Source organism: Meles meles, chromosome 11, assembly GCF_922984935.1.
Source record: "Meles meles chromosome 11, mMelMel3.1 paternal haplotype, whole genome shotgun sequence".
In the NCBI taxonomy this organism is placed as follows: Eukaryota; Metazoa; Chordata; class Mammalia; order Carnivora; family Mustelidae; genus Meles; species Meles meles.
Window position 1 is genome coordinate 20,749,487 of NC_060076.1, and position 135,514 is coordinate 20,885,000.

A 135,514-nucleotide genomic window follows, 5' to 3' on the forward strand; every position below is an offset into this window, starting at 1 on the left:
GCTAAGGGGCAAGGGACTTGATAAGGATTTGCATTTTAGGGGACTTGCCTGGTAGCACACGGAGCTCTATGTGTCAGTAATGGTGGCATTACAGACAGCTCAGTAGAAACCAATCGAGGGCAGGCTGGAAGAAGCAGGAAGTAGATGGCAGTAAGGCCTTGTGAGAATTCTCACATCGTAATAGATGTCCCTGCCTACACAAAAAGTTGAGGCTCTTTTTTTTTTTTAATTTATTTATTTGACAGAGAGAGAGAGAGCACAAGTAGGGGGAGCAGCAGGGAGAGGGAGAAGCAGCCTCCTTGCTGAGTGGGGAGCCCAATGCGGGGCTTGATCCAAGGACTTTGGGATCATCACTTGAGCCAAAGGCAGATGCTCAACCAACTGAGCCACCCAGGCACCCCAAGGCTGAGCCTCTTGAGCCATCAATCATGAAGGCTCTTTGCTCTATTTCATGGTTGAGAAAAGAAAGATGTGATGATCAGAAAAGAAGGAAGGGAGGGATGGAGGGAGGGAGGGAGGAGGGAAGGCCTTTTCCTGGGCCCTGTTTTTATGTGAGTCTTGGCTGAATGGGTTGAGCTCAGCTAGACCTTAGCATGCAATACAAATTTCCCAGCTGTCTGCCCGAGTAAATAATGGATTAGTAGCTGTGCCATTTGGAAGCCACCCAGCCCTATTTGGGAGATGGGCGAAGTAGTCTCATTAACCTAAACAAACAAACAAAGCAAAAGAGAACAAAAGAAAATAAGCCTGAGTAGTTAATGTGCGGCATAGCTAGAGAGATAAATGGACCAATGAAAGCCATGAGAAAATACAGTACTTGGTTCCTTTCTACAGTTTCGCTGCTTCTTGTGTGTACTGTGTGGGATCCTGGTCTTGTTTGAGAGACTTTAGGGCACATGAAGGAGGTGGGCTTCTCTCAACCTCTCACCCCAGGACACTATGTAATGTGCGCTTGGATTTGGTCAGACTTTCCGTGCACGGCGTCTTTCTTAGGCCCTGCAGGGTCTTAGCGATTTTCTATCACAGATGGAGGGACAGGATCTTGAATCCATCAAGTAAGTACCTGAGTGCTTACATGAATGAGGCACTGAAGTAGTTGATCATTATTTCTCTCTCACAGTCATTTACCAGTAAAGAGACACATGGGAAAATAAAGCCTCATTGGCTGTACACTAGAATCACCTAGAAAGCTTTAAAAATCACTGATGTCTGGATCCCACCCCCAGAAGTTCTGAACCAGTTGATCTGGAGGGCAGCCTGGGCACAGGACTTTTTAAAAGCTCTCCAGATGATTCGAATATACAATCAAGATTGAGAACTCTGGTACGAAGGGAGTGTTTCCATTACCTTTCCCTTCTGTGGAGTCCCTGAATGAACAAGATCTTGAAAAATTCTTACAGTTAGAAGAGGCCAAGGCGGTACCATCAATCAAGTGAGAGCACCAGGGAAAAGCAGTAGAACTTTCCAACCACAGAGAGAAAAGCTACATTCTAATGACAGAAGCCCAGGAAGGCATGTGATAGCAGGGAACAGAGGAGGCAGCAGAGGGCAGAACGCCAGAGGAGTGGTCCCTGGGCCAGAGCTGCCAACAGCCTGCTTGCCAGAAGGGACTGTGTCCCCAGCCCTTTCTGGTCCCAAAGAGAGCCAATTTCACATTACTGTTGAGAACCGGCCTTCTCCTACTTGCTTTTCTTACGTGCAATTGGGAGATGTTAAAGGAGTAACTGTCTCTGCCTATCTGTGACCTACTTGCCACTGGATTCTTCTCTACCCTCCCCACCCTTTATAAATTAATAGTAACAATAGCAAACATGTAAGTAGCCCTTATCATGGGCTAACTACTACTTAAAATATTGCCTATATTTAATGAATTTAATCTTCCCCCAAAGTTCTTGGAGGTCATTACTATTGTTATTTTTGCAAATAAGGAGACAGACACTCTAGGGTGTTCTGTAACTTACCAAATGTCCACAGCCAACAAGCGGCAGAGACAAGGGTTGAACCCAGGCAGTCTCTGACCCACCACAGGGCACTGCTTCTTAGAGGAGTCACCACTGTCTGGGTTCCACCTGTCCTATCTCCTTAGAGAGCTCCCTCCCTGCAAGAGCGAGCTGCTCCCTCCTGAATGCTTACTGAACCGACATGTAATCTACCACCCAAACTCAACCTCCATTGCTTCATGGTCAGCTTCTGCAAAGGCTGGTGTGCCCTTGCTGCATCCTCATCTCCCACCCATCTGAGCCCCCACCTCCGACCACCAGAGCTCTTCTCATTAAGGCCACTAACCACTCTTCAAGGTCGAAGCCACTGGACTCCCTGCAGTCCTCTTTCTTCGCGATCCCCACACCAATGGTCTCTCCCCACTGTCATCGGGCTTTCTCAACACCTTACTGCTTCTTCTTGACAAATCACCAAATGGAAGATTCTTTAGGGCTCTGCTCTGGGTTCTCACTTCATATTCTCTCTCTAAGCAAACTAAAGGACTTTCAAAACTTCAAATTACCATCTAAGTTTCCAAAATTGGGTTCTTGATGCCTTCCTGCATCTCTTCCCTCCCCAGTCTGTCCTACCTCACTAAAAGGTACCACCACTCCCTCAGGAAGAGAAACCCAAGTCCTCCCTCTACCTCCCCTTACTGCTAATCCATCAGACCTCACTGATTCCATCTTCAAAATAGGCCTAGATTTCATCCTTTTCTTTTTATCGCTACTGTTACCACCCCCAGGCCTGAGCACTTGAACAACTGGATTAGCCTCTGAACCGTTACCCCCATGTCCACTCTTGTGCCCACCCCATCCTCCCTCCGCCAGGTGCCCAGAGCAATTTCCTTCAAGTGTTTAAACAGATCATGTCATCTCCTGCTCAAAGTTCTGCATTTGGCTTTCATTGCTATTAGGATACAACCTGAATGTCTTTCCACGGACCACAAGGCCCCACATAAATCCGGGCTTGCCAACCTCCCTGGTGCCTGTTGCTGCTGCTTACCACCCTCCCCGACCCCATGCGTCAGCCCCAGTGGCTGCCCCTTGTGTGCTTCCCCCTTCTGCACCTGTGCCTCCTTCTTAACCCAACTGACTGTGGTCTTAACCCATCCTCAACCTAAATTAGGTCCTTCTATCATAGGCTCCCAAAGCTTCCTTTACTTTCCTTCATAGCATGACAGCTGATGATTAGTGATTGCCTTTTCATAAGCCCGCCCACTGGATGGTAGGCTGCCTGAGGGCAGAAACCACGGCTTTCTGGCTCAGCATGGATAGTCTGTGTCCAGCAGAGAGCCTGGCATGTAAGGAGTACTCAAAAAGGATTGAAGTCATCCTCTGTTGGAAGGGTATGGCCCCTACTGGCCAGCACGGTGAACCTCCAACCCCCAGAGCTGCCTGTTGGCTGACCTGAAGGCAGGGCTGGCCATCCCATCGGGTCTGCATGTTCAGGTCTCCGCAGGATTCAGCTGGAGTCAGGACTGCAGCCAGGCATTCACAGCCTGTGGGTAGCGCCTCCACGGCTGGGCTTTCCTGCCGGCTTAGTAATACAATGAGTTTTGTTTCAAGTACAGTAAGTGCTTCTCCCTGTGGAGCCCTGTGGCTTATGGAAGACGGGAAGTCAGAGTTTTGGGAAGAGCTCACAGAGCTCTCCCTTAGAAGGTTTGGATTCTCTTTCCCACCCCATCCAGCAGCTCCAGGAGCTGACCATCAGCCAGGAAGAGCTGTGCTCTGGCTTAGACTCTGAGGCTCCTAGGTCTCAAACACAGGAAAGCCCAAGGACCCCAGAGGTGGAAGGACAGGCCGAAGGACAGGCCAAAGGTCACACAGATCCAAGACTTGGCCTCAGATCTCCTAATTCCTATGCATCTCCTTAGCTACAAATATTTGCAAACAACATAATGAGGATTTGTGGAAGAGATAAAGGGAGCTATGGAAAGGCAGAAGGTGAGACAGCCAATTCTGCTTGGGATTAGCCAGTCTTGACCTTGAAATACATGTGGGAGGTCATCATCAGGCAGAAGTGAAATGGAGAGAGATTCTGGGAAAAAGAAAGTGTAGATGTAAAGAGCAGTTTTAGGACTGGAATGGGCCTGGAGTGGGAGAAGTTTCCTCCTGCCATGTTCCAACTCCAAACAGCCTCCCGGGCATGAGGGACAGAGCCTCTCAGGCGGCTGTTGGTGGGGAGGAAAAGGCACACCCTTTGCCTCATTCCAACTGCTGGCTTGTAATTCTGGATTGTCAATTCTTACAGCATCGTGGCCTATAAACAAGCCTCATGGTTGCAATACGGTGACATCACGGAGACATGAAGGTGCTGACATACGGGAGCTGCGAGGACCAGCAACAGTGGGACCCCTTTGAAGGCAAAGGAAGGAACTGAGTGCTGGTGACCAAAGCAACCCACCACTCCCAAACCCCAAGTTCGAGCCAGAGTTGGCCTCAGAATGACCCGCTCTGGCTCTGGGGTCCCTGGTGGGTGGGAAACAGCACTTTCTTGGGGATAGAAGAACTTTCTCAGTTTTCAGATGTCCCTGCTAGACAGAGGTTGGGTTCAGGGCGCAGGAGAGTGTGAACATTCGAGGGTTATAAGTAGGCTGCATACACAGTCATGCCAGATGTATCCAGGGCTTCAGATGGCAGCCCCCTTTCTTCCAGGAGCTGTCACCGGGGCTCGAAGGTATGGCTAACCAGTCATCTGGGCACTGCGCTGGGAGGCTCACAGGAGAACTCTAACCAAAGCACACATTTTCAATAGCCTAAGGGGAACACAGAGGGGATGTTTTATAAGAATTCCCAATGTTTTAGGAGATTTGGGGCTCAGGCTCTTGGATTCACGGTGGTTTTATTGTTGTTGGTACTGTTGCTTTTAAGAAGTGAATATCAAAAGACTTTCTTTAGTGGAATATTATATTGAATATTTCCAGTCAACAGTACTCCCCTCAGTGGGCGGTGTGAAGGGAGAGGGGAGATGAGATGTGCTATGAGTCATTTTATGCTGAGATACCTATTTTTTTAGCCTATTTTACTTACATAGAGAAAAGCAGACTCATTTCCTAATAAAATGGACATTTATTGTATGTGTGTGAATCATTCTGCTCTGCTCAGTCTCCCTCTATAAGTATAGGCATGGCATTCTTACACTGGGGTCAAACTTAAAGCTACAGAATATATTTAAAGCTCCAAGAATTTGGGCTGAGAGAGTCTGCATCTCTGATCCCCTGCAGGGAATAAACTAAACTTTCTGGCATGTGTCCTGAGGTCCTAGAACCAGAGTCCTAGAAGCTAGAACCCGAGATATGGCAAGAATGTGATTGCTCCTGTCCCAGAGCCCATGGTCTAGCAGGTGCAGCAGATAGAGCCTCCAGCAACAATGTATCCTACGATACATGCTAACATAAGGAAGCAAATAATCCAGAAAATTTCCATTAGGAAAATTTCTATTTAGGAAAGAACGAAGGCTTCTCAGAAGTGGCACATGGTAAGACTGGAAGGGTAAGGAGTTACCGAGGCCAGAAGTTAAGGGCCAGTCCAGGCAGAAGGAATCACAGCTGGAAGGCCTGAAGGTAAAAATATCCTCGGATAGAGAATTCAATATAAGGGGAGTGAGGAGAAAGGGAGGGGGAAGATACCAAAGCAACAGGATCAAGACACAAGACTGGAGAGGTAAGGAGGAACAACACACAAATAGAGCCTTTAAAAAAAAAAAAGTTTTTCTTCCAAGTTATGGGGCTAGCTGGTGGAAGATTTCAGGCAGGAGCACGAACTGGGGGAGGAAGGAGCAGAAGGAGCGAGCACTACTTGCAGAAAGGAGGCACGAGCTGAGATGCAGTAATCCAGGTGACGGACAATGGAGGACTGATGCTCAAGAAGGAGCTACAAGGATCGAGAAAAGTGAGGGACTCAGAGAGATCCTTGGGAGCTAGTAGTCAACGGGAGTGAGGGATGGATGAACCGCAGAGGGTGAGGCAGATGGAAGCAAGAATGCTCAGATTTGGGGTTCAGGCAACTAGAAAGAAGGCAGAGCCTCTCACTGAGACAGGCAACATGGATGGAGAAGGGGGGATGGGAAGAGGACTTCAAGGCCACACTCACCTCTCTAAACTCTCACAGTCATGCTCCTTGCCCTGGACTCCTTCCCTGGTGTCCCAGCCTGACTGGCTCCCTGACCTGGATGAATCTCATCGTTGGCTGCTCCATTCCTGCTCCTGAAAAACTGGCTTGCAACATCCAGAAACATTTCTTTACTTGCCCACACTCATCTTTGCTGTGAGCTTGTGGCTTTTATTTATTTTAAATTTTTATTGTGTTATGTTAGTCATCATACAATACCTCATTAGTTTTTGATGTAGTGTTCCATCATGATTCATTGTTTGTGTAGAACACCCAGTGCTCCCTGCAATACATGCCCTCCTTAATATCCATCCCTGGACTCATCCATTCCCCCCACCCCCTCCCCTCTTAAATCCTCAGTTTGTTTCTTGGAGTTCACAGTATCTCATGGTTCGTCTCCTCCTGTGATTTCTGCCCCCTTCACTTTCCCTTTCCTTCTCCTAATGTCCTCCATGTTACTCCTTATGCTCCACAAGTAAGTGAAACCATATGATAATTGACTTTCTCTGCTTGACTTATTTCACTCAGCATAATCTCATCCAGTCCCGTCCACACTGATAAAAAAAAGTTGGGTATTCATCCTTTCTGATGGTGGAGTAATATTCCATTGTGTATATATACCATATCTTCTTTATCTATTTGTCTGTTGAAGGGCATCTCGGCTCTTTCCACAATTTGGCTATTGTGTACATTGCTGCTATGAACACTGGGGTATATACGGCCCTTCTTTTCACTACATCTGTATCTTTGGGGTAAATACCCAAGTAGTGCAATTGCAGGGTCATAGGGTAGCTCTATTTTTAATTTTTTCAGGAATCTCCACACTGTTTTCCAAAGTGGCTGCACCAACTTGCATTCCCACCAACAGCGTTAGAGAGTTCCTCTTTCTCCACGTCCTCTTCAACATTTGTTGTTTCCTGCCTTGTTAATTTTGGCCATTCTAACTGGAATGAGGTGGCATCTCAATGTGCTTTTGATTTGAATTTCCTTGATGGCTAATGATGAATACTTTTTCATGTCTGCTAGCCATTTCTATGTCTTCATTGGAGAAGTGTCTGTTCATGTCTTCTGCCCATTTTTTGACTAGATTATCTGTTTTTTGGGGTGCTGAGCTTGAGAAGTTCTTTATAGATCTTGGATATCATTCCTTGGTCTGTAGTGTTATTTGCGACTATCTTCTCCCATTTGGTATCTCATGGCTTTTAACCAGAGCTGGGCTCTCCAAGCCCAGCACTGGCTCCTTTTCAGCCCCACCCACCTGTTACCAATGCAGCAGTTTTTGGACATTTGCCCCAGGTCACCAATTTCTTTAGAGGATATTCTAACCCCTTTGATGTTCTCAAAGTGTTGCTTCTAGACCAGCAGCATTAACACACCCCTAAGGAACCTGTTAGAAATACAAATTCTTGGGCTCTACCCAAACCAAACTCTAGAGGTAGAGGTAGGGTCCAACAACTGGTGTTTTTCACAAGCCCTCAAGCTTACAAACCAATATTCTTATCTTTGGGCCATTTTCTCCTTACGAACTTCACCCTAGCCCTCTTCCTCCTCTCGCTGCATCCTTAATCCTGAGGCCCAGAAAGCCCTGCCCTTCGTACTCTCCCCAAGTAACCTAGTCTACTCCCAGGGATTCCAGAATGTTCCAACAACTGGCCAACACCTCCACTTAGATTTCCTCAAACAAAAGTCCAAACCAAATTCTTCTCCCTCTCCACCATCTGAGTTCACTCCAACCTTTATATTTTTCTCCTGATTGTTTTCATCTGTCAGTGAATGGCATCACCTCCCAGCTCCCAGGCTGGAAACCACATAATCTCTGAGCCCCTCCCCTTACCACAGAAATTTCTTAAATCCATCTCTATTCCTATCACCTCTTGCCACTTTTATGACCTATTCCCACCTATTCCTTAGGGCTTCAGTCTGACCACAGTCCTCCAGCATACTATCTCCAGCAACTTCTTAAAGCAATTAAAAGAAATACATCCCCTCCCCTTTAATTTTCAACCAACAAAGCAAACGGGAAGGATTATTATGGGACTACTTGATATTTAAGTTGGCCATACTTATACAAATAATAGAAGAGTCTTCCCATAAGAGCTGTCAAATAGTAAATGCTAGCAGATACTTAGGTGCTTTGCAGACTTTATTGCTAGTCCTATCGGCAACCCTTCTGGGAAAGCAGGTCTTCATTTCAAAGACCAAAATACTAATGTTCAGAGAGATCTGAGATATGATCCCAATCCTCTCTTATCCCACCTTGCCACCTCATTTTGGTATGACTGCCGTCTTGTATTAGTGATGTCCACTGTCAGTTCAAGTCCATTTCTGGGGGACTGCAGTCATTAGGTATAAGCTGGACTGAGGATTCTGGTCTCTCTTAGAAACACACTAACACTCTAATGAACCACAGATGATTCTTCTTGCCTTACAGATTAAAACAACAACAACAGGGCGCCTGGGTGGCTCAGTGGTTTAAGCCGCTGCCTTCGGCTCAGGTCATGATCTCAGGGTCCTGGGATCGAGTCCCGCATCGGGCTCTCTGCTCAGCAGGGAGCCTGCTTCCCTCTCACTCTCTCTGCCTGCCTCTCTGCCTACTTGTGATCTCTCTCTGTCAAATAAATAAATAAAATCTTTAAAAAATAAAAAAATAAAAAATAAATAAAACAACAACAACAACAAAAACCATCATGGCAGGGGTGCCTGGGTGGCTCAGTTGGTTAAAAGTGTGACTCTTGATTTCAGCTCAGGTCATGAACTCAGGGTCGTGGGACTAAGCCAGCCCTGCCTGCCTGCCTGCCCACGAATCACATGGTTACACACAGATAGCAGGTGGTTTCTTCCTCTCCCCAACCTGTAAGATGCAGGCGAAGGTAAACTGAGCATAAGTCTACAGGGACATGAAGAAGAATTAAAATAGTCCAATTACATATTTTTCCTGTAGCTCGGCATATCCTGATTCCTGCAAGCACACAGCTATCTCTGTAGAGAAAATAAGAAAACACAACACAAGGCACACACGTTTTCCTGGTGTACAAAGTGGCGCAAATGACAACAGAACTCAAGGTAGAGAAAGCATCTTTCATAGGTTTATTGGTCCATTAGTTTAAGTTAATTGAGGAAAAGAAACCTCTTAAATTTACAAGCTAATAGTTTATCAAGCAATACAAATTCTTTTGTTTACCTCAAAATGTAATACTAATTTCATAGTAAACAATGGACAGAATTATACCCAGATATATGAAAAAAGTGGACAAAAACCTCGTGCCAGCATCAAAAATGCAACAAAAACTTTTTTTTTCTTTTTACAATCTCTGGGTTCCATAACAAAGGAAAAAAGAAAGGTGACATTCTTTTTAAAGTTTGGTAGCTTCATGAAAGAGACTTTGACCTGGAAATAAATCACTTTCTCATCTACACACATTCTTGAGCACTTTTTTTTTTTTTCACAGCTTTTGATTTGGCTTATTGGCAGCATGGAGAGAAGAGAAAAACATTTATACGGAGGACTTTATCAATACCTCGGGGTGGGGGGGGGTTCTGTTAGATTTTAAAATGTAAAGAATGATTTCTAAAAATAAGAAATACAGTCCATCCTTTGGACATGACCTAATAAGCAAAAGTTTTGAATCTCTTTTTCAACAGTTAAAATACAAGTTAGAAAGTTTGCTGGCAGTTTATTGTGTGGGAAGATATCAGGTGGCCATCAGCTCTCAATGCATTCCCAATGCACAGACACCAAGGGGATCAAGCACACGGACGTACAATGGACAGGGCGTCTACTGGACAGGACCAAAACCTCAGGAGTGTCCCGGTGAATGGTGCTGTGAAGAGCAGCTGGTTTGTTGTTCCACGAAAGCCCAGCTGCCACACGTGTCCTTGGATCACATTGATCCACCTTTTGTTTGCAACTCCCTCTCCCCTCCCTGTTTCCACCCTGGGGAAACAGCCATCCCCCTTTCATCCTTCCAGTACCATTGTGACTGCAGGGCTGCTCTGAGACTGTGAACCACCTGTGAGCAGAGGTGTGGACATGTGTCACCTGCTTTGACCTGGCCCTCAGGGAGCCCGGGATCACCTGGGGAGGGAGGCGGCACAGTCAGGGGGAGAGTGTGTGTGTGTGTGTGTGTAATATTCAGTCACTGGCGTTCATGGGGAAAGCTCTGCAGAAACGGACTAACGTACATGAGGAGACACAGTAGGGCTTAGGTTTTTGGCATTTCAACCTGTGGAGAATTTCTATCTGAAACACACTGGTCTGGGGCCCTCCCCCCACCCCTACCCACCTGTTTTCCTGGTTATCTTTTTAAAAGCTGTTCTGCAGAATCGGGGTAAACCATTAATACTGTCACAATCTAGAGTTCTTTGTATCTCTGTGATTTGTCGATGCCGGATACCATATATCCTCTACAATCAAGAGGGTGCCAAAAGGCACTGAGTTCATCTTTCACACTTTAAAACAAACAGACGAACAAACAAAACGGTTTAGTGGTCCCTGTGTTTCCTTACATTATCAAAAATATCATTTGGCAATAGCAACACTTAGCTTTCTCTTCCCAAAAGGCAGCCCTATCTATGAACCTCACTTTCTTAAGGAGGGCTGAGGATGGGCTGTGTTCGGCCTCTAGTATTAAGCTCAACAACCAATTATGCGTCTAAAAACTCCTTCTACCCAGAATCTAAAACACATGAGTTGAAGAATAAGGCATATGAATAAGTGTTGACCATTCTCAAAAAGCAGAGTTAGGCTTTCAACAGTCTGTGGCATTTTTGAAAGTCTGGGTTTGTTGATTTTCCAGTGCTAACTACAAAGAATGCTTCTGTCTGACTCAAATACCTTATTGGTTTTCTTAAAGTTATTTTTTCCAAAGCACACACTTGCAGGCTATCTAGAGTAATAAAAACTACCCAGATGACATATTTTTGCTGCCACACAGAAAGGGTTAGACAGCCATATCCAGAATGCATTTCGAACACACATGATTAAGGGACAACAGTCAAACTTCCTGCGACAATGGGCCGTCCTCCGCCTTTTCTAATGTGGACAGCCCTGCGCACGTTCTCCTCTGGGCAACTGGAGGGAGACCATCCTTAAAACAGAAAGCTTACCACCTACTGGGTGAACTGATGAAAAGAATCAGGTTTTTGGTTTATTTGTTAAATCAAAAAACCACGAGGAAGCAGAAAACAACTCCAACACACCCAGCTCGATACGTCGGTCAGGCGCAGGGGATGACATTTTCCTCAAATCTACTGGCAAATGCCACCTGCCATCTGAATGGAGAAAACATAAGAGGGCCTGTCCAATCCATCACCATCTTGAGGACTCCTGAAAGTGAGAAGGCAAACCCAAATTCCCAAGACATTCTGTAAGTGGGGATCACCAAAGCAAGTGTTACTCCAGCCTTACAAGACTGCCCAGCTTCCATGGGCCTTTCGAGCAGGCGTCTGGGAAGGTGGGGGTGGCAGGCCTGCTGTGCCGGGCCCTGACCACAGGTGACCCATCTTCTGAGCAGAGGCGTGCTTTAGGGCAGCCAGAGGAGAATCCAGTTCTAACCCATTTGGAGACCCACAGACACGAGGCTGACACGGACCCGGGGGGTTGTGGTGGGTCCCACTCTCCAGCCCTCTCTCGGGACAGAGTCTAAGGAAGGACTACTCTGTCCCAATGAATGGCATCAGAACACAGCCAGGGCCCCAGGTTTCAGTGCTGTGGACAGCAGGGCCCAGGCCCTCGGACTCTGGATGTATCCTGGGCTGACTCCAGCCATCCCCCACTTGCATATGTCCACCCAGCCACCACGCCCTCTTCTCAAGCAGGATTTCCTACCATTTCAACACAAAGGTGGCCTCATGAGAGTATTTAAAGACCTCACGAGGAAGGTGACTGACAAAACACTTAATTCCACAACACGCAGCACACACACTCCAGTTGTGGCTGACATTTGGCATGAAGACAAAGTTCCGTGACATTCACCACGAACCCCTGGCGCTGGATCTGTTACTGTTACTCACCTGAAGACAGGTGTCTGGGGATTCAACGAGCAGCACAGTGATATGAGCCAATCCTTTCCATAATTGCACTTAACTGAGGTCACCGGGAATGATTACTAAGTCTTATTAGAGGACAAAACCCAACCCCAAACTTGGCTGTGTAAAGTGTTCCCTCCTCGTTCGGGAAGAACCGTGGTTCTTTGCTTTGGGCAGAGCAGCCTAGAATCTTCTGTGGATCCAGCACATGAGAAGGCAGCCAGGGTCCACACCTGCCACAAAGCACTCTTACCCGCTTCAACACCTGCCTCTCCAACACCTGCTCAGTGTCTGGGAATTCTCTCTTCTGCCTGAGCCTGGATTTTTAACCTGGGTGAATGAACCTTTCACTTCCCATACATGGGGGACAGTGGACAGGGACCACTTTCCATTCCGTGGCCATGTGCTCAAGATTCAAAACCTGTCCCAGTCTGTCTGCCTGAGGTCAAGTGTGTCCTCGAGCAAAAGCCCCCTGGACAGAAATCCGAGAGAGGAGGCAGTGAGCTCCGCCCCATGACTGTGGAGCCACACAGGATGGGGTGAAGAAGCTTCTAGGAGGCAGTCTTTGGCACGGAAATCTCCGAGTCACTTCTCACAGGGAATCACCTTTGTGCCCACCGGGAAGAAGGGGCGAATGCCCCGGACTGGTGACCCTCGGGGGCTGAAGGAGCCTCCCTCACTGCCCACCATGCCTTCTGTCTGGGCCAGCCTCCTCACCTCATCTGACAGCAGCCTGAAGAGGAAGGGGCGAGGGTCCGTTCTCGGGGAACAAGCGTCTCTGGAGGGAGGCTGTACTGTGCACTGGTTCTCCCAGCTCTGCCATCAATGCTCCTGCTCTCCCTAGTGTCTTAAAGCACAGAAACATCATAAAGGGCACAAAGAGAGAAAGACAAATCCCAGGATGCCTGCTTCCCCTCTGAGCTTGTCTTCTGCCTCCAGTAGGGTAAGGAATGATGGTGTTTCCCCTACTCCCTTCCCGTGCATCCCAGGGAGGAACCCAATGACTTTTGTGAATGGCTGCCTTCTTTCCCAACTAAACTTTACACAGGAATGCTCCCGGGCTTTGGCAACTAAGCGGCAGGTGAGGTTCTGGTCTTCCAGTAAGTCTTTCCACTGTTCTTTCCAAGCACTCGTTATGCTGGACAACAGTTTTAAAGCACACATTCCACAAGGCAAGGCCTGGCACATTCCTGGAGATGAGCACCTGCTGCTAAGGTCAGTCTAGTGCCTTCCACGAAATATCAAGAGACGGCCCTCGACCCTTTATTAGATACACAACCCTGTTCTACCAGCAAAGTGTCAGGCTGGACCCAGACATCTAGACCCGCACTAACGTGATGGTGTAGAGGTAGTGTGAAACACTGACTCGCCACTCTGGGTAGAGAGCCCGTCCTTACCGTTCTGCTTCAAGGGATCATTTCTAACTGTACCAAACTGAAAATCCGCACTGCAGGCTTTTGGGATGCCACGAGTGGGTCTGACAGCCCAGGCAAGTACCAAATGATATGAAACTTCTCATTTTATACTGTGACTTATTTGAACACGATGAAACAGAACCGAATGGTTCTGTGCCATCCCTCCGCCGGGCCACTGATGTCATGGCGGCAGCTGTCCAAGGTCAATGCAACAGGTGGACGCGGGACGGAGCGCTGAGCACACGCTGCACACAGCTCTGGATCTGCAGGGTTGCCAGCATCTGCACCAACGTCTCAACACAGCTTGCCTCTATGAGGCTCATATTTAGACGTTTGGAGGGGCTGAGCCACAGAACACAACGGGACCTAGGTAGCTTCATTTCAGGAGGAAACAAAATGAGTTGGAAGATAGATCCTCTGGTTGTAGTGTGAAGTGAAGATGGGAGACGCCGCCGGCAGTCCCCAGGAGCTTGGCTCCTCGAACGGAGGAGAGTCTAGCTTATCTAGTAGCAAAGACATCTCTGTTACGCTAGTCTTCTCCAAGTCCCTTCTGGTTACGGACTTCTCTTCCTGACCGGGGACATCATCAAGGGTTAAAGCACTTCATGTAGAACATTCATGTTGAGTTTACAAAATCTTGACCGTGTCACGACAGCGCTAACGGCCTCTCAGCAAGTCAGCCCGAACATTCAGTGGATGCAGCAGGGAACACTAAATGGGGAATTTCGGGTGAGGTGAAGGCAGACGGCACGGGACAGGTGTGGGAATGAGGCCTGGTGCGAGCCTGCCAATTCCCGCTACTGGGGAGCTGCTCAGCTCAGACTTCCGGCCACACGGATTCCCCACGATGGGCCTAATCTCTACTCTGATGGTGTTTTACAAGCCAAAAAATAACATCGAGGAACTTCACAGAGAAAAATGCACTTTTTTTTTTCCATCTTACACAAAACCAAGTTTCCGATCTCCTGCATTCTAGTGTGAGAAACAAGTGTGGGGAGCACGGCCCCCCTCGGCTTCCCGAGGTGTTGTGCAAGGCCAAGGATGACAGCTTGCTCGCTTCAGCACAGATGTGCGCGGACGCTGACGGAGACCGTCCTGAGGGACCCGGGAGCCATAAAACGGCTGTCGCTCATCACGAGTGGCTGGCGGACCACGCTCACAGCTACAGGCCACGGTCCATTAGGGAAGGGCTTTCCACAGAGCTGCCAATGCCTCCGCCTCGGCTGTGATGAGTCAGTAGCCCACAGGGTCCATCCTGGAGTCACCCTGTGTCCACGGAACACATGGGCTGCCTTCTGTTACGCCTTCCTCGTGTCCTCGAAAAGCAAGAGCCGGGCTCTCTCCCAGCACAGGCAATGCTGTAGGCCCCCCAGACAGGAGCCTCCGTGATGAGATGTCAGAATGTCAGCCGGGCCGGCCCGGCCCTCGGCTGTACGTCTTCTCAGCTGTTCCATTTCATAGGCTCCTTAGAGCCACGGAGGTAAGCTGCGTCCGCTGAGGGATGACGCCAGCCCTGTGGACTCCACCAAGGAATAAATACTAATGGAAAACCAGCGGTGGACGAACGGGGAGAGGCGGGCAGGGGAAGAAATACACAAAGGAGAGACGCTTCTGTGGTGGTTTTCTCAGTGCCGGGCCCCTGGCACGACAGGGCCGTCCCGGGACGCCATGCCCTGTGTCGGTCGAAGAGTCTCTGTCCCAGGAGGGAACTTACTTGGCCTCCTGCTTCTCCTGCAGTAGTGGAATGATTGACTCCCACGCCGTGAGGCACTGCCATGACAACACACAGACACCGCATCAGCATCAGCCCTCAGGACCGGGCGCTCCACTCTCTGCTCATCTCACCAGGTTACTCTGCCTTCGGTACTGGCTAAGGAACGTACGTATGCCATGTCTGACATCTACACGTACTATCCACTGCTCTTAGAAACTGGGGAGGGTGACAGGTGTCTGCTTTGAACACGACATCCCCATCTCTATGGAAGACAGCAGGGGGGGGCACCTGGGTGGCTCAGTGGGTTAAAGCCTCGGCCTTCGGCTCAGGTCATGATCCCATCGAGCCCCACATCGGGCTCTCTGCTTGGCAGGGAGCCTACTCCCTCTTCTCTCTCTGCCTCTCTCTCTGCCTACTTGTGATCTTTGTCTGTCAAATAAATAAATAAATAAATCTTTAAAAAAAAAAAAAAAAAAGACAGCAGGGTATCTGCAAGGCCTATGTGCAGTGTCCCTAGAGCTCATGGCTAGTGAGCGGAAATGTTCTCACTGGAAGAGAGTCTTTTCCTTCCAAAAGCAGAAAAAGTAACAGGCTCCAAGCCTTCCGTGCGGCCTGCCGTCCTTAGCCAGGTTGAAGACATTGCTCCAGGTGTGGGCAGGACTGACTTGTGGAGGACGCAAATCATACTGGCACAGCCCAGCCACCTGACTCAGAGGGGGTGGAAACCCCGCTCCTTACTGACCTGTTTTGATTGTATGGGCCACTCCTGGATCCCAAAAGGGAAAATGGCAGCTGGGGGGTGGGGGGACTCTATTCATTGAGTTTCGTTGGGTCCAAATGCCCTGATGTGTTTTACATTCACTACTGCTGGTCCTAACAATTCTATGAAGTAGAATTATTACTTATTATAACACACACACACTTCACAGATGGAGAAAATGAGACCCAGAGAGGTTATATAACTTGCCTAAGATACGTAGCTAGAAAGTGACAGAGCTGGTAAGTGGCAAAAAACACATATTCTTCTCCCTCCACCAATCCCCCTTCATTCCAGATCCTTATGACGGGCCAGTGTCTGTATGCCCTGAACTTAGAGACGGACACTCTCCTCTAGGAGCACCCTCCTCTAGGAGCACCCTACTTAGCGAAATGCTACTCCCTTCAAGCCATCTCTTGCACGAAGCGCAGGCCAGAAGAACCACACAAGGCCTTCCCACTTCCTACCACATGGGCTTCCACGATAGTGGGAGGGCTGTTGGAAGCAGCTCAGGGTGAAGCAGGCCTTTGCAGTGAGTCATCTGGGGAGGAGCTCTGAGCAGGCAGGAGGAGAGAGGCATTCTTTGGTCAAGTTGGGGAGCAGGGTGGCGAAACTGTTCCACACTTCCTTCCTTAGTGACTCTGAGGTTGGAGAAGAAACTAGACTCGGACCCTGCCCTCCATAACAAAGGCTGGGAAGCTTCCAGGAGCTTGCTTGCACTGAGAGACCCCAGGCAGGGTCCATGGCACCCTGGGCCCTGCTCTGTCCCTAGACCATCATCTCAGATCTAGAAAGGCCCTTCTATGTCAGCGATGGGGAACCAAGGCCACGTCAGATTTCTTTCCAGTCTTCAAATGCTCAAACTTCTTCCCACCGCAGGGCCCTTGCATATGTGTTCCCTTGGCCTGGGATACTTTTTCTCCAAGTCTTTGTCTCTGGGACCTAGTTAAACGTTGTTTCCTCAGATTGGCCTTTCCTGCCCACTCCACTTGCCTCCCTCCATCCCTGACCTGAGCTGTGCCCCTAGTATTTCCGCCCCAGGTTTCCTGTGCTTTCCTCTAGAGCATGAATCTTACTCTGAAGTGACAGGATTTCTGGGTTAATGTGTATCTGCCACTGTGCAGAGGGCTCCTTAACGGCAGGAGTCCTGCTGTTTTGTTTAGCAGCCTATCCCCAGGCCCTGGTGCATGGCAGGGACACAGCAGGTAATGTTCACTGTATGTGGCAGCCAAGACGAGGCCCCTGAGACAAGGCCCCTATTGGTGGTATCTGGGAAGACATAAGCCCTGGGTTTGAGTTCTGGGGCAGGGGCCTTGGGAGTGCTGGGATCAATCACGGGGAGGAGTGATGGACACATCCCACCACATGGGCTTCCATGTAGTGGGAGGGCTGTTGGACAGCAGAGGGAAGGGGAGGGGATCAGGGAAGGTAGTACCACTTATGGACTATCTACCGAGTGGCATGTAAGGTCTAGGGACTCAGGGATGCATCGTTTCACTGTGTCTTCACAATCCTTCGATGAGGAAGGCTCATTTCCATTTTACCGGGAAGAGGCAGACACAGAGAGCCGCCCTGCTTAAGGCACAGCCAGTGGAGGAATGAAGCCTTGGTTCTGCACGGAGGGATCTCTCTATCTTTGGGGGGGTCATGACTGGCCCCAAAGATGCACGTCCCCTGCCTACCACACCAACAATGTGTGTGAGTGGGAGTTTTCAGACTTGTGGCCCCAGCCGAACCCAGTCGGACCCTAGTTCAGTCACTCAAGCTGTGTCAACTTGGGCAGTCTTAAAAACTTACTGAGCCTCTGTTTCTTCAGCTTCATATGGAGAATCAGAAAACCTTCTTCACATCATTGTGGGAGGGGGTCAGATTTAAGGAGGTGACAGACGGTAGCATCTAGCCCAGGGTCAGCAGACACAGCAGGGGCTCTACAGAAATGGTCCTGGGGAACAGAGGACCGCACCTTCCCCTCTCCCTCTCGAACAGCCCTTCCGAAGGCCTGGCCACTAAGGGCTATTCCGTGGCTGTTCTCCCTAGCTCTCCTCCAAAGAAAGATGTAGACACAAAGCCTTCAGAAGATATGGATTCTTCTAGCCTGGGATGAGGACGTGTTTCTGGAATTGCAGTGGGACTAGCTGAGTTAATGTTTACCCCACATGGTTTCATGTCTACAGGTACTTATGGAATCGTGACTGGGCCATGTTTCATCTCTCACTTTAGGTTTTCAAGGAATCTTAGGATTTCTCAGCAGAAATGATCTGGGTTTAGCTAGGCCAGGAGCAAAACCCGATTGAGGAGACTTTGCTGGAGTTTGATGAGCACTCTCCATGGGTGGTGTGTGTGCATGTGTGTGTGTGTGAGAGAGAGAGAGAGAGAGACAAGAAAGGGGTACAACTCTACCAATCAAAGAGATTCATGGAAAAAAAAACGTGTTTTAAAAGTTTTCCTTTGTAATCCTACATACTTTTGGGGGAACTATTTACAAACGGTATTTCGAAGTCTTAAAAACAACCGAACAGTATTTTGATAAGGATTCAGCGGGTTTTATGGCACTACAAGAGTGAGGAACCCCCGTTTGTAGAACCACACAGCAGCCTGGGGTTACCTCAAAGCCTCCTTACCTGGAACAAGCCCACAGGCAAGCCCTCGGACTCTGGGAGGCAGCTGGCTGCCAGGCCCAAAGGCAACAGCAGAGAAAAGTGCTGCTTCCACAAGCCCTGTGGGCACTGGGAGGGGGAGGGGCTCTGTTCCCAACCCAGCACCCCAACTTGCACAGCAGGGGGCAGCCTCCCCCCCACCCCAACCTGCACAGTGAGGGACAAGGACTATGCGGGCGGTCACTAAGACCAGGCACACAAAATCAGGGAAGCAAGTGGGGCTGGCTGGCCCTTGCAAAAGGCTCCAGCTACTCCGCGGGCTTCCTCCACGGGAGGGCTGGGGTCTTGCGGCACGCTGCGTACCTTCTCATAATACTGGATGTTCTTGTCCGCCATTCCCATGAGCAGCTGCCGGAAGTCCTGCCTCTTGTTGTTCTGCCATCTCTCCATGTCGGCTTTCAGGTCTGCATTGAAACACTCCATCCGGTCCTGACATTTCTCAACATCTGCGGGCACCTGGGAGGGGGGAGCAGACAGGGGGACTTGGAATGCAGAACTGGTGACCCCATGCCTCGAGCTCCCTTCTGAAAGGCCAAATCCCTACATGCGATGCCTTGAACACAGCCCCTCCACGGGGGACATTTAACTGAAGGAAGGGCCTTGGGTTTTCAGGACTAAAGAGGAATTCTGAAAAGTGCTATCCTGACCCAACTCTCCAAACCCATCCAAGCACAACAGAGACTCATGGGAGAAACACCCCCCTGTTTACAAACAGAGTTCAGAGTCAAAGACATTTGGTTCCTCCTTTTTCCCCATCTGTATGTAAAAACGTGTGTAAATTCTGCAAACATACAGCAGCATTTGGCATTGCCCCTACTATTCTCCTCAGTCCTGTAAGCGAAACCAGAAAAGGTTTCCCCACATCACAGGAACTACTCCATCACCTGTGACGTTTGATAACAGCTACCGTCATTAATCACACAATTAACTACACACATAAGACTATCAGCCCACTTCTTCCTCTGAACCCTACATCACAAATCAACTTGAGACCTGTTTATGCAACCCCAGATTGAAGATAATCAAAAATGATGAGTTTAGGTTAGGGAATTCTGAGGAAATGGGAGGAAAATCATTTATGTGTGTCAAAAGATTCTGAAATACAAAGATGAAGAAAAATATAGTGGGCTATTTCAAGTTTTTCTTTTCTTTTTAAGATTTTATTTATTTGACACAGAGAGAGTGAGAGAGAGAGAGCAGAAGCAGGGGGAGCAGCGGGCAGAGGGAGAAGCAGACTCCTTACTGAGCAAGGAAGGAATCTGACATGGGGCTTGATCCCAGAACCCTGAGATCATGACCTGAGCCGAAGGCAGACGCTTCACCAACTGACCCATCCAGGTGCCCCTCAAGTTTTTCTTAAAAAAGTTTAAAAGACTTTCTCAAAATGGAACTCTGTCACAGTCAGAGGACCTTGTGGCTTACCTGGGTCCCCAAAGCACAAAGCTGGCTCCTCTCCTCACTCAAGAGCTCCACGGGGCCCTGAGGGTGGCCCCGGGGGCGGACAAGCCTAAAACCAGGTCAAACGCCCACATGCCAGGTGCTTCGCGACAACAAATGAGGACTTGAGTGCTCTAGGTGCCAGCATCTATGATCACAAATGGCTTTAAGCCATGGGTCGCCATCAGGGGTCCATCTCTACCCACCAGGAAAGTTCTCTCCCCAGGCCTTATGGGTAAGGGGAGGACCCAGAGAACCCAATAAAGGGAGGGCCAAGGCTGTGGGAGCCCGACACGTTTGAGGCTTCCAGAAGTGCCGAGGGCCCCCCAGACCCCGCACAGACGGCTGCAGGACGTGGAGCAAGGGAAGTGAGCCGCCTGGAGCTGGGGCGTGAGGGGCCTGGCACGGGGTCTGAAGTTGGGTGAGGCAGGAGGAGCTGCACGGAAAGCCAGAGGGAGGCATCCTGGGCAATTTTTAAAAAAGGAACTTTCCTTCGAAGAAGGAGGAAAGCCTTTTCCAAAGCACCGAGCCTCTGGAAGAAGAAAGAGGACCTGACTTTTTCTTCTGACGTCATGACCGCAGTCAGTCACTTTTGCCTTCCCCGCTGCCTCACCTGTCGCTGTTGTCCAACTCAGGCGAAACTAAAGAACCGGTGCCGCCCCACCTGCCCCCACCCTCGGCCCTCCAGAGCCTTCCCCACAAACATGCAGGGAACCAGCCTCCGTGCAGGCCCAGCGAGCCTGTGTCTCTGGGCCTCACTCCCCTGCAGACACAGTCCAGCTCCCTGACTCCTCTCCAGCCGCTGCTCATTTTAGCACCGGGTGAAAGTTCCCTGGAGCAACTCCCCATTTGCTTAACTAAACCGCTGTGGCCAGCAGGAAAAGCAAAGCTCTGAAAAGAGAACCACGTCAAGGCCCAGGGAGAAGAGGAAGGCCAGGACCTGTGCTCCAAAGGGTCCAACTCCTGGGTCTGTTCTTTAGACGGGAACTCTGGGGGACCCACAAAAATGAAGAGTCAAAACGACAGCCCGAGATTTTATGATGGCCACAGCCTCCACTGGGGAAACATCGGTAACTCATGATCTTCACACCGCAGTCTGTGCTTGGCAGAGGGAGACCGCGGGCTTTGGGGTCAGGAGGCCGGTCTTATCTCAGGCTGCCGATAGTCTAGCTGGGAAGGAAGTGAGCAGTGCGCGCTATGGGGAGAGGGTACCGGTGCTCTCACCTCACTCTGAGCCCCGTGGTAAGCACGCGGCGGGGGAGCTGGAGGACAAGTCCAGCTTGGAGGAGGGATCGCGCCTCCTGAAGAAAGACCACTCAGGCCATGTGTCTGAGTGGCTCTGCCAGTTGGGTGTCTGACTCCTGATTTCAGCTCAAGTTGTGTTCTCAGGTTTGTGAGATCGAGCCCCGGGTCGGGCTCCGTGCTGAGCACAGAGTCTGCTTGAGGTTCTCTCTCTCCTTCTGCCCCTCCCCCTGCTCTTGCACACGTGCTCTCATGCTCTAAAATAAATAGATAAGTCTTTAAAAAAAATAAAACACCACTGAGGCAACAGACAGGGGGAGGGCTCTCTGGAGTGACAGCACATGCAAGTGAGAGAGGAGAGGCTGTATCCAGACCCACCTCAGGAATCCTCACAGGCCACAGTGCCCACAGAGGACAGACACAGAACCCCAGCTGGCAAGATGGCGGGGGGCAGAGGGAGGCATTAAGGAGATGAGAAGCCTGGGGTTCCTGAGTCCAGGTTTTCTCAGTTCTACTTAACACGTGCCCCCCCTTTTTGCAAATTAGAAAAGCCTTGTGCTTCCTATAACTATACAGAAAGTTCTAGAGACAGATTTCCAGAGTTGAAATACCATAACTATAACTTCCTCGATGGGTGACAGGGCCTCTCCGGGCCTCAGCTTCTGTTTCTGGATAACACCAACTACCTCATAAGGTTGTTGTGAGGTTAAACAAGATATTATGTATAAAAGATTTGGTGTCTGGCATAGATTAAATGCTCCACAAATATTTGAACATTTTGATCAGCATCAATACTATAAACTGCTGTTCATAAAAGATAATTTGCCATGTGCACAGCTCACCCCAGTCAAGAACGAATGTTATGAACTTCCTTCCATGTCATATAAAAAAGGTGTTTTTTTTGTTTTCCAAATATAAAATATTATTAAATACGTTCGTTCAAGCTCTCCACCACCCTTCACCCAGGCTACCTCACCCCGAGATTTCAACAGAGATCAGCGATGAGTCAAGACCAAAATATATTGGCAAGAGATCACCCGGGCACCGTGGAACCGGGGCGGCGGCTCTAACAGCAGGAGGCAGAGGACAGATCAGGCCAGGCTGGTGGAGACAGTCCTGACAGAGGTGGCAACGAGCTGCACATGAGAAATAAGATACAGGAAATCAGAGGGGAGCCCGAAGTCTGTTAGTCTGGGTGGCCAGAGGGGCAGCAGCACATCGGAGGGCTCAGGACAAAGGACGGGTGCACAGACCAGAGAAAGGGGCCTGCTACAGCCATGGGAAGGGGGAGCCCCCCTCCACAGAAGAGACAGAGACAACTCAACAGCAACCTGATTTTTAACATAAGTAAAGGATTTGAACAGACGCTTATGCAGAGAAGATCTACGAATGGCCAGTGGGCATAGGAAAAGGTGCTCTCTGTCACCAATCTCTGGGGAAATGCAACTCAAAACCCCAGTGACACCCACTGCACATCCATTAAGATGGCTAACAACAACAACAACATCAACAACAACAACAACAAAATAACAACAAAGGCAGAAGCGACTCAAGTGTCCGTCCACGGATGGACGGGTAAACAAAAAGGGGTATGTACATACGGGGTGGAGTATAATTCAGCCTTCAAGAGGAAGGAAATGCTGACACAAGCTACAACACAGATGAATCTTGAGGACATCAGGCTAAGCGAAATAAGGCAGTTACCAAAAGACAAATATTATATGGTTCTACTTATAAGAGATAGTAAAGTAGTCAGACCTACAGAGACAGAAAGCACAACAGTGGTTGCCAGGGGCCTGGGAGAGGGTAAATGGGGATGTGTTTCATGGCTACAGTCTCAGTTCCCCAAGATGAAAAGAGTTTTGGAGCTCCATTGCACAACACCGTGGATTTACTTAACACTACTGAACTGTACGCTTAAGAACAGTTAAGATGGTAATTTTGGTTATGCGTGTTCTGCCATGATTCAAAATTTTTTAATATATGGGGAAAGCACAGAGGAGGTTGGGGGTGGTGGTTGAAGGGTAGAATTCATGGAGAAGCCTAAACGTGTAGGGTTAGTACAGGGATCAGCAGAGGTGACTCAGAAAGATGAGCACAGAAGCAGGAAGTGAGTCAGGGTGAGCAGAGCCACAGAAACTTGTGGATAGAGGGATTAGGAGGAGGAGAGGGGGAAGGGCAAAAAGGAAGAGACAAAGAGGAAGTGGGAATTGGGATGAGCCTTCCAAAGAGGCCAGCTGAAGGTTCCCAACCTAATGAAGAGGAAGGTGGCTGGCATTCTCACTCTTGTCTCTTTCTGGATGGTGTCCTTGTGACAGTCGGTTCACTGACCAGGAACATCCAGCTTCACTCAGCTCAATGTTTTAATTTTTTGACCGAGGTGTCGTTAGAGTTGTGGTATCTTGTGTCTGAAGGATGTTGAGATAGAATTACTCAATGCTAGGCTATCACTTATCCCAAGACACCAACGAGAAATTACCAGGTGGGCCCTCAAGAGACAAGATTTCTAAATAGAGACAAGGCTGTATTTTCCACGATGGCTCCCTTCTCTCTCATGAGAATTTCCATTACAGAATATGGATTGTTGGAGCGATGGGAGAAGGGTAATGTGGGATGAGCTTAAGCATTTTTGTGTGTTGGGGAGCAGGGTGGGAAGCAAATTCACTCAACACTCATTTAAAAAATGAGCTCTCCCATGTACCAGGCATTTCTAGGCCCTACAATATAAATCTCTACCTAAGTTTCTTTCTTGTAGTTAGGCTGGAGTTATCACATTATCTGCTCCCTTGATGACAGTAGGTTAATAAAGTCCCTAAATATTATATAAGGCAGACATGATCCCAAGGCTAGCGGGGAGAGAGAAGGTTCATGGCTGCTATGGGACAGGTCCCAGGACCAATGACAAAACCAGTTCAAGATGGCAGTCTTCTCAGCCACGTGCTGCTGAGGGAAAGGTGGGGCAGAGCTTCCTCACTGGTGCTGTGTGAATAAACAGCATCGATCCCCAGCTGGTCACCTCGTTTCAAGCAATCTGTCCTGTCTGTCCCAGTGTACTATACAAATATTTTCATTTTCTACGTGAGTCAGAGATGAAAAAAAGTTGAGAAAACACTGAGACAGGGTAAAGATTGATAAGAGGCTACTGAACTGGGCAAAGAGGAAGGTACTGGTACCCTGAAAGAATGCTTTAAACACACACACACAGAAACAAATTTCAGAGAATGGCTGGTAAGGAGGAAGAAGTGAGTGCACAGGCCAGGCAGATGACAGGTGCACTGAGAACAGAGGAGCCATGAGCTCACCTCCATGATGACTGGAAGGAGCTCAGAGACACAGAGATGAGACCCAAGAGAAGGTCTACATTCTCTCCCCCAGCCCCACTAGTTTCATCTACACACGTTACAATAGCCAGAACTTCTACCTCAATGGAGCAAAGCTTCCTGGGAACCCTGGAGTGGAGATGAAGGGTTCTAACGTCGGAGCCAGACACATCCAAGAGCCAAGTCCAGTTCCACGCCTTCTTAGCTTTAGCACGTGTACTGCGTAATTCCCCTGAGCCCGGGTGCCTCATCTGTACAATGGGAATAACGACATTATAGAAGGTGTTGTAGGAACTACATAAGGAAGGTGACAGCGTCCTGCCATTTCTTGGCTGATGTGACCGCTGGCTTTCTACCCCAGGCTGGGATGGCGGCCACCGTGGAGAGAATGGGGAGACATCAGGCAAGTCTCTCTTCATTCATCTGACATGTCTGAAAATGACAGATCACTTCACAAAACTCTGTAGAAATTCCATACGAAGAAGTCTCCTTGCCCCCATCTTGCTTTAGAACTAGAGTTCTTGCTCCCAGCCACATTCCCCGGCCCAGAACAGTCACTATGCTGGGGGTTCGAAGAGCTCTGAAAGGTCCGTGGTCTTCAAGGTGTGTGCAAGCGATTCCGAGTTCCACTTCCCTTCCCTACTTCTGTTCAGCCAAGGAAGCAACAGCTCAGTACATCCTGTTCTCTGCTCCTACCCACCTCCACGTGACACACCTTCTCACCTCCAAGACAACACTTCGTGTTTCCAGCAGCTTCTTCACCTGGTGCCGGACCTACAGACAAGGCCACCTGTGGGTCAGGGCTTAAGACAGCATCCTTCCCCAACCCCCCACTTCTTTTTCTCTTTTGAAGATAATTGTAAGATTTTTGTATTCTCCCTTGGCACCCCTCCTTTGTTCTTTCTGGAATCACACGAATAGATTAGCACTGAAATAGCCCATCACAGAATGGAGTAAAATGTGCAACGTCCCTCCATGGTTTACTCTTACTGTTCAGGTTAGTGTGTGAGCTTCCCAGCCAGTTTTAAATGCAAATCCTCGTTGTGTCTAGTAACAGCTCTGATACCCGCTCTGGATTCTGGGGGGGGTCACATGTGAAGATTTACACGAGTCTGGGGCCCTGACAAGCACATCATAAGGCAGCCCACTAAGTGCCTGTCACTGCTCTGACCTCAAAGTTCAAACAAGACAAGCCAAGTCCACGTAATCTGAAGGTCCCCTTGCCTGAGAAGAAACCCCCTCAAGCTTTGCGGACTTTTCTCAACCCTAAAAACAAAGCAAAACTTTGAATTCTGTGATCCTCTAGGCTCATCCCTGCGCATAGCCTAGCCACAGTCAGCAGCGGAGGCCACAGGAAACCTCTCCTTCCTCCTCACGTGGCCTCTCTGGTGTGAAATTCGTAGGGAGGGCCGTGGAGACCCACAAGGCCATTTCTTTCTGCTGGGTTTTGGAGAAGTGATCGGATTCTGATACCACTCCACCGCTTCACAGAAAGCAACTTTCCCTTTCTCTTTAGAGCAACTTTGCAAGACTTCAGCCTCAAAACAAGGCAAGCCCCTAGGCTTGCTAAGACCCTCAGATGTTGTTATCGTGCCCAGAGCCCTGTGAAAACAGCCTGCTTCAGGTACCTTCCTGGCATCCCTGGGACCAACCTGTGAGCAATCTTTTTTTTTTTTTTTAAGAGATTTTATTTCTGTGACAGAGAGAGAGCGACAATGACAAGTAGAGGGAGAGGAGAAGCAGGCTCTCTGCTGAGCAGGGAGCCCGACACGGGGCTCGATCCCAGGACCCTGGGATCACGACCTGAACCGAAGGCAGCCGCTTCACCGACTGAGCCACCCAGGTGCCCCATCCAACCTGTGAGCAGTCTTGTTCCTGCCTCATCATGGACAGCAGGGCCCACTGGGTCATTGGGATGAGAATCCGCCCTGACCCCCTGCCTTCTCTTGCCAATAGCAGCTCTCAGCAGAGCTCAAAACCAGACAAAACAACAAACACAACAAACATTCACCTGCCGATGGGCTGCTATGGAGGACAGGCATTCTGGAGGGCTGGGAAGGGGAAACTTTAGGACACAAGGTCACCATGCCGAAACAATGCAGTGAAAAAAAAATTAAGCAAAATTAAAAAAAAAAAAAAAGGCCATAAGGGCAACAGACCAGGAAGAAACAAAGTTCGTAGTCAGCATTCCTCCTAGAGACAGGTGCAGCTGGCATGTGAAGCCGAGGCCCCTCCACGGAGCCTGTTTCTACGTCAGACACTGTGCTGACCTTCACAGGAAGCCCACCAGGGCTAATGAGCAAACCAGTCCAAGCTGGAGGACAGAGCTGGGATTTGAACCCAGGGCTGTCTGGTCTAAATCCTGTTCTCTTTCGACCAAACCTTTACTCACTGGGGAAGGCCACCAACGGAGCCCTCCGCTGTCCCCCAACGTAGCTGCTGCCCCAGATTCAAAACTGGTGGCATGATCTCTGCTGCTCCCACCGTGAGATGACACTCATTAGTGCACCAGCATCTGACAGCCCGTTCGGTTAAGTACCACCATCTAACTAAGGGCAAAATTAGCATGGGCATGGCTCAGCAACCCACCAGAGAGAGGGAAGACCAAGACTGCCTCCCCACAGTGTGCTGAGAGAACGTAGGCATGTTCAGACGTCCTGGTTAGTCTCACTGGCTGGGAAGAAACCCTTTCCCCTCTTCTAAGAACTCTTGTGGTCAAATGAGGGAGTTGTATGGGTGATGCTCCAGGAAGGTGGAAACAGCAGCAAGAAGATTTCAACACCCACGGGGAGGAGAAGAGGAGTCACCCCAGGCCGGCGGGGAGCATACAGCAACGAGGCAGGAGCCCAGCAGCTTGGCTGGGTGGAACATGGGAGCCAGAAACCACTGTTCCCTCGGCCCCATCTGCTCCCAGGTGGTGCGACCTTTGGCAGCCAGCAAGCCGCGGCACAGTCAGCATTCTACTTGGCCTATTAGTCATAACCTTCAGCTCCTGTCTTTACAAAGGAACTGTTCCGTACAGAGCGGAACACATATTAAATGACAAACCAGCCTCCGAGAAAGCTGAGCAGGGATGGATGCTGACAGAACACCTTTTATTTATTTAAATTTTTTAAAAAAGATTTTATTTATTTATTTGACAGAGAGAGAGAGTCAGAGGTCACAAGTAGGCAGAGAGGCAGGAAGCAGGCTCCTTGCTGAGCAGAGAGCCCGATGCGGGCCTCGATCCAGGGACCCTGAGATCATGATCTGCGCTGAAGGCAGAGGCTTAACCCACTGAGCCACCCATCGGCCTGAAACACCTTTTAAATACAAGATCTTCATCTCCCCAACTAGGACAGAGGCAGAACTTTCTGTCTCTCCCTTCCACACTCACCAGGAAAAGTGACTTGTATATCTATGTCGGAAAGCAAAATTGTTAGAATGAAATTTTATAGGGTGCCTTGGTGGGTTAAGCATCAGACTCTTAATCTTAAGGGCATGAGTTCAAGCCCAGCGTGGAGCCTACTAAGAAAGAAAGAAAGAAAGAAGTTCAAAATATATAAACATGGTATTTTATGTCGTTCCTTTAAATAGCACCGTGTTCCAGAATATCACAGGAATGGCTCAGAACTAGTTGTGGGAACAGGCAGCTGGAAGACAGGGTGTGGCTGGTCCCCACGGGCCCCTCATGACACACAGGACAGAAGCAGGCCAACCTGTGGCAAGAGGAACGGACGAGAGGTGCCTAACCTTCTGGCCATGTCCCGGCGGCACACACCAGGCCAGTGACAAGAGTCCCTGTCCGTGTCACCTGACTCTCCATCAGCTGTACCTTCACTCTTGTGTAGGTCACTATGGGTGACACAAGAACCAATGCAACAAACGTGGATTGCACACCTGCTGCCCCCTGGGTAAAGACCCCGGGTAGCCACAGAGCTAGGCAATTTACCGAGCTGCTTTATGGCTCATTCCTCACCCACGAAATGGGGAAAGAACAATGCCTTCCCCCTGGGCCACAGATGGCTGTTGTGGTGATCATGGGAAGCAATATATATGTGTGAGTGTGTGTGTGTGTATATGTGTACACACACACACACATACACTATATGGCGTCAAGGTGTGCCATTTTTGAGGTGTGGGTTTCAAATTTCCAAAGCTGGTTCCTTGGCAGGGCACAGCTGCAGCAGAGCTGGAACCAAGGCAGAGGGAGACAAACTGTTCTGCCGCCAAACCATTTCCCTGAACCGTGCACCCCTGTGATTTATCTTTTTTTTTAATCTTTTTAATAACATTCCCTCCCCCCACCTCTTCTCTGAAAACAAACACACCTTCCGGTTACATCTTCCAAATACAAGTCTTTCAAAGACTACCCAAAAAGGAGCACAGTGACACAGGGGTGACTGGCACCGTTCCGAAGGCAAAAGCTGCAACATTTACTAACTGCGAGACCGTGGGCCGCGGTTTGTTCATCTCTCAGATGGGAATAATGATGGTACCCAAAGCGCATGACTGTTGTACGGAATCAGTGAGATACTGTAAACAGCTTCGCGCCCAACTTGAATGTTGGCTATTATTAATCTTGTTTTTCTCTTGTTTTATCCTGGGGAGAAAAAGGCAACTAATGGCAGAGGGCAACACAAGAGATGTGTGTTTACCTCAGGATCCTTTGTCTGGACCCAGGGCCCTTAAATACACTGAGTCAGTGCTTCTTAGACGTTGTGGTAAAGGACCACCATCTGTTGGCTTTTTCCCCCCCAGTATGACAAAGTCGTAGATATACTACGTGTGACTCGTATGCAGTTCGCTCCACAGGAGCTAGTTGGACAACACTCCGGCTGCGGGTTAACAACTATCAACCTGCTATCAAACCGCTGACCCTCAGCTTCTACACCTTTCTTGTCATGGGTCGGTAACAGCAGATGAGTCAGCAGACCATACTTCTGAGAACAGTGATCTAGACTGTTCTTCCCTCTTTCTCCTCAATCCCATTTTACAGAGTGAGGAACTGCCCTTGAATGGCAAAGCTGAAAGTCAAAACAAAACAAAAACAAACCAGAAAAAAACAAAACAAAAAAACCCCCCCAAAACAAAAAACAAACCAACCCAACCCTGAGGAAATAGCAGAAAACCCCAAGTACACGTTAGAAAGTTCCAGAAAAACGACATCAAAGAGAACAAATGGAGGACAGTCACACCACGAACACAGCCCAGCTGCGGCTGACCACCTGAGCCGCACGGATCTAGGGACAAGGCAGCCCCGAGGGCCCAGCCCTCCCGGGGAGCCTCCCTGACCTTGGGGCGGTCTTCCTTCCTCAGAGCCACAGCTTCCAGTTTGGCTTCGTACTCCGCTTGCACTTGGTCCCTCTTCTTCAGGACGCTCTGCGGGGCGAGAAAGGGGAAGCGTGTCACACTGAGTTCACAAAGAAGCCTCCCAGGTCCCCGCGGTTGCTTCTCTGCCCCATTTCTCCCCAAGTCATGGCACACCCAGGCCCTGCCACCTGCTCCCAGGACAGTCCTGCTGCCGCGTGACACGTGACATGGACTCTGGGGGAAGCAGGGGTGGAAGACGGGTGGCACCAGCCTCCGAGCTTTCTAGCACAGTAACTCAGCCTGGTGCTGAAGGAGACGGAAGCTCTGGGTGAGGACAAGTAGGGGGAACAGAACCACCGCAGCCACACTGATGAGAGGACTCGGCTGTGCTGGACTATGAGGCGTGGCAGGGGAGAGCACAGGCCGTTCCCTGGACCATTCATGCAAAAGTCTAAGTCAGGAGAGTTCTTGACTCTGGTTCACGGAGTTGATCCTGGTGGACTGATTTGCTCCGTGATCTGTGAGCCGTTCATCTGTCCCCTGCTCTGGACCAGGCATCCAAAGAACAAAGAGATACCGCCTCCCCGGCACCTGAGGGGGTCCACCAAGGGAAGAGGTGTAGACACAGTGCAAAGGTGCATCTATGCACAAGTCCAGAATCCCTAGAACCACACACTGAGCCTGCTAGGGGCAGTGGTACCTGAGCAAACAGAGCCAGCCTTGGCAGGGCTCGGGCGAGGCGAGCCAGGCGCCCAGGACACAAAATTAAGGAGACAATCACTCTCGGACCCCTGTAAGTGCAAGGTCGGTACCTGAGCCTGAGTGTCTCCCTGAATCGGTGCCCCGGGTGCCGCCCTTGCCCCCACCTGCTGCTGGCTCTGCCACGGAGACCCCACTAGGTAGGACAGAAAAGAATGCAATCCGCGGTCTAGGAAAGCATCTGTCTTATCCAAGGGTTTCTTTTTTCTTCTTTTAGTAGAAGAAGCATGAATAGCAAATTGAGAGTGATAAGAATTTGGCAAATTGAGAGTGATAAGAATTTTCTTTCCCACTAACTCAGAAGTCACAAAGTGCTGTGAAAGCTTCTAATCTCAGGCTTTTCCCATAGGCACCTTCCCACGGAGTATGGAGTCAGGCAAGAAAGAAGGAGTCTTGGTTCCTTGGCTAAGCAGGGGCCACCTCGTGTCCCTGACAACGTGCTAAAAAGTGAGAAGTGGCTGCGTAGTCGAGCGCACTCGGGGGGAAAACCTTCTAATGCAAAGTGTCAACGCAGGGAACCTCAAGCCTTCCCCTGAGGTAAGTATTTCCTTTGAGAAGTGTTTTACCCTCTGAAGAAGGTGAGGAAAAAACCTGTAATAGAACAGCTTTTGTTTGCCACTTGTCTTTCTCCCGGATGCTCTGAAGCTCCCTCCCCACACTCCTCAAGCACTGAGTAGCAAAGTCGCGCAGTTGTTCACCAGGACTCTCTGCTCTGACGGAAACGTCCCATCATCCGCACTTAATCCAGGAGCTGCTAGTCCCACTTGCTGACTGAACTCCTGCAGCCCGCTGGTGTGACTGAGGAACAGGATTTAAACTTTTGTTTAACTAATTTGAATTTAAACTTAAATAGCTACCTATGGCTAGTGGCTGCCATACCGGACAGCACGCAGATACATAAAGTAAAAACAAAAAAGTCAGGGGTCCCTTCTGGATTTCATAGAACCCAGAAAATTGTACAAATCTACTAGTCTGGTACGAGCAGGAGTAAAAATCATAATCTCTACCCAAACACACGATGCTATCCATGCAGACACAGACGTGGTTCTCCAGGGCACAACGGAACAGCAGGGAGGGGCTGACCAATGGAACCCTCGTCACTGCTGTGGGCTCTCATCTTGGGAAACCTCATATCTTACTGGAAAAAGCACAGACCCAGACTAGGAATGGGTTGGGCTGTCCCGGTGATGCTCTGTCAGTGTGGCAAGAACCTCGTAACCAAAGCTAGAAATGCTCTCCAAGCAATGCTTTGGAACCCAGACAGTACAGTGTGGGGTTTCCTGTCCCTTGTTCTGCTCCAGGACTCTCTGCTGAGGGTGCCAAGGCCCCCAGGAGGGGAGGGATGGCAAGAGCTCCACACAGCTAGAACAGACCAGATGCAACTCTTCTCCCTACCCTACAGCAGGTGAAGGGGCCCTAGGATTCAGCTACACTCCCTCCCCTAGTTAGCGTGGCCCTCCCTGGCCCAGAGGAGAGGTTGGCCTCTGACTCCTTAGCCATTGCTACCTGCATTGTCCCCTGAAGTGGCCAGAATGCTGCCTTCTCATGTTGCCGCTGAAGGATTCGCACCACCATCCCCCACCTCCCCAGACAGCAGAAAAGACTCACAAGGAGCCTGAAGAAGCAAACGGATATTATCCCCATTTTATAGACAAGCACACTAAGGTACAGTGGAGGGACCTGGTTGAGGCCATTCTGCTAACCACATAGCGGTGACTCGGGCATTTCCTGCCGCATTCCAGGACGGCATGTAGTTCCCCAGTCCGAATGGACGCCCAGCCCCACTGCAGGTTGGGAAACAGGTTTTGAATCGAGCTAAACTAAGACTACCGTCCTTGTTAAAAGCATCTTTGCACACAGTGGGTGATGATCTGAAGAGACCAGCCTTGTAGCCCCCAAACAACACAGGCTCTGTGGATAAAACGGGTCAAACCAGCCTATGGTTGATGGGGCCTGAGCCCGAGACTGTAAAGGGACCTGGTCAGCAGCTACGGAGAGGTCCCTCCACCCCCGGGTGACAAACAAAAGCTAGCCATCTCCTGAGCGGCTCCCAGAATCCTGTTGGGCCTCTGATGCCGGTGGAGAACGTAAATCAAAAGGCAAAGCGTGGGGAGATACTTTCCTTGCTCCTTCGCATCCCTCTGCCACTTCCCTATCGAGCCAGCCTCACCCTGTCTCTGCCTTGCCTTTATGTGCCTTCGTTCAGAATCCTGGTGCCAGGGATCCAGCAGAGAACAGAACACACACAACGCTTGCCTTCACGGAGCTTACATTCTAGAAAGGAGGGAGATATTGCAAAGGAAAATATATTAAAGTATGGGGAATATGGCTGTGTGTAATGCTGAGTGGAAGAGGAAAAAGAAAATAGGACGGGAGGATATAAAGGGCCAAAGGTTTGGGGTAGAGCGGAATTGTACCTAAAGCACCCAGGAAGGGTCTCGATGAGAAGGTGATTTTAGTTAGACGTGAAATATATTTTTCTCATATGTTGTGCTTTTTTTTTTAATGTAGAGAGGAAAAATGACCCCATTTCCTTAACAAATAAATTGCAGAGATGGGGAAGGTTTTTTAAAAATACTTAAGAAACAGATCAAGTGAAATATGGATTTATATGGGTCACAATTTCAAAAAATACCTATAAAAACAGTATCTGAGACACTGGGAAAGGGATGGTAACTGGATATTTTAGGTGCGATAATAATGGGTTATCTTATATATATATCTTATATATATAATAATGGGGTTCTTCTTTTTTTAAAAGAACACTTGTACTTTAGAGCTATGTACTAAATATTTTTGTATGAAGTGATCCGGTGCCTGGGATTTGCTTTAAAATAACCCAGGGCGTGGGGGTTGGGAGCAGGTGGGAGCAGAGCTGGAACAGGGTGGACCCTGGTGGGCAACTGCTGGAGCCAGCTGATGGGCACGTCGGGGGCTGTGATACTCCCACTCTACTTTTGGACAGTTTGATGTTTCCATAATAAAAAGTTAAACAATGGAAACATAATACTGGTCATCCAAACTGTTAATAACAAGCTAATAATAACCACTGAACTACAATGACACCAGCATGTGGAAGTTAAATCACAGATATGTTCCGTGGTTTGGCTTTCAATCTCTGTACTGGCTTTCTTCCAAGAAAATACCACAACAGTCAGAATCAACTGGAAGCCTCAACATTCCCTCTCCAGCCCTGGAGCTCATGCTCACGTCTTCCACCAGTGAGACTGTGCACTCACAAACTTAAAGGATGGGGAAGAGGTAGCCGCCAAGATAGCCCCCCGTGCAAAAGGTCAGCAGCTACCAAAAAGCCACCTCAAGTCTGGAAGTTTTTAAGCGTCAAATCTTTTTTGTAAGAGGGACAATACAATGCAGGCTCGAGGAAGTAGATGAGAGGAGCAGGAACAGCTCAGCCATGCATAAAAGACTGTAGAACTGAATGACTCCTCTTCTGATATGCCAGGGGCTGATGACCCAAAAGACCCAAGGGGGATTCATGGAGAATTGTGAGTGTTCAGTAACAAAGATGCTCAGATGCGAATAAAAATCAAATACCTAACATAGCACTGTGGCTGGTTTTGGAGTGGCCTCCTAGGCCAGTATTTCCCTGTAGACAGGAACATGAGTCTGACCTTGGTCCTGGTGACATAATTTCTGATTAAATGATTGAACTTAGGTTGTCCCTTTTGACATGAGCTTTTTACATCTTCCTTCTATTGAAAATGGACCACCTATGAGTTAAATGTTCTAGGGCAATGTGGGTAATATTAAAACCACACGTTTCCCTCTAGTTCAAAAAGATACTTATTACAGAAAATAAAGAAAAACATACAATAGGGGTGGAATCTCATCTTCTAGGCACAACCAGTACACCTTATGTCTTCTATTTTTTTCTCTTGAGTAGATTTCTTTGATGTTTCCCATTTCTGTGTCTCCCCTTCCTAGCAGTCTGTTATTTAGATGTTGGATACTGAGGTCTGATCCTCTCAAGGATGTTTCATTGAGTATATGTTTTTTCTTTGTTTTAACTTAATATTCATATTAGAATCTTCTCTTAAATATTCAGAGACCTTGTCTGCCCACTCATCCAAGAAAACAGTAAAAAAACTGAATGAAAGCTCTCCGTACATCGAGGGCTTGTTGACGATTCTACAGGGACCCTACTGGGTCCTTTCATTGAGGATCCTTTCCCCATTATCAGTATCTTCAAGTCTCTTCTCTTGGCCTGTTTAGATGCTTATAGAAAAGGCTCTTCTGATCGTTGCAGGGAAGATATAAGGCTGAGAGCCAAGCAGAGAAAGATGACTGGGAGTCTCCACATTTGGTAATCTTTTACTCAGTGTCCTGACTTGAGGATTTTAGCCCCCCGCCTCAACTGTGCCTAGGGTCCCTCGGTCCAGAGACCTTCTATTTTACCCCTCCAGAGAATATGCCTCCAGATCTGCCAGAGGACAGAAGGGACAATGGCCCCTGTGTGAGGAGGGAAGTCAGAACTGGAAGCTCTAACTTCTTCGTAAGTAGATTCCTGACTCATCTTCCTCTTCAGCTCTCTCTCACCCCCAATCCCAGAGGCACTTGGTGCTGCCAATTCTCCACTTTTCTGAAGGGTCCCACAGTGTAAAGCAGGTGGTCTCTGAGTTCTTTCCCCCACAGTCAGCCTCAAAGGCAGTTTTTTGAGTCACCTAAGTCCCTTTTCACCTCTCGGTTTGCTTTCCAGTCCCCACTGTACTGCTACTATTTCCTCTCCTGCTGGTCTTTATCTTTGCAGGCAGAGACTTCAAACAAACGAACAAACCACTCTAGTGTCATCTTGGTATGTTTCATGAAAAAGTTTATCTATCTAGTCTGCCACCACCGAGAATCTGATTGCTAATTTTTATATATTTGCCTAACTTTTTAAAACACTTGAGATCATGCACATGTCTATATCCTGCTTCTTCATTTTTCCAGAAATGATGTCCTCAATCTATTAAGTACTTTTGTTTAGAAAAGAAGACCTTTTTTTCCTCCCCCCGACTCAGTCTTTCAGAAAATCTCTGATTCTGGTGCTCCTGGCTGGCTCCGTGTTATGCATCTGCCTTTGGCTCAGGTCTTGATCTCAGGGTCCTAGGATGGAGCCCTGAGTCGGGCTCCCTGCTCTGTGGGGAGTCTGCTTTTCCCTCTCCCGCTGCCCCTCTACCCCCCCACCCCATGCTCACTCACTCTCTCTCAAATAAATAAATAAATAAATAAATAAATCTTTTTAAAAAGAAAGAAAAAATAAAATCTGTTTTTGTTTCCAAAGGAACTAGAAGTGGCCAGCCTGAAGCTTAGTCATTTGACTCCTTAGCGCCACCGTGTGGCTCACTGGGGGAAAGGCGGGCAGGCTGGGAAAAAAGTGGCAAATCATTGACATCTGGAAAAAGCTAGCTGGGAACATTGTTTAAAGTATCTCAACTCAAAGACAAACAAAGTCTTTAAAACCAGACCTCTGCATCCACATCTCACACCTCTAATCACAATCACCAATGACCTCCGTATTATTAAATACAACAGTCACTGTGGATCATGCTCCTTTTAAAAACATTTCTCTTGGCTTCCTCTATTTTCTTCCCCCGCTACATTACCATCCTTCTGAGTCTCCTCTTCTGCTTGTTCCTCCTCCTAGTTAGGTCGTAGGCCACTAAATATGGTCATGCCTCCGAGCCAGGCTGGTTACCCGGATCTCCTCTCACTAGATGGTCCATTCCCCTCCCATGGAGCTAAACGCCATCTATATGCAAACAACTCCCAAATTGCTATTCCCACTCTGAACTAAACTCTTTTTTTTTTTTAAAGATTTATTTATTTGACAGATAGAGATTACAAGTAGGCAGAGAGGCAGGCAGAGAGAGAGAGAGGAGGAAGCAGGCTCCCAGCCAAGCAGAGAGCCCGATGCGGGGCTCGATCCCAGGACCCTGGGATCATGACCTGAGCTGAAGGCAGAGGCTTTAACCCGCTGAGCCACCCAGGCGCCCCTGAACTAAACTCTTAACCAGTTGCCATGACAGCTCTACTTTAATGACCAGCAGGCATTTTTGAACTCAATACGGCCAAAAAAACTGAATCCCAACTGCCCAATCTGCTCTGCCCCGAACTTCCCCATCCTAATGAAAGCAACCACTGTCCAGCCAGTTGCTGAAGCTGGAAACCCAGGAGTCATCACCAATCCCTCCTTTTCTGATTTTCCATTAATATGGCAGCAAGTCTGGCTGGCCCTTCATCCAAAATCTACCCTGATCCAACACTGTAGCCCAAGCTCTACTACACAATTATCTGCCACGTGGCTCCCTGTGATGGTCTCCTTAAATGTCTCCCTTCCTCCACTCTCAGGCCCTATGATCCATTCTCCACATTGTTGTAGCACTAGCCATCTTCTTAAAGTGAAAACTGTATCTTGTCATTCCCCTGCATAAACCCAAATGCCTTCCCTTTTGTGTTCCTAAGACTAAAACCCAGACTCTTACCAACCATGGCCTTTAAGATGCTACTGCTATGTTATGTCCACTCCCCTACCTATCTCCCTGACCTCGCCTCTTCCAGTTTGCTCCCCTTGCTTGCTGGACTCCACTCACACAGGCATCTTTCTTTTTTTTTTAATTTTTATTATTAACATATAATGTATTATTAGCCCCAGGGGTGCAGGTCTGTGAATCTACGGGCACCTTTCTGATCTGCAAAGACACGAAGCTCATTTCCACTGTAGAACCTTGGCACCAGTGTTTCCCTATGCCTCAAATGCTCAATCCTCTGATCCTTGCACAGATAACTCCTATATGTTTTTCAAGTCTCCAAGCCACCTCCTCTGTGTGGCTTCTCCTTACCACCCTCTTCTGACTCAACCCAGCCTAGTCATTCAGCAAAACCTCTGAGATAAGCATGCTCCTAGACTCATAGGTAAACCCATCTCTTAAAAAATTACAAGATATGGGACATGCAGTAGTTACATTTCTGTTAATGTTTCAAATTGGCCACATGTCAAATTCAACTAAATATTTGCTAACCACCATCTATGAATAAGGCAGTATGGGAAATAAGGTGGTCCTGCTCTAACCTTCTTGAAGCTTCTCCTACTGGTGTCCTGGTCATAATGATGCCAGTGCTCAAAAGGCATTCCCTGAAATCTGTAAAGATTCTAAGATGTTCTCTCCCAGCCCATCACTATCTTAATTATTTCTTCCCCACACATGGTCTGTAGAACGTGAAATCCCATATAAGGGCTCACATGTACATGTCTTCAGGGTGTTTAACTTGCGTTCTGGGCCTGAGGTAACTTTGGTACCTCTCCCTGTCACACGCTGTTCACCCTCTCTCCTTGGCATCTTTGAAATACATGACCTCAATCATCTATTTAGTACAAGCTGTCCTCATCTGTTCACCAAACACAGTCCATGAGTCCCACATGGCCTGATAACACCCTACTTTTTCTGTGCTTTCTTTCTGCCTCCAAAGGGAACAGAGTGTACCCAGCCACAAGTGCATTTAAAGGGAGACAATTTGAGACAGCCTCGAAAAACAGGCACTGATCCGGTTTGCTCTTTAGCTAAGAATAAAGACACAGGTACAAGGTGCCACTCATTCGAACTAGAGCCAACAGAGAAAAGATTTACTGATGGGGCTCTATTTCTTCATCTATATAATGAACAAGACCAACAAGATGATCTAGATCTAGGAGATGAAGTCACTGGCGAGACCTTTTCAAACTCAGAGAGGGCTTCGATGATCCCCACCATTTTCTACATACAGCGCTCAGCTGACCCACAACTACTTCAAATTCATAAGGCGCAGGCTTCTCGTTTCAAACAATGAGGATGAATACTCACTTTGGTCCACTCAAGGCCATCATAATGGAGTGGACTGATAAAACGTGACCACACCAAAACCTCCCCACCAAAACAAAACCGGAAGGACTTGCTCAGTTCGGAAGACCATACAGTAGTTGATGCTGAACATGTCACAGCCAGGCCTTCAGCAAGCTCTCTACCTTATATTTCATTTTCATACTGAAGAGCAAAGTCAATCCCACCTATCCCCCAAAACAGAAAGGTGTTTTGGAAATGGAACTGTACGACTCTCTCAGAGGAATAAAATTCAGCTAAGAATTCTTACAGAGCAGCAATATCACAAGACAAAGGCAGGGGAGCCACTTAAGACCCCTATCCCCTGGTGTCTTTAGACCTGGCCATGCAGACCTGAACCATCATTAGGGATTTGAAATAGCAAACATCAGTCTAGCCTTGCATGGAGAAAATACTTGAGATCATGAACCCAGGCGGTCCTGGCTTTGTCATCAAGTCACTCCTGTCTTACCCAGACCACTCTGCAGAGACACTTTCCCTTTGGAAAGAATGGGAGTGGGCAGACCTCATTTCTTTCTAACCATGCTTAGCCCTGCACACCAATGGGGCAGACCTAGGGTTTCAGAGACCGCCAGTCAACACTTCTCCTTCTTATGCCCTTCCCAGAAGATACTGTATACACTCCCATTCTCCCAGCCTGATTAACCTGTTTAATGTTTATTCAGGATTAGTGAACAAGAAACTCAATACATACGCCTCACAAAGGGGGTGAGGAAAGAGAGCAAACAAACAAGTGTTTCTCTGATGTAGAACTTCAGTTACTCACATAAGCTTATGCCTCACTGTAGAATAATATTTTAGTAAAGATGCTAGATAAACCTTAGCTAAATGACAATTTCAAATCCTGCTTCAAGTACAAATATATATTAAGTACTAATATACCTGCCACGTGTAAGAACAACGTAATTGTATCGTAATATCCCAAGACTGTGTATGCATCAGATTTTCAGTCTGGCAACGTTAAGAAAGCATTTTGAATGAAGACTGTGTCTATATAAGAGATAAATTCGGGGCGCCCAGGTGGCTCAGTGGGTTAAAGCCTCTGCCTTCAGCTCAGGTCATGATCCCACAGTCCTGGGATCAAGAGCCACACCCCCCCCCCCCCCCAATCGGGCTCTCTGCTCAGCAGGGAGCCTGTTTCCTCCTCTCTCTGCCTGCCTCTCTCTGCCTACCTGTGGTCTGTCTGTCAAAAAAATAAATAAAATCTTAAAAAAAAGAGAGAGATAAATTCAAAGACACCCTAGGGATTGTAAAATTTTATTTTTGTTCACAAAAATACTATTAAAATTAAAAAACCAAAATATTCTGGCTCATTTTAAGCAAATCAGGATGCCTTTTTTTGAGATGTAATTGACAGACAACATTATATTAGCTTCGGGTATACAAAATAAAGATTTATATATATCTTGTGAAACAATCACTGTAAGACTAGTTAACATCCATCCCCGCACATGGCTATAAATTTTTCTTTGATAAGAACTTTAAGATCTACTCTCCTAGCAAGTTTAGAATATATAATGTAGTATTAACTATAGTCACCATGCTGTGCACGGCATCCCATGACTTACTTATTACTGATAACGGGAAGTTCACACATTTTGACTCCCCTCACCCATTCCACCCACCCTCAACCCCAGAATGCTTGTTTCAGCCACAGAATTAAATATGCCATGTGTGGGTCTCATTAAAAAGCAAAACAAAACAAATAAACCCAATGTAATAGAGGAAAATGAGTAGGAAATTTGTGACAATCAGGAGCTGTGGTTTTCAGCCTCAGTTCCAATAATCACCAATAAAACTGCCTCGAGCTAATTATGTCACCTGTGAGTTTTATCCTTATCATCACCATAACTACCATCATTTCCACCTTACAGATAAGGAAATTCATACCATTTCCCAGCCCATTGTGAGATCCAGACCCAAGACTGTCTTTGAAAGTTTTTTATTAACAGCTTTATAGAGTACACATGAGACAATGATTCATTCTAGAAGGAAAATTTTCCATTGTCCACAATTTAACATGTATCAAGAGCCTTAAAAGGTTCATACCCAGTGAAACAAAATGGAACACAGGTAATGGGTATATGGGAATTGGTCATATTATTCTCTTTGCTTCTATTGTATGTTTGAAATTTTCCATAAGGTTTTTTTTTTAAGTTTTTATAACTAGTTGATTCATTACTTTTTACTCCTTAAGGTGTAGAATATTTTCCTATTGCCATGATTTTTCTGGTTTTCCATTTTTACAACCCAAAGTTCTCTGATGAGTTTCTCTCAAGAAATTCTTGTCATTCCTTACCCCGATCCCTCTTAAAGGGGTGCCTTAGATCTGCTCCCAAAACACAACAATACATCAGAGGTGTCCTTCGGGAAACAGGAAGAGGGGCTACTTGGGATGTTCAACACAGAGCAATATAATCTTTTCTGTTGGTCAGGAAGCTTGACACTTTTCTCTCATGGGTGTCACATTGTAAGAGTCCCTGTAGCTGTCCTCTCCAACAGGTCTAAGGGCAGGCACAGGTAGTTTCCAGTGCAGGCATTAAAGCATCTGATCCCATCCTTACTCTACATTTGGAATGTGGGGTTGGAAATCACTTGTCCTCACAGCTCCTATCTTTTCTTGTCCATTGCTGCTAGATCAAAGCCATTCTGATTCTTATTCCTTTGTACCTCTCCTCCATCTCCCTCTTTTTTTTTTTTTTTATTTTACCCTTTTTATTTATTTATTTATTTATTTTTTCAGCGTAACAGTATTCATTCTTTTTGCACAACACCCAGTGCTCCATGCAAAACGTGCCCTCCCCATCACCCACCACCTGTTCCCCCAACCTCCCACCCCTGACCCTTCAAAACCCTCAGGTTGTTTTTCAGAGTCCATAGTCTCTTATGGTTCGCCTCCCCTCCCCAATGTCCATAGCCCGCTCCCCCTCTCCCAATCCCACCTCCCCCCAGCAACCCCCAGTTTGTTTTGTGAGATTAAGAGTCATTTATGGTTTGTCTCCCTCCCAATCCCATCTTGTTTCATTTATTCTTCTCCTATCCCCCTGCCCCCCCATGTTGCTTCTCCATGTCCTCATATCAGGGCATCTCCCTCTTTCTTTAAAAGCTTTCAAAATCGTGTAACTTTCATTCTAAAATTGTACAGTGATACGCAGTGGGTTGGCTCTCTTCATTACTTTTGCCGGGCAATCAGCATGTCTTTTTATTTTATTTTTAAAGGATTTTATTTATTTATTTGAAAGAGAGAGAATGAGAGAAAGGGGGAGGGTCAGAGGGAGAAGCAGACTTCCTACTGAGCAGGGAGCCCAATGCGGGACTTGATCCTGGGACTCCAGGATCATGACTTGAGCCGAAGGCAGTCACTTAACCAACTGAGCCACCCAGAAGCCCAGCATGTCTTTTTAACTGAAATCTCACATCCTTCAGCTCTGGAAGATTTTTTTGTATTATCTCTTTCATAAGCTCCTTCCAACGGTCTTTTCTCTTCTCTCAGGAACTCTTATCAGACAGATGCTGAACTTTCAAGAGTAATTCTCTATATCTCTTACCATTCTTTCACATTTTCAGTACTTTTGCATTTTTGTTCTACTTTCCAACTACTTGGTTTCCTTTTTTTACTCTCCAAGATTTCCTCAACCTCATCTTTCAACTTCACTCTTCAATTTCATCTCAGCCAATCAGATTTTAATTTCCAAGAGTTCTAATTATCCAAATGTTCTTTTCTCACAGTATCCTGGTCTTGTTTAGTAGATGTTTTGCCTCCATCAACTCTTGGCGAACAGTAAGAGTTTCCTCCACACTATTTTTCTTCATTTAATTCTCATACTTGGTTCACCGTGTGCTCTATTTATATGCCTATGAGGTGAGTCCATATGTGTGATCCTGGCCGCCCTGGAAGAAGGAAACCTGTACCACGTGCCAATAGGCAACAATAAATGTTTTTCTGGAAGTGACTAAAACAAGGAACGTACCTAAGTGCTCAAGAAGTGAGCCAGCTTACCTTCATAGAGTCAGAGTATAAAATATATTCCCTGAGCACAGGTAGGAAGTCTTCTGTCATGTCGTCTGTCAGCTCTTCCAAGGCCGTCGAGCAGTTGCCAATGCAAGCTGACACCCCCTCCAGGGGCTCGGCCAGCTCCCCCTCTAATGCACTCCACGTGGAGTACACAGGCCCATATTCTCGCAGCTCTACAAGGTACTCTATAAAAGGAGAAGAGAAACTAATTAAGACTTGGTGGGTAATTAAGACAATCCCTGGTATTACTGACTCAGTAAGAACTGTAGCCAAGAGCTCTCTAGAGCAAGATGTTATTTCCTTGGTCAGTCACTCACCAAAGCATGCTCTCTTTTCAACACAAGATTGTTTATAATTTTTTAAAAATCTCTATAAACCCAGCATTTTCTGGTTTCTGATGTTATGAAACATCACCTGACTTCACCCCATAATGGGAATGCCATGCTTCTGGATAATGGGGATCACAGTGCCTTCTAGGGGAAGTGGGAGGAGCTACATCCACTGCATATCTTCAAAAATACCCACTCACCTACTCATACAGCATGGAACCAGGGCAAATGTTGATTTATTTCCCCTCCAAAGAAAATCTAGCCCACAGCTGTCACCAGGATTCTTTTTTTTTTTTTTTAAAGATTTTATTTATTTGTCAAGAAAGAAAGAGAGAGCACATAGGGGGAGCAGCAGGCAGAGGCAGAAGCAGGCTCCCTGCAGAGCAAGGAGCCCGATGTGGGACCCGATCCCAGGACTCTGGGATCATGACCTGAGCTGAAGATAGATGCCTAGCCAACTGAGTCACCCAGGCGCCCCATCACCAGGATTCTTGCCATTACAAAAAACACATTGTTGCCATGTTTTAGTAACCAATGGATGGCAACCAAGAGAGAATCCCTTTCAGTGTGTTTCACATCTTGTACCAGCATGGTCATTGACGTTGTTCCAGTTTCTCTGGCCTACATGTGTGTAAGAAGACGAAAGGCCCTAATATTCTGGGATACAGAAAGGCAGGTGACCTCAAGAGGGGTGGGGAGGGAGTGGTGGCAACAACCCAGAAGGTTCTAGAAAGGTCTCATAACTCCCCAGGTCAGGACGAGTGGGCCTGAAATGAAGCAGGGGTGGGGCAGGTGAGTCAACTGCAAGTTGGAAGTCTCAAAAGAACCACCACTTTGGCAGACATGGGTCTTTACACTTTTAAACCATCTTTCTGCCAGAAAAGGTACCAAAGTTTGTTTTTTAAATTATCGTTCCTATGAATGATGGGAAGTTGACTCAATGTCTTCACTTTTAAAGCTAAAGTTGAGAGAGAGAAGGGAAATGCTTCGGGGCTGAGAAGCAGCTGTATGCCACGGGGGGAGGCAAACACAAGGCTGGCGAGCAGGGCAAAGGAGGAAGCACAAAATTATCCTCTGGTCACGACGAACCCCTCCCCTCCTTGTGTTCATGTATTAGTTTTGTAAGCGTGGCCTCGTTCTGTCAGGCCAGTGTTTCTGCGGTTGGATTCTGCTGAGCCGAGGGGAATGCCATTCCTGCACACAAGCTCCCTGGGCGTGATCAGGATCTGCACGAAGGGCTCACCTATTTCTTCTTTGATGATCCTCTGGGCTATCCGGTCGATGGTTCCCAGTTTGAGCGCAAATGTATCTAAGTAGTCGCCGATAGCTGCGAACTCAAGAGGTCGACTCCTCAGCTTGTAGCCTCCGGTGACGTGCTTGACGGACTCGCCCACTCTGGTCAGCAGGGCCATCCCTTGCTTCTTGTAGGCGTTCAGGTCCTAAGGAGGACACATGAACAGACAGTCTCAAGGGGCTCCATCACTCCCACAGCTGGGACTCGGTCAAACCAACTGCTTTGGGTGGTTTCTTCTTGGAAGTGGTAGATTCCGAAAACAGGAGCTGAGTCAGAGGACTAACCATGTACACCACCATCCTCTCCCCTCGCCGTCGGAAACACCAAAAGCACACCCCTGAACCCTTTCTCCAGAGCCGGACTCCTACCTTTCTAATCTGGCTCACTCACCTGAGTGCATTCTCCTGCAAACTCAACACTGTTTCTAACATGATGCTTTAAAGCCTCTGACTGGGAGAAAAAAAAAAAAAAGTTCCTTACTCTCATACAAAATATCCTAAGTTATCTTTAGGAGGAAAATTCTAGAGCGGAAGCTCATTCCATTCATTTATTTATATCCCAAGCAAAGCCATATAAAGAAAGGAGGGAGAAGAGGGCAGGGAAGCAGGAAAGAGTGACAGAAAAAGCAAGGCAAGGAGAGGTGCTGTAAACAACACAGCACTTTATCCTGAACGTCTTGGTCAGGGTACACTCGGGAAATCTGCTGAGCTACTTGATCCACTGTACCTAAATTTAAAACGCGTGTCAGTCTGCCAGGTCAAATGAACGTCCTCCTGTCCTCCAACTCCAGGAGGAATCTACGGCACCTTCACATTGTTTGACATCACCTCCTTAATGGGGCCTTTGAAAGTGGTTTTACAGGTTTTATAAGGCATCTGCTCCTTATATCCACCATCAACACACAAAGAACAGGAATTCCTGGTCCGAGCAGGGCACGTCTACAGACAGATAAGTGAACGAGGCACAAGGCCATTGCTTTCTGGTCATCTTGTCTGGTTTAGGGATGGAGCTGAGAAGAGGGAATCACGCTTAACCCAGATGACTGGCAGCCCGCTCCCATTTGACGACCACAATCACAGGCTCTGGTCTCCACAAGTGTCTGAAGGGTAGACCACTCCTGATTTCACTTCCTCCTTCCTTAGGCAGCCGAGGCCTTCACTTTGACTTTTGATTCCACTCTTTCCTAGCTACACCGCGCTGACAAGCAAGGCCCCTGCCCATCAACCATTCCTTCTCCTGCCTGTATCTTTAATGTCTAATCCTTCAGTGGTAATACATACCCAGGGCTCGCCCAGCTTCACAACAGCAGCAATTTCCTCCGCTCCCCTCCTCCATTTCTCTTCTTCCTTTCAAAGTCAGGCTACCTGGCCTGAGAGAATGTTCTAAAGATTCCATCTTCCCTTCTAGCCTCATGTACCCTACACAAGCAAACGTCCCTGTAGACACCTGGCTTTCACAAGACGATAAAGGAAGCCTTGCCATTACTGGCATTGCTTCCACAGTGTTGTTTGGAGCATGGTTAGATCCAAACAGGCTTGCTGGACCGCAGAGGCTCTATTCCAAGTAGAGGCTGACAAGAGAACCCCCCGTGAACCAAGTCAATACACTGAATGGGGTTACTTGGTATGCCCCTCTCACTGCTGCACCCATGCTGCCAAATATGAAAACACTGATCTGAACGCAGGTGGTACTGAGCGTCCCCCCACCTCTCCCAGCATTACTGGCTTCTTCCAAAGATACTCCTGGTTTGCGATAACATCAGGTTATCACGAGAAGGAGGAATGCTTCTGCCTTCACTGTGGCAGACTATGTCAAGGCCTCACCTAAGAACAGGACCACGTTACTCAAGGGGTGTTAGAAGATGGGGAACCCGGGGAGGGGGAGATGGGGAGCTCTGGTGGTATCACAGAGCACAGGAGAGCACCACGTTTCAGTTTCACAAGATGAGAAAGTTCTGGAGATTAGTTGTGAATATACTGAATATTAGTTGTGAATATCTTAAAATGGTTAGGATGGTAAATTTTTTACGTATTTTACCACAATCTAAAGGAAAAAAGAAAAAGATGGGGTTATCTAGTACATTCAGTTGAGCAAATAATACTGAACTAGGCTAGGATTTGTTCTGTGATAGAGCCAACACCTCAGCACTCACTCACGGGAAGTTGGATTGTGGTTAAGACACTGAAGGACTTTTTTTTTTTTAAATCATTTATAATGGTATACAGATAAATACCACACATGCACTAACCTCCACATAGATTACTAATGACCTGGGGCCTACCAGGTCTACAGCCTGAACCGTGAGTGAGGCACGCAGGAAAATCGGACGGATTTTACTCTGTGTTAAGACCTGTCTCTGAGGATCTGTTCACCAGGAAATACATATTTTGAAACAGAACACAAGTTTGATGTTGTTGGGGGGTGGGAATGGGCCTCTAGGAAAAAAGAGATGAATGGGAAGGTCATCGATGGGGCTTAAAAAAAATGTCAATGGTGGTTTAAAAAAAAAATACTAAAGGACTTTGCCATGTGGTTTCCATTGTCTGGAGAACAACACCCTCCCTAAAATATTTAACGTCAGCTGATAGTATCTGCAAATATTTCTCAATTTTGCCATTCTGAAAAAAGAAAACTGGGAAGTCCTTGAGCCTCAACACCATTGCCAACATGGAACAGAGCACTCGTGGCCCGAGGATAGGAATGTGATTCACGAAGGTAAACAGACGTGGCTACAAGGATCTGGCATGAGAGTCTGGGCCTGAGATCCCATTTCTGCAGACACTTAGGGCAGAGCGCCTCTGACTTCCTGCCCATTCTGCCAAACCTGGAGTGAGCACAGAAGCCAGTGGATGACCAACCTGGGTGTGAACACACAGAACCTGACAACTGTATGGGACACAAACGTTTCTCTGGCCAATGCTTGGAAAATGCCCACCCAATAGGAACGTGGCCGTGGGCAAGTAGCTGAGCTCAGCGTGGTGGTGCTGTCTGATACAGAGGGGAAGTGTGGCTTCCAAAGCCATACAGACCCAATCTCAAATCCTAGTGATGCCCCTTGAACATGTACCGAATTCTTGAACTTCAGTTTCCTCATCTGTAAAATGAGGTTACAAGTCAGCTCTCACAGGGTTCCTGTGAAGAACATCCTTACCAAACCACTCACTAGATGTTCTTTCGCTCTGCTCCTTCGGCCCACTGTTGGTCAGAGTGGTCTCAATGCACCGGGAAGTGTTTAAGGAAATACTTACCCCTCCTTCCGGCGAGTGGGAATACTCTGTCTTCCCCTACTGCTGAAAAAGGGTGTTTCTCCTAAACGCTACACATGGAAACTATGATGATGCAAATGGACACCAAAACACAGAGCAATTCAATGACACCCACTATAGTGGGCCATTCATGAAGGTGGTTTGTGAGAGATCAATGTAGCTTCCGAGAAAGCCCAAAGAATCCCAATTTGGGGGAGGAATACAAACAATTCTGTTCTTACCTTAGCAGTAAGGAAAACATTGAAGTGTTCATTGAAAGAGAGCACGGGATGGTCTGTAATTCTTTTTAGGAATTTATCCAAAGCTTTTCTTCTAGTTTCCACAAACTCTTCTGAAAAACGATCTACAACACCTTTCACCACAAACTTCTCGGGAAGCGGCTATGAAAATAGGAAGAAAAACATTCAGAGTACTTGATATGATTGTGGGAAGAAAAACCACAGGCTAGCAAACAATTCTGTCCAAGAACAGACTCCCTATTTGGTTGGAACTTTACTTAGTCATCAGTATAAACCGTCCTGAAACATATAGGAAGAGTAAATCACAGCTACCCTTCTCAGCTTTATAATAACCCAGGAAGTAAAATGCTAGGGACCAGCCCCTGTCAGAAAACAGTCAGTCAATGTGTATCCAGTAAATCCAATATTGCTCCCTTTGGCAGCACATATACTAAAATTGGAACAATACAGAGATTAGCATGACCCCCGCACAAGGACGAGTGTAAATCCTATGGTCTAGCTATCTGTACATTGCTTAAGGCACATGTGGTATAATGAGAAAGTCAGGGTCAGAAAGACAGTCTAAGGAAAGAAGGCAGACAACAACAACCACACAAAAATGCATTTAAATAGATTCACATTTCAACCCCAGCTCAAGGGGTAATAGAACTTGGTGTGTGGAGGAAGAACATTGGGCAAACCTACATATCTAAAAAAATACCTTTTCCAAACCAATCTTTTGTCTAGGTTTACACTCAAAAGCTCTTAAAAATGTAATTTCCTTTGCTCCCCTTACTCAAACAAATGTCTCCATAATGTTGGCTTCAAGGCAATACTGCAGGCAATTTAAAACTCCCTGGTTACTAAGGGATCTTTGAGCTTTGACCTATTTCCATAGTAGCTTCATTAAATGCTTGATTAAAAGGACTTCCTCATTACTACCACCAGAGACAGAGAGTGAGATTATCTACTAGTGTGCAATTTGAACACGTTTGGTGATGAAATATTAAAAGAACATTTACATTAAAAATTGGGCAAACAATTGGTAGATATTTTTCCAAAGATCTACAAATGGCCAACGAGCACCCGAAAAAATGTTCAACGTCATGAGTCATTAGGGAGCTACAAACACAAACCACAGTGAGATACCAGTCCACACCCATGAGGATGGTCAGAATAAGGGGGGGGAAGAAAGAAACAAAAGCAAAACAAAGAACAGAACAAGTATAAGTGAGGATGAAACAAGCTTTAAGTCCACAACCTCCTTCAGCCCCATATTCTGGCAAGAAAGAGGTCTGTTTCTTTTATTTTTTTTTAAGATTTTTATTTATTTATTTGAGAGAGAGAGAAAGAGAGAGAGAGAGCAGGGGCAGAGGGAGAGGGAGAAGCAGACTCCCTGCTGATCTGGCAGCCCAGTGTGGGGCTTGATCCCAGGACCCTGGGATCATGACCTGAGCCAAATGTAGACGCGCAACTGAATGAGCCACCCAGGAACCCTGGTTCATTTCCTTTAAATTATAAGCCTTCAAGTGCACACACATGCACATGAAAACAGACATAGGGACGTCACCAACCCAAAGAAGTGGAATCCTAAGGTATGTGCAGTGGAGAAATCAAGAAGTGATCCCAACCTAGAACCCATTCAAAGATTTGGAGACTGGCTCTATCAACAGCCCTGGAATGAAGCACTTGGAAGAGTTCTGGAAAGTCAGGACGTTTTCCATCTCCAGAAGAGAGACCATGGGCTCACTCTTTCCCCTTCTGACAAGCTGTCTGTCTTCGGTCAAGTCCTACGATCTCCTGGTACCTCAGTTTCTTCTTCGTTTGCAAAAATAGGTAACAATAGTGCCGGCTTGTCAGGGCTGTCACGAGTATTAATTTAGCTACAAGGCTAAACATGCTTCACATAACTCCTGCCACAGAGAAGCACCAACAAAAGTTCGGGGACGGGTCTTTGCTGTAGGAGGGGCAGCAGCTTCAGGAACTACTAATCTTCAGGACGGCCATGTCCAGTTACATCTTGAGATGATGGCAGGGTGCACAGAAGAGGCTAAACTGACAGGTTTGTTTGTTTGTTTGTTTGTTTTTTTACCAGAACGGTAGTTCCAGAGGGCATGGTGGAAAGGTGTGGAAATGAAGAAAGAGAGAGAAGCAGAGTCAGGAATAAGATTACAGAGCCCCATGGAGACAACACATCCAACTTAAAATGCCTGGCGGAGCTTACGTCTGGGGAGAATATTAGAAATGGGTCCTGGGTCAGATGCACAGGGCCATCCAGCCCAGTGTTCCCGCCCAGTCAAAAGCACCAGGGAATCTGTCTTAATAGGGTATGGTTGTTCTTTAGGATGACTTCTTTGTTCTCATCAGTTCTCCCATTCCCTTGGGACTTCTCCTTAAACCCTACACTCAACCCCCAACCTTTCACGTGAAGCACAGCACCATCTCTCCGACAGAGAAACCAGGTGTAAGGTGTAAGGGCATCACATACACATTTCCTGACCATTTGCTTCCTCCACAGAAACCCATCTCCTCTCATTTCCCAGATCCCTGTGGACAACATAACCCACCCCCAACACACCAGAAGGCTAACTCTTCTGTCTTTGCCCCATTAGTTCACTAGCAAGCACGTGCTCTCATCAATTAATCATACCTTCTTTTCCCTGTATTTTCAACATTTCCTCCTCACCTGGCTCTGTTCCTGAGCCTACGAATATGTAGCTGGTTCTCTTTCTATCCAAAAATAATAAACTCAAATATCCCTTGACCTTACATCTTCTTCTCCACTCTCCTTTGGGGCTCACTCAACCTTCCTGAAAGAATCATTTCTCTTAACTTCTACTCCTTCTACCGATGTCTCAAGCCCCAACCTTCCTCGACCCCAAAACAAAGCTGTCTTTGGTTCTGCCTTCGAATGCTGCATTTCTCTGCCTTGTCCCTTCCCACTGCAGACCACTCTTTTAAAGATGGCCGATGGCTTTCTAATGACCAAATCCAGTGGATGTTTTCCTGCTCTTTACTTCATGAGTCCTGGGGAGCATGCTCTGGTTTGCTATGCTGAATAGGACTTGGGACGAAAGCCTAATGATTAAATAACTGGCGAGGTGTGACTCATTTAACAGAACAGATAATCTCCTGAAATAGTTATTCATTCTTCAGGCTTAGTACATTGAACTTTATGTTTAATGAATCAGGGAAGCTTGCTATTTAAAGGAACCCCGGGGTGAATCCTTCTGCAAACAGAATTTCCTTCTAAGCATTATTATGCCCAAATGTACATGGCTTAGTAAATTTGTTTCTTCCTATTTCGAGCCTTAAAGGGGACACGCCTCCTCTCGCTGTCACCTTTATAATTACCTTCTGGTTTCTTTATGCATAGGAATCTGGGTTGCTGATGAAATCAGGGCCTCTCTGGACCGTGACTGAGCTGTTGCAAGTGAAGGGCTCAGCACAGCTCCAAGCACATGGTAGACGCCACACGCATGCCAGCTGTTTCTATGACCCTGTAAACACCGAGAACGGAAGGCAGAAGGGGAGTGGACCAAAGGGTAGAATTTCCATACATCTTTGAGGCCAAAATGTTTTTTTAAAAACCCTCTGGGATACATACCTTTTCACACCCACTAGGATGGCTATAAAAGGGAAAAAAAAAAAAAAAGAAGAAGAAGAAGAAAGTACATGGAGAAATTGGAACCCTCTTCCATGGTTGGTGAGAATGTAAAATGGTGTGGTCTCTGTGGGAAACAACTTGGCGGCTCCTTAAAAAATTAAGTGTACGGGGCACCTGGGTGGCTCAGTGGGTTGAGCCTCTGCCTTCGGCCCAGGTCATGATCCCAGGGTCCTGGGATCAAGCCCTGCATCCAGCTCTCTGCTCGGCAGGGAGCCTGCTTCCTCCTCTCTCTCTCTGCCTGCCTCTCCGCTTACTTGTGATCTCTCTCTCTCTCTCAAATAAATAAATAAAATAAAAATTAAGTGTAAGATTAGCATAAGATCCAGAATTCCATTCCTTGGCATGCAGCCCAAATAATTGAAAGCAAGTGTTCAAAGACTCGTACAATCAACGTGCAAGTAGCATGATTTATAATAGTTGGGTGGGGGAAAGGAGGAATAAGAAGTGACTGCTTCGTGACTATGGGATTTTTCTGTGGGGGATGAACATATTCTGGAATCACATAGGGGTGCTGACTGTAAAACATCGTGAATGCACCAAAAGCCACAGAGTTGTACACTTCTTAAAATTGCAAATTTTATGTTATTTGAATTTTACCTCAATTTAAAAAAAAAAAAGCTGTGGTGACGGGAGCAAATGTCAGAAAGGAGAGAAGACTCTGTGCTCCAGCTTTGAAGATGGTGGAAAGGGCCATGAGCCAAGGGAAGCGGGAGCCTCTAGAAGCTGGAAAAGTCAAGGAACCAAGTCCTCCTGGAGCTTCTGTGAGGAAAGCAGCACAGGGATATTAATCCACTGAGACCAATTCTGGACTCCTGACCTCCAGAATATAAAGTGATAAACTTCTGTCATTCAAATCGCTTTCTAAAAAGAAAAAAATCTTACCCAGTATGGGGGTGAGGGTATGGATAAGGACAGAGATGAAACAAGACTGGCCACTGGGGATAAATGCTGAAACTGGGCAGTGAGTACACAGGGTTGGGGGCGGGGGGTCATTGCACTAAATCACTCTACTGCAATATTTCTGACATTTTCCAGTATGAAAAGATTTTTTTAAAAACTATACTTGCATGTATGTGTTGGAACCTACAAAAAATCCTATTTGTGGGGCACCTGGGTGGCTCAGCTAAGCATCTGCGTTCGGCTCAGGTTATGATCCTGGAGTCCTGGGATGGAGCCCCATGTCTGGCTCCCTGCTCAGCAGGGAGTCTGCTCCTCCCTCTCCCTCTGCCCCATCCCACTTGTGTTCTCTCTCTCTCAAATAAATGAATAATATCTTTAAAAAATATATTTTAAAATAATCCTACTTGCAAAGCATACAATAACCCATTAAATATTTTGAGGTTTAACCTTACAAAATATTTACACTTTTATAGCACTTGATACTTTGGTCAAGCACTTTCATATGTATTATATTTCGTAATAGTTTAAAAGAAAGTACCTTATAATCTGTGAAACAAAAGTATACTTCCTGTAGATTGTCATGGAAAGCTACTATTTCGGAGTGTGAAATCTGCACAAAGATTTCCATTGCTCAATCTTGAAATGATCCAACTTCCTCTTGTCAGCATTTAAATTGCTTCTTTAACAAATATTAATTTGCAATGAATTGCAAATTGCAGTTAAACAAATATTCAGCAACACACCCACTACATGACAGAAAACTATTTTTCCTATCCTTATCAAACAAACAGAGAATATGGCTCCTAAGAAAAAATAACAAATAAATAAAAGAGTATTATGATTAAAAACGTCCTCTCCATAAAAACCACCATCAAGCCCAGTTTAATTCAAAGTACTTGAAAGTTCACCCAGTGTTCCACTACTTATTAACCTACCTACTGGTAAGCTAAAAGCATCTATATGCTTTTTTTTTTTTAACAGTAAAAAAAAGGAGGAACCAACTAGAAAATGAAGTTAGAGTTTTTACTGATTATTTCATATTAAGAAAAACAGCTGTTGCAACACAGATTTCTTATTAATTCCTATGAGCTTACCACTACCCAAAACAAATGGGGTAGATAGGAAATACAAATGCATCCTTCCAACAAAGCTTCTTTCACAATACCTGAAGCAAACAGTAAATTTCCAAGTGCAATTAAACACCGACAAGTTTAATAAATGTATTTGCTTCATCTCCAAAATCTACATGTGCCCATCAAACACAAAGCATATCTATTGTTGTAATAAGGTGTGCCCCAGTATAAGAAGTAGTGTTAAAACTAACCTCTGGGCCAAAAAATAAATGAAAAAAAAACAAAACCCATGTCACAATGAAGACTTGTGGCTCCAGCTATTTGAGGATGAAGTGATATGAGCATTTCCACTTTTCAAATTACAGAGCGATGAAGCAATATAAAAAGAAAAAATATACATATGCCATAGCCCCGGAAAACATCACAGTGCCACAGCACACAGAAATATCAAACAGGCCAGAATCTGTTAAAGGTACAAAGCAGAAAAGACTGAACTGAGAGAAAAGTCAAGCCATACTGACCATCTTGTGATTCTTTTCAGGCAAAAGAAAGGGTGGTCTAGGAAGTCAGGGGTTGGGTTTCCCTGGGACAGCCCCAGAAGCTGCCAAGTTCCGGAGCCACAGGGGCTGGAAACAGGCCTCAGGACGGCCAATCAGGAGAGGAAAATGAAAGAATGTGGGTCCCTTCCCGGAACCACAGTCTGGCTGACTGTTCACTTAGGACTTCACATAGTTCCACTGAAGCCCAGGTAAGAGGGGCACTTCATTCCACATTCCTAACACAGCAGCAGAATCTGAAAGCTCAGGAATCCTCACATATTTTTTTTTAAGATTTTTTTTATTTATGCATTTGACAGACAGAGATCACAAGTAGGCAGAAAGGCAGGCAGAGAGAGAGGGGGAAGCAGGCTCCCCACTGAGCAGAGAGCCCGATGCGGGGCTCGATCCCAGGATGCCTAGATCATGACCTGAGCCGAAGGTGGAGGCTTTAACCCACTGAGCCACCCAGGTGCCCCAGGAATCCTCACATATTTTTAACCACAGCTGACTTGAGTTGGCAAAAGCCTGATGATGGCTATTAAAGAGGGCACAGATTGCATGGAGCACTGGGTGTTATACACAAACAATGAATCACGGAACACGACATCAAAAACTAATGATACACTGTGTGGTGACTAACATAACATAAACAAACACAACGAAATAGGAACTCATTCTCCCAAATGTTCCAACTAATTCAAAAGACTCTAAAGTTCATCTTGAAAAAGAAAACATGTGCCAATAGCCAGAAAAGCTGGCTGCCAATATACTCTGGAAACAGAGTATATTGGCAGGTGGGGATGGAGACAGGGACCTTACAACCGGATGTTGAAATGTTCTGTGAAGTTACAGTCATTCAAATCATGAAGGAAGGGCACCAGATTAGAAAGACCGACAAACCAAAGGTTCAGGGGCGGTTCAGGAATACACAAGTCTAATGCATGATTCGGTGTGACGCACAAACGATGGTAAAGATGATTGATCACTCATAAGTGGCTCTGCAACAATTTACCACCTGAAAAAAGTATGGTCCTCCCATCTCACATCAGAACAAATGCTAGATTTAAATATAAAAAATACAGGTCAACTTCCTTTGCAGATATGGAGTTTTTACAAAGCAAAACAAAACAAGACAAAATAAAAACAAGAGAAAATGAAGAGGTAAATCATAAAACGCCAGTGTCCAATAAGTTCAGGGGAAGACATTCAGCCTCCCTGGTCAAAGAAAGGAAAGCTTACTGTACAAAAATGAACTCAAAATGGATGAAAGGCTGAAATGTGTGGGCTAAAACTGTATAAAAATTTTAGAAGAGGGGCACCTGGCTGGTTCAGTTGGTGGAACGAGCAACTCTTGATCTCAGGGTCATGAATTCAAGCCCCACGTTGGGTGTAGAGATTACTTGAAAACAAAATGTTAAAAAAAAAAAAATTTAGGGGGTGCTTGAGTGCTCAGTGAGTTAAAGCCTCTGCCTTTGGCTCAGGTCATGATCCCAGGGTCCTGGGATCGAGCCCCGCATCAGGCTCTCTGCTCAGCAGGGAGCCTGCTTCCCCCTCTCTCTCTGCCTACTTGTGATCTCTCTCCCTGTCAAATAAATAAATAAAATCTTAAAAAAAAATTTAGGAGAAAGAAAATAAATCTTCATGACCTAGAACTAGGTGACAATTTATGAGATGGGACACCTTTAAGCACAAGCAGAGAAAGAAACAAAAGATAATCGGGAATTCATCAAAACTAAAAATCTTTGTACTTCCAAGAGATGCCATCAAGAAAGTAATGAGACAACTCATTAACTGGGAGGAAACTTTGCAAGTTGTATCTCTAGTAAGGGATTTACATTTAGATTATATAAAGATCTAATAACAAAAAGACAACCCAGCGTAAAGGATCTGAAGAGATAGTTCTCCAAGGAAGATGACAGATGGCCAACACGCATGTAAAAAAATGCTCAACACTATTAGCTGTCAGGGGAACGCAAATCGAAACCACAGTGAGATACCACTCCACACCCACTGGGATGGTTATAATCAAAGATGTAGATAATCACAGTGTTGGTAAAGACATGGAGAAACTGGAACCCTCATACCCTGCCAGTGGGAAGGTAAAATGATGTGGCCACTTTGGAAAACATCCTGGCAGTTTCTCACAAGGTTAAATAAACAGGTACATACGATCTGTCAATGATACTACTGGGTGTACACACTCAAGAAAAAATAAGAACATAGGATCATGCAAAAATTTGCATGTGGATATTCACAGTCGCACTACTCAGAACAGCCAGTAGGTGAAAACAATTCAAACATCCATTAAATTCAAGCAGGATAGACCAAAAAGGGGTACCTCCATACAATGTGATATTATCTAACAAGAAAAAGGAACAAAAGTACTGACACGTGCCACAACACGGATTAACCTTGAACACACTGTGCCAAATGAAAAAAACCCAGTCACAAAAGACTGTATAGTATAGGACTCTACTTTATATGAAATGTCCAGAATAGGCAAATTTATAGAGACAGAAAGATCAGTGGTTGCCAGGTGCTGAAAAAGATAGAAGGTTTGGAAATGACAAGCAAAGAGTGGGAGGTTTCTTTTGGGGGTGAGAAAAGGTTCTCAAATTGACTGTGCTGATGGTTGCACAACTCTCTATACTAAATATATTAAATACATAAATATATATATTAAATACTTACACACTAAATATATATATACTGAAATAGTATATACTAATATACTAAATACTGACACTAAAGATATGAAAAGTCCTTAACCTATTTTAAATGGACAAACTGTGCGGTAAATGAATTATATCTTAATAAAGCTGTTTCTTTAAATAAAGAAATGAAAATGTAAACAATAATTATGTTGCATGTCTACTAGGTCTCCACCTGAAAATAAACTTTCCACGCAGGGGTCCCTTGTCCATCACATGACCCCTGAACTCCCCAAGAGTACTCACCAGGCCTAGTATGAAGACTAACATAAAGTCAATGCTTACTAACAGCTAGATACTTTCTAGCCAAGTGGCTGCAGAGTAATTTCTAAAGGAGAAAAGGTTTTTTCCACTTTCACTTTCATACTGCTCTCCTACATTAAATCTCTCTACACCCCAGACATGTACCAATAATTTATTGAATAAATTTATGTCTCCACTTGCTTCTAGAATACCTTCTTACTCACTGCTTCCATCCTGACCGGAGGAAACCATACTTAAAAATACTATGGATCAGTCCCCGACATTCGGAAGCCTTCCATCCTCTTTCAGTTCTGGTTTCGGTGTCCATGCGTAAGTACAACCAACAGGGGTCGCTGTCGAACCAAACCTCAAACACACTAGCTGCCTGCAGGTGGAGCGTGATCCCCCCCTTGTGCACGGTGGGGGCTAATAAGCATAAACAACTTCCTTCCAAACAGTACAGCAGGGAACAGCAGTGAAGAGTGACTGCACGGTGGAGAAACCCAACAAGCATTACATCAAGTAAGGTGATCCAGGTTAACATCAACAGTGATTAAATATTGTTGACAGCATGCACCTTTCTTATGATGTGATGAGAACGGCACTTTTCCTCCCAAAACACGCGACTCCAGTTTAATCATGAGAAAAACATCAGACAAATCTCAACTGAGAGACATTCTACAAAATGCCTGAGGAGTACTCCTCGAAACCGCCCGTCACCGAAAAGGAGGAAAGGCTGAGAAACTATCACGACCAATAAGGAGACATGCAAGATGACACCCTAGATGGGACCCTAGAACAGGAAGCGGACATTAGGCAAAACGGAGGAAATCTGAATAAAGGACTTTTAGTCACCAGTAAGCAATCATTACTCATTACTCATTACTCATTCGTCATTAACTGTGACAAATGTGCCACACGAACGTAAAATGTCGAGCAAAACCAGGTGCAGGGTATACGAGAATTCACTGCACTACCTTCGCAGTAATTCTGGAAATCTAAAGCTGTTCTCAAATAAAAAGCCTATTAAAAAAATTAAAAAAATTAAATTAAAATTAAATTAAAATTAAATTAAAATTAAATTTAAAAAATTAAATTAAAAAATTAAAATTAAAAAATTAAAAATTAAAAATTAAAAAAATTAAAATTAAAAAAAAATTCACTAGCTGCCAATGTCACCAAATTGCGATTCCATTTTAAGGAACAGTTCCAACTGTTTAAAGATGAGTTTCTTCCCTCCGAGAAAGAATGCCGTCGTAGGCAAACCCCGTCATTTCTACCACAGTATATTCACCCTCTTCCAACCGTGTGGGAGAGAAGCACTGGGAGATGCATACGTAACACAAAGACTGGCAACTGCTAAGAAGTTATTCAGCCAAGGTTTTTACTGAAAGATAGAGCCCCTCTGAAGAGTTTTATGGCCTAAACTGCACCAATGCCCCCAAAGCCCAAAGAAACATCTGGGGTCTAAAATGGTTATTATTTCTACTGGGGGGAAAAAAAGTCTGAAAAGCATTCAATATGTATGTTGGTTTAAGTAGTCTTTTAAATTTTATTTGCTCTAGTTCTGTTTTTTTTTTTTTTTTTTTAATGTGTAGATAGGGGTAATAGAAAAATATTATGCTGCTTCAATAAATGTAGTTAGATGGCTTTTGGTTTTTTAAGTGAAAAACTGGGGTTGGGTGGGTTGGGTGCTAGGTTTCTGCTCCCTGAATCAGCCGTGTCTAAAGAAAGCCCCACCAGCTGTAATCTGAGGCATCGTTGTTCACCTGGTGGCAGCCACCCAACCCTCAAGAACTGTGTCTAGAAGGGTGAAACAGTCTTTAAAGAGGCAGCAAATAAGAATTAGGACTCTCCCTACCTCAAAAAAACTGTCACAATGAAAGCGAAAACCTACCCCCACACCACTCAAGAAACCAGCATGATCAGAGCAAATCAGAAACCAAAATCCCAAGGGTGAGACAGGTTAGACAGCACCCGTGAGAATGTTTTACGCGCGTTTGATGGGAAAACACGGTATAAAGTGTCAGGCAGAGTCTGCCCCTCATGTAAGGGGTGAGAGCTGAGTGAACGTCCTCAGGAGGGATATTGCAGGCAAACAGAGGAACAAGCTGTCATGACTTAGTACCTACGGGAATGAGATGAGTAGGCTGGGACTCCTCCAGTTTGTTCCTCAGCCAGTCAAAATCCTGGTACCTTCGACGGACAGAATACTCTGGCAGGTCAAACTCCACCCGCGTACTCTGCAAAGAAGAAGAATGGAACAAAATAAGCATAAGGGAATAGTAGCATCTCTTGGCAGAAAGGAAGGGAAAAAGCTCTCTTTGAGTAACCAAACTAGGCAAGAACACACTTTCCTTCCACCAAAACAGAAGCCAAAAGACATCAATTACCAACACAAAATGTTAAGTCCAGGCCCCCAGGGCCCAGCTCAAAAGTCAAGGATGTAGAATGGAAATGTTGAGGGTTTTGGTGGTTTTTTTTTCTACCCTTAGGAAATGGAATTCAACTATCCCTCAGAATGTGTTTAGAAACATTTGATTCATTTCCTCCAGGCTTAACTTTGAGGATTTCTTTTAGCTGAAAAATTCCACTGAGGATATTGCTACTGAATCCCAGTCCAGGTATCTTTTAAAAGAAATTAAGTCTCCATCATCTGCTACATATGCTGCCAAGTTTTACCAATAGGCAGAGGGGAGACAAAAAGAGCTAAGAGAGCACCTACTCGTTTAGGAGTCAGATTGGATGAACACAGAAAAGGATTTGCCTCATTGGCCATATTCTGTCAGAACCATAACCTTGGAAGTACGTTGTATTTCAGGTGATAAGAAAAAAAAATCTAGAAGGAAATAATGCTAAAACGCTACTGTACTATAGGAAAATATTAATCTCATCCCTTTTTTCCCTCATCTCTCATGCATTAATATTTTACACCAGTCACCCTTTTCCTGAATTTCAGTTTTCTGAAATGTGATTGTAGCACTTGATAAAGAAAACCAATGTTAAATCAAATGAAATTAATTTATGCCAAGACAAGATTTTTACATATTAATCTGCCCAAACTAAAAGTGTGTTTCAGCTAAGCCATTTTTTTTCCTGTAAGGGGAGAGACTGCGTGACAGTCATAGCTCTTGGAAATGAAAGGTCAAAATAACAATGGTTCAAGCTTCATTTTATGAATTTACTCTTTCAGGCCCAAAGTCCATTTTAATCCATGATACCAAGTAAATCTTAAAAACATATGAACAAGAGTCATTCATCAAGGAAAAGCTGTGAGCAGCTTTGGCATTGAAAATTACGATTTCGGGGCGCCTGGGTGGCTCAGTGGTTTAAGCCGCTGCCTTCGGCTCGGGTCATGATCTCGGGGTCCTGGGATCGAGTCCCACATCCGGCTCTCTGCTCTGAAGGGAGCCTGCTTCCCTCTCACTCTCTCTGCCTGCCTCTCTGCCTACTTGTGATCTCTCTCTGTCAAATAAATAAATAAAATCTTTAAAAAAAAAAAAGAAAAAAAAAAAAAGAAAATTACGATTTCATCCTCCCCAAAACCTGAGTTCACAGAGTCCAAGCAAAATTTGGAAGTTAAAGGACTCGGTCTTGGACTGAACCTCACTTAACTCTTCCTGCATCTCTTCTCCTTTATAGCCAGGTACAACTTTTCCCTGTGATAGAGGGTATGAGTGGGAAGAAGTGAGGAAATTCATTCAACCTAAATATTTGTGATTTATGAGAGGAACCCCCCCCAAAGGAATTACCATTACAGAACTGGGGGGGGGGGGTGGAGAAAGAATGTTTCAATTCAAAAAAAACAAATCACGGCAGTTGAATTTTCATGCATGAGGGTGATATAAATTTGAAGGGCACTCCTCCCGAGGCTGGGTGAGGAGAAGCCCATGCAGGATCAGTCCCAGCACCTATCAGATTCCTGAGACACCAAGCCTCCTGGAGCCTAGGTTTCCTCAGCAGCAAGAAGAGGGCTGGAAGTGACATTCTTCAAAACCACAGAGCCCCCAACAGGCTCTGGTTGAGGACCTGCCAGTGATGATGTGCCCATGAAAGGTCAGCTTTGATGTGTGACGAATGCATTCATTTTCACTGCAAATGCCCTGATCAAGGGCTCCACTTTCTGCCTTCGTTACGCGTTATCAGCTGATCATTTCTCTTTATTATGCTTTTGCAGATCCACTTCATAAATTACAGTTCATGTAACATTTCTAACTTTGAAATCGGTATGTGTAATGAAGAGCGGAGGATTAAATATAAGGTTTGTTTCTGCTGTAAGCCACTTATTTTTGGGGAACTGGCTCCCCCCGCCCCTTCGACTTATTCAGGTCAGACATACTTATTTTAAAACTTCAGGAAAGGGGCACCTGGGTGGCTCAGTCGGTTAAGAATGTGACTCTTGGGGCGCCTGGGTGGCTCAGTGGGTTGAGGCCTCTGCCTTCAGCTTGGGTCATTATCCCAGTGTCTTGGGATCGAGCCCCGCATCCGGCTCTCTGCTCTGCGGGGAGCCTGCTTCCTCCTCTCTCTCTCTGCCTGCCCCTCTGCCTGCTTGTGATCTCTGTCAACTAAATAAATAAAATCTTTAAAAAAAAAAAAAAAAGAATGTGACTCTTGGTTTCAACAAAGATCATGATCTCAGGGTCATAATCTCCAGGTCATGGGATCTAGCCCTGCTTGGGATCTAGCTCCAAGCTTGGTATGGGGTCGGCTCCAGATTCTCTCCTTCTCCCTCTGCCCTGCCCACCCCCAACTGGTGCATGTGCTCTCCTTTCTCTCCAATAAATAAATAAGTAAAATCTTTAAAAAAAAAAACAAAACTTCAGGAAAAATAAAGGAATAAAAATACAGATGAGTCATAATCCCTCTAAATAGGGAAAAAACACTATGAATACTATGTTTACACCTTTCTGTATTTTTTCTATGTATATCCATTCCTTCACTCATATTTTCTAAATCTCTAACAGCTCTTAAGTATCATTCTGTCAGTAATTCATATCTACATGATCATTTTTAACACATACATAGTATTCCACTGGATGGATAAACAACAAAACCAAATCCTCACTTAAGTTGTTCTCAATCTTTCAATCAATAAACAATGCTGTGTAGACATCATTGGGCATCTGTTTGATAAAAATCAAACTCCTAAAGATGGAATTACTGGATAAAAGATGAAAGTGTGTATGTGTGAGTGTGTGTGTGTTTTACAAAATTCCCAATCTTTATAATTTATTAATGGCTTTCATTTCTTCTTTTTGAGAGAGAGAGAGCACACACACACATGAGTGGGGGGAGGTGGTAGCAAGAGTGAGAGAGAGAGTGAGAGAGAGAATCTCAAGCAGGTTCCATGCCCAGCACAGACCCCAACAGGTCTGAGCTCCATCCCACAACCCAAACCAAAATCAGAAGTCAGATGTCTGGGGCGCCTGGGTGGCTCAGTGGGTTAAGCCTCTGCCTTTGGCTCAGGTCATGATTCCAGGGTCCTGGGATCGAGCCTCCGCTCAGCCCTCTTGAGCAGAGAGCCTGCCTCCCCCACTCTCTCTGCCTGCCTCTCTGCCTACTTGTGATTTCTGTCTGTCAAATAAATAAAGAAAATCTTAAAAAAAAAAAAAAAGTCAGATGTCTAACTGACTGAGCCACCCAGGTGCTCAAGGATACATGTATTTTTAATTAACAACCTGTTTCCAGAAATATATCAACTTATATTCTTATCACATATTCTCATCACCAATGATTATCTTTGATGGACTTGTAACTGAAAAATAATATGTCATCTTTGTTTTGTTTCTACTGGGGTTGAACATCCTTCAAAATATTTGTTAGAACCATAAGTGACTCTTAATCTCACAAAACAAACTGAGGGTTGCTGGGGAGAGGGGGGGTCGGGAGAGGGGGGTGGGGTTATGGACATTGGGGAGGGTATGTGCTATAGTGAGTGCTGTAAAGTGCGTAAACCTGGTGACTCACAGACCTGTACCCCTGGAGCTAATAATACATTATATGTTTATAAAAAAATTTTGTAAATGTGTTAAATTAAAAAAATTTTCAAAAAAATATTTGTTAGCTATAGATTTTTCTTCTTTTGTGATGGGTCTCTTTTTTAAATTGTCTTTTCATGGTCTTTTGAAGTCTTTTTCATTTGTGGAAGTTCTTTATAACTATGTATCTATCATAATTTCCAAAGAGTTTTCCAGGTATATAATTTTTTAATTCAGCCATTCTCCCCCCCCTCTCTTTTTTTTTTGGTGTCATGGAGAAGAAGGCTGTCCCCCTTGCAAGCTTTTAAAAATATTCACCTGTGTTCTCTCCTTTATTTATCATCTATTTACTTATATCTTTAATTACTGCTCTTCTACTTCTAGGGATCTGCCATTAGAAAATACTTTTTAAACTGTGGCAAAGATAACTGTATAATGATGTGCGCTGCAATGCTATTTCAAATAGCAAAGGAATCAAAGCAATCTAAATCTTCAACAATAAAAACAGGTAACTTATGATATATTTATTCTATGGTTATCAGTAATCTTGTCTTAAGACATCTTTTTTTTTTTTTAAGATTTTTATTTATTTGACACAGAGAGAGAGAGAGCAAGTGTGCACAAGCAGGTAGAGAAAGAAAGAAGAAGGAGACTACCCGCCCAGCAAGATACTGGACTCAGGGCCCCATCCCAGGACCCTGGGATCATGACCTGAGCTGAAGGCTGATGCTTAACCAACTGAGACACCCAGGAGCCCCATAAGACATCTTTAATAACAAATATGCTTTGATATACTTTTAAGAGAAAACAGCAAGATTTAAAATTAATTGCACATATAATTTCATTAATGTTAAAAATGTGGATATAAAAGGTTAAATCTAGAACTCATAATGACAACTGTCCTCTTTAGACTTATCCTTATTTTCAGATTTTCTACCATTCTCATACAATACTTTCATAGTTACACAAAAAAAAATTGTTTTTTTTTAAAAGCTCCTTTACAGACACAATGGATTAAATAAAAATTTGTTTGGAAAGCAATAAGGAAAAAAATATCATGAACCATGAAGGATGCTCATACTCTTCGGCCCAACATTGGTTTTGTTTACTTTTACCACAATTTGTTCTAGAAGAGATACTGAGACACATGAAATGAGATTAAATGACATAAATTAGAAGTAGGTCAGAAAGATCAAGAAAAAGCAAGGACAGAGAGAAAAAGCAGAGCCAGGAACGAGGCTAGCAAAAGACACTCACCATAGAATTCTGCACACTTGCTAAAACTGGGCCACAGACATTACCATGAATTTCTGGAGAGAAACCCAGTCAGTTATAAGGCTCACAGTACTCATAAAATACACAGGCCAATAAAACTCCAACTATGAGTCTGTAGTAAATTTTTCCTCTGTGAAATTCAGGGTCTAACTGAGTAAGGAAAACAAAGCAAAGCTCTATTTTCTATTAACAATAAAAAGAGAAAAGTGCACACCCACAATTCCATAATCAGAGACAATCACTACACTGTTTTGTTCTGGGTCCTTCCACACCATGATCCATAATCCAGAATGCCCCACAAGATCACAAGGTCACGGGTACACACGAAGTCAGATCTACAAGTTGGTAACTGAGCACAAGAGCCGTAACGAAGAATATCCATTTCTGCCTTCGTTCCATATGAGTATCTCCACTGGGTAAATACAGCACTTCAGAAGACCTAGCACAGAGCGACAGGGCAATCAATCAGCCAGCAGAGCACCCATCCATTGGGTCGCACCTTAACCACAGAAGAACCCTAATTCCCCAGAAGCTGATGTGCCTAACTACTGTGGCCTGGAGCCCTTCCAAGGAATCTCCATTCAATCTAAAATTTACGACCCGTCCACTCCAGAGAGATTTGGTCTTCATCAGAAGTGCCAACTGAATCCTATGAGTCGGAGTGACCGCCCCTTTCCCTGCAAAGGGACCTCCTTTTCCTTTGTCAAATCTTAGCCAGCTATTCTCATTCCGCTTCAGAACACTGCTACCCTATGAGAACACCTGAGAATAATGACCAGGGTGGCTTCTGGTCTCTCCTCATGCCCCTGTGGGCTTCCTTTCTTGGAGCTTTATACCAAGTCTTCCAGAACACCCATTCTGTAATTAGTAAATTCCTGTAGTTCTTCGGATTCTGAAAGCTGCCTCTCCCCTGGAGTCTCGAGCCCCCCTGTTGTCCCGGCAGGTGGAAAGCTGCTCCTTTTCTCACGTCTCACCAACTCTGCCCCATCCTCCAAGACCGAGAGTCCCTGTTGGTACCCGGCTCACTCTGCACTGCTGCTCACCTCCACGCCTCCACGGCCCTGTGAAAACCCTTCTGAGGCTCATGCCATCAAGACACCTCTATCTCTGTCCCTCGCACACCTGTCATCTACTGACACCTCACCACTTTCCTGATTCCCAGAGGACTCCGGTGCCAAAGGGGCTTCCTCTCCAAAGCCCCTCCATAGCTTGGGTACCCTCGAGATCTACGTGTTCACACCCACAACACCCACCTCTGAGCCATCGCTCCCACTGCCTCCCCTTAGACGGTCATCGGCAGAGAGTCAGACCTCCCTCTCTCCAACCAGCACCTCCTGTGTCTCGGACTCTCCCGCTTCCCAAGACCCCTGGTTTTTCAGCCTCTTGGGACCTACAGCTCCTTGGCACTCTGTCCAGCCCTATCTTCACTTCCTACCTTATTCAGCATCAATTCCATAACCCGTCACTTCCACCTCCCGTTTGCCGACATCCTAAACGTCCCCTCCCCTGCCGTCCACACGACTGGCCGAAATGCAGCCGTGCACTTCCTGCTCTACCAGCCCCGGGTGTGTGAGCACACTCCTGGAGTTAAAACAGGCAAACACACTGACGGACACACCAAAATCTCCCACTGGACCTTCAACAGCGCCAGGCGTCAACTCTCTCCCTCCTTTTCCACATTGGTTAATGCAGAGCCTTCAGAAGTTTTGAAAACCTCCCAGCCTTACTTCGAAACCTCCCATTCGCTCTTAGTGGAAGACCTCATCATTGATTCCTAGAGAAAACTGCAGCGAGAAGCACAGAACCCTCAACTTCCTGCCACAAAGAACAAAACAGAGCAAAACAAAACTTTCCCTCTTCCTCTAGAAACAATGGAAGAAGTGCACCTCCCCCTTTGGACGCTCCTGCTCCCTCCCCTGCTCAGCGGCTTCCATCCTCCTTTCCAACCTCACCTCAATGTCTCCCTCTCCAGCAACGCGGGCCTCTGGGCACTCGCACAAGTCCCGTCCATCCTTAAAACCAAACAAAATTGCCCCTCAACAACCCAAACCCACACTTTCTCTAGCTCCTGTTCTCACTTCACTCCCAAACCATCAACACTCATGCCTTGTCTTTCTGCCACAGCACACCGGCTTCTGCCCACCTCTCCAGGGAGAGTGTGCCTGCCAGCCACCCATAACCCTTTTGTCATCAAATCTAAACATTCGCTTTGTAACCCTTATGTATTCTTGACCTCTGAGTGGCCTTTTGCCTCTGTGGACCACGGAGGCAATCTAAAAAGAGGAGTTAGTTGGGGCGTTAAGACTTGGGATCACTAAGGAGATGGGGTAAGAGACAGGAAGGAGGACGGCTCCTAAAGGCTGGGTAGGAGACCGAGCACAGTGCTGGGGCAAGCGGGGCAGAGCCATCCCTCTCTTGAAAATCATGCCTTGTTGGAAGTATGGCACAGACAGATCTGGACTCAAGTCCTAGGTCTGCCACATATCAGCAGCATATCCTGGAGTAACTGTCTCAGTTTCCTCATCTGTAAAGGAAAAGTGCCACCAGTACCCACCTCACTGACTATGAGGACGAACTGACAATATATTTAAAGCACTCAGCACAAAATAAACCGATGGCTCGTCCGCAGGGCAGAACGCTGTTGCAGCCTTAGAAGGCAACAGCACAGCTGGGCTCCGCACTCAGTGGGGAGTCTGCTTGAGGTCCTCTCTCTCCCTCTGCCCCTCCCCACACCCCCACTCTCGCTCAAGTAAATAAATCTTAAAAAAAAAAAAAAAAGAGAGAGAGAGAGAGAAAGAAATGATAACATAATGGTGTGCTGGCTGGCATATACTAGCCCAGAAAGATGCCCAACACATGAAGGGAATGGGCAGCATACAAAATAACTCATTTTTGTAAACGGACGGAGACAAACAGTTCAGAAATTTATAAATGATTATTTCTGTCTGGTGAGCTTATAGGTATTCTTTTATTGTTTCAGCTTCCTTGAGTTTTCTAGTTTCTCTGCAATAAGCACATATTACTTATATAAAGAAAAAGGTTTCTATGATCAAAAAGTATAAGCACATGGTAAGTGGTCAGTAATTAGCTATTAAGATGAAGACACTTTCTAGGAGCCTCCAGAGAAAGGAGCCAGGATCTGCATGCCCTGGGAAGGTGGGGCTGGCTCCTCACCGCCGCAGAGGAAAGGCACCCATGACTTAGATTTGGGTGGAGACTGCTTGGCCCACATTGGCTCTCAGCCCTAGGTTCATTTTAGTTCAGGCAAAAGCAGCTCTGTACTTTGTCCAGCTTTGGTCATCAGAAATCTGAATTAGGACAGGGGAATCAGAGCTCAAAGTAATAAACTATTTGTACAACCTCATCCTGTGACCATGAATTTCGCTAGAGGACCACAGCAGAAGTGGAGGTCCAGGGGAAGATTGGTGTGTGAGACCCTGTGTTCCTGTGATTCCTCTCCCTCTCATCCCTGTGTCGAGACATGGGCATATGTAGCTAAGCTTTAATGCAGTGTTCAGAAAGAAGGTGCCAAATACACCACCAAGATTTTAAACCTCCTGTCACTACCTGCAATGGGAAAAGAAAGGGATTCTGGTTTGAGATAGAATTGACAGTAAGGGGTGCCTGGGTGGCTCAGTGGGTTAAGCCGCTGCCTTCGGCTCAGGTCATGATTTCAGGGTCCTGGGATCGAGTCCTGCATCGGGCTCTCTGCTCAGCGGGGAGCCTGCTTCCCTCTCTCTCTCTCTCTGCCTGCCTCTCTGCCTACTTGTGATCTCTCTCTGCCAAATAAATAAATAAATATTTAAAAAAAGAAGAAGAAGAATTGACAGTAAGAAGTAAAACTTAATTCTGCAACAAGTTCACCAAGAGGTGGTGGCATCACAGCCGAAGGAAAATGCGGAACTGGAAGTTGGAAGAGTTCTGACTTATAGGATATCGACCCCAGGAAAAAGGGACAGAAACAAGAACACCAAGGGAAAAGAGTGAGGGAAGAAGGAAAGAGAGGCAGCACAGGAGAGTGTGCAAGCCAGTCAGCCTATGACTGGAGAACAGAGGTCCTGGAGGATTAGCCTTGTGGGAGGTGGGGGAGGTCGGCTGCAGGGCAGTGGAGTCAGGCAGGGGGGAACATGTGAAGGAGAGTGGGCGATGCTGTGCCAGGGACGCAGTGACCTTGTCCTTCAGCAGTTTAGAGCATAAGTTCAAGAAAAACAGGTTTTCCATTTCGATGACTACAGGGTAAAAAATAAGTTGACCCTGGGGGCTGGGGTGGCAGGGGAGGAGTGGAAATAGTTCATGGGAATACATATATCAACCTAGAACCTCTGAAGATTTAACATACCTCTAAGCACCTAGCCCAGTGCCTGGGAAACAGGAGGCACCCAGCAGCCTGGGGGATGGGGGAAGACTGCGGACATGCACGTGCGTGTGCACACATACAGAGACAAGTTTTCAAATGTGGACCAGGTGCAGAAAGGACAGGGCAGGAATATCAAAGAAATATCTGAGAAAGGCTTACATGTCCACAGAGAAAAGATATTGTATATGAGAAAAGATATTGTATATGTATATATTGTATATAAATATTTATATTTATATATAAAATTCCACGCCTGGGTGGCTCAGTAAGTTAAGCAGTCGTGTAAGATGAAGGCCATTATGCCTTCAGCTCAGGATCCTGGGATCGTGTCCTGCACTGGGTTCCTGGCTCAACAGGAAGCCTGCCTCTGCCTGCTGCTCCCCCCTGCTTGTGCTCTCTCTCTCTCTGACAAATAACTAAATAAAATCTTTTTTAAAAAATCTTTAAAATCTTTTAAAAAGGGGCACCTGGGTGGCTCAGTGGGTTAAAGCCTCTGCCTTTGGCTCAGGTCATGATCTCAGGGTCATGGGATCGAGCCCCACATCAGGCTCTCTGCTCAGTGGGGAGCCTGCTTCTCCCCCACCCTTGGCCTGCCTCTCTGCCTACTTGTGTAGGCAAATAAATAAATCTCTGTCAAATAAATAAACAAAATCTTTTAAAAAAATCTTTTAAAAAATGGAATTAAGCTTAAAAGTATGGGTTTGAAAATAAAAATGTTGGATTGACAGTCCTAAAAACTAAAGTTAGAATCCTCGTTACCAACTCTGTAACCATGAACAAGTTACTTAAAGTTTCTGCTTCAGTTTCCTCATCTCTAAAACTGTAACTACAATATCTACCTTTGAGGGTTGCTGTGAACATTAAGACAGTCAATCTCAGTCCCCTGACCACTACTCACGTGGCCCATAGCAGAAAGGCAACCAATCTTCATTCCCATCCTTCCCTTACGTCCCTCCCCTATGATCCACTCCAATTACACCAAATTACAACCACGGTCCCACCAGACATTTAGGATGATACAAAGATTCATACATAAATTTCAATAGTAAAGCAATACTAACAGGCTAAAAAGTATCATGACCAAAAATAAGTGAAGGTAGTAGGATTAAATGCTTTACTTGAAAGACTATAGTCACAACTTCTCTGCCATTTCAAAGCAAAAAATTCATATCAAATCCTTTTCATCTGAATACATTTGATCTCTCAAAAAGCCACACCCACCATCAGAACGAAGGTGAACACAGTCCTACAAAGGGAGGGAGAAAGGAAGGCAGGAATCATGATAGCAGGTCTCTAGTTCACCAAGACCATTCCACAGGGGCAGAAGATAATGAAGGGACCTACTTTGGTGGTGATCCTATAGGTAATGTAGGTTTCCATGGTACAGACATGCTTCTTGGGATCGTCAACGGTGACAAAGAGATCTCTGGTCTCACCATCGAGGTCATCATCAAGCTGAAGTCTGTTGAGAAGGGAAGATGAAGAAGCGGGACTCGAAGTACCTGCAGGAGTACCACCGTTGGGCAAAATGAGATCCTGAAAGAAGAAGAGAGTCACCTTACAATTAAATGAAAACACATTAACGGGAGAACATCAGCAAAACATCAGCTCATGTAGCCAAACCAAGAAACACCTCTACATACAAAAGGCAACATCCAAAGAAATTGAGCCTCTCCTTGCTAAGTGTTTCTTGAGTGAACAGGTCTTCTGGGACCGAAGGAAACAAACTCTGGGAGTTTACCCACCTATCTTCCAGCGAGCACTGAAGGAACCCCAGCTCAGGAACAGAGGACCTACCAGCCCTAGCCATCATCAGACTTTGCCAGGAGCACACCACAAGAGCATTCTTTCTCCCCCTTTCTCAAGACCACCACCTGGGCCCAGGGAAACACTAACAGTTGTGAACCCTCTTAAATACTCGGCACATTTAAAAATTCAATCAACCATCACAAAGAGACAAGTAAACGTTACATGCCTCCAGAAAGAAGTTCATGCCGCCGCCTAAAAAGCATGCCTGCCAAAAACTGGATCTGAATCCGGAACAAATCTCTAAGATACAACACCAATTCATAGGAAATACAGAGGAGGGAGAGAGATGTTAGACCACACTACAAGGGTGCAAATGGCAGAAGCCACACCATGTGAAATTAAAGAGAACCACAGACCCAGTTTCTTCAATAAGTGAACTGCAAGGAGAGAAGAAAAAAAAAAAAAAAGATGGGGAGCACCTAGAGATGCTATGCAATCCGGGGGACCTATCAACAACTGTAGTAGATCCCGATTAAAACAAAATGTTAACAGGTTTTGTGATATGCAGGGAAATGTGAATATTGATCAGTTATTTGAGGATATTAAGGAATTATCGGGCATGATAATAGAAGTATTATGGTTTTACAAAGCCTTCATCTTTGGAATATATGCTAAAATATTCACGGATGAAATGATAGGATGTGTGGTATTTGCTTCAAAATAATGAAGGATAGGTAAACAAGGATATAGATGATACAAGATATGCCTCAAAGTTGATTACTATTGAAGCTGGGACTTGCAGGTTCATGACACAGTCCCCTCCTCTTTCGTATATGTGTAAATCTGTCTGCAATATAAAAGCTTTAAGTGGGGGGTGGGGGGGAGAGGTACAAATGCCAGAAGAAAAAGAGAAGGAAAATTTTTTTAAATTATGGAGCTCTTTCTCTCCAGGCCATAGGAGGAAGGCACTTGATTAAGTTATGTTCCTACAATATCCAAAAAAAGGTTTAGTCTCATGTTTTTTGGTTTTTAGGTTTAATAACAGACGAAGCCTTGTCTAACAGTAGATGTGAACGCATCTGAATGTCACTGTAGATTCATCAGGAGGCAAAGACAGGAATAAGGCAAGAAAGTGACACAACAGCACAGAAGAGGACTTGGAAACATTGTTGACCTGCTGGTCAGCGGATCACAGGTTGGGGGCAGGGAGATGCTTTCCTTGAATCCTTTCTTCTTGTATGTAGGTTGGATTTGACTTAGCCCCCAGATAAGAGAACACAGAGGAAACGAGAGGTCAACCAGCAGTCCCATCCATGAGCTCTATGATTGTGGGACATCTGGGAAAGGGGCAGTGACAAGGCAGCGGGAAGTATAGGCTGGAGTCAAGGGCAATGTCACCCAACTCGGTGGGTGACAGTAAGTAAACAGATAAGGCACCTTCCTTTGTCTCCATTTCTACTGACTAGAGAATTTAATCACATGCATATTTACGCAACGTCAAAAGTATTTCTGTAATTACTGAACAGATACCATTTTCGCAGAAGATACTCGCGGGACTAGATCCCACTCCCTACCTCTCCTCAGCTCAGGAGCTTGTCAAAGCCCACAGCAGTGGCTCTCGGTGTGGACATGACTGCGGAGTCAAGCAGCTGCTGATCTGACCGCTCTGTCGGCAGACAGACGCCACCAGGCATGCACAGTCCCTACCCCCGTGTCTGCAGATCCGAAAAGGACCTCTTCTCCAGAACTCTGTGATAACCATCATGCCTCGTTTCAGTGAGTAATACTGAAACACCGACCTCGGGGGCAAGGCACCGCGCAAGGCACCGCAGGGCCCCCCTTGCTGACATTTCATTAACACGAGCACACCCACCTCAGAGAGACTCTAGAGATGGCAGCACATCGCACAAGAGAAAGAAAAAACTCAAAATCTTCAGTCAGGTAAGCCACCACGGGCTCTGACAGCAGCTTTCCACCGTCTGGCCTCAAAGGATCTTACCAGCCTTGTTTCTCATGGCATCAGTTCCAGAACCCACCATGCCGTTTCGGACCCCTCACCTTTGCTGGCAAAATCACTTCTCTTGCTCACGTGGCGGTCTCCGAGCATCTCACTGGCATCTGCTCAAATGCCCCCCCCTCAGAATACAGGTCTTTCCTTCATCTGCCCCCTGACAGAATTAGTCAATCTTCTCAAAACTTTGAAGATATGTCCACTGAAGCAGCTTTCACAGTTTTAAATCATTTATTTACATATGTAACATCCACAAACACTGCTAAGTCCCCAACAACTATGACTGCCTTGTTTACCTGTGTGTGTGTGGGTGGGTGTGCACCTGTCTGTGTGTGCCGTCTGTCTGTCTCTGCAGGTCTCCCTGTGACTCCCAGCCAACTCGCCTGACCTTTGCTCTGGGGCCCTCTGCCAACAACTTTCCTAAAACAGCTCACACAAAGGTCTGAGATGTCTTGGCCAGACAGCGGGAAGTTAGCTTGTTCTCAAGTCAGTTCACGGGAGGTGGGGAGATGGGGGAGGGGAGGGGAGAGTCAGTCAAACAGATCTTACCACACTGAGGATTCTCTTCTCCTAGGACTGTGTGACCAGGCAAACATTCACACCCTTACTATTGGGTGTTTCATGGGCCAACATGTAAGCACGTACAAATAGCCAATGACCTACAAATGTCTACAATTTCCTAAAACTGGATCCTGCCAGCCAGGCTTTCCATGGCACAAGTGTACACAATGCTTCCACGTTCTCATTTCTTCGCAGCTCACGCAGCTCGTGAGGTTAGCAAGACACATAACCAGAAGGAGAAGGAGGCAGACCAGAAGGTCAGGTATCGCGTCCCAGTGAAGCTTGGCATCGTTATGCTAAGAACTGAACCCAGGTTTCTAGCGCCGGGTTCAGATTCTTAGCATGCCGAATGCCTTCGGTGTGGCTTTTCCAACCCAACAGCACCCCGTATCTCCAATATCTGGCCATAAATCCTTCTGGGTAAATATGAAGCTTCTGGTTTTAAAGCGAATCAGGGAAAGCTAACATTTCCCTGAGGATTTTAATACAAGTTATGCCCCCAAGTGACTCCCCCTCAAGATACAGGCCCCATGAGAAGTAAACATGGAGGGAAAATAGGAGAATCATAGGAGGAAAAGGACAGGGGTCCGAGTCCCCTAGCAGCAGGTGTGCTAAACCAAGAGACCTAAGTTTTTGAGCAGGTACTGTGCAAAGGCAGCACCTTTCTGACCAGCATGAATCACAGGATGCAAGAAGTGAGAATCCTCGGTGCAACACAAAAGCCTCCTGCTTCATTCTCGCTGCCCTACAGTCAGGCTCCCACCGGGCAGCCAGAGAGCTCTTTGAAAAATCAAAGCATGCCACTCCCCTGCTCAAAACTCTCAAAGACATCGAGTCACATTCGGAATGAAACACAAACTCCCTCCCATAACCCATAAGGGCCAACGGGACCTCATCATTCTCCCTGACCTCATCACCGACATTCTCCCCTAGCTCATCCTGCTCCAGATGCAGGCTTGGCCCTTTTAGACTTCAGGGCTCCCCTGTTTGCTGCCAATCTCCCTGGATCACTCCTCTCCCCTCACATTCCCATGTGGTTGGCTTCTCCTTTCAAACAGGTTTCTGCTCAAATGACGTGGACTTGGGGAGGCCTTCTCAGCCCACAAAATCGAAAATGATCCCTGCACCCCTCTATCACTTTCCAGTCCCATCCCTGACTTTATGTTAGTCACAGACTATCATTATCTAAAAACTTATGGGTTGACTGACGGTCGGACAAGAGCAGAGACTTTCATCTCATTCACTCCTCTATCCTCTGGCACATTGTAGGTACTCAGGAAGTACCTGATGAATTACCGAGTCTTAGAAATGATCCAGCTCAACCCCGTGCCAATAGAAGGGACCCAGTAAATGTCTGCTGAAGGACAAGGAAACTGAGCCTAGCAATGACTAGGCAGTTCTGAAGCCCAGTTCCACTATTTACAAGCAGTGTGACTTCTGCAAGCTTCTTAATCTCTCCATGCCCTAGTTTCCTCATTTACAAAATGGGTATAATGGGATTGAGTTAGTTAGGGTATGGAAGCAATTGGAACAGTGCCTGGAACAGAGTGGGTGCTACACCACTACTAACATACTTTAAAAAAAAAAAAAAAAGTGAGATCAACCTGTCTGCAAGTATGCATTCTCCTAGAGTCCATGCAGCTGGTTCACACTAGACACTTAATAAATGCTGCTGAAAATAAAAATTGTATCAAGAGTCACAGTTGGTGAGCCGCCTGGGTGGCTCAGTGGGTTAAGCCTCTGCCTTTGGCTCAGGTCATGATCCCAGGGTCCTGGGATCCAGCCCCGCAGCGGGCTCTCTGCTCGGTAGGGAGCCTGCTTCCCTCCTTCTCTCTGTCTGCTTCTCTGCCTACTTGTGATCTCTGTCAAATAAATAAATAAAATATTTTTTAAAAAGTCATAGTTGGTGCCTCAAATGCACGACTTCACAGTAGTTACAGTACCTCTTGAGGAAATTACAACTACACAGTTGACAAATAAATGAAAAGTCCTCATTGCTCCAAAATATCAATTCTCACTTATGCAGTTTTCAGTTATAAGTGAATTTCTTTCCCCCCCCTACCCCTTTCTACCTAGGAAGGGAAACACATTCATAAGGTGCTCCAGAAACCCCGCTGGTTCAAAGAATTTCAGTTATAAGATCTACCATTGTAGTCAGCCAGTCATGAGACAGATTATTAAATTAACATAAGTCAATGGCAAAACTATTATTACATTAAACATGGTATGGTCAAGAAACCTACTCTTAACTCTACAGAGAACAAACTGAGTGGGGGATGGGCAAAACAGGTGATGGGGATTAAGGAGGGCACTTGTGATGAGCACAGGGTGACTAAAATAAATTTTTTTTTTAAGTCATGCTTAAGTACTCTAACTTCTCTTTTTGATAATATTAGAGGAATGCGGGCAACATGATGATCTAGTTTCACAAGAGCTTGACATAAGACGTCCTTAAACTGAAGGGGAGAAAGCGTGTATGGTACCTGACTTGTCTCCATTTCCCGTCCCCCCACCACCACCACCCCGCCAAGTACACAAGAGATGCTTGAAGAATGAATACGTCCTACACAAACTGAACAGAACGCTCTTGACTGTTGACTTTGCTGTAAAGCTGAACTTAAGTCCACTTTAGAGAATATAGTCAAAGGGAAAATCCTGAAATGTTCTGTTCAAAGATGCTCATAACAGAGCAAAGAATGCAGAGTGAACCCTGGAAAAATCCCAAGGGCTCAATAACCAGGAAACGATCATGTTTACATTCATAGGAATGTCACACACTCATTTAAACATTACAAATCTCGACTCCTAGATAAACTCCATGAGCTGGCCACATGCACTTTTGCTTCCTCCCTCTTTCCATTCTCCAGATACTAACTTAACAACCCAGAGGATGAAAAAGAGAGAGGTATGGGGGAAAAAAGAAAAAGCAAAGCAGTGTCTGAAATCGAACCAGACTGGAAACCAGGCAAGAATGCCATCCAAATGCCAAAACTTCCAAAGGTTTTCTACTGGATCTAACTGGGACACAAGTGAGGAAAGAACTAGGAGGTCTCTTTTAAACCAGGTCCCTGAGGTCACTTAAGGTTATCAAGGTTACGGAAGAAGCAGAAAACGCCCTGAAGCCCTCCCGTACACTCTAACTTGAAAGTGCTTCTTCTGGCGGGGGATGGGTAAGTGAAGGGTCAGCAGTGGGGCAGAGAAGGACCACCAGTGTGGCTGGCTGCTGCCGGCAAGGGGAAGCCCTGCACAGGCAGAGAGTCCACGTGAGGACCACCAGTAGAGGGAGGCCTACCTGCACGGCTTCCTCTCTCCAGGAAGGGGAGAGACGCAAATGCAAGACAAAGGTCGGAGGAACCTGAAGGCCGCTGGAGAGCTGCCCTGGGAAGGTCCACCGAGCACAAAGCAGGCAAGACTACCAACTGAAGGAGACAGGCTCTCCTGAGATGGGGAAAACACCCGAAACAAGAAGGAAGCCACGCTACACTCCAGACCCAGAGAGAGATGAAACCACGCGTCCAGAGCAACTAACCAGGACCCTGGCTTTCTTCCTTCTCTTTTCCCCACTGACAGATCACTCAGTTTACCTGTCAGCTGATCACCTGACTCATCCTCTGATCCGAGAAGACAATTCTAACATCCAGACCCAGAGAGAGATGAAACCATGTGTCCAGAGCAACTAACAGAACCCTGGCTTTCTTCCTTCTCTTTTCCCCACTGACAGATCACTCAGTTTACCAGTCAGCTGATCACCTGACTCAACCTCTGATCCGAGAAGACAATTCTAACATCACGGAGAAAGAGAGGGGATCCAACAGTTCACTTGTTCTGATAGGAGGCAAATGGTAGGCCTGCATTACCTCATCAGTCACAAGAAAACCTAAAAACACACCCAGCCTATGTTAACTCACCATTCAGACCCAAGAAGACCAAACACGAAGAAAGTAGCACAGTCCTCAGGAGCAGATAAATACATGTACTTGAAAAAGATTTATCCCATGAAATAGAGCCCTTTAGGCCACATCTACTTTGTGTTCCCATTAAAAAAAAAAAAAAAAAAAAAAGTCAAAACTAGAATAGGGAATAAAAAAGTTAAAAGTATAAATTGAAAACGGAAAAGAGTAAAAAGTACAAGCTTCCTAAAAGACGAGTTAGATAAAGTAACTTAGGAAAGCTGATCAATACAGAAGGGATGGCGGGGGGAGAGGGAGTAAACAATATTTAAATTTTACTTCTACGTATGGTTATAAACTATATGGACATGCCATGAATAACTATGCCAATAAACTTGGACATCTATATGAGACAGATGCCTTTCTAGGAAAATACGTGGCCAAAATGAAATTTAGTTGAGGTAGAAAATCTAAATGAATAACCACAGAACTGTTGTCAGAGAACTTTTAGTGAAAGGTAAGCAAAGCTGTGGTGGGTACAGCTGAGCTCTAGGGAACATCAAGGAGTAAGTATGGTTTTATTCAAATCCTCTAAGACACATAAATAATAGAGAAACCTTTTAAATCATTTTATGAGAATTAACTATATCTGATATCCAAATATCAGAACAGAAAAGGAAATTAGATATAAGTATAAACACTGTCAATAAAGTAACAGCAAATGGTATATTAAAAGAATTTTTAAAAAGAAGAATATACCAGGATCAAGTCAAATATGTCCAAGGAAATCAAGAATAATTTAACATTAGGAAATGTATTAATGCAACTTATTACATTAAATGATTATATAATCATTGTTGGATATAATCATGTCCTTGTACAACTACCAAAAGGCTTATTGGTGTCATTCATTGGTAATGAATTGGTATCAGCTGTTCCATTAAAATCTCTAAGTAAGTGGCATCTGAGTGGCTCAGTCCTTAAGTGTCTGCCTTAGGCTCAGGTCATGATCCCAGGTCCTAGGATAGAGCCCTGCGCATCAGTCTCCCTGCTCAGCAGGAAGCCTGCTTCTCCCTTTCCCGCTCCCCTGCTTGTGTTCCCTCTCTCGCAGTCTCTGTCAAATAAATAAATAAAATCTTCAAAAAAAAAATCTAAGTAAAATTAAGAAATAAAAGTAAAGCTCCTAAGGGGCATGTGGGTGGCTCAGTTGGATGAGCATCCACTGGTTTTGGCTAAGGTCATGATCTCAGGGTTATGAGATTGAGCCCTGCGTTGGGCTTGGCTCCCAGCACAGGGTCTGTGGGAGACCCGTCCCTCCTTTCTCCCTCTCTCTCTCAAATAAATTATCTTTAAAAAACCTTTAAAAAGGTGCACCTGGGTGGCTCAGTGGGTTAAGCCTCTGCCTTTGGCTCAGGTCATGATCTCAGGGTCCTGAGATGGAGCCCTGCATCAGGCTCTCTGCTCAGCAGGGAGCCTGCTTCCCCCCTCTCTCTGCCTGCCTCTCTGCCTACTTGTGATCTCTCTTTCTCTGTCAAATAAATAAATAAAATCTTTAAAAAAAAAAAAACCTTTAAAAAAAGGATAAAGTTCCTAAGAAATGAAACTTTTTTGCAGTTGCATTTCTACACACTAATAATGACGTTTCAGAAAGAAAAGTAAGGAAACAATCTCATTTACAATTGCACTAAAAAATAATGAAATACCTAGGAATAAACTTAACCAAGGGAGTAAAAGATCTGTACTCTGAAAACTAGAAAACACTGATGAAAGAAACTGAAGATCGACACAGATGGAAAAATATTCCATGCTCCTGGATTGGAAGAACAAATACTGTTAAAATGCCCATATGACCCAAAGCAACCTATAGATTTAATGAAATTCCTAGCAAAATACCAACAGTATTTGTCACAGAACTAGAACAAATAATCCCAAAATTTGCATGGAACCACAAAGACCCCAAACAGCCAAATCTATCTTGAAGAACAAAGCTGGAGGTATCACGATCCCAGATTTCAAGACGTATGACAAAGCCATAGTAATCAAAACAGTATGTTACTGGCACAAAACCAGATAACATCGGTGGATCAGAATAGAGAGCCCAGAAACAAACCCATGATTATATGGTCAATTAATCTATGACCAGGGAGGCAAGAATATGCAATAGGAAAAAGACAGTCTCTTCAACAAATGGGATTGGAAGAACTGGACAGCTACATGCAAAAGAACAAAACTGGACCAATTTCTTATATCATACACAAAAATAAACTCAAGATGAATTTCCTGGAAGAATTTCCAAAACCATGAATTTCCTAGAAGAAAACATAGGCAGTAATCTCTAACATCAGTCACATAAACATTTTTATAGATAGGTCTCCTTTGGCAAGGGAAACAAAAGCAAAATTAAACTACTGGGACTACACCAAAATAAAAACACTTTGGCACAGCAAAAGAAACCATCAACAAAACAAAAAGATAATCCACCAAATGGGAGAAGACAGTTGGAAATGATATATCTGATGAGGGGTTAATATCTAAAATATACAAGGAACTTATACAAGTCAACACCAAATATAATAATAATAATAACAATAATCCAAAATAAAAATGGGTGAAGACATGAACAGACATTTCTCCCAAGAAGACATACACATGGCTGACAGATGCGTGAAAAGATAATTCACCATCATTCATCATCAGAGAAATGCAATTCAAAACCATAAAGAGATAATCACTTCACACCTGTCAGAATGGTTAAACTTGGGGTGCCTGGGTGGCTCAGTCGGTTGGGCATCTGCCTTTGGCTCAGGTCACAATCTCAGGGTCCTGGGATCAAGCCCCGCATCGGGCTCCTTGCTCAGCTGGGAGCCTCCTTCTCCCTCCACCTCTGCCTGCCACTCCCCCTGCTTGTGCTGTCAAACAAATCAATAAAATCTTAAAAAAAAAAAAAAAAAGAGTGGCTAAACTAAAAAAAAGAAGAACCAACAAGTGTTGGCGAGAATGTGGAGAAAAGGAACCCTGTGCACTGTTGATGGGAATGCAAACTGGAACAGCCACTGTGCAAAGTAGTATGGAGGGTCCCCAAAAATTAAAAATAGATAATCACCATATGACCCAGTAATTCCACTACTGAATATTTACCCAAAGAACATGAAAACACTAATTCACAAAGTTATGTGCACCCCAATGTTTACAGCAGCATTATCTATAATAGCCCAGATATGGAAGCAACCCCAGGGTCCACCTATAGATGAATGGATACAGAAGATGTGGTAGACACATACAATGGAAATACTACTCAGCTATGAAAAAGAATGAGATCTTGCCATTTGCAACAACATGGATGGATTCAGAAGGTATAATGCTGAATGAAATAAGTTAGTCAGAAAAAGACAACTACCATATGGTTGCACTCCTATATGGAATTTAAGAAACAAAACAAATGAACATATAAGAGGAGAGACACACAAAAACCAGACTCTTAATTACAGAGAACAAACTGATGGTTACCAGAGGGAAGGAGGGGTGGGTGACACAGGTGAAGGGGATCAAGAGTGCACTAACTGTGATGAGCACCGAGTAATCACTGTAGTGTACACCCGAAACTAACAGAACATTGTATGTTAACTACATTGTATGTTAACTCACTGGAATTTCAAAAAAAAATTTTTTTTTAAGATTTTTTATTTATTTGACAGAGAGAAATCACAAGAGAGGCAGGCAGAGAGAGAGGAAGGGAAGCAGGCTCTCCGCTGAGCAGAGAGCCCGATGCGGGACTCGATCCCAGGACCCTGAGATCATGACCTGAGCCGAAGGCAGCGGCCCAACCCACTGAGCCACCCAGGCGCCCCTGGAATTTCAAAAAATTTTTAAAAAACCAATATGACTCCCATGGCAGACTTTTCCAGGAATCACGCTAGATATGATGAGACTTCTGAAGAGAATGTGGGCGTGGGGGGGTGCACAACACAAGTAAAGTTCCTAAATATTTTAAAGAGTTTACATTAGAAAACATCAACAGTGAACCTTGAAAACATTATGTGAAAGAAGCTGGGCAGCACAGACCACATGTACCATTCCATTCATAGGAAATGTCCAGAAGAGGCAAATCCAGAGACACAAAAGAGATTTTTGGTTGCCAGGGACTTGAGGGAAGGGAGAACAGGGAGTGACTGCTCAAGGGGTATGGGGCTTCTTTTGGGGGTGACAAAAATATTCTGGAATGAGATAGTAATGATGTGTGCACGGTTGTGTGAATATACTAAAACCACTCAACTGTATAGTTAAGATGTGTTTGAATAACTCTACAGGGGGAAAAAAGATCAATTTTTGTGGCTTAAAGTTTTCTATAAAATGGTGATTTTTAGGATAGGTGAATTAGATCTCAATAGTTTTGTTTTTTTTTTTTTTGAAAAGCAGCAAACAATGTGACACAGTAAATTCAGAAACAAGATCCTGATACCTAATATCACCCCATCATTCAGACTGTGGAAGACTCCAGAATGCAAAGACACACATACAGCAGCACTCCCAGCACTGACATACTCAAGAACACTCGAAAACACACAGTGATGCACCACATTACTCCCTGGAGAGAGGTCAGTTTCCCTAATTATCCCCCCAAGTTATCTAAAATTGAAATACACATAATAGGGAGGAAATGTACTTAAAACATTTGAAAATGATTGGTCTGAACTGATGCAACTAAATAATGTTCAGTAACCAAGGAAAGGACACAAACTATATGGGGGATGGCATTATCATTTGCAGTTGTTAACTTCCTTCCTTTAAGAGGATTATACATTCTCACTATTGCCAAGTGACCGCGCACAGGGGGGCACACCCCCCACCCCTCCGCCTTTTGGCTGGGCAATGTAACTTGCTCTGCCGAATGGCATGCGAGTGAATATGACACACACACCAGATGGGAGCAGACGCTGCAACCTTGTCACCAGCTCTCCTGTTCCAACGGGGGCTGTCTCAACGGGGGCTGTCTCAACGGGGGCTGCGCCTTCAGAATGGAATCCTGGTGGACAAGAGCTGTAGCAACTGACTCACAGCCACTGACACATACCGTGACCTAGAAATTAATTTCGTTGCAAACCTTTGAATTTTCAGAGCTATTACCACACAAAGGCTGACTAAAACATGTAATTATAAAAATGTCTACAAAATTTTTTAAATCTAGATAGGAAACAGTGATATCAACAATAGAAAACTGTAAGCCACAGAAATTGATCTTTTTATTCCCCCTGTAGAGTTATTCAAACACATCTTAACTATATTTCCTGAGTTCTAGGACCCTACTTGCTTATTAGTAGGAAGGCTCAATCCTCCTTCCCTCCTACCTCAGCCCTGGGATCCTTATCACAAATATTGTCCCAAGCCTCCAAGGCTGCCTGCACAAGTATCTCCAAGTTCCCAAGGCCCAACCAGCCCATGGTTTCTAGGTTAGTATCTTCTCTGAACTTCTTACCTTTTTCCTACACTGGATTCTGGACCACTTCTTATGAGGTAAAGAAACCATCTGTTTCAAAGCTTTATTTGTAAAGTAACAAAGTTGTTTAGAAACTGAAACTATTTCCCTAGATTTTCTATTGGAAAACCTGTCCTTCAAGTAATATCCCCCTACTGACTTGATGCAAAAAGAAGACCTCATCAGAGCACAAATGAAGTCAAAATGAAGGAGCCCAAGTTCGCATTCTTTGGCTAAGATCCCAATGTCTGTTACTGGCTTTTTCTAAGACTCTCCAGACTAGCAATCACCTCTCCAGACATTCTTGTGATTCTTGGGAGCAAAGATTTTTCTCTCATTCTCAAATGAATTTAAATGAATTTAAACACAATCCCGTTCTCAGGATGATACTGTTTCAACCACATACTGAACCCCTAATACACATTAGCCCCACGTGCTGATGTGGAGCTACTGAACAGAGCTACCAAACAAAGTGCTACCAAACACTTGAAAATCATGTTTAAGGGACTCAGTCTAGCTGGGTATATGGGCATGAAAACCTCTACAGGGCAATGCAATATGAGTTGCAACAGAATTCCATGCAGAATGAAGGAGGGGAGCAAAGGATGCTGGGACAACTTGAGAAGAATGAATGAATTTGCCAACAGGAGAAACAAGGCTGTGGGACAGTCTGGCATGTAAAGGAGGAGAGGTATTTTCAAAAACTTGTCCCTAACTGAATGATTCCTAAGACTCACAACACAAAGGTTCTGCCTCTATGGCTAGTCAGGTCTGTGCAGGCCATCTGGAGGACTCAAAAGCTCAGGCAGACAGCTGTCCAAAACACAGATTAAACCTCCCCAAAAAGCATATATTCAAAGAAAATGTGACCCAACCTAAAAACTTGCACTCTTTTTTTGCCTCCCACCCCCGACCCACTGTGTCGACTAAAAACTAAATAAAGGCATTCCTCCACTGATATTTCTGCACCAAAATCACACGAGGGTCTGGGGCATAAAGCCTCTCAGAGACCACCCAAGTTGTCTGTGTCAGAAAGAAGGCTTAGAAGTGGCATGCATGGTCACTCAAGTGGAAATGTGCGGAATTCAGGTCTTTGGTTTCTATTCTAAAGCCATGTTACATAACTTCGATGCTCCTCCTTGTGATCCCGTAGGAAGGTAAGTGATGGAGAAGACAAGCAGAAAAAAAGACCAGTTGAGAAAAAGCTTATATTATGATTGGTAATCAACAGTGAAGTTTCATAAAGATCATGAAGTTAACCTAAGGACCCTCTACCGCAGGTCCTCCTCTCTATGCTCTTCCTACCCTAACCCACTCCACCCACTCTGATCTGTAACAGAAGAGGCAAAGAAGGGAGATGTAGGCCTAAAGTCCAAATAACTGGGCTTGAATTCTGGCTTTGCTCTTCTCCAGGGCTGGGGTTAGGCACCCAATCTCTCTGAGCCTCCATTTTCCCATCTAGGACATTGAAGGCATACAGAGGAAAGAAAACACATAATGTGCCTCGTACAATCCCTTAATAAATGTTAGTTCTTTCCCACCCTTCACCTAACACCTCCTAACATCACTCAGCATCAGGGAAATACAAATCAAAACCACAATGAGATACCTCATCACACCAGTCAGAATGGCTAAAATTAACAAGTCAGGAAACAACAGATATTGGCAAGGATGTGGAGAAAGGGGAACCCTCCTACACTGTTGGTGGGAATGCAAGCTGGTGCAGTCACTCTAGAAAACAGCATGGAGGTTCCTCAAAAAGTTGAAAATAGAGCTACCCTATGACCCAGCAATCACACTACTGGGTATTTACCCTAAAGATACAAATGTAGTAATCCAAAGGGGTACGTGCACCCCAATGTTTATAGCAGCAATGTCCACAATAGCCAAACTATGGAAAGAACCTAGATGTCCATCAACAGATGAATGGATAAAGAAGATGTGGTATATATACACAATGGAATACTATGCAGCCATCAAAAAAGACGAAATCTTGCCATTTGCAACAACGTGGATGGAACTAGAGGGTATTATGCTAAGCAAAATAAGTCAATCAGAGAAAGACAATTATCATATGATCTCTCTGATATGAGGAATTTGAGGGGGGATGGGGGTGAGTAGGCAAAAAATGAAACAAGATGGGATTGTGAGGAAGACAATCTTAAGAGACTCTTAATCTCAGGAAACAAACTGATGGTTGCTGGGGGGTCATGGGGGAGGGATAGGGTGGCTGGGTGATGGACATTGGGGAGGGAATGTGCTATGGTGAGTGCTGTGAAGTGTGTAAGTCTGATGATTCACAGACCTGTACCCCTGGGGCAAATAATATATGTTAATATTAATTAAATCAAATAAAATCTTAAAAAAAAAACAACCCTGGTTCTAATTTCCATGATCTTGTGCACCATCTGACACAATACTGTGTATATGGAATGCACTCCATAGTCGATGAAACAAGTTAAAGTTTAAAGAAGGGGCATTTCTGGTTTTCAGAACAAGGACCTGGAGGAAACAGTATACTATACAAAGCTGAATATATACTAGGGGACCAAATACATGTTGATGAAACACCATCCCCGAGCAAAGATTTTCAAGGGCAACAACCTTTAAATGAGGAAAGAACAAGGCAGGACTCGACCACCAATAGCAAGTGCCAAGGGGCTATGTGGGGTCCATGCCAACAGCCCACAGCACTCGGCTGTGCTTAACAAATCTTGCACCTTGAGGCATCTGGCTGGCTCAGTCGATGGAGCATGCAACTCTTGATCTTTGGGTTGTAGAGTGGGTATAGAGATTACTTAAATAATAAAACCGTGGGCAACTCTCTCGGGTCCCCTCCGTGTTTGGGAGCTTTACACTATCGCACAATCAACTTTGCTTTGCTGCCTGCCAAAAAAATAATGATAAAAAAATTTTTTTTAAGTTTTTAGGGGCACCTCAGTAACACAGTCAGTTAAGCATCCAACTCTTGATTTTGGCTCAGGTCATGATCTCGGGGTCATGAGATCAAGCCCTATATTGGGCTCTGCACTGAGCATAGAGCCTGCCTGAGATTCTCTCTTCCCCTCTCTCAGCCCCTCTCTAACCCTGCTCTCTCTCCCCACTCCAATAAATAAATAAATAAATAAATTCTTTAAAAAAAAAAAAAAAACCCTTGTACATTTAATAAGACTAAAGGTGTCCTTGCCTCAAAAATTAAAGTTTGCCATTTCTCTGTAACAGGGACTCTTTCTCAGGAAACCACAAGACCCACATGCCAAAAATCATGTGCAAATTTTGTGTGTGCAACATGGGAATTTGAATCTTCCTTCAGAGAGAACCTACCATTTTTAAAGTCCCCAAAATACCCAAGGGGAAATAAGCACTATAGATTCTAAACTCACCAAATTAAAAAGAGGAAATAGAAGTATATTTCAACTTCCATGAGCTCCCCAAGTTCAAACCATCCTCTTACAGAACACCCCCACAGGCTATGATGTGTGATGCATATACCCTACCTTTGAGGGTTCAGATGTCCTTAAACCCTCAACCCAAACCTAAAACGAACTCAAGATGAGGAAATTTGTTAAATTAGGTAGAAAAATGTGACTATATTCAAAGAGGTCACACTTGCTCAAAAAAACTTTCTCCTTGGGGGAGCCTGGGTGGCTCAGTCATTAGGCGTCTGCCTTCGGCTCAGGTCATGATCCCAGGGTCCGGGGATCGAGCCCCACATAGGGCTCCTTGCTCAGCGGGAAGCCTGCTTCTCCCTCTCCTGCTCCCCCTGCTTGTATCCCCCCTCTCGCTGTCTCTATCTGTGTCAAATAAATAAATAAGAGTTTCTCCTTGTAAGGGATGCATAGTCAGTATTCTGTCAATACTACTCTTGTTGGCATTACACTGTTGTGTTGGTTCAGGAATCTGTACCTTACCACAAAGGAGCTAAAAATGTTTTCCCTCCCCTTCCCCACAAAAAATTTTTTTCCATAGAACTCTCCAAAACCTGAGATGAGGCTTCCCCCACAGCATCCTTTTGAGAAGGCCTCAGTGTACCCAGCTCTCACCCCACAGTGCAGATGCATTTCCAGGCCTGAGGGCCACCTGGCTACTGGGTTGCTCCAGAACTGATTCCCAAATTTCCACTGACGTGACTCAGACTGGATGTGGGGGATTTTATTCCCAAGGTTAATGGACTCACTAGCAAAGATAAAGGCACTAGACGACCAAGATGCTGACCATAGTCTGAATGGTAAAAGAAAAAGCAGGAATAGGACCTCCTAAACCAAAGCAGTCAAAAGAGTTTTGCAACTAAGTAACCAGGCGAGGAAAGCAGGGAAAAAAGACAGCAAGGAGGGACACATGAGAAAAGAGCTCTGACAACAGTCTGGCCCTCCAGACAATCTGAGCTCAGAGGCAGACACGAGCCCTGTGAATAAAGCCAAGTGGAGGGATTTCAGACCAGGTTCAGGCAGCAGAGGGACAGAGACAGAAGGGAAAAAGTCAAGGAATGAGTGAAGAAAAAATCTTACAACCTTACTGGTCGGTCAACAAGGAGAAGGCATCCCCACGGCGGGCGCCACAGTGGCTATGGGATTTGGGCCCCCATGGGGAGGCACGGAGGCTTGTCTTGAAGCAGCCCATATATAAGAGATCGATAAATCTTTTTTATCGTGAAATTTACGCTTCACATTTGCTAAAGAACACCCACTGTCCAAAGTGAAGATTATTACGTTGTTGTTGTTGTTGTGGTCGTTGTCGTTGTTGTTGTTAAGGTTGCCGGAGAATGCTCATAGACCAAGGGAGGGCTCACCTATCTTCAAAGCCCCTCCTAGGAATAGCTGTTGTTTGACAAAACTTAGCTAAAGATTATATTCCTCTTACATACATAATTAAATGTTTTAAGCGTCTTTCTTCAAGTAGTAAAAAACACATGCTTGTCTCTATGAGATGGCAGAGGGAATGGGACAAAATAATTATCACTTTCTATTTTTCCTATAGACCAAAAGAGAGATGTTTTCCAACACACTGGAGAGTTAAGTAGCCTAATTACCAGGGTACTATCCTCCTCCAAACCATGAATTAGAGGATGTAGAAAGAAAAATCCACTCATTCATGTATCTGTCCAAACAAACACGGAGCTCCCGCTGAGTGCCAGGTACGATCCTAGATGCAGGGGAAAGCGAGCCGGCAAGAGCCCAAGAGCCTACTTGAGGGATCGAGTGTTAGGGTGGAGTATGGGGTGTGGCACAGACCCAGGACAAACGGCAACATGATATAATGCGCTAAACACCTGACAGACCAGAAACCCGCAGTGCCTGAGTCCCAGGGAAAGCAAGGGTAACTGACCGCTGAGGAAGGCTCCAGAGAGGACAGTCAGACCGGCTTTGTAGGACGGCAGAGCGGCCTGGCTTGAAACTCCAGCCCTCCTCATAGCTATGTGGCTGCAGGGAAACCAGTTAAATTCACCCCCAGCATTCACTTGGAAAACCAAGGACCACCCGTCCAGGTGGCCGGGCTGTACGGAGAGTACTGGGCATGGCTGTATAAACAGTGGGGAAGAGCCACTTAACAGAAGAGAAACACCTTCTGGCATGGAACACTGCGTCAGCAACCCTGCCCTGGGCTGAGGTGCACAGACACAGCTGCAGACCATCCTCGTGGACAGGACGTGGACGCAAGCCGTCAGGGGGAGCTGTAGGCAGGAACCAGGGCCTGGAGGGCAGACTGACCCGAGACTCTGCAGGATTTTAAATCACACACTTAAGAATCTGAGGGTAACCCCGTAGGCAGTGGCTAGGCTTTTAAGCAGGAAAGTGGCAATCAATGTTAAGTTTCACCAAAAAAGACCTCAGAAAAAGCACACGGAACAAATAAGGAGGGCAAGAAATAACAAACAGGGAGGAATCAGTTTCGGGGGCTACTGTAATTGTCCAGACACACTCCCCCTTCCGAATGGGACCTGAACCAGGTGGTAGATGCCTGGGAAAGGAAAGGGAAGCACAGATGACAAGTGTCACCACTAAGGTCAGAGACATTCTGAGGAATGTTTCCTAGGCAGAAAATAACAGTGTGGCCACACCGGGTCATGTTTCAAACACAGGCAAATTACAGGGTATTAAAAAATTGCTGCAGTTCCAGCAAAATCAAGTAAACCCAAGTTCAACAGCCCTGTGTGCTGTCTTTAAATCCACGGAGCCCATCCTTAGGACAAGAGGGAAGGTCCTATCAAAATGACTGTGTTCAGCCAAGACTCAGACAAAGATCACCAGGTATCTGACATTCTCACCCACGTGGGAGCTACTTCCCTGGGGGGATTCCTCCCACTCACCTTCAGTCACCTGCTTCGATGATACCTAATTTAAGTCAGTTTTCCACGGTCCCAAGCCAGCACCCCTCACTGTGGGCACTCCCTTGAGAATATTACACCACCATCCATTTAAGGAGGCCCAAGGGACCAACAGCCCCCAGCTGTCATCACAGCCTGGCTCCGACACCTAGCCAGAGAGTGCTTCTCGGGTCACCCGAAGCCACTCCAGGCAGAGAGCAAAAGATGGCCAGCTGATCACCCCGCAGGCCTGGGCTGGGAGGTGACTCGGAAACACAACACAACCCCCAAACAGAAAGCAAACTCTTAGGACTGAGAAAAATTACAGGACTCGGAGACAAGAGCCATGCTCCTCACAGCCATCTACACATGTGTCTCTAAGTCAACGGGAGGGAAGGTAAACAAATGGGATGTCTTAAGCTCATACTCTCTGCCAGGCATTATGCCAGTCTATATCTCATTTAACCCCTAAAATAACTCAGGAGTGGGGGCGGAGGAGAAGGAGGTGAGCTTTACTACCAGTTTTCCTACTAAGAGAACAGGCCCAGGGAGGTTAGAGGATGGGCCCAAGGTCCCTCAGCCAGGAACAAGCAGAGGCACAGCCCCAGGCGTCCAGAGCAGAGGCTAAGAGCCCTCCATTACCTGGCCCCTTGCCGCAGAGTTCACTCAATAGGCACCTCCTGGACAAGAGACCCCCACGACCCCACACATGTCTGCGTCTGCACCAGCATCTGGGGGTAAGCAATCCTTCCTGACCCACCAGTGTCAGAGAAATAAATCAAGCCACTTCTCTCAAAGGAGAGAACCAACATAAAGGACCAAAACCCATTAACAACAGCTCCATTTGGCTGTCATCAATCCCCCATGGACACTAGAAAAATAAAGCAAGACCCTACCATATTGTCTGCACTTAGAACTAGACCTGAGTGATTAGATGGCATTGTGCATGGACACGTCTGGCTTGAACTCTGAGGGCTAATGCAGGGAATAAGGGCTTCTCATCCCCAGAGAACTCTTGGATAACATATATCCTGCCCAAATAGCTTGGTGATTCACCCTGTCATTTCTGAAATTGACAGAATAAGATCTGAGTTAATATACGGTAACTATGGAACTTCAAATAATGAAGAAAGAAGAGACTGTCCAATTAGGGCTGGTGGAGAATTTGCTTAACCATCTAGAAAATAATTAATTATAGGCTTCTCTACCATCACGTCCAAAAATAAATATCAAGAATAAATATCCAAAAAAGGTAACAATATAGGACAATTTATATCAGGTTCAACAACCGTTTTTTTGTAAAGGACCAGAGAGTAAACATTTCCAGCTCTGCAGGCCATTGTCTCTGCTGCAGTCTCTCAAGTCGACTGTTGTAGGGAAAAAGCAGCCATGGGCAGGAGATAAATAAATGAATGCAGCTACATTCCAGTAAAATTTTATTTGGATGTGGAAATTTGAATTTCATGAATTTTGATGTATCAAGAAATATATAAAACTTCTCTTTCCCCCCAGCATTTAAAAATGTAAAAAGAGGGGCACTGGGTGGCTCAGTCACTAAGCATCTGCCTTTGGCTCAGGTCATTATCCCAGAGTCCTGGGATAGAACCCTGCATCAGGCTCCCTGCTCAGCAGGAAGCCTGCTTCTCCCTCTCCCACTCCCCCAGTTTGTGTTCCCTTTCTTGCTGTCTCTCTCTCTCTCTCTGTCAAATAAATAAATAAATAAATAAATCTTTTAAAAAAAAATGTAAAAAGAGAGGCGCCTGGGTGGCTCAGTGGATTAAACATCTGCCTTCAGCTCAGGTCATGATCCCAGGGTCCTGGGATTGAGCCCCACATCGGGCTTCCTGCTCAGTGAGGAGTCTGCTTCTCCTTCTCCCTGTGCAGCTCCCTCTGCTTGTGTTCTCTTGCTCTCTCTCTTTCTGTCAAATGAATAAATAAAATCTTAAAAAAAAAGACTGTTGGTGTCCGGGTGAGGGATGGCGGACGGGGTGGGTGTGGTATAAAAGGACAGCGGGACGGAGCCTCCTAGTGATGAAACAGCCTGTGTCTTGACTGTGGTGGCACTGGTTACAAATATCTACACATGTGACAGAAGTGCACAGAACTGAACGCCCACGGGCACCCACACACGAGAGTGCACGTAACAGTGGTGAAATCTAAACGAGTTCTGTGGATTACACCAATGTTGATTTCCTGGTACTACTAAGATATTACCATTGGAGGAAACTGGGTAAAGGGCACCTGGGACCTCTTTATAGATTTTTGGTAACTTTGCATGAGTCTATAATTATTTCAAAATAAAGTGCAAAAACAAAATTCTTGGGTGCCTGGGTGGCTCAGTTGGTTATGTGACTGCCTTCAGCTCGGGTCATGATCCTGGAGTCCTAGGATCGAGTCCCACTTCAGGCTCCCAGCTCCACAGGGAGTCTGCTTCTCCCTCTGACCTTCTCCTCGCTCATGCTCTCTCTCGGGGTCTCTCTCTCAAATAAATAAATAAAATATTTAAAAACAAAACAAAATTCTTAATTCGTGAGCTGTACAAAAACAGGTGGCTGGCCAGATTTTACCTCCTGGCCTTAGTTTGATGATTCCTGATTTACATGAAGAGTACATATAATCCATGCTTGGGAAAAGCTTTCTAAACCCAAAACCAAAAGCAGAATCCATAAAGGAAAAGACTAAAAGATTTAACTTTTTTTCTCTAGGCCAAAAACACACAATTAGTAAAAATGAAAAGGTAATAGCAAACTGGGGAAAGAATTTGAACATATATGACCATAAGTTGTTCGCTTTAATATATTAAGGTTTTGACAATCCATTTAAAAGAAGAGCCTGATACAAAAATGGGCAAATGATGTAAATACACCCAATAACAATAATCATTTCATATCAACAAACAAAATGAAAATGAAAACAAGGTAATTTTCCCATCAAATTGGCAAAGATTAAAATTTTTCTACCTCTGGAAAAAAACAAGTAATCCAATTAAAAAATGGGCAGAGGACCTAAATAGACATTTTCCCAAAAAGACATACAGATGGCCAACAGACACATGAGAAGATGCCCAACATCACTCATCATCAGGAAAATGCAAATCAAAACCACAATGAAATAGCACCTCACACCTGTCACGATGGCTAGAATCAAAAAGACAGTAACAAGTGGGTGCCTGGGTGGCTCAGTTGGTTAAGCCACTGCCTTCGGCTCAGGTCATGATCCCAGGGTCCTGGGATCGAGTCCCGCATCAGGCTCCCTGCTCGGCAGGGAGCCTGCTTCTCCCCCTCCCCTCTCTGCCTGCCTCTGCCTACTTCTGATCTGTCTGTCAAATAAATAAATAAAATCTTTAAAAAAAAAAAAAAAGACAGTAACAAGTGCCGACAGGGACGTAGCAAAAAAGGAACCCTTATTGGTGGGAATGTAAACTGGCACGGCCACTGTAAAAAACACTGCGTAGGTTCCTCAAAAAATTGAAAATAGAAATACCATATGACCCAGTAATTCCACTACTGGATATTTACCCAAAGAATACAAAACCACCAATTCAGAAAGATACATGTACCCCTAGGTTTGCTGCGACATCATTTACAATAGCTGAAATACAGAAGTCACCCAAATATCCACCCATAGACGAACGGATAAAGAAGATGTGGTTTACACACACATACACACACACACACACACATGCACGCATGCACGCACAGGAGTTTTAGCCATAAAAAAGGATGAGATCTTGCTGTTTGTGACAACATGTTTGGATCTAAAGAGTATTATGCTAAGTGAAACAAGTCAAAGACAGATACCATATGATTTCACTTTTATATGGAATCTAAACAAATAAATGAACAAACAAAAAGCAGAAACAGGGGGCGCCTGGGTGGCTCAGTAGGTTAAGCCTCTGCCTTCACCTCAGGTCATGGTCCCAGGGTCCTGGGATCGAGCCCCGCGTCGGGCTCTCTGCTCTGCAGGGAGCCTGCTTCCTCCTCTCTGCCTGCCTCTCTGCCTACTTGTGATCTCTGTCTGTCAAATAAATAAATAAATCTTAAAAAAAAAAAAAAAAAGACAGAAACAGATCCATAAATACAGAGAACAAACTGATGGTTACCAGAGGGGAAGGGTAGAGGCAGGCAAAATGAGTGAAGGGGATTGGGAGGGGTAGGCTTCCAGTTACGGGATGAGTAAGTCACAGGATGAAAGGTACAGCATGGGAAATACGGTCAGTGGTATGGTTATGGTGTTGTGTGGTGACACATGGTAGCTACACTTGTGGTGAGCTCAGCATAAGGTAAAGAGATGTCCGATCACTATGTTGTACACCTGAAACTAACGTAATATGCTGCATCAACTGTACTTCAATAAAACAGGGGTGTGTGTGTGTGTGTGTGTGTGTGTGTGACAGCAAAAAAGAAAATCTAAAAAAATCTTTTAAAAAGCCAAAGTTTCTCCTCTGCCACACTAAAAATTACTCAGGACAACTACAAAATAAAAGGTCTTTGCAAAGTTCAGAGTCAAAAGAGTAAGGAAGGAGTTTTAAGAAGCGAGAATATGGGTTGGATGACAGTATACCCTGTTTAGGGGATTCTGTGACGGGTTGAACTACCTTCGCTGAAGAGAAAATAGTGACAACAGAACTGATGTCCCCTTCTTTAATCTTCAGCCATGCGTGTCACTGATGCCCACACCAAAGGCAAAAATGCAGGAGACCACCCACGTCCATTCATCTTCAACGACCCAAACACCTCTCTTCTGTCAGTTGTGACTATGGGCAGATGGTAATCTTTAGATCAGTGAATTTTATCTCACTATGAGATTCAAGCCCCAGGAAAGCAGACAGTCCTCAAGATCACCCATGGAAGCAAAGGACACTAATGGCAGTCAGCCAAATGCTGTGCTGAAAAGCGCTGAGAAACACTTAATTCTCTGCACATCTCAGATGCAGACATGGTGCAGATATGCCCTGGGATGCCTTCTTCCTTCTTGTTCATCCAGCCAACACCCATTTGGGGTTCAAGACTTGGATACAAAAATATCCCTGGTAAGATGTCTTCTTTCTCAACCGACCTCTCCAACTCCAGCCCGCCAGCACTTGCCCAGTATGAGGGAAGATATCCCCCACCAGGCTGTTATCGGTCCCGGTGCCTAGCCTTTCATGACACTTAGCATGTGTACCACCACTGCCTACTTATCTAGCTGCTTCTGCCACTGAACCCTAAGGGGCAAGGAGCTATGGATCCGGTATCAGCTAAGGACCCAATCTTGACTGTCTTTGTACCTCGGCATCGTGCCTGTGGCAATTCATGTCCCACATGCTTATCAGCAATGTCACCTGGCTACTTCCCCATCAAGGGCTGGAGTCTATCAATCCACTCTGTTGAATCAAGGTGGTTTTCTAACCAAAAGAACGGGGCAGAAGTGATGCCACATTTCCTGTCTCTTGGAACACTCACTCTTGGGACGTGTACCAGCAACCCATCTGCCATGCTTTGAGCGGCCCAAGCCACACAGAGCTGGATCTAGACAACTGCCAGCCACCAGCGTGGTCTCTTTGGCATCCAGCCTGCCTGAGCCCTCGGATGACCACAGGAGAGACCTCAAGCGAGAACCACGCAGCTGAGAACAGGCAAGTCACAGAACAGCAAGAGGTAAGAACAAATGTGTGTTTGAACCTACTTCGTTTGGGGGTAGGGTTTTTTTTTTTTAAGATTTATTTTTTATTTATTTATTTGACAGAGAGAGAGAGATCACAAGTAGGCAGAGAGGTAGGCAGGGGCGGGGGGGGGGGGGGGAAGCAGGCTCCCCGCTGAGCAGAGAGCCCGATGCGGGGCTCGATCCCAGGACCCTGAGATCATGACCTGAGCCGAAGGCAGAGGCTTTAACTCACTGAGCCACCCAGGTGCCCCTGGGGTGGTTTTCTAAGCAGCAGTGCATAACCGGAACGCTATCTGCCTGGTACACAGGAGGTACAAAAATGGAAAAACAGACTCAGTCAGTGCTGACATGATGCTATGACACACAGCAAACAATTTAGTAGCTGCTGCTATTATTAAAATGTGGATAGAGAGCACACAAGGAGGGAAACTCGTCAAAGAGGCTCTCGCATCCCTGCCAGGGAAACAGCACGAGAAACGCTAAGTCCGCGACAGGGGTGAGCTGAGCCCTGTATCTGATGCCCGGCTCACTCAAATCCCAAGGAAATGACAAAAGAAACATAAAATCAGAGTAAGCCCATTTGAAAAGGCACAAAAGAGGGACAGAGGCCACCAGTCAAAAAGATTTTGAGGAATTTCTGGAAAAGGTACAGCAGACAGGATCAAACTGACAGAAAAAAAATCAAATTTAGCCAGAGTTGAAAAATCAGAATCAAAATGGGCCCCAGGGGGACATGGCAGATGTGACGAGAGATGGGATTAGCTGCACAGGCCCTGGGGAAGAAAACCCAAATCAGAAAGGACAGCGACTGAGAGCAGAAGCAGGCCCTGAGACAGTTACTGGGGTGATGAAGTGCGACTTGAATAAAAAAAAGAGGAAGCATATTTCAGGATCAACTGTGAAATGCTCCATCTGCACGGCAACTCTGTTCCTACTTCCTCAATTAAGAACAGTCCATCCAGGCTCTTGTCCTTTCTCAGCCACACGCCCTGACGGGAAGCCCACCCAGAGTAATTCCAAGCATCTCTTCTCCATTCTCTCCTGACCTCCTTCCATCGCTAGCCACCCCCATCGTTGCAGTCAGGACGAAGAACACAGTCTCTGCACACGGCTTGTGCATGCATATGCATGTGTTTATAAAGACATGCATATATGATGACACATGTACGCACGTCGGCAGTGGCACAAGAACCCGTCTCCTTGCCTGAGGCCACAGCGTGTGCCTCTCCCAGAAGGCAGGAGCCACAGGGGCCCACGTGAGCAGACTAGGAACGCAGCATGCTCTCGACCGCCGGAGGCCAACTCCTGCCCTAAGTCAACGTCATCGCCGTGGACATCACATTCTGAGGGGGCAGGTCCAGACACGAGGGCTAACACAAAGAGAAGTGAGATTAATTTTTTTTTATTTTATTTATTTATTTGACAGACCGAGATCACAAGTAGGCAGAGAGACAGGCAGAGAGAGAGGGGGAAGCAGGCTCCCTGCCGAGCAGAGAGCCCGTGCGGGGCTTGGTCCAGGACCCTGAGATCAGACCCGAGCCGAATGCAGAGGCTTAACCATCTGAGCCACCCAGGCACCCAAAGTGAGATTAATTTTAAATTAAACAGAAAAGTAGAAATATGGGAATGGAATGAAAGAAAAAAATAAAGCCATCATTCAGAAGATTCAATCAAAGGAGTCTCCCATCAGAGTGAAAATATAGTGGGACAGAATGAGTCAAGGAAAAGTGAAGCCCCAAAAGGACAGCCTAAAATCCGTATAGTCCTTTCCACCTAAAAAGGGGAATGAAGAACGAAAAGGATATGGACAAAGCAGTAAAATTGCAAGGGATTCAAGGGGAAATACCTAAGAAAAATACAGCTCTGAATACCAGCAGGTTAGTGAAATTTCTAAATTTAAGAAGAAAAATCTAGAAACATGTGGAAGATTAAGTAAAGAAAAAAAAAAAAAGAATCACCAGCACTGACTTATTTGGGAGTGCTAAACTCACTGAACTGGAACTCCATACAATCATTAAAAGAGGAGCAAGGAAGGAGAGAAAGAACTTTCTGCCCCAATATGGAAAAAAACTCCAAGATCTATGGCTAAGGTTAAAACAAGGTACAAGACACTGGTAAGGAACACTACCCTCTGAGTTTTTGAAAAAGATGAGATGTATGCATTTTCGTATTTATGCATAACATAGACCTCTAGAAAGTTTCTCCAGAAACTGGTAACATTAGTTGGGAAAGGAACTTCCCTCTGGGAAGGGAAACCTGCTGACAGAGTAAGGGAGGTGACGGGCAAAAGGAAGACTTTGTCACCAGATAAAATTTTGTGTCTTCTGAATTTTCTGCCATTTGAATGTACTGCCTACACACAGAGAAAAATCTCAAGTTCAGTCTCTCCCTCTTGCTCTCTCTCACATACACACATAAATTTACAGTAAAAAGACAAACCACAGGATAGAAGAAAATGCAATACATCTATCTGACAAGGACTTGTATCCAGATATATATAAAGAGCTCAGTAAGAATATATATGTTGTGTGTGTGTGTGTGTGTGTATGTGTAGGTGTACACATACACAGAGGAATATTAGCTTTAAAAATGGAAATCCTGCCATATGCAACAACATGAGTAAGCCGGAAGGACATTATGCTAAGTGAATTAAGACTGCTGCAGAAGAACAAATACTACATGATCCCACTTATATCAAAAATCCAAAATAGTCCATCTCATAGAAGCAAAGAGTGAAATGGTGATTGCCAGGGGATGGGGGAGCGGGAAAGAGGGAGGCATTAGGTACAAAGGGTACAAAGCTACAATTATGCAACGTGAATAAATTCTGGAGAACTAGGGGTATCTGGGTGGCTCAGCTGGTTAAGCATTCAACTCCTGATCTTGGCTCAGGTCATGATCTCAGGGTCCTGAGATCAAGTCCCACGACAGACTCCCTGCTCAGTGCAGTCTGCTTGTCCTTCTGCCTCTGCTCCTCTCACCCCAACCTGCCCACACATGCTTTCCCTCTCTCTCTCACACACACAAATAAATAAAATCTTTTTTAAAAAGAATAAAGTACAGTATGGTTGCCTACAGTGAACAATACTGTATAATGTACTTAAAAATCTGCTAAGAGGGGTACCTGGATGGCTCAGTGGGTTAAAGCCTCTGCCTTCAGCTCAGGTCATGATCCCAGGGTCCTGGGATGAAGACCCACATCAGGCTCTCTGCTCAGCAGGGAGCCTGCTTCCTCCTCTCTCTCTCCCTGCCTGCCTCTCTGCCTACTTGTCATCTCTCTCTCTGTCAAATAAATAAATAAAATCTTTAAATAAACGGGGGGGGGGGGCACTTGGGTAGCTCAGTGGATTAAAGCCTCTGTCTTCGGCTCAGGTCACGATCTCAGGGTCCTGGGATCAAGCCCCGAATCAGGCTCTCTGCTCAGCAGGGAGTCTGCTTCTCCCTCTCTCTCTGCCTACCTCTCTGCCTACTTGTGATCTCTGTCTGCCAAATAAGTAAATAAATAAATAAAATCTTTTTTAAAAATCTGCTAAGAGGGTAGATCTTATGTTAAATGTTCTTACCATGAATAATAATAGTATGAGTAATAATAATACAAAGAGGGTGGGAGGAAACTTGGAGGTGATGGATATGTTTGGGGCACAGACTCTGGTGATGGTTTCCCAGGTGTATGCTTAACTCCAAACTCACTAAGTTGTATATATTTAGTATGCTCAGTTTTTCTAGGCCAATCATACCTCTATAAAGTTTTTTTTTTAAGATTTTATTTATTTATTTGATAGACAGAGATTGCAACTAGTCAGAGAGGCAGGCAGGGAGAGAGAGGAGGAAGCAGGCTCCCTGCAGAGCAGAAAGCCCAACGCGGGGCTCGATCCCAGGACCCTGGGACCATGACCTGAGCTGAAGGCAGAGGCTTTAACCCACTGAGCCACCCAGGTGCCCCTATAAAGTGATTTTTTAAAAGAATATGTAAATGATTCTCTGTATGTGTGTGGTGTGTATGTATTCTCAATAATAAGGAAAACAGCCCAGTAAAAATAGGCACAAGCTTTGAAGATACCTCACAAAAGATCCATAAATGGCCAATTAGCATGTAAAGAGAGGCTCAATGTTACTGTTAATCAGGTAAAAACAAATTAGGGCCACAGTGAGACACCCTACAAATTCACTAGAATCGATCTGAGGAAAAGGCTGACAAGACCAACTCTGGGGAGAGATGGGGAGCTCCTGGAACTCTGCTATCAGGTATCAACCAAACAGAAACGAAAACACGCCAACCAAAGACTAGTCCGTGAGTGTTCACAGCAGTTTTGTTTGTGTCTTGTGTCCACTCCGTCTAAGCTATGGAGGATACTGGCACAGAATTATTCACAGTATTCCTTTATGATCCTTTGTTATTTCTGTTAGTTCAGCAGGAATATCTACTCCTCCATTTCTGATTTTAATGATTTGAATCGTCTCTTTCCCTTGATCAATCCAGCTAAAGGTCTGTCAGTTTTGTCGATTTTTTTCTCAAAGAACCAAGACTTCAGTTCCATTCGTTTTCTTTACTGTTTTTCTATCCTCTAGTCATTCCATGGATTTCCCCTCTAATCTTTGTTATTTCCTTCCTCTGCTTACTTTAGGTTTATTTGCTCTTCTTTTTCCAGTGTAGCAGCTTAATTTTTAAGAGCCCCAAACTGGAAAAAGAAAAAAAGAAAAAGCCCCAAACTAGAAACAACCTACATGTCCACTGATGAATGAATGAATAAATTGTGGTATACTCATTCAATGGCATACTAACCAGTAATAAAAAAGAACAAGCTACAGATAGAACAATGCCATGAAGATCGTTATGTTGAGTGAAAGAAGGCGGACACAAAAGAGTATATATTTTAATGGGGCACTTGGGTGGCTCAGTGAGTTGAGCCTCTGCCTTCCACTCAGATCATGATCCCAGACCTGCATCAGGCGCTCTGCTCAGCAGGGAGCTGGCTTCCCCCTCTCTATCTGCCTACTTGTGATCTCTCTCTCTCTCTATCAAATAAATAAAATCTTAAAAAAAATATATATATTCTATGCTTCCAATTATACAGAATTCTAGACAATGCAAACATAGTGACAGAAAGCATATCAGTAGTAACCTAGGGCCAAGAGTGGAGGAAGGGATGAAGTATAAATGGGCAGTGGGAAACCTGTGGAGGTGACGTTCTAGATCTTGATAGTGACAGTGGCTTCCGTACATGTAACTGTCAAATCTAGTGAATCACACACTTAAATGACAATTATTTTATATAAATTACACCCTGGAAGTTGATTTTCAACTTAACCTTTTTTTTTTTTTTTTAAAGATTTTACTAACTTATTTGAGAGAGAGAGAACGAGAAAGCAAGACTCAGGGCAGGGGACAGAGGAAGAGGGAGAAGCAGGCTCCCTGCAGAGTGGGTAGCCCAAGGCTAGGCTTAGTTCCAGGACCCTGGCAGGGATCATGACCTGAGCCGAAGGCAAATGTTTAACTGAGCCACACAGACATTCCTAAACATGCCTTTATCTTCTTAAATGTTTTTAAAGTTTAAAAAGAAGACAGTGGAGCAACTTCTTTAAATGTCTTAAGGGGGAAAATGCCAAATTACCAATCAGAAAAGAATAATGTATACCACTTGGGGGATGGTATATAATTCACGCCATCCAGGGTTTCTTTTGCAACTTAAGTCGCTCATAGACATAAAGCAGCACCCTGAAAAATAAATCAGAATAAAGCTTTGTTCAAGAAAGAAGGCACTCATTTAATGGAAAGCTGATGTCACTGCAAGGTTCAGTGCAATTAAGAAAAGAATTAATAAAATAGAAGAGGCATTAATTTTAAAAAAGGATTGATCACAATCATGAACTCAAATTCAGGATAATTTCGACCAAACCTAGAAAGGGAAGTAAAAGCAAGTCCAAAGTCTTTCCTTGTTCTGGAGAAAATCAAAGCTACTAATTAAATTGTGCCTAGAGTAGAAAAATACAATTGTAAACATTAGTCAAATAGAAACAGGAAATAGAACTTGGGAGGAAAATAAAATTGAACAAAGCATACTTCATCGATCCAATGAAACTCAGGAAATGGAGAAAAGGGAGAAAAAAAAGGGTAAACAGAATAAACCTAAAATTCGATATAAAACATTAGCAAACTAGGGGCGCCTGGGTGGCTCAGTCAGTTGAGTATCTGCCTTTGGCTCAGGTCATGATCCCAGCGTTCTGGGATCGAGCCCCATGTCGTGTTGGGCTCCCTGCTCAGCTCAGGCTCCCTGCTCATCAGGAAGCCTGCTTCTCCCTCTCCCACTCCCCTTGCTTGTGTTCCCTTCTTTTCCTTCTTCTTCTTTTTTTTTTTTTAAGATTTTATTTATTTATTTGACAGAGAGAGACACAGTGAGAAAGGGAACACAAGCGGGGGAGCGGGAGAGAGAGAGAAGCAGGCTTCCTGCTGAGCAGGGAGCCCCAACATGAAATGGGGCTCAATCCCAGGACCCTGGGATCATGACCTGAGCTGAAGGCAGACGCCTAATGACTGAGCCACCCAGGCGCCCCTGTTTGTGTTCCCTTCTCTTGCTGTGTCTGTCTCTGACAAATAAATAAATATAATCTTAAAAAAAAAATTAGCAAACTAAATCCCGAATCAAATACAATTTACCCTAAGTATAAATGTCAATATGGTTCAGCATTAAGAATCAACTAATTGTATTAATTAATGCAGAAAAATCAAATAATCATTTCTATAAATGCTAAGAAGGCATTTTATCAAATCCAAATTCCATTCCTGATTTTTTTAAAATAGTAAGCTATGAATTTAAAAGTTTTCTTGATAAGAAACCAAGAGCAAACATTGTATCTAGTGAAAAAAAAAATTATATCTAGTGAGAAAATACTCAATACATTCCTCCAACAAGTAACAACATAGGCATGCCCTCACTATTTAAGAATATCCATTGGTCCTGACCAATGCAATAAAATGAAGAAAAAAATTTTTTTGAAAGGGAACAATGAATTGCTAAATATATTAATCCCTTTTTTCCTAAGTAGACAATGAACTGAAACATAATTTGAAATGTTAGGAATTCAGTAAGGTGGTTAGATGCAAGATAAAAATTATAAAAATCAATAGCTTTCCTACATACTGGCAATAAGCTATAAGATATCTGCAATAATTTTGATTTTAGACCTTTATCTTTTAAGCCTGGGATAAGGGAAGAGAAACAGGAACCTGGAAAGTCCTGAAGCACATTAGCCTGTCCAAAGAGGATTTGGCTACAAGCACCTAGAACGGTGCCAGGCCTAGATAAATATTTGATGAATAAGTGAATGGAATATGAACTTCCTGATTAAGTCTGGTTCTTCTCATCTATTTCCTCTGGGAGGGAATTCTGTTTTCTTACCAGCTGAAATAAACCTTTCTTCTCAAGGTATATAGCTCACATATCAAAAAGATTCCTCTTTTGCTTCATGTTGAATGAGCCAAGAGTAATTCACTTAGGCCAAACAAAATGAAAATCAAATAAAAAGATGAAATGAAAATGCCTGCCATAATCAGTTCATGGTAATAATCGGATCAATGGTAATGTAAATGTAACATTGTGAATATGTATTGTGGGTTATTTATTTGTTAAAGGTTTCTACAGTTTGGCCTTGAACTCATACTTATAGAAAATAATCCTAGAGAGGACTCAAGATTTTCTTTACCGCAATTTATGTACTCTTCTGAAGAACTGGGTCAACCTTCTCTTCCTTTTTTCTGTTGTTTTATAAAAATCCTTTACCATACACCCTTGCTGTTCTAGAAACTAGCATTTTTCCTCTCCGTCATCTTTTATTTTCTGGGTATTTATTCCACAAGGTGCGCCTATTCTTACTGTGAGTATCTATCAAAAACAGGCAAAGAATATTCTTTGTAGTCATCTAAAACATGTTGCCCATCTCAGTTATAAAAATTAGCTCTGAGAAGAGCTTTTGAGGCCTACTATGCATAATCTCATTAAGTTATCAGAACAACATTATGAGGTTGGTACTACTGTTATTCCCATTTATTGATAGGATAACAGAGGTTCAGAGCAGGCAAGTGACTTGCCAGCAGTGAGCAACTACCAGGACTCCCTTGACGGACTCCAAAGGCTCCATTCTTTCTACTCGGCTGCACCTGCTATGAACCAACGTTACTCTAATCTCTTCAACGAAAATTCTAAATGTCTTTACATGGTGTACCTCCTTGGTTTGGAAGCAGAGGTAGCAAATAAATTTGATTCACTCAGCTGCCGATAACACTATTTCTCAGGATTAACAGATCCTCTTTTACCCATTTACTGCAAACTCATAAGCCTATAGACAGATGTTTCCTTGATGCATGTGTAAATCAACAGCAAGACTTTTCTATCAGCCTCATCATAATTTAACCACAAAGAAATCTTAAAATGGATAGTACTATGTTTTTGTTTTAAATTAGGTAACAAATACACCAAGGTCAAAACTTGAAAACATATTCATATACATGATGTCTGTAAAATGTAAACATTGCTTCTACAATTTAAAATTGTGGAACACCCTAATACATCTTCGGTAAATGTGGCCCTTTCCATTCACACTCAGCAATGGACACGGCAAAGTTCAAGAGAGTAAGAATAATTTAAGAAAAACAAAACAAACAACAATAACAACAACAAAAAAAAAAACAGTGGCTACTCTATTCCTCAGAAGCAGCTGAAAGTGGAGATGTGACCATTTTGCTCAAACTATGGCACTTGAGACATGCTTAGAAATCTGCAGATATTCATGTTAGCCCCGAATTTGGCTCTCATTCTATCGAAAAGTCTACACAGTCTAGTCTATCATACTCTATAAGATACTTTCCAGGTTGCTCAGAAAGTTTCACAGAGAGCTAAAGTAATTTGTCAAGCCTCCCCAAGAGAAGCTGTTACACCAGGACAATCAAGTCAACTCAATTGCATCAACTTACCAAGAGGTGTCAGTCTCATCACTACCCTACCGTAACCACCTCCCACTTTTTCTATTTGCAATTGTTAGGAAGGTGGCTACTCCTCTCTCTAAGAAGCTGCAATGAAGCCCAGGTAACCATGCACCAGGATAAAGACTACGATCAAGGGAACGGGAAGGAAAAGAGCTAATGTCACTAGACTGAAAACACCCCCTCCTCTTTCACCAAGACAGGCAATGTCCAGGGCAGCCCGTTTGCCAAGGAAGATAGAGGTGGGAGATGAAATGGGAGTCCTGGAAGTCTGGACAACCAAACAACAGTTGACTTGGACCAGGAGAGAAAAGACTTGCTTATGAACCTGGGGTTGGGGGGGAGGGGGAGATAGTTCAAAAAACTGATGGGAAAATAGGTAAAGATCACTCTGAGCCAATATTCACCTGTATTTGATCAGAACAGATTAAAAACTACCAGAAGAGCATTATCTCTTTTATCCCATCAGTTAACAGCTTAGCCTTCTCCCTTTCAGATTTTGAGCAGTTATGATTCAGTTTTCAAGCAGGGACAACATACGCGTATACTCAACAGAACTATGAGGGAGAGCCTCTTTTTTTGTTTGTTTGAAATCCGATAAGGGTCAGTTAGGGGCTGGTTAGTCAGATTTTTCCTTTTTAATCAGTATCAACTATTATTAACCAAACTGGGAAGAGAGTAGGAGGGTGCTTTCTCATTCGGTCAAATAACCTCCCGGGACAGAAGACTACACTCTCAAAGGGTCAGGAAATGACCTTTGGAGAGGTAAAGTTGGATCCTTCCAAGGCTAGCGTACACATTTCCACCTACGCTCTTGAAAACACAGAAATGATAGACTGCACACAGTTTGTATGTACCTTTTTTCTTTTTACCTAAAATATCCAGCCATTGTTGCATATCACTGTGTATAAGGCTGCCTATTCCCTTTAACACTGCATTTTGTAAATGACCACAGTTTACAATGAGCTCCCTACTGATGAGTATTTGGGCTCTTTTATCTATTGCTATTAAAAATAATATCACAACAAATACTCTTATATATACATCATTTAGCCCATGTCCATTTATTGAGTCAACAAATATCTGAGTACCTAACCCATCCGAGGCTTTGTTCATGCCTGAAATTACAGCAATAAGCAAAGCAGACAGAGTCCCTGCTCTACACTACGGTGCAGTGTAGGAGACATACGTGTGTGAAGGCAAACCCCCACCAGGTGAATCCGAGAATTCTTCTAAGGCAATTGATCTCAACCTTGGCTGCACATCAGAACTATCTACAAAAGCCTTTTTTAAAAACACTAGTCTCGGGGCCATCCTAGATTCATTCGATCTAGGATCGAATTTCTTGAGGTGAGGCCCCGGCATCGGTATCATCTAGGAAGTCCTCCAATGATGTGAATGCTTAGTCAAGCCTGATAATCTTGTTCAAAGACGGTGCTTCTCAATTTTTAATGTGCATGCAAATAAGTTAGGGATAATGTCAAAATGCAGATTCTGAGTCAGTAGGTCTGGAATTCAGCCTGAGACTCCACCTTCCCAAAGAGCTCCCAGGCAATGTCAATGCCACTGGTCCACAGAACACTGAGTAACAAGGTTCCACAGCCATAGTGGGAGACAGCCAGTAACAAAAACACATAAAAGGTGGGCAAGCAAAAACTCACACAACCTGCCAGGTACCTCGTGGGTAAAATCATTTGGGCAGGGTAGAACTAACTCCCCAGGAGAGGACCAGAGAGGCAAATAGGTACGTGAACACAGAAGGCATGGGCCTGCACCATCACTGCATAAGCACTGGGAGGTCGCTGCAGGCCTCTGGAGATGGGAATGACACACAGACACATACAGGGTGGTGTTTTCAGGAAGGGGAACTCCTGCTACAGTGGTCAGAAAAGAGCAGACTGAGTAAAAGCTGGGAAGTGAGACAGATCATCAGACACCTTCATTAGGGCGAGGACATGGACAATGGAAATGAGAAGAGGGGAAACAGTGATGTTGCCTGCAGGAATGAGATAGGAGGAGGAGAGGCCAAGAAAGCTATGATTTTAAATACTCTCCCCATAGAGTGATCTTAAGGGCGCTAAAAGCAAGTATCAGAGAAACACTTGGGAAGGTGCATTTGAACCCAGACCCTGAAGGTGTGGGAATCCTACACCTTGGGGCAGGTGTGAGTCTATCCGGGGATGGTGTGTAAGGAACTAGCAAAGGGCGAGGACCCCGGCTGGTGGGCCCACAGTTAGAGCCGGAAGGGAAAAGAGGCAAGTCCAGAGAGGCAGGGTCCAGAGACCAGGGGAGGACACAGAGAGCACAGAATCCATTCATTTAGTAGGTATTGATTAAGCCTCTGCTTCATGCCAGGCACTGGGCTAGGGAAATACAGCAATGAACGGTAGGAGACCCTGAGAATAAAAAGAAAAGAGAGCAAAGAAAATCAAGGGGAGGCTGGTTAGTCTCACGAGTCACAGAAAATGGGCACCAGACCAAGCAGTCTGGAAACTTGGCTCCTAGGCTCAGCTCCACCAGGAGCTAGCTGGGTGACCTGGGTCTGACAAACTGCTTCTCTTGCAGGGCCCCAGATGCAAGTGAAAACAAGAGGGTCTTAGGGTGGATGTCCTTCCAGGGCTCCACAGTGCAAAAAGAGCCGCTGCAGGTCTCTGCGGTGGTGAGGGGTAGGGGCAGAGCTGGACCGTGGACCCTGATGCCCAGACGAGAGCAGGCACATGGCGAGGCAGATGGAGGCCTCGCAGAAAGACTGCTCCTCCGAGGAGCCTGGCGGGGCTGGGGAGAGGGAGCGGGCAGGAGCCAGCAAGCCTTGGGAAACTTCCTGACAAGGGAGACTGGTGCAGTGAGGACAAAGGCTGCAAAAATCGAGAAAGTGGACGGAGAAAAGAGACCTGAGCTATGACACAGGAGAGATCGGCTTCATTCCCTCTGGGCATGCGGATGCACCTGGTAGTGGAAACCCGAGGTTCAGTGACTAAAGTGCGCAAGTGCTCAGAGATCAGGGAGGCTTGGAGAAGAAAGCCAGGTCTCCAGCAGTGGTGGCAGCGAGGAAGAGTAGGCTCTCAAGTCAGCCAGACCCAAGTTCAAATCCCTGCCCCACTCTCCTCTAGCTCTGCAACTTGGACCAAGTTACTGCTCCCAGAGCCTACGCTTCCCCAGCTGTCAAAGGGGAACAAGACAGGAACTACACCATAGGGGAGTGCACGGAGAAGATCCAGCAAGGCTCCCAAACAGCTGGCACTCTGCAGATTCAGCAGCGATTGTGCCCACCCCCTGCCTTTACCTCTGGGTGAAAGCAAGTATAACCGGGGAAGCACAGAGGCTGGGCACCCTCTGCGGGGGAGAGCCCTGAACAAAAGGGGAAAGAAAGTAGAAGCAACGGCTGGGGAAATGAAAAGCAGTCCAAAGTACACATTAACCATGAAAGGCTGGGCAGGAGGGGAGTTTACGTTAAGTTCTTCTAGAAACAGGAAATGTTAGAATGTTAACAGGCGATGGAGTTGCAAGGACCACCGTCAACCCAGACCAGAGAAGCCAGCCCCAGGAAGCCGGACTCATCACAAGCACACCCAAGCATCCAACAGTCCTGACCTAGAATACCAAGAAGGACAAGAGGTGATTTTAACAGGACCTGGCCACTAGTACCTCTAAAGGGTATACTCGGGGCCAGCTCTGCGGGTCCGTGATCTGTGCTCACACAGGGTCCTGTGCTCAGAAGGTTTCCACACTGGGCTGAATGCTCTGCAGTCACCATCTTGGAATTCTTAATGAAATCTTTTTTTTTTTTTTTTTTTTTCTTAATAAAATCTTAACAAGGGGACAAGCATTTCAATTTTGCACTGGGTCCCACAAATTACATAGTCAATCTTGGATACACTGCTAAAGAACATTCACTGGATTAACAAAGGCATAAGAAAATCTATAAGCTGAAAGACAGTAAAAAGAGTTCCCTATTATTATCAGACCAGAAAACAATTACTCAAATTCTCACTGACATCCCAACATTGACCATTAATATCAAGGACAAAACCTGTAAGAGGTAACTCAATGCCTCCTGGAAATATGCTTTACTCTAGAATTTCTTTAACTCAAAAGAAATCACTCTAACTACCCTCATGGCATTCTGTGCAACCCCTACTGCAATCCTTCACTTGTACCTCCTCTGTCTCCTTTCCTGGGCCTTGACCGCCTACAGGTAAGGTCATCTTGTCCATCTAGGTATCCTCAAGGTATGGCACACAATAGGCCCATATAAATCTTTGAGAAAAATGAACAAGAAGTCCACGAGCCTTCAAACTGCTGATGCAAGTCATGAAATAAACAAGATTTGCTTGACTGGACAGCACAGAGAAAGGCTGCTATGTTGCATTTTTTGTAGCATAAATGCTGATGCCAGCAGGATGACAAGCTCAGTTCCTTAGAACACATCTCTGCCCTCATTAAATAGCCCTGAAGAAAGTCTGTCTTCCGTTTTTGCAGTAAGACAGCTATTCCACAAGCACGTCTATTCTAATTACAGACCCATCCCAGGCTAATGTCATTTCCAGAATTTCGATATCTTGATTCCCAAGGAACAGGCCTTACACAGCACATAGAAGAGAGAAGTCGCTCAAACATTTGCAGGATAAATTCATCTACAGCACTTCAACTATTAATATGATTTATTGATTTTAGTAAGAAATTAGCTTTAAAATTATATACATCCTCAACAGGGAAAGGACAGTCTTTTCAACAAATGGTGTGCTGGGAAAACTAGAAATCCACATGCAAAAGAATGAAGTGGAAGCCTCATCTTACACCATATACAAAAGTTAACTCACAGGACACCTGAGTGGCTCAATTGGTTAAGTGTCTGCCTTCAGCTCAGATCATGATCCCAGGGTCCTGGGACTGAGTTCGGCATTCTCCCTCTGCCTGCCACACCCCCTGCTGGTGCTCACCCTCCCCCTCTCCCCCTCTCTCTCTGACAAATAAATAAATAAAATCTTTTTTTAAAAAATGAACTCAAAGTGGATTAAAGACCCAAACCTAAGACCCCAAACTACAAAACTCCCAGAAGAAACATACGAGAAAATTTTCATGCAATTGACTTAGCAATGACTTCTTAGATATGACACTAAAAACACTGGCAACAAAAGCAAAAATAGATAAATGGGACTACTGCAAACTTTAAAAAATTGTGCAAAAGACACAAAGGCAACCTATGGAATGGGAGACAATACCTACAAATTGTGTATCTGATCAGGGTTAATATCCAGAATATAAAAATTAACTCCTACAACAGGGCAACAAAAAATCAAATAATCTGATAAAAAATTAGCAAAGGACTCGAATAGACATCTCTCCAAAAAAGATATACAAATGGCCAAAAAGTGTAGGAAAAAACACTCAATAGCACCAGTCATCAGAGAAATATAAATCAAAGGTTGTATCCATTAGGATGGCCACTTTCGTCAAAAGAATAGAAAATAGCTGGCACCTGGGTGGCTCTGGTCATGATCTCAGGGTTGTGAGATCGAGCCCCACCTTGGGTGCCACACTGGGCATGGAGCCTGCTTAAGATTCTCTCTAACCCTCTGCCTCCCCCCACACTCTCGCTCTCCCTCTCTAAAAAAGATTAAATTAAAATAAAATTAAAATTAAAAAATTAAAAGCTTTTAAAAAAAGAATAGAAAATTTCAAGTATTGGTGAGAATGTGGAGAAATTAGAACCCTTGTGTACTTTTGGTGGGATTATAAAATGGTACATCCATTACAGAAAACAGGATGAAAGTACCTCAAAAATTAAAAACAGAATTACCATATGATGCAGCAATCCCACTTCTGGGTTTATACTTCAAAAACAAAAACAAAATGAAAACAGGATCACAAAGAGGTATCTGTACATCCATGTCCACTGAAACATTATATACAATAACTAAAAGGTAGAAGCAAACTAAATGTCCACCAGAAGATGAATGGATAAAGAAAATATGATCTATCCATTCAATGGAATATTATCCAGTCTTTAAAAAGAAGAAAATCCTCTCATATGCTGCAACATGGAAGAGCCCTGAGGCCATTATTCTAAGGAAGTAAGACAGTTACAGAGACAAATACTATATGATTCTATTTACATAAGGTATCTAAAGGAGAGGTATCATATTTTTAAAGACAGAAAATAGAACGGTGGTTACCAAGTGTTGGGCAGAGGGAGTGTCTGCTAATGGGTAGGATGAGTTATCTTGGGGGTGATGAACATTCTGGAACTGGAAACTGGTGACAGTTGCACAACCTTGTGAATAAATTAAAACCACACACACTATATGCTTTTAAAAAGTGGATTTGAGGGGCGCCTGGGTGTCTCAGTTCATTAAGCCTCTGTCTTCAGCTCAGGTCATGATCTCAGGGTCCTGGGATCGAGCCCCACGTCGGGCTCTCTGCTTGGCAGGGAGCCTGCTTCTCTTTCTCTCTGCCTGCCTCTCTACCTACTTGTGATCTCTCTCTGTGTCAAATAAATAAATAAATAAATATCTTTAAAAAAAAAAAAAAGTGGATTTGAGGGGCGCCTGGGTGGCTCAGTGGGTTAGGCCTCTGCCTTCAGCTCAGGTCATGATTTCAGGGTCCCGGGATTGAGCCCCGCATCGGGCTCTCTGCTCATCAGGGAGCCTGCTTCCCCCTCTCTCTCTGCCTGCTGTTCTGCCTACTTGTGATCTCTCTCTGTGTGTGTAAATAAATAAATAAAATCTTTAAAATTAAAAAAAAAGTGGATTTGATGGTATGTGATTTATATCTCAATTTTTCTTTTAAAAGAAAAATTCTTTTAAAAGGCAACTACACCAGGGGCACCTGGGTGGCACAGTCGGCTAAGCATTGGACTCTTGGTTTTAGCCCAGGTTGTGATCTCAGGGTCTTGAGATCAAGCCCCAAGTCAGCTCTGTGCTCAGTGGGGAGGGAGTCTGTTTGAGATTCTCTCTCTCCTTCTGCCCCTCCCTCTGCCTGCGTGTTCTCTTTCTAAAATAAATAAATAATTTTTAAAAAAAATAAAAAATTAAAAGTCTTTAAAAATCTACAGTTAATTTTTGACCTGTTTCTCCCAAAATTTGTTTTATTCTTGCCATGATGATTCCGCCAGTCACTAAAACCTGTGACCCCAGAGTTTCCCTTGTAAGTAATTTCTTACTGTTTGCCTAACACACACACCTGGGAGCTGTTCCAGAACCCTGAAGCTGGGAAGGGGGCTGACTTACTCTTTCAGATTCCCTCCCCAGCCACCCCCAAGCCATGGTTGAACCTCTGGGCCCAGTTGATTGGTCTCGGGCAGGGTACAGGACCCCCGCCATGGCTCCCCGAGATTCCTCCCTGTGTAAGAGTTACTCCCTCTCCAGAGGCACGGTTGTAAAATGGGAGGGTTGGGACCTGCCGGCTGCCCCACTCCCCTCCCTCACGGATAAAACTGCTCTGTAGCATGAAGCTGAACCGCAGGAACATTCAGACCCCTGCTTCCAGCTCACTCCCGTGGTTCAAGTGAGGCTGTTGATGGGTTTGCCCTTTTTGGCTTAAGTTAGTGAGAGCCTGATTTCTATCATTTGGAAACAAAACTCCAGAGCAATACACTCCTTGAAGTCAGGGAGTCAAAACTCCACTAAAACTGCAACCTTCTGGGGGCGCCTGGGTGGCTCGGTGTGTTAAAGCCTCTGCCTTTGGCTCAGGTCATGATCCCAGGGTCCTGGGATTGAGTCCGGCATCGGGCTCTCTGCTCCGCAGGGAGCCTGCCTCCCCCTCTCTCTGTGCCTGCCTCTCTGCCTACTTGTGATTTCTGTCTGTCAAATAAATAAATAAACTCTTAAAAAAAGAAACTGCAACCTTCTGCTCCAACAGTCTTCTCCCTGGACTCCCGGCCTCTTGTTTCCACCCACCTTATCCCAGCTAGGGGCTCAGTCATGGTGACCTAACAAGTAGGGCCCTGCACCTTCCCTGCTTAAAATCCAACTGGCCTCCCAGTCGTGTGGGACAGAGCCCTCACCGTCTGCCAATCCAGACCTCCACCTGCCCACTACCTTCCCCTCCAGCTGCACGACTCAGCACCCTTCCCTGGGTCATTCCTGCGACCAGATACGGCCCAGTTTCGGCACGTGCTGGTTTTTCTGCTCCCGTTACTTTCCCTTGCTCTGTGCATTTGTAAAACGTCTACTTCTCCATTCTCCACCTCAAACATCATTTCCTTGGGTAAAGCCACCCTTCTCCTAAGCAGGGTCACTCCCTACTTCTATCCCTGTACCTCACTCTCATAATAACTGTGGTGGAGACGGCCGGCGCCCCCCACCATGTCCCTTCACCCTGACCACCTCAGGGCCCACTGGCCTGACTTCCAGCTGCCAGCACCTGCACTTCTTGGCCTGACTGCTTCCCTGCTTTGCCCATCCACAGGGCAGACCGGAAAATGCTTGCGGATTCAATGCCCAATATGCAATCCATGGAGTGAGCTACCAGTGGCCAATAAAGGCTGCCATTTGAAGACCCCCCTGCCTCACCCCGGGTGTGGACAACCCAGGTGTGTGTTCTGCACAGGCTCGGAGGGGTGGAAACTGGTTTGGTGACTTATCTTTTTCTGGTGCCTTCCCTTGCCTGCCTCACTTCCCTTCACCTCTCCAGTAAACTCCTAGCAGTTAAACTCTTTCTCAGGGTCGGCTTCCAAGGCCATACAAACACCAGCATTTTCACAGCATTTACTGTCTGCCAGACACTTACTGCAAACTTGCATTCCATCTTCGGAACAGCCCCGTAAAGGTAACCCAAAATTTAGGTGGGGGGGACACTGAGGTTAGGAAACCTGCCCAAGGCCCCAGAGCTAGTAAATACGGTTCACATTTTTCACATTCTACTGGAACCATCTTTTTGCCACGTCTCCACTAGGCCAAGGACCTCCTGGGGGGCTCCTTTTTAATCTGCCTCAGTGTCCTCAGCATCCAGCAGAGCCAGGCCTACCAGCACACGCTCGAGACAGAAAGATTTTGAAGGTGCCTGCTCTCTGCTCCCCAACACGTGGTGTGTTTTTCTCGCCTCGGGGCCTTTGCGCCAGCAGGAGTCCTGAGAGGCCTCCCGTCACAGCCCTCGGGCCCTGGTCCACACAGCCTCCTGCCAGCCACACACACAGAGAACAGCAGCTCGACTGCTGTGGCGGCCAAAGGGAGGAATTCTGTGGGGCAAGCAACTCAATACCACATGGAACCCCTGATGCCTCATAAACAAACTGAGTCCCTCACACATGAGCCGGTGCGCCTCTGCAGAGCTGTCCCGCGTTTTCACACAAAACATCTGTCTGCTTCCCTGTAACCTCCACTAAGACTCAAGTCTCCCCAATGCTAAATGTCTTCCCTAAACCCTGTTCTTCCCACCCACCCCCCACATACCCCCCACCCTTCCCGTGACCAGTGCCACACCCCTGCTTCCCACACACTTGTCAGCTCGCACCTCAGCAACCGCACCTCAGCAACCGCCACCTCGGGCTGGAGCTCCGGGGCTAGGCGTCCATTTGCTGAGGCAGAGCTTCCCGGGAGCAGTCTCTAGGCTAAGCCTTGAACTCTGAGGAGGCATCCGAAGGTGGGGTTCAGATCCCTCCGTCCTGACTCCTGTCCTCAAACTGCTCGCGGGCACTCCGTGAGGGCGGCCAGGTGTCCCCGCTCTACCAAAACGAGGCATCTTGACATTTTCTCATCTTCCGTCCTGCAGGCTACTGTTCGGGCCTAAGCCAGGCCAACACCTACCTACGGCCTTGTCACTGCCAGTCCCCCACGTCCCCAGGGCATACTGCACCGTCCGCCACTCAAAACCTCTCGAGGGCCAACTCCTACCTGAAGAACAAGAGCTGACCTCCACGTCAGCGCGCTCAAAGCAGTCTCGAGGCTGCCCACTCCTCACTAATCCCCACCCCCAGCCCCTCAAAATCCATCCCAATACACGACTCCACTCAACCCCACTCAACCCCATTCCAGCGGGCACAGGCCTTTCCCATCTCGGGAGCCGTGCTCAGGCTTGTCCCTCAGCCCGTGATGCTTTCCCCACCTCCCACCTGAAAGGCCCCTCAGACTTCCAGGACCCGGTGAAAACACCCCCTCGGTGGCCTCAGCTGGCTGCAGACGTGCGCCCCGACAGTGGGGCTGACCGACAGGAAAGAAGCCCCCCTCTTCAACATTCCCAAAGTAAAACTCAACTCTCTTCACATTTTAAGGTCAACGTATCTGTCAGTCAATATTTTTTTTTTAAGCGTCAAGTGATTAAAAACCCAACTGAAAAAAGTGTCAGTAAAAGGGAATTCATGATCTCCTGTAACCAAGCGGCAGCGCTGGCTTTGGGCATCGCCGGCACATGCGGGTCCAGGATTCGAGTGAGCCGCGGAGCCTGTCCCCCTTTTCTCTCCCAGCTCTCCTCCCCTCTCCAGCCTCTTCGTGAGCCCCTCTCCACATCGCAGCAAACACAGGTGCACAATCTTACAGGAAGAGATACTCTTCCCCCAGCAGCCATCAGAGCAAATCTAACGAAGACTGTTAGGCTCTCCTAGAGTCACACATCCACCAAGGAAGCTATTTTGGCTTCGGAATAGGCTATTTTGGCTTACGGAAGATGCTGATGAAAGGCCAGAAGACAGGATGAGAAGAGAAGTCAGGGAGCTTCTGCCTCTGCCCAGAGTCTTTTGCTCTGGTTCAGAGAGCATCCCCAGCAGCAGCTGCTTCCTCTCCAGGCCTCCCCTCCTCAGGAGACCCCACCCTTGTGGAGCCGCCCTGCCATGCTTCTAGTTCCCACGGAAGCTCCTGGGTTGTAACATCACCTCCTCTCACTGACCCTCTGGCCCTGAGGGTGACAGCAGTTTCCTGCTGTTGCTGCTCTGTTAATCTCACCATCTTCTGCTTGACTTCTCGTGCCTTCCACTGCCTATGTAACTAACTCCCTGTATTACAGCCTTTCGGTGTGAGATACCTACAGAGGCTTTTCACCCTGACGGGCCCACGACTGATACAGACACAGACAAAGAGCAGGCAGAAATGCGAAAGAAGATACGGAGAGTAGGAGAGTACAGCCCACAGGAATAACCGCCATCACCACCTCCCATTTATTAAAGGCTCCCCACGCATCAGGCACTACTCTAAGTGCAGACTCCCCAGATCCTCACATTGACCCCGTGCCAGAGCTGCTTCTGTTGTCCCCTCTTTACAGATGAGGAAACTGAGGCTCAGAGAGAGGTTCAATAATTTGCTGTCGCAAAGCCTGTAGGTAGGCGGCGCTGGGATTCAAACACAGCCAGCCAGGCTCCGGTGTGCCTGGAAGCAGAAAGTGCTTCCAGAAGGAGGGTACTCGACAGCATCAAGGGCTGGAGGAAGAGGAGGTCAGGATAGCCGAGGACGGTGAAGTGGCCACAGGATTTTGCAAGACGGAAGTCACGAGTAAAGTCAGAAACCAGAGAGCAGTGGGCTGAGGCGTGAGCGAGGAAGACAAGAAGGGCAGACCGTGCCTTCAAAAAGTTCCACGGGGAGGAGGAGTCACAAAAGAGATCCTGAGATGGGTAAGAAGAAAGCCTCACAGCAGAGTTTTCTTCACTCAACTGTTTTACAAGTGAGGGGTGACGTGAGCGTGTTTAAGTACTGAAGGAATGAGCCCGGCGAGAGGGAGTATGAGGACACAGGAACGAATGAGGGTGACGAACAGAGCAAAGGTCTCTGAGAGGCCAGACAGGGCGGGCCACACGGTCACAGAGAGGCCTAGAATGCCGTCTGTCTTCTCATCAGCAGAACCGGAGGGCAGAGGAGAGGGGCGGCAGGTGTGAGTGACAGAGAGAAGCTTCCGGTCAGCTGCGGCGCCCAGCAGGAACCTCTGTGGAAAGGACGGAGCACCCAGCACCGCTGAGGCCCCAGCTGGGGTTGGTTCCCATGACTGACCCCAGCAGCGATTCACAAGCTGTGTTCGCACCCCAGGTGTAGGCAAAAGACCTGAACCCGAGGAATGATCCAGGCTGGGTGTAAAGGAAAGAGCAAGCTCGGGAATGGAGGCCGGGACCTGGCAGGAGGCTCTGACAAGAGGAGCCGCGCGGTGAAGGAGGGAGGCGAGCAGAAGCAGTCAGCGAACAGGTGCAGTCGGTCCTTGCTGACTGGGAGCGGGGAAGGCAAGAGAAGATGGTATCTCATGGCACTGACTCAAAGCCCAAACCATTCCGGGTATTCGAACGCAAGGGTGTGGCCGGGAGAGGGCTGCTGAACTGAAAAAGAGGTCAAGGTGTGTGGAAATGAAGTCAAGAAGCCAATAGTTTTGAAGGTTTGAACAGGGTCTTTTTTTTTTTTTTTTTAAGATTTTATTTATTTACTTGACAGGCAGAGATCAAAAGTAGGCAGAGAGGCAGGCAGAGAGAGAGGAGGGGAAGCAGGCTCCCTGAACAGGGTCTCTTGAGGGGAGGGTATGATTTGAGAAGACAGTGAGTTGAGGTTTAGGGATTTTTTTTTAATTTTTATTTACTTGTTTGAAAGAGAGGTGGGGGAGAAGCAGCCTCCCACATGGAACAGGGAGCCCGGCGCAGGGCTCAATCCCAGGTTCCTGGGCTCATGACCTGAGACTTAACCAACTGAGCCACCCCAGCTCTACAAGGTCTAAAGATTTTAATGAGTTAGAAACAACAGGGAATGAAAAAGTCATGGAAGTCCTGTAAAATGGACCTTTGTTTCTGCTTGTCCCCCATTCGTTCATTCCTCCTTCTATTAGCAGCGTCCTGATTCTGCTTTGGAAACCACCTCCATCCTCCCCCAGCTCACACAGGGCTCCTAAGATACTAACAATATTCTCTTAAGCTGGGGGATAGGAGGAACAGGAGTATTTTTTGTTCTTTAAACTGTAGAGATACATTTTATTCGTTAAACATTTTATGTACTTTATATGTACATTTCACCATTCAAATGCACAGACCTACAAAACATTTCCTTTCTCCATGCTCCAAAGATAAGGATCTGCATCAGGTCTGGGCAATCAGTTAACAAAGCTTGGTTCCAGTGCCTGACCCAATTGAGGCTCCCGAGACACCAGCCCAGGGCTTTGGCTGGGGCTATCAGGAAAGAGGTAACTCTCTTTCTGCTGAAATTGTGAAGCTTATTTGTAGAACATATCCCTTTGCTAGCCTGGGAATAAAACTAACACAGAAGAAAGCAGAGCCAAGAGAAGGCAAGTGACAGATTTCCGGTATCATTTGAATACCTAGCTCCAGCCACTCCTGAAGGCAAACTATCTGGGGCTTTTCAAAGATTTTTTTTCCTTTGCCAGTCTGCATTTGGTTTATGGCCTTTTAACTAAAAGGAAATGAATGTCAGTGCAAAAGGCAAATAAAGGGCTCTCAATTCAACAGCCTGTGTGACCTTTTCAACATGTAAGTCCTCCTTCCACTCAAGACCCTGAATGTGGCCTCAAAGCAGAGGCCAACATTCTCAGGGTGGCCTATGAGGCCCTCCATGATCTGACCCTCCCTTCTCTGCTGTACATCAACAAGTCTCCGTTGTCCATTCTGCCCCAGCCACGGTGGCCTCTGGGCTCTTCCATAACACACCAGGCAGATGCCTGTGAGCCTCCAGCTGGACACTCCTCCAGACATCCACTTGCTAACTCCCTCCCTCACCTCCTCCACGTCTCTAAAATCTCCAGTTCTCAGGAAGGCCTATCCAAATCTTCCTCCCACAGCCGGTGATCATGATCCCCCTCCCCAACCTACTTCTTCTCCCTCCCACAGCGTGTATTACATAACATAGGACATACTCACTGAGAAGTACCCAGTGAGGGCAGGGGTCTTCAACTGGCTGACTCCGCTCAAGTTCCTGGAACAGTGCCTGTCTCCTGGTACGCCCTCAAATAAGTGACTGACCAATAAAATGACATGGGCCTCTGGGGAGAAGAGCTTGGTTTGTAAAGGGCAGTGGGAAGAAGGGAACATCAACCCCCATCTCCCGATCCTGATATAAGCGGATTGGGGACAGAAAGACACCTCCACTCTGAAGACTTTGGGAAAAGCCATCACTGAAAAGGGCAGAAAGTAGGCGGAAGAGTTGAGTGGAGAGGTTGAGGATGTAGGAAGGGGTGTTAACCACAGCTGGGCCTAGAGTGGGCTCGGTGTATGAGTGTTGGGAGGGACACAGAAGCTTGGAGGCTGAGCCAGGGGAGAAGTAGCCCAGAGTGGTTTGCAGATGAAAGACAAGAGTCAGGCCAAGTGGTTTATTTACATTTTAGGTGGAGATGAAGGATGTAGTGATAGAAGGCCTGGTAAGGCATGGAAAGAATTAGTCCTAGCAACCCTTGGAAGATAGGAAGGATTCTCCCATGACTCCAAGGTTTGAATGATTTTAGAAGTTAGTGGATGAAAAGCCATCATATTTGGTTGTTGTTTCCGTCTCCCACAAGCATCACAGACACCACCCAGAAGTGTCTGCGGGACCAAGACACGAGGCTTTCCCATTCTTGGCAACATCCTGGGTCCATAGAAAGCAATTCCCCTCCGTATAATACAACAACCCTGTGCCATGAGCAGCCTGTCAAACCCTCATTCTCCAAGCTCAGAACAGACTCTGAACCAGGCATCCAGGGTCACAACTCCATTGTCCAAAAAGGTGAGAAAACGGGTTTCTTTTCAAAGACAGATCAAAGCACTCAGCTTTCCTACCTGTCTTCCAATGACCCCCATGCTGCCGGGGCAAGAGAAAGAGGCCAAAGTGAAGGCTTCCTTCTACTGGTCCTGACTCACCTCAGTTGAATGCTAGCTTCTCTCTACAGAAATTTCCCCACAGTTGCTAGAACACACGTGCATGCCAAGATTCAAGGAAAATGTTACTTCCAGTCAGGGAAAGAAATTACATTACTTAACCTCTAAGGAAAAGTGGCTTACTATAAATCAGGCCCTTGGGAGTGATGTCATTTTGATGCTTCTTACAGCTGCAAGGAGACTTATTAAATATTCAATAATTAATAATAACAGCTTCAAGATGGTCTTTCTCACAGAACTGTCCCTGTAAAGAAAGCCAGTAGTAATTAGACCTGCGCCTGACTTCCCGCCCACCAACAAGCTCTTAGTGGTACAAGGCATTTGTCCTGCCAGTATTTATTAGGAAAATGCCCATATTTCTGAGACAGGTATCTGCCAAGAGTGGATCATTAAGCAAATGTTTAAATCATTGGGGACACCTGGCTGGCTCAATCAGAAGAGCACATGACTCCTGATCTCAGCATCGTGACTTGAGCCCCACGCTGGGTGTAGCAATTACTAAAAATAAGAGTAACAGTAACAATAGTAATATTAATAATAAATACAAATTTTAAAAAATAAATAAAATAGCCATTAGCGGCAACCAGCATTCAAGATGGCTCCAATATTTATACCTCCTGGTATTTATACCCTCTTCCCACTTTGTACTAGCATTGGTCTGTGTGACAAACAGAATATGGCAGAATTATGTCACTTCCAAAATTAGATTATACAAGAGTATAGCTTGAGTCCTGGGATCTCTTGCTCTCTTGGACCACTTGTTCTGGGGGAAAGCTAGCTGCCATATCAAGCAGCCCAATAAAGAGGAGCTAAAGCCTGCCAGCAGCCAAGTAAGTGAGCTTGGAAGCAAATCCTCCCCAAACCCAGCCTTCAGATGACCCAAGCCCTGGTCAACACCTTGACTGCCACCTCAATAGAGACCTGAGGTCAGAACCACCCAGCCTAGCTGCTCCTAGATGACACTACTGACCCCCACACACTATTTTCCATGCTAAATTTTGGAGTAATTTGTTACACAGCCATAGATAATAAATTCACTATCCTGAGAAGGAAATCAGAAGGTTCAATTTCAGTCCCTGTCCTACATGCCTGTAGGAACAATTTCTCGGTCTAGAAGAAAGCAACAAATTATTCATCCAGTCACTCAACAATTGCTTATTGAATGCCAAATACGCACAAGGTATTTCCAAGCAACACAACCCTTCATATAGTGTATCATCTATAAAATAAAGAGAAATAATCACAAACGCCAACACACCGACCTCAAACAGCTCAATCCATTGGTTTTATTCGCTTTTTAAGTCCTTTTGCTCCTAACGCTCGACTCCCCACGCCTGGCTTTCATAAACTCTTTAAGGTACATCAAGTTCCCCTCCACAGCTATCCTGAGTTCCCTGTCCACTAATACACTCATTTTTACTGTACCACATGCCCTCCAATCTATGGGGTAAAGAATTAGGTCCTCCGGTCCCATTTAACATTGGGATTAGGAGGAATTCATTTAGTATTTTACCAGGAGGAAGGAATCCTGATCATAAGTGTTAAGACCAATTCTAATTTCTGCAATTAGTGAGTAGGTGGCCTCAGCAGGGCTGACAGAATCACAGCTCAAGCTCTGGTCACAGCTGAAATGGAGGCATGGGGGATGCCGCCCCTTAACCCTTCGCGGGACTCTGCGGTCTCTCAAAGCAACACCAAGATTATGCTGCTCCAAGAAAATCAGGAGCCTCCTCCTGCACAAAGAAGGTCAAAGGGCGAGTTTTCTTCCCATCAACCACAAAACGGGCCTCTGGCAAAGCTAACCAGTGTGGAGGGCCGTCAGAGGTGAACCGAGCCCCAGACGGAAAACCACAGCGAGACTCTCCCCTCGCCGGCTGGGGTCTGAGTCAGGTGACTCCGCAGGGCACACAGCAAACCTAAACAAAGATCACTCCCCACATGACAGAGCGTGGGGAAAATGACTCTGGCAGTAACACCAAGGCTGCCAGTCCTACCACGGAAAACCATTAACTCTTGCTCCTTTGCAGTCCCAGGAAAGTGGGGAGCTACAAGTTACCGGCAGCTCAGCCTTCGGGGATGCTCCTGGAGGAACCTGGGACCCCCCCCCCCATCCCAGGACATAGGCGTGGGGCACCGCACACCCGCCAGCGGCCCCAACACGCGGGCAGAACCCCTCCCCACCAGCTGTCACTGGCGCCCGGCATGCCCGCCCCCTCCGGCCGCTCTTCGCGCCGCTGCGACCCCGCGGGGGAGGAAGGGAGGGACGCTTTTTCCAAAGGCTCTGGGGCCCAGGGTACGCCCGCCCCCGGGCAGGGGCGCCAGGGTGGGCGCGGCCCCGCGCCCGGAGGGAGCTGCGGGTGCATCATCCCCCGCGAGAGCGAAATGCGCCTCCAGGTCCCCAGCCCCGTGCGCCCCACCTTGTCGCCGAAGCTGCGGGCCATCAGCAGGTCCGGGCTGGGCGTGCTGTCGCCGCCCACGGCCTCCTCGCTGCTGGAGCCGGCCAGCGGGTGCGGCATGTCGAGCAGGGAGTGGGGCCCGGTGGACGGCAGGCCCTTGGGGGGCCCGCCCGACATGGCGCGCACGGTTCGGGACGCGCCGCCGCCGCTTCCTCCTGTGCCCGCCGCGGCGGGCTCCCCCAGCGCCCGCGCCCAGGCCCCGCTTGGCCGCGATCGGTCGGAGGCCCTGCACCGGCCGAGCGGGGAGCCGCCGCCGCCGCCGCCACCCGCCGGCTTGTCTCTGGCCGCTCGGGGCCGGGCCGGGCCGGGCTGTGCTGGGCTGCGCTGGGCTGCGCTGGGCTGGGCTGGGCTGGGCTGCTCCGCACCGCGTACCCCCTCTCCGCGCCCGAGCCCGCCGCGGTTCGCTCGCACCTCGGCCGGGGGTGCCCAGCCCGCTCCGCCACGCCGCCCAGTCCGCTGGCGGCCCAGCCCGCTGGCGGCCCCGCCCCCGCGGCGCCTCGGCCGGCCCCCGAGGGGGGAGGAGGCGGGAGGGGAGGGGGACGGGGAGGTGCGCCCGAAGCCCCGCCCCCGCACGCCGCCCCGCAGGAAGTGCGCGCGGAGCCCTCGGCCGCTGTCCTCCGCGTGGCCGGCCTTGCCTGCGAGAGGCCACCCTTGGGGGCGCCGCGCGCGGTCCCCAGACGAATGTCTAACGGAAATCAGCGGTGGAAAAAGACGTTGGAGCATCCTGTTCCATTCCACCTGCGTTTACCGAGGTGTCCGCGGCCGCCACGCGCGGCGCTGGGGGCTTTGGGGCGCGCACGTGAGTCGGGATCTTCTGGCCTCGAAGATAACCCGGCATGGAAGGAATTACGCCGCGTATTGTAAGAATGGCATAAAAGGCTCTGAGGCGCAGAGGAGCTGGAGGACATGGGGTGGGGAACCTAGAAGGGAATTCAAGGAGGCAGCGGGAGGTTTCTTCCCAGGCGCGCCGAGATCCCCAGGCCGTCTTGCGTCTGCAGTGGAGCGCGCTGTGTGTAAGGCTAACCTCAGTGAGCCTCAGAAAAGACAGGGAGCGCTACACATGATATGATTCAAACTCACACCTTCACCCTGCTGCCTTTTGGGAGAACTATTTTTCCTGCGTTGTGCTTCCTTTCCAGGCCTTTGGCTGGGTTGAATTCTTATATTTATTTGTTAGAGTGGAGATGGTCAAGGCGTTACATAAGCTCTTGGGGGTGGCAGTTCACCTCCTTTTCCCACCTTACCTGGTTCTTCAGCTTCTTTTCTTAGGACCAGGTCAGTACAGGGCATCAGTCCGCACAAGAAAGGATGGCTTCTAGCAAAATAAAGGGCAGGGTGGCTCACTGTGAGGGTGTACTTTTCCTGTCGATTTCCAACCTCTTTAGGTCTGTCCAGTTTCACCTGACAAATTTTGAAGTTGGAATTCACCGTGTTCTCCGCCACACCTTTATCGCCAAACAAGTCATACTTCAGCAGGAGGAGAATGCAGAGAGTTGAACCTAATCCAAAATATCGCTCAGAGACCCACTGAGCTTCAAAGACTTTACCTTATTTCCCCTGGTGTAATTCGCTGGGCCTTAGTCCTCAAGTGATCATCTTCCCTCCACCGCCCCCCCCCAATGGGTCTGCCTTGGTAGGGGAGAATAGGATTCAGAGGGCACTGGGAACTATTTTAAATGCTGCCACTGTCTACCTCACAAGAATGTCAGTCTGGTCCTCCTAGATGTGGGTAAAATTAATCATTTTATATTCAACTGTTGCTTACGACTACTACAGACCCTATGAACTGTTCTAATTAGCATCAAAATAAATAGCATGGCTATAACGAGAATCAGTGTTCTGTGTTGTCTTCTTCACAAGCAGGCACTCCAAACAGGTGTCTCTTACTGGATAGTGTTATTTATTTTAACAAGCCTGCCACTTTAACCCAACAGCTTACTTTATGAAGACTCCGCTCAGCTTTCTCCTCAGGTCATCAGGGAAGAGTGAAAAGAAAGCCACATTTGGACTCCTGCTAGTCACTTAAGTGTGTGACCATGAGCAAGTTACCTAACCTTCACGAACCCGTTTCCTAACCTAGAAAGGAGGAGGGAACAGGTAATAACAGCTGCATCGGTGGTGGTTGTAGAACAGCATATTCGGTAGGTAACGGGCAAAATGCTCATGTAGAAGAGACATTCCCTAAATGTTCGTTCCCTTCCTCTCCGTCAGGTTTTCTCTGCTGTTGTTACAAAATGATAACCCTAGAGTTTTAATAATTGAACGTGCTGCACTCCAAACTCCTCTATTTGTTTGGGTCAGTCTGCCATTTTTCTGTGCTCCTACCAAAAACAAACAGCCCCCAGAAAACCAGAGTTCCTAAAAGGCCATATGAAAGAGTTTATTCATTTCTTTTTCCCGTTTCCTGGTTGGTCAGTGGCATCTGGCCACAACGATCCGGTGGGTAGTCATCAAAACTAAAGAAAGTGAACCTCTATGGAAAACATTTTGGTATGAAGTTTCCACCATTCAAATTTAGCCCAGGACTGCCTACTCATACTCACCACTTCCTGTTGTATTTCAGTGTTCCTTGTGGTGGGAAATTGTCCCTGAAATAACATTAAGTGTCCTAGAGTATGTAACTATGGCTCTACTGAAACTTTTCAGAGCAACATGGTGGGAAGGAAGAAACGTGAAGTTTGTATATCTGAACAGAAGATTGTAGTGTTTATCGGAATTTTTGGAGGGAAGCTTGGATCTCTAGGGCTGAGCTGTGAGGAAGAATGAACTGGATGATACGGGCCTGGGGATACCGGGGAGATGCCAGCAGTACCTAAGAACGCAGGATGGGGTGGGCCTTCCACCATCCACTGGGAATCTTAGGCGCTTAGGCAAGCACCTTTCAGGAAACAAGGCCTTGGACCCCAGAATTCGGTAAGTTTGCCAAGCTGGAATCCTGTAAACCTCACTAGCAAGTCTGTCAGGGTGTTCCATGAGCACCCAGACTGCGGACCTCAGAAACAAAGCAGAGTCCCAACAAAGCGTTCCCTCTTTCTCTCCCCTGGTACAGCATGTGCTTAGGCCTTATTCATGTTTGTGTTAGCTGCTTATCCTCTCCTGGTTTTTAATACAATCGTAGCTTTATTTTATATGGCATCCCAAAGCCTGCCTCAGAGTAACACCACCACTTCTGAAGTGGACGGCTGAGGAGGACAAAGGAGGTTTTCAAAGAGCTTTCAGAGTGACATGTAGAAAGCCACAGAAGGCTGTCTCAAACAAGAGGGGCCACTGAGAAGACACCATCACCAACACAGGCAAAATTGTGTGGACAGTTTAATTCAGCCAGCGATGTCCCAGGAAAAAGCAAGGGCCAGCAGGTCCACTTGAGGCCAGGATCTGAAGAATTTTGCAAACAAGAAATTGGACCTCGCCCCAGAATAGGAGAGAGGTCTTGTGGGTAATGATAGGATCACTCTATACTTCCATATCAAAACTCCTGGCCTCAAAAGCACACAGACCCTCTGGCAGTGGATAATGCAACACAGACCGTGGAGTCAGTGCCTCAGATCCACCTGTGAATTTGTCAAAAGGCAAATTTTTGGACCCCACCCAAGAGATTCTGATTCCAGACTGGGCCTGGAATCGACATTTTTCCACAAACCCTGAGGTGACGCGGATACTGGTCTATATGCTGTATTCCCAGAGACACTCTCTGAGCCCCACGCCTCACTCTAAACCATAAGATGACATTCCAAACCACCTTTGGCAAACAGCATTCTTAAAGTGCTGGCTTTGGAGAAATTTCCTATTTGCTGAAAAGTTTCTTAAAAGACAAATTTCTCTTACAAAATTCTATCACAGGGACCTTCTGCCCTAACTGTCTATGGTTCCTTTTCTGGAGTATCTACCAGGCGCTTAAAACGAGAAGAGAAGAGCGTAAATGAACAAAACCGTCTGTTGACAGATTCATTTCATGGCTCTGTGACATGCCTCCCCCTGGAGTGGGTATTTTTCAGAGCCCCCCCCCCCCCGCCAAAGTTCTCTGAATGGCCCTGCAGACTCTGAGGAACTGGACTTCATCCAGCCCTAGCAATGTCATCCACCACCCTCACAAGCAGTATTGCTCCCTGCCTTCTTCACAAGCAGGCTCTGGGGGGCGGGGGTGTGCGTAAGCTTCTATGGAGGCTACCGGGAGACATGTGAGCTGGAGAAGAAACTGAGCTGACCAGTCCTGGCATTCAGTCTCATTAGCCGTGAAAGGAAGGGAAACCTATTTTCTGACTGTGTACTCCAGGATAGTTTTTGGTTTCATCACCAGGCGTGCCCCTCAAAAGGCGTCTAGAAGGTAAACACCCAGACAGCCTATGACCCAGGAGTTCCACTCCCAGAACACAACAGAAATGCGTGTGTATATTCATCAAAAGATGGATTTGAGACTCCACAGCGGCACTCTTTGGAAGAGTCCACGCTAAAAACAACTTACCTGTCAACAGTGGTACAGTCACTCAAGGGAATGTTAGAGGGCAAGGACAGCGGAGGAACAGAATGGTGAGTGAATCTCATGAACACAGGTTTTAAAAAAATCCCTATGACGGGGTGCCTGGGTGGCTCAGTTGGTTAAGCGGCTGCCTTCAGCTCAGGTCATGATTCCAGGGTCCTGGGATCAAGCCCCACATTGGGCTCCCTGCTCAGCGGAGAGCCTGCTTCTCTCTCTCCCTCTGCCTGCCACTCTGCTTACTTGTGCTCTCTCTCTAGCTCTCTGTCAAATAAATAAATAAAATATTTTTTTTAAAAATCCCTATGCCTAAGGTGGGGAAGGGGGGGTGGGGGGGAGGAGTTTGGGGAGGCACCAAACTCATGACCCCGAGATCCAGAGCTAACGTTTTACTGACAGAGCCATCCAGGTGCCCCTCACGAACACAATGCTGAATGAAAGAAGCCTGTCTGTCAAATAAATAAATACAATCTTTAAAAAAAAAAAAAAAGAAGAAGCCAGGGGCGCCTGGGTGACTCAGTGGGTTAAGGTCATGATCTCAGGGTCCTGGGATCGAGTCCGGCATTGGGCTCTCTGCTCAGCAGGGAGCCTGCTTCCCTCTCTCTCTCTCTCTGCCTGCCTCTCTATCTACTTGTGATCTCACTCTCTGTCAAATAAATAAATAATTAAATCTTAAAAAAATGAAAAAGCCAGATACAAAAGAGTGTCTACTTGGGGTGCCTGGGTGGCTCAGTCAGTCCAGCGTCCCACTCCTGATCTCAGCTGAGGTCTTGATCTCAGGCTCATGAGTTCAAGCTGTGCGTTGGGTTCCATGCTGGGCACGGAGCCTACTCAAAAAAAAAAGAGCATCGACTTTATGACTGCCAGTTGTCTGAAGTTCAAAACCAGGCACAACTAAAGTGCGGTCGTAGAAGTCAGAATAGTGTGACCTTCACAGGGGTCTCTGGAGGACTGATGATGTTGTTTCTTGACCGGAAAGCTGGTTCACACCATGCATTCAGGATTTGTAAGCCTTTATGTTAGGCTTCAGTCCAAGTATGTATTATTCAGTCCAAGTAATGTATTAAAAAAAAGACAACGAGTCTATGCCCCTCACTTCATAAATGAGGAACTTGAGGCCCAGAGATATTAAGTAACCTGTTCAAGGGCAATCAGCTCGTCCTACTGTTAAGTGCTTCCGTCCATTTGGACGTCCAGTGCTTCACATGTGGGCTTGGGCAATGCTGGTTTAAGTAAAAGGTAAAGGAGTGAGGACGGAAGGAAGAAAAAAGAGTGGAGTCAGCCGCTGCTATTTACCTGCCAGGTGCCTGCTGGTTGCCCTGTTTCCCTTCCTCCCTCCGCACGCTGGCTTGTGAGGGCAGCGTCCCCGGAGCTGCTACAGCCATCTTGTGGCCGTGAGCGGGGACATCCCCACTCCTCCGGCATCCCTGAGCGTGGGGCCTAGATCCAGACTTCATCAGTAAAAAGTCAGCCTCCCTGGGGTCACAGCCAGTTGAACTGGATCCCTGGGACATGCCGCTGAACCCATCCGGAGGGATTCAGGAGAAGAGGCAATCAAGCAGGCAGGAGAGGGTCTCAGAAGAGAGCCCTTCTGTGGCCAGCAACGTCCGTCCGTGGCATGCATTCTCAAAGGGGGCAATACTGTCCCCAAAAGGGGTAAAAACTGGTTCTTGGGGTCGCAATAGGGGAAACAAGTCTTAGAGATTACAACGGTTTATGGATCTATCTCCAAAGCGAACCCAGCAACATTTTATTCCTTAATATATAATTTTTCGTGTTTAGGCAAATGGAAACTGACTTCATTTTTCCCCCTTAAGGGCAGTGATGAGGAAAAAAGGTTGAGAAACACTGCTCTCTCAAGCAGGAAACACTATAAAACAGAAGAGGAATAGAGAGTTTCTGGCTTCCGAAGGCAGAGGTCCTGGGCTTTCCCAAAGCCTCAGAATTCCACCAGCTCTTCCCAGACTCTTGGCCCAGGCTTGCCACTGTGATAGGTCTAGCCAGGCCTGCTCCTCCCAGGCCCTCCTGTGCTTTGTAACCCAGGTGATAAAGGCACGTGCAGGCCCACAGTCTCATCCTTGTTACACAGAGGAAGGAGTCTGCAGACAGGAGGCCTCATCCTTCTGCAGGACCTTTGGGCAGCTTAGCAAGATGGTATGGGGGGGCACAGCCAAGAAATTACACTCAACACCCACACTGTTGGCCCAGGTGAGGTGACTTGCTAAAGGCAGGGCTTCCCCCACATGGCCATTGAGTTAAGGTAATTGATCACCAGATATGTCAGGGTCTCTGACCGGCAGAGCAGGAGGCGTGGTCTTCCCATTTGGGGCCTCTCGTGATGTGGCAGGCAACCCCCTGTCACCACCGACTCATGAAGAAAACAGCAGATTCAGGAAGCCTCGCTCACCATACACCCATTAGTCTGGTTCTCTCTGTTTGCTGGGACAGTACCCTTTGAGTTGAGGGCAATACATGGAAGCTTCTAGAAGTTTTATCTTGTTGACATGCTCACTTTTTCCAAAATCAATCCCAGACCCTTGAAAGATTTCTTAAACCACACTGTCCTACCCTAGGATGAAGGTTCATTTAATTTCCAACTTCCAGTGTGTGTGGTGTATTTTGTCTCCTCTAAGTCAGTATCCCTGTGAGGTCATCAGTTTTCCCAATCCACTCATTCATTTGTGTCTCGTCAGCAAGTCAAAGCCAACCCAAGTTCTTCTCAGGAAAAGCCACACATCCAGTCCCTCAGAGTGGCCTCTTAGGAGGTTAATGATGTTACAGGTAAAGTAATTTAACAGTGAAATGAGAGCAGAGCTGTAGCTTTACTTCGAAAACAAGATTTCTGTACAGTCTGAGGGTAAAGGTGTGCTCTGGATTTCAGTCTCCATCAGCACCAGCACTACCCAGAACCCCCTAGAAAGTTAATACAGGGGTACGTGGCCAGTGTTGTCTGGGGATCAGGAAACTTTAAGGCAATACCAGAAACTAAATCATGCTTCTGCTCTCTTCCTAAAAAAAAAAAAAAAAATCTACACAATCATAATTTGATATATTAACATAATTACTAATAGTATTTTTTAAGCTACTCTCATCTGGACAACTCCTGTAATTTTCCTGGAGTAGAGAGGATGACTTTCATATTTGATAAAATCGCTGCTGATGGTTTTCTATCACATGGGCCAGAGAGGCTACAGTGTCCACTCCTTCCAGCTGACACCCAGGGGGCCTTAAGCTAGTTGGGCTGGGAAAGGTAGTAAAAGGACTATCTCTCACCCACAACTTCAGACAGAAGTCCTGAAACTGTGCTGAGTTGAGTAAAATGAGAAGCCAAGATAGAAAAACCAAGGTAAGGGGTCTGAATTGGTCACTAAAGCAAGGCGGGGGCGGTGGTAAAAGCAATTATCAATGGTGAAGAAAAGAACCAGGGTTCAAGAACCAAGAACAATAAGCCTCCTGGAGGTCTTGAGCAGCATCTTGGGGCAGGAGGGGATAAGAGATATTATTGTAACCCATTGAACTTGCTGGGATGGGAGGTCTGGAGTGGCCAGAGCAACCAGAATCAGCTGTCCTGGGATGTTTCTCTGAACTGGGTGGAGAATTTGAACAAAAGAAATGGCTCTTCAAAATTCATTTCTGACCCACCCACAAAATTTGTTCAAATTAAGCACTAGCTTCTAGAGGCACCAACTCTGGGAAAGCAGGATGCTTTCTTGGCCTAGATACACTCCTTCAGGAAGGATGTGGCTAGCAAAAATACTTTCCCCTCCATTTTAACTTTTAAAAAATTAGAATACTTTTAGATTTAGAGAACAGTTGCAAAGACAGTAGGAGAGTTTTCACATACTCCTCACCCAGCGTCTTCTATTGTTAACACTTTATATCATTACGGTACATTCATCGGAAGGAAGCAACCTTGGCACATTGCTGTTAACTAAGTAAATGATACACGTTATTGGATTGTGTTAGTTCTTTCCTTAGTGTTCTTTTTCTGTTACAGAATCTTAACCAGGACACCTCATTACATTTTGTAGTCATGTCTCAGCCTCTTCTGGTCTGTGGCAGTTTGTCAGACTTTCCTTATTTATGATGCCCTTGCTGGTTTTGAAAAATATCAACCAGGCATTTTATAGAATGCCCCTCAATTTGGGTTTCTCTGTTGTTTTTCTCGTGGTTAGACTGGGATGATGGGTTTTGGGGAGGAAGACCACAAAAGTAAAGTCCTGATCTCATCATAACATATCAAAGGTCCACACTATCAACATGATTTGTCATCATGATGTTAACCTCGATGACCTGGCCCAAGTAGTGTTTGTCAGGTTTCTTTACCATGGTTACTTCTTCTCCCCGCCCCCTCACCCCACCCAAACCCATAGTCTCTGGAAACACACTGCTAAGTGCAGTTTGGCTCCTTTCTGACCTTTGTGGTTAGGATCCCATTTTCAACTCTTTATTTGAAAGAGAAAGTTATGTGGTCCATCACATGAGTGCCGTGCTCTCCCCTAAGCAACCACACATGGGATGATCAAGATTCCGCCTCTTGGGAATGTTCTTCCTCTGTGCTCTTGCTCTTTGTTCCTGGCCATCAAGGGTTTATCTTCCCCCCAAGCCTGTTGAAAGAGAAACTTCTCTCCCATTAGATACACTAATCCTTTCCCAAAATCAGTCAACAAGTGAGGTTCTAATTGATTAGTGACAAGGAAAAGACTGAGAATACATTCCAGATGAAGTGAAGACATAAATGTAAAAATAAAATAGTAAAAAATAAAATAAAATAGTAGAATGTTTAAGAACTTTAGAGAGAGTAGAGACCTTAAGCCACACAGGAAACTGGAAACTTGTGCATATCTGACACTAAGAAAATTAAGAAAATTTGATACTAAAAATACTGGATGTCAAAAGATAAATTGTGATGGAGAGCAGTAGATAAAGGATACGGGATTTCTTTTGGGGGTGATTAAATGTTTTAAAATTGATTTTGGAGATGGTTGCACACCCCTGTGGACATGGAAAGAACCACTGAATTGTATACTTCAAATGGGTGAAGTCATGGATATGTTAATTAGCTTGATGGTGATAATCACAATGTATGCAGATATCAAAATATCACATTGTATACCCTAAGTATATACAATTTTTTTAGATTTATTTATTTTAGAGAGCACACCACACACATGAGAGTCAGGGGAGGGGCAGAGGGAGAAACCCTGAGCTGACACCGCGCTGTGTGCTGAGCCCAATGCAGGGCTCGATGGACTATGACCCAAGCCGAAACCAAGAGTCAGGCACTCAAATGACTGAGCCACCCAGCCACCCCTTAAATATATACAATTTTTGTCAATTGTACCTCAGTAAAGCTGAAAAAAGAGAATATTAATCAATCAATGGTGAGTTGTATAGTATATGAATTAGATTTCTCTAAAGCTGTTACCAAAAAAAAGACAAAGGATAATCTAGAGAAAATGATCTGTAACAAATATCCTTGAATGCAGCCCCTAGAAAATAAGAAAGAATAAAAAATGGACAAAAGAGGGGTGCCTAGCTGGCTCAGTTGGTAGTGTGTGTGACTCTTGATCTTGGGGGTCATGAGTTCAAGCCTTACATTGGACCTAGAGCTTACTTTTTGCCGGGGGGATGAGGTGGGGCAAGGGTAGAGGGAGACAGGGATTGATAATCTTAAACAGGCTCCATGATCAGCACAGAGCCAAAGCTGGAGGTGGGGCTCACTTTCAGGACCCTGAGATCATATCAAAGGTCCTGAGCTGAAATCAAGAGTCAGATGCTCAACTGACTTAGCCACCCAGGTGACCCAAGAGTACTTAAAAAAAATTTTTTTAATGGACAAAAGAATGTAGATAGTTAATTCAAAGAAGAGATACACATGTCCAATATATATGTTTTAAAAAATGTCAGTTTCACTAGAGTTCTGTGAAATGTCAATGAAAGCAAAATGATACAATTTTCACTTATCTTCCTGGCAAACATTGAAAGACCAATAAATTATAATTAGGTGAGGATTCACTCTTTATGAGGCCTGAAACTTAAACAATTTGGGCCCCTTTACATGCAAAAGAATTTAAATTTTCATTATAAAACTTAGTACAAAGGTAAATATTTATTTAGGATGAGAAATCGCCACAATGAGAAATTTTACAAATCGGACCACAAATATCGCACAAAAAAATTTAAGTTGCTTATTAAATGCCTGACACACTTCTACAATACTATTTTTCTTTTTCTTTTCTTTTTTTTGAGATTTATTTGAGAGAGCGAGTGTGTATGAGCGGGGGGAGAGGCAGAGGGAAAGAATCTGCTGAGCATGGAGGTTGACTCAGGGCTCAATCCCAAGACCCCAAGGTCATGACCTGAGCCAAATTCAAGACTGGATGCTAACTGACTAAGCTATCCAGGCACCCCTACAATACTATTTTTCATAGTCTTTGGATGCATAATTCTTAAGCACTTTTTCATAAGACAACTATTTTATAACACTTTTCTACAGAAAGAGCAGAAAAATATTGAAGACTTTCCTCTAGTATGGCTGTTTGAAATCTGCATTTTTATTACTGATAATTTAGAAAAGTTTCTTCAACCCCAAATTCATTGTTGATAATGTGCTAAGATCCAACTTGATACACTGACAGGCATAAAATACATGGTTTACCACCAAACATACCTGCTGTTTGTAATGCTGTTACAGAGTTTTAACCTACAGACAGGAATTACTGTGTTTCAGGTGAGTCCCAGGTGAGTTTATACTTTTATGTACCGCTTTACCAAGGGTATCCCTGGTAGAAGAGAAACACTTGCTTAGAATTCTATAACTTGGATGAGGAGAAGAATTTTCTACAAGCCACTGCAAGGCCATACAACCCAAGAGGAAGTGTGAAGGGAGAAAAATTCGGAGTTAAAAGGCACAGTTGTCTTAAATGGTTGTGGATAAAGGAAACTACTTTGTCAAGTATTACAAAAAACAGAACCCTGTGAGCAATTGCTAAGCTTCTCTCAAGGCCTGGGGGTGGGGGCGTGGGGGGACTTGATAGCAGTGTAGGGGCACATGTTGAAGCAGAGAGCCCTGAAACAAGCTTCGTGTGAAATCTGCCTCTGCGTCCATTGCTAGTAAGGGTACAGGGAGCCAACCGGGTGCCCTCAGTGTCTGCACAACCAGTTTCGCTACCAAAATAAAAGTACAAGGCCATAAGGATATATGTGCAAAGATGTTTACTGCAGCACTGTTTGCTGAGACAAAGAGAGTGGAAGCAACCTACACATACATCAGTAGGGGAAAGGCTGAATGAATTACAGTACAATCACACTATATTACGCAGCAATAAAAAATTAAAGTTTTATGTATCAGAAGGTCTATGATAGGGGCTCCTGGGTCGCTCAGTGAGTAAGCCTCTGCCTTTGGCTCAGGTCACGATCCCAGGGTCCTGGGATCGAGTCCCCCAGTGGGATCCCTGCTAGGTGGGCAATCTGCTTCTCCCTCTACTCATCCCCCTCTCCAGAAGCTCTCATGCTTCCTCTCTCAAATAAAATCTTTAAAAAACGGTCTATGATACATTAAATTTTAAAAAGTAAGTGGTAAAATAACATGGATAATGGGATCACTATACATGACTGTTATGTATATATACATATACGAATGTGTGTGTATAGGTTTATATGAGAATAACAAAAAAAAATGAGAGCATATGCACCAGACGGTTAAGGTTTCTTTTTTTCTTTTTTTTTTTTTTTTTTGACAGTTAAGGTTTCTATCTTGTGGTGAGGGTGCAGCAGGGCAAGAGTAGACCAGATTCACATTTTCTTTCTAGAACTTCATATTGTTTCCCTTTACAAATTACAAAGAACATTTATTTCTTTGGTAATTTAAAAATTCTAATAAGGAACAATTTTTAAATCAAAGCATGAAATATGAGTTAAACATATTTACAATACTTTCTATTTCTTTTCCAAGGCTAAGCAATATTCTCTGAATAAGTCAACCTTTTATTTAACCTTTCTCCACTCCTAAAGTAATATAATTACAAGAATTTTAAGATATCTCCATTATATCCCAATTAACAGCACTTTAAAAAAATCTCTTATGACAGGTATCACTTTTTTTTTAATTTTAAGTAATCTCCACACCCACCATGGGGCTCAAACTGACAACCCCAAGATCAAGAGTCACACGCTCTACCAACTTAGCTCACCAGGCGCTGCAGGTATCACTTTTTTTTTCTTTTTTTTTTTAAAGTAAGCTGCATGCCCAGCCTGGAGCCCAATGCAGAGCTTGAACTCACGACCTTTAGATCAAGACCTGAGCAGAGATCAAGAATCGGATGTTTAACTGACTGAGTCACCCAGGCGCCCCCAACCCGGTATCACTTCCTATTTCAAATTATATTTATATGCTACACAGCAACAACAAAGACAAATTCAGGCACAGTCCCAGACCTCCACTGTACAGCTATGTTCCACCCCTCTCCTCCACTTTATGATGTACTCTGTTCTGTCCCATCTCACTTTTACCAGATGCATCTTGGTAAACAAGACTGAATCCATATCATATAATCTGATGTACACTACAGAGGCCTTTCCAATTTTAGAGAAAACTTTGATTTTACTTATTAGAATTTTTTAAAAGATTTTTTATTTAATTGATAGAGAAAGACAGCGAGAGAGGAAACACAAGCAGGGGGAGTCGGAGAGAGAGAAGCAGGCTTCCTGCTGAGCAGGGAGCCCAATGCAGGACTCAATCCCAGGACCCCAGGATCATGACCTGACCTAAAGGCAGACGCTCAACTCACTGCGCCACCCAGGTGGTTGTTTTTAACACTTCAAACGTATGTGTCTCTTTGCTGCTAATTGCATATATATAATGTCAAATTTAACCAGAACTGGTATGTTCTTAGCATCTCATTTTGATGATCTTAAAAGTTTTTTTTAATATTCTGAATATTACATATGTATAAAATATAACAGCGTATTCTGAATTGTCTGAGTGACCACTGTTTAGCTGACTAATGAAATAGATATCAGTTCCCACATTGATACTTAAGATCGAGAAACTACCAGATATTTCAACTTTAATTTCCTTATGTCAGTGACAAATATAACACATGTAAATTTGTGCCTGGTCAGGCACATCTGAGCATTTGGGAGGCCCAGGGCCACAGCACAGATGCAGGCCCCATGTGTCTAAATATTTACAAGTTATAAATCAAGCTAATAAGTGCATATAAATCTATGGCTTTGAAATGACTGAAGTTTGGCTAAATATCAGACAACTAACTTTAATAATTTTCATGTCCGCGTAGTCTGTGGATATTTGATATGAGTGATAAAATAGATACATACACAGCTCATAAACTTATCCTTGCCTTCTTAGCCACAAAATAATTATTTACATTATGAGATAAATAAGATTTTTAACATGAATTGTGTACCATCGACAGGGTTAATAGATAAACCCAGACATGCCTAAAAATTGAAGAGTTTGAGCAAAAAATTCAAATTGGAAACAGAGCCAAACTGGACTCCACCAACAGGAGCTGAGGAGAAACTTTTATAAAGAAAAGACAGAACCCAAGCAAGGAAATTCCTGACTGGCTATAGTTTAAAGTTTAGACGGTTCTTTGTGATTGGTTGTTCTGAGGTTTCAATTTCATTACCCTGAAGCATGCACAGGCTTAAATCACATTAGAGCTACCCCAGTCTTAATGGCCTTCTTGTTTAATTAATTTAACAACAGTTGATGTCAAATTAGACAAACTAAATTTTCTCTAGTGATTGTAGTTCTTAGATAGTTTTTTTCCCCTTAATTTCAGGGTGGAGGAAATATACTCTTTGGCAAGGAAACAACTGAAATTGCCAATTCTTTTTTTTTTTAAGATTTTATTTATTTATCTGACAGACAGAGATCACAAATAGGCAGAGAGGCAGGCAGAGAGAGGAGGAAGCAGGTTCCCCACTGAGCAGGGAGGTGATGCGGGGCTCGATCCCAGGACCCCGGGATCATGACCTGAGCTGAAGGCAGAGGCTTTAACCCTCTGAGCCACCCAGGCACCCCTAAATTCTTAAAATAATACTTAGATACAGAAATGAATCACAAATTTTACATATCATTAAAACATTGAAATGGGGGTGCATGATAAATTATCACAGAATATTAGAATAATTTTACTCTTGTCATAATTATCACTCATATTGAAATGTTTGCCATCTCTTAAAGCAATCTCTAGAGTCATACAATAAAGAATGAATATTATGCTTCACTCAATATATGTAAACTGACATATATACAAACATAAGATGAACAGCAATTGTTTAATATTGCGGAAATATTCTTCAGCCACTAGTATCGCTGTTGTGAACACTACAGTTTATTCATGAGCAACTCCAGAATCACAAATAAGAGCCAGAAGAAAAGCAAGAAAATGGAAAATTCAGCACCAAAGACAAATCAGTGTTGGTTATGCAAGAATTTATAGAATTCCCATCTGCTCTGAGACACAGTATTTGGAGTTTGGTGTTTGTCTTATCTAAGTACTTCTGCTGATCATCTCAGTCCCTGCACTAAAAAGCAATGTCCATTTCTGGCCTTGAGAGATAACAGAAAAAAATATACGTTGGTCTCTGCCCCCTCTTCCACTTCATTCTTGGCACAGAGCTCCTGAAACCCTTGTAAATTCCTAAATGATAAGAACACAGGAGCAACTTTGTTCTAAAATGTGGTCGTTGACCCTGGCTCCCAATACAAGGCTCCTAACCCCC

The 135,514-nt window shown here is 45.6% G+C and overlaps 2 protein-coding genes and 1 pseudogene across 4 annotated transcripts in view; 2 read left to right on the forward strand and 1 right to left on the reverse strand.

The window, feature by feature from the left end:
- Positions 1 to 5,020, forward strand: part of SLC46A2 (solute carrier family 46 member 2) — a 9,522-nt gene extending 4,502 nt beyond the window's left edge. Inside the window, exons 4-5 of one of the 2 annotated variants that reach the window (XM_046021893.1) lie at positions 1,027 to 1,055; positions 4,234 to 5,020. In XM_046021893.1, coding sequence (XP_045877849.1) covers positions 1,027 to 1,055; positions 4,234 to 4,343 — 139 coding nt within the window. In that variant the 3' untranslated portion in view covers positions 4,344 to 5,020. The remainder of the gene's footprint in view (positions 1 to 1,026; positions 1,056 to 4,233) is intronic. The other variant, XM_046021892.1, reaches the window with a different exon arrangement.
- Positions 5,021 to 9,156: 4,136 nt separating this feature from the next.
- SNX30 (sorting nexin family member 30) lies at positions 9,157 to 120,731 on the reverse strand. Of its 2 annotated transcripts, XM_046022465.1 has the most exons (11): positions 120,244 to 120,731; positions 69,799 to 69,990; positions 58,977 to 59,087; positions 47,715 to 47,873; positions 44,177 to 44,372; positions 42,590 to 42,789; positions 29,936 to 30,022; positions 25,385 to 25,435; positions 24,763 to 24,912; positions 18,966 to 19,118; positions 9,157 to 15,304 (listed from the first exon to the last, which is right to left on the reverse strand). In XM_046022465.1, exons 1-11 carry the CDS (start codon positions 120,397 to 120,399, stop codon positions 15,245 to 15,247), a joined length of 1,515 nt encoding a protein of 504 aa, XP_045878421.1. In that variant the 5' UTR covers positions 120,400 to 120,731; the 3' UTR covers positions 9,157 to 15,244. The 2 variants fall into 2 exon arrangements, with proteins under 2 accessions (XP_045878421.1, XP_045878422.1); XM_046022466.1 differs by lacking the exons at positions 24,763 to 24,912; positions 25,385 to 25,435.
- Positions 48,139 to 48,239, forward strand: LOC123953679 (annotated as a pseudogene).
- Positions 120,732 to 135,514: the final 14,783 nt, after the last annotated feature.

What these genes read in the sequence shown, in the direction of transcription:
- SNX30 (XM_046022465.1), bottom strand. Translation starts at nt 120,399, where the DNA reads ATGTCGGGCGGGCCCCCCAAGGGCCTGCCGTCCACCGGGCCCCACTCC. An exon ending in ATGTTTTCCTTACTGCTAAG is followed by an intron (nt 44,373 to 47,714) that starts GTAAGAACAGAA and finishes TGTCCTCCTTAG; the next exon opens with GACCTGAACGCCTACAAGAA. An exon ending in CACGAAGTGTTGTCTTGGAG is followed by an intron (nt 24,913 to 25,384) that starts GTGAGAAGGTGT and finishes CCCATTGTACAG; the next exon opens with ATGAGGCACCCGGGCTCAGG.